The sequence below is a fragment of the Amia ocellicauda genome, chromosome 19 (assembly GCF_036373705.1).
Source record: "Amia ocellicauda isolate fAmiCal2 chromosome 19, fAmiCal2.hap1, whole genome shotgun sequence".
In the NCBI taxonomy this organism is placed as follows: Eukaryota; Metazoa; Chordata; class Actinopteri; order Amiiformes; family Amiidae; genus Amia; species Amia ocellicauda.
The window spans coordinates 20,290,722-20,434,900 of NC_089868.1; the positions used below are offsets into that span (position 1 = coordinate 20,290,722).

Genomic DNA, 144,179 nt, shown 5'->3' on the forward strand with positions numbered 1-144,179 from the left:
TCATTCTGTTTACGCCAAATTCTGACTCTACCATCTGAATGTCTCAACAGAAATCGAGACTCATCAGACCAGGCAACATTTTTCCAGTCTTCAACTGTCCAATTTTGGTGAGCTTGTGCAAATTGTAGCCTCTTTTTCCTATTTGTAGTGGAGATGAGTGGTACCCGGTGGGGTCTTCTGTTGTTGTAGCCCATCCGCCTCAAGGTTGTACATGTTGTGGCTTCACAAATGCTTTGCTGCATACCTCGGTTGTAACGAGTGGTTATTTCAGTCAAAGTTGCTCTTCTATCAGCTTGAATCAGTCGGCCCATTCTCCTCTGACCTCTAGCATCAACAAGGCATTTTCGCCCACAGGACTGCCGCATACTGGATGTTTTTCCCTTTTCACACCATTCTTTGTAAACCCTAGAAATGGTTGTGCGTGAAAATCCCAGTTACTGAGCAGATTGTGAAATACTCAGACCGGCCCGTCTGGCACCAACAACCATGCCACGCTCAAAATTGCTTAAATCACCTTTCTTTCCCATTCAGACATTCAGTTTGGAGTTCAGGAGATTGTCTTGACCAGGACCACACCCCTAAATGCATTGAAGCAACTGCCATGTGATTGGTTGGTTAGATAATTGCATTAATGAGAAATTGAACAGGTGTTCCTAATAATCCTTTAGGTGAGTGTATATATATATATATATATATATATATATATATATATATATATATATATATATGTATTATCAATCCTAATATAATTTCATATAATGCAAAACCCCAGACAAAGCCTCTCTCTGAAAATCACACATCTCTCGCCAATATTTAGCTCCAAGTTCTGTGATGGAATTAAGCGAACAGGGATGTCTGCCTCTCTCAGCGAGGGAAAAGTCCCCTCCCTCTTTTCTTTCATTGTAACCTAATTGCAGTAATTAATTTGCATAACCTGCAGCCGATCCAAGTCCCTGTTATGCCCTGGTCAGTTATTAGTGAAGTGTGAAATCAATTTATGTCTCTCAATGGAAAGAAGGAACAACTGTTTCTAGAGCACTGTGTGGGTCTCTCTCTTAGTTCGACCTTTTCTTTTGATTGTGTCTGTTTGGTGTGTGTGTGTGATTTGTTTTGTTTCTATCTTGTCTACAAGTTCCCAGTGTACGATTTGGATGTAAGGTTAATATTACGTTCAGGAGCATGGAAGATGCTGTACTTGCTTCACTAAAACCACTATTCCACCTAGAGCCAGTTATTAAACGTGCAGTAAAAACTGAAAAGAAATGCAACAGAAAGAAAATGAAAGACATTTTTCCTTCTGACATTTTTTGTGCTGTATGAAAGTAGTCTTTCATATATTTTAGACTCATCAGTTGGCCACGATTGGAAAGGCGAGAAGTTCAAACTGTCATGTTGTCTTTTTTAAGTTAATGAGTGTGTGTATCTCAGTGTGAGTATATAAAGTTACGTATTTGAGATAACCAACTAGATGACTTATTGATGCGATAATCAAAGAGTCAGTTCTCTTACTCAAGGAGGCTGCCCTAAGAAATGTATAAAAATGAATTAGAAAAGACAGCAAACAAAACTTGAAAGCATGTTCAAGCTACATTTCCAAGCGAAAATACTGTCTGAATGTGTTTGAAGATAAAATGAGCACAACAGCACCCTGACTCTATATATAAAGAATGGAAGATTTGATTAAACATAAACCAGTAATTTAATGAAGACATGGGCCAAACAACATTTTACTTGACTATTATGAACCATATTTCAAAGATATGTAAGATTGACCATGTTCTGTCCATCAAATATATTTCAAAGGGATTGATCTCAAAATGCATTAATGTACTAAAATTAAAGGTCTCTTTTTTTCAGCTTTTCAAACACCTGAATCTCAACGGACTTAATCTAATCATGCAATCAATGTCCAGAGGACTTCTTCTCTGGGCATGGTGAGGCCCATGCATATAGACCAGGTGACAATGCCTCACAAGCACAGTGATGACCTTTTGTTTGCTCATCAACAGAACACCTCAGCAGTCCTGTCATATTACCTCCCAGCCCAACTTGTTCAAATGAATGCCTGGAAAGTGACTACGACATTGACAATAACTCTGTTCTTCCCAAAACTGTTGGAAAGGTCACCGATGAAATTTGCCATTTCTGTCCCAACTGGAAATGTTGATCTAAAATGAAATTCTAAGGGTCTAACGGCAATGAAGCATAATCACAGCAGCATTAACTATATTCTTATTTCAAGAAAGGCAAAGACGCTACTAGATCCACTACAGAAGTCACATTATTGCGTTACCACAAATAAAGATTATGGAACAAGAATCAGATATAACAATGGTATAATTGTTCTTGCTCCAATGTTACACTACAACAAAGGAAACAGTGGCACCTGCTGTTAGAAATGTACCATTTTACCTAAAGAAAATGAACTAATGACATTATAATGGCAGAAGGATAGACTTTACTTGATTGTTTTTTATCTCTCAGTTAGTTTTCTCAATGTTTCTGAGCAATATGAAAATGATATCACGTTGTTTGTAATTGCTACGTGATTGCTACATTGTTGCTACATGGTAAAACATTACATCACAATAGTTTGCATGCTCTAATATATATATACACTCACCTAAAGGATTATTAGGAACACCTGTTCAATTTCTCATTAATGCAATTATCTAACCAACCAATCACATGGCAGTTGCTTCAATGCATTTAGGGGTGTGGTCCTGGTCAAGACAATCTCCTGAACTCCAAACTGAATGTCTGAATGGGAAAGAAAGGTGATTTAAGCAATTTTGAGCGTGGCATGGTTGTTGGTGCCAGACGGGCCGGTCTGAGTATTTCACAATCTGCTCAGTTACTGGGATTTTCACGCACAACCATTTCTAGGGTTTACAAAGAATGGTGTGAAAAGGGAAAAACATCCAGTATGCGGCAGTCCTGTGGGCGGAAATGCCTTGTTGATGCTAGAGGTCAGAGGAGAATGGGCCGACTGATTCAAGCTGATAGAAGAGCAACTTTGACTGAAATAACCACTCGTTACAACCGAGGTATGCAGCAAAGCATTTGTGAAGCCACAACACGTACAACCTTGAGGCGGATGGGCTACAACAGCAGAAGACCCCACCGGGTACCACTCATCTCCACTACAAATAGGAAAAAGAGGCTACAATTTGCACAAGCTCACCAAAATTGGACAGTTGAAGACTGGAAAAATGTTGCCTGGTCTGATGAGTCTCGATTTCTGTTGAGACATTCAGATGGTAGAGTCAGAATTTGGCGTAAACAGAATGAGAACATGGATCCATCATGCCTTGTTACCACTGTGCAGGCTGGTGGTGGTGGTGTAATGGTGTGGGGGATGTTTTCTTGGCACACTTTAGGCCCCTTAGTGCCAATTGGGCATCGTTTAAATGCCACAGCCTACCTGAGCATTGTTTCTGACCATGTCCATCCCTTTATGACCACCATGTACCCATCCTCTGATGGCTACTTCCAGCAGGATAATGCACCATGTCACAAAGGTCGAATCATTTCAAATTGGTTTCTTGAACATGACAATGAGTTCACTGTACTAAACTGGCCCCCACAGTCACCAGATCTCAACCCAATAGAGCATCTTTGGGATGTGGTGGAACGGGAGCTTCGTGCCCTGGATGTGCATCCCACAAATCTCCATCAACTGCAAGATGCTATCCTATCAATATGGGCCAACATTTCTAAAAAATGCTTTCAGCACCTTGTTGAATCAATGCCACATAGAATTAAGGCAGTTCTGAAGGTGAAAGGGGGTCAAACACAGTATTAGTATGGTGTTCCTTAATAATCCTTTAGGTGAGTGTATATATATATATATATATATATATATATATATATATATATATATATATATAAGCTATATCATGTTAGTAAGCATATATTGAATTCACTCATGAAAATGAAGGGTCAATATGTTCAATTATAACAGTTTGATGCTTGCAGCAGGTGGAGCCAATCAGGTAAGCCTGGAATGAGGCAAAGGTCTCTGGGATTTCTGCAGGGGTTGTTTTCTCCACCTGCATTGATAACAGCATGGCCACCATGACCCACAAATCCAATAGGTCTCTTATAAGCAGGTTTAGGAATGTAGGCCCACCTTTCCAGCAGTGTGCCGAGTAGCTATTTGTCTGTGGTGGTGTTTCATGTTGGTTCAATTTGTAGTGGAGATGATTGATCGATGTCAGATAAGGCAATCTAGAGAGCCAATCAACAACATTGATGTTGCTGCTATTGACATACTTGGCATGGGGTGGATATAACAGTGATGGGAGAATGAGCTTTGTGATCTAAAAAAAGTATTTCTATAATATCCTCACAGATGACACTCTCATAAAAAGGTGGATAACGGTAAGATACACTCAAAAATATTTTCCAAATGCATTGTTTTATATTGTTGAATGTTTCACCCCTGATCTCCATGATATCTCAACATGTGGTTCATTAAAAAAAAATATATATATATCACTGCCATTGTCCCATAAACAATTAATGTAAATAAATAATAATTCACCTATCAATCTGAATGGTTGCAAGTCGGAATATGACTGTATCTAAAGTCTCAGACCTATCCTTATGCACGTCACCTCTTGATACAGCTACTCTGACAGTTACAGTTAGGTCCATAAATATTTGGACAGTGACACGATTGTCATCATTTTGGCTCTGTACGCCACCACAATGGATGTGAAAGGAAACAATCAAGATGTGCTTTAAGTGTGAACTTTCATCTTTAATTAGAGGGTAGTTACATCCAAATTAGGTGAATGGTGTAGGAATTACACCCATTTTTATATGTGGTCCCCCAATTTTAGGGGCTCAAAAGTATTTGGACAAACTAACATAATCATGAGTTTCAATACTTGGTTGCACATCCTTTGCAGTCAATGACTGCCTGAAGTCTGGAACCCATAGACATCACCAGATGCTGGGTTTCTTCCCTGGTGATGCTCTGCCAGGCCTGCACTGCAGCTGTCTTTAGTTCCTGCTTGTTCTTGGGGTGTTTTGCCTTCAGTTTTGCCTTCAGCAAGTGAAATGCTGCTCAATTGGATTCAGGTCAGGTGATTGACTTGGCCATTGCACAACATCTCACTTCTTCTTAAAAAAGTCTTGGGTTGGTTTCACAGTATGCTTCGGGTCATTGTCCATCTGCACTGTGAAGCACCGTCCAATGAGTTTTGAAGCATTTGGCTGAATCTGAGCAGATAATATAGCTCTAAATACTTCAGAATTCAATCCTGCTGCTTTTGTCATCAGTCACATTATCAATAAATACAAGAGAACCAGTTCCCTTGGCAGCCAAGCCATACTCTTCTCTTCCCATCATTCTGGTACAAGTTGATCTTTGTCTCATCTGTCCATAGGATGTTGATCCAGAACTGTACAGGGTTCTGTAGATGTTTTTTGGCAAACTCTAATCTGGTCTTCCTGTTTCCTGTTTCCATCTTGTGGTAAACCTCTGTATTTACTCTGGTGAAGTCTTCTCTTGATTGTTGACTTTGACACAGATACGCCTACCTCCTGGAGGATGTTCTTGATCTGGCCAACTGTTGTGAAGTGGTTTCATCCACCACAGTTGTTTTCCGTGGTCTTCCGGGCCTTTTGGTGTTCCTGAGCTCATCAGTGTGTTCTTTCTTTTAAAGAATGTACCAAATAGTTGATTTGGCCACACCTAATGTTTTAGCTATCTCTCTGATTGGTTTGTTTTGATTTCTAAAGCAAAACTGAAGGCAAAACACCCCAAGAACAAGCAGGAACTAAAGACAGCTGCAGTGCAGGCCTGGCAGAGCATCACCAGGGAAGAAACCCAGCATCTGGTGATGTCTATGGGTTCCAGACTTCAGGCAGTCATTGACTGCAAATGATTTGCAACCAAGTATTGAAACTCACAATTTAATTAATGATTATGTTAGTTTGTCCAAATACTTTTGAGCCCACAAATAAAAATGGGTGTAATTCCTACACCGTTCCCCCAATTTGGATGTAACTACCCTCAAATTAAAGATGAAAGTCTACACTTAAAGCACATCTTGTTTCCTTTCAAATCCATTGTGGTGGTGTACAGAACCAAAATGATGACAACTGTGTCACTGTCCAAATATTTATGGACCTAACTGTACATGTTATTCCATAAATGCTATTATCTTTTCTCCTAAAAGACCATATGATTCAGGCTTACATTTAAAATAAGACAAATCAAGAAATTTACCACATGGAACTACATTTTAGTTACATTGATTTGTGTGTTCTTAGGAGTAAAATATTATAATTGAATATAAATAAATAGATAAACACTGTATTTACAAACATTTAGCATTTTTAAAGTGCTGTGTTAATAATATCTCTTACCTGAATTACCTGTAAGTTTACCAATACTACAGAATTTACATTTGAATTCAGACTAAATGTAAATAAAGTGACACAAAATTTCCACTTTTTCCAATTTAATCTTTCATTTGAATCATTGTGGAATCACTATTCCTCAGCATAAGCTAAAAATAATACAAATCTTGGGGTTTTCTTAAACTAAATATATATTGTATGGGGTATGCAATACAATATCGTAATCTTCACTTACACAGCAGCTTGTCACAAGAAACAGAAAAAAACGCATGTGAGTTTAATTCTTCTAAATGGGTTGAAATCTTTGAAAAGAACGGGGGAACATGATTTTGTATGTGACAATATTGCACAGCCTCAATGCCCATTAAAGAGACTTCCCTATTCCGTGGCTTTTGTTATGTATATGAGAACCATTATGTGGTTGTGAAAATGGCAGATGAAGAGAAGGGGGAGAGCATATACCTCCGAGGCATTAATATTCCACAGGCATCAAAGATATTTCCCTGGAGGGACCCCTTTAGGCCACACTGTTATTACAGTGTCTCTCCATTATCTCTTGCTGTACTTGATATTAAGACAATAATGGAGAGAATGGGATTATGTGCAGATGATAGGAAATGTGAAAGTAATTCAGAAAGATAGAAAATGAATGGAGATGGTTTTTTGGTAGGATCTGTGCGAGGTTAGCACAGTGAAAGATAAATGATGTGAAATGAAATCTTTGCACTTGAGCAGGGGCCTCAAAATGAATGTTTCTATATAATCCTACCAGCTTAACCCTGTTGGTACAGAATTCATTATAGGACTCAAATAGATTGAGGAGAAAGGTGACAAACATGTTCAATATAGAAAAATACAATGCATTGTTAGAAAACTAGCAAACCTATGTCTGTCATAAAATCTGTAGCTTATTTCCCATCAAAAATATATTATATTTGTTTGTTTGTGTATTGTTTTAACCAAGGTAGACATCTGTCACAAACACTTGTATAAGTACACATGATTGAATTATGCCTTAGAATTATACAGTTGTTATTTAAGCACCTTTTATATGTCAAGTAGCCTGTTCCTAAATGCTCCTCCTTGTGTTCACTCCTACAATAAATGTGCAAATTGTTTCCATTCATACAGTACTAACCGTAGATTAATATTAGCACAGTCAATTTCCCAGTAAATATTTCATTGTATCATTGCTATGTCACTGCACATGCCAGTGTGGAAAATTGTACAATGTATCTGTTGTTTTTATCCATGTACTATATTGTATTGTGCATGCTCTCCTATGGGCTTAACTAGAACCAGTCAATTCATATTGATTCCATAACATTGCGTTTCTGCAAGCATGAAATCCTAAGAACACAAGTCAAATATCAGGATAGTCATCTTGACAAAAGAACGACTCATAAATGAAACATTAGTATTTCGCTTTACAACTTAATGACTGCAAAACGTTTTGCCTGGCTTCTTAGCTAATGTCCTTTAGCTACTTTTATGTACAACAGAGACAATTAATGTAATCATGCAATACATATCAAGCATCCAAATGACATTTTGTAATGGTCAGTGAAACACAGACCTTTTCAGTGACTCCGATGGGAATGCCTAAATGATCTTGATAGCAAATTAAGAAAGAGATGATCATTTAACACAACGTATAGGCAGCCGGGTTTGAAGCACTCTGCAACACAGTGAAATGTATCTATTCCAAATTAAAAAATGTGATTCAGTGCTTTGAATAACTGCTTTTGACATCACACATTGTGCCTGAGTTCATGGATCCATATCATTTCACAGCAAATTGATTTTTACATACATTTTTCATTAAGTATCACCTATTTGAATGCACAAGGAAGATAAAAGTATTGCACCTGTGTTTATTAGAGCTGAGCCTGATATTCAATCTGTAGAGCGCTCTGTGGCTAACCGGTGAAGGGCGCTATTCTAAATAAAAATTGATTGATTGATTGATTGATGTTTGGTGCAGGTCCCCAGGCATTCATGAGCTATAGATCTCTTGACATTTACAAAATCTCTAGTACCACTGCATGCTGCTGTGGATGAATTGTAAATAACTGTGTGACTCGCTATCATATCTGAAAGGCCATTAGTGCAAAAGTGTATATTAAAGGCAACCTAAGAATTAAACTGCTGCACGGTCTCCTTTGGATCCCACAATCGTCCACATCATACATTTCTCTCATTAAACAAAATTAATTAAACCACAATACAGCTATTTTAATGGTCCACTTTCAAAACAGCCTCAGCATATTTAGACATTAATTGTGTTTTCATTTAAACAACCCCATTCATGCAGGCAAAGAAAAAGAACATGATTTTACACTCCTTAGGTCATTGTATTTACATTTTGTCATCCCGCTGACCAATTTGTAATTAACATTTCCTTTCAGTAGTCAACATTCGGAATGTAGTTCATGTAGCCCCACATCGATCCAGGCAGAATTTGTCTTATCTTCTCAGGAAGTGGCATTTTCTCCATTCCTATTGTTTCCCACAGTAATAAGATAAAATTAGGATATGATCTTTTGTAAGTACTGTTTCCCAGGTGACTTCATGTGAATTGAGCTAAGTATCCCCAATCTGAGCTGCTGTAGTACTAGTAATAGTAGTAGAAGTAGTACCACTACTACTACTACGACTACTACTACTACTACTACTACTACTACTACTACTACTACTAATAATAATAATAATAATAATAATAATAATAATAATAATAATAATAATAATAAAATCATTCTCTCATCCGGGATATTTTGGTGGATATCACTTTTGAGGTACTTTTGTCCTGAAATTCAAATGTATTTGTGATGATTGCTGGGGAACTATTGTTTTCTCAGAGTCTGCTTGGCAGAGCTAATGAGAGCTGTCAATCAGCTATTGGCATCAGACAGAGATTAAATCAAAAGCCCCATCTTTTAATCAACTGAAACACCTGGTATATTCCATTATTATTCAAACAGCATTATCAAACTAAATGAGTTCAATGCAATATCATAATCTGTCCTGGTTTCCAAATCTGTGGTTTCATCTTTAAAATGGAGTGCTGGTAAAGTTTAGAAAAAGCTCCACAGGGGGTCAATTTACACATACATACATGAATACATACAGTAAATCATTTATAGATAGATATATATATATATATAGATAGATAGATAGATAGATAGATAGATAGATAGATAGATAGATAGATAGATAGATAGATGTCACTAGTCAGCACTTCTTCAGAGAAAAGAAAAAGCAATAAATACTAGTTAGTTAAGTTTTCTGTTTGTTTTAAAAAGGTAAATCTATGGTAGATTATGCAACACGTATGTAATGACATCACAGGTAAGGAAGCTAGCTTTTCATATTAGTGCTAAGTAGTGCTGTGCTGCTGGGAGAAGACTGCAGGGTGGTGGCGTACATATTTACCGCCCACAGAATTCAGAGGCCAGCATTGTTTCCTAGCTGGGACAGAGACTTGAAAGAGCTGTTGCATTTGCCTTCTGTTTAAATAGATACATTACATTCACTTAGCATATTTAATGTGAGCAATCACTTTGGCTCTTAGAATATATATGCATAAATATAGTAGTTCACTGGTCCAACAGCTATCCGTTGTTCTTGTAATGTGTGTGTCCAGTTTTCACTCATGCAACATTGTAGTTTTTGCTCTGATCCCTTCATGTCTCATATTTGGGAGTACGTCTTTGGATCATCTGTATGTTTTATATCTCTTGGGCATTCAGGGTTCAACTTTCACATGCAAACGTTAATGCAGGCAAAATACATTGGAGAAAGACATTACTTTCATGGCACAAAGACAGATGGAATCCAGGTTTGTACCTTGTTACAAAGTGCCTTTATGAGATAGATGCATTTGAATAAGGTATTGATTCTCAAGTGAAATATATCATTTTATAAATAAGTTTTGTGTGGAAAGATAATCTGCACTTCCAATGCCATGAAAAAGGATTGCATGACTTTTACCAACATATGTAACATTGATCTAATACCATATGAAAAGTGAAATCTTGAATCTTGATAAATTGTGTTAACAAATAACAATTATACATATAAATATATTACAATTATATAAATATATACATACACATACACAATTAGTCTGCAGATGGCTTGTTTTAATTATAATTTCCATATTAGTGAACACACAAAACAAAAAAAAAGATTAAGGACAGATGTCTGTAGCCATGGAAATCTTAAAGGAACCCTCTTATATTTAAACTTAAAATCATTTGTTCCTGAAATATTATGAAGCATTACTTATAATAACCTAACCTGAGAAATTATTTGATAAAGTGTTTACATTTTTATCTGTATAGATATTTGTATGTATGTATGTATGTCTGTATGTATGTATGTATGTATGTATGTATGTATGTATGTATGTATGTATGTATGTATAGATAGTTAGATAAAGTTAATATATTAAGACTTCTAATAAGAATCCTTGTTGAAAAACATGTTTTAGGTGTAAAATTATTACACAGCTTTGGGGTCTGCAAAATATATAAACCCAAGATTATAGGTTATTAAAAACAGAATAACTTAAGTAACATATAAGGTTTTCATCCTAACTGCTCCAATTAAATGTTAATAAATCCACAAAGGTTAATTCAGGTAAATTGGTTCATTCATTTCATTCTTTGATGTGAACATCAGGGTAAAATAAAAAAATAAAAATATTTTAAGTCTTCAAGGGACAATCAAAAGCTAAGGGCCTTTCTTTCTTCCATTTAGAGAATTAGGCACCTGTCACCCACAAAATGCACCTAAAAGCAACAAGAGCACTCAACGGCAATTAAATTGCTGTGGAAATGGATTCCCCTCTCCAGCGATTGCAGGACGGTTCAGAAGGATCTATGTGAAGGATTATGATGAGATATTGCACCATTTCTATAGAAATTGGGGGGCTCCACTGCAATAGGACTTTAATACAGATAATTTATTTAAACTTCTGCCCCCAACCTCCCCTTCCCCCCCCCCCCCCGCCATACACACACAAATAAATAGAGAAAACAAATCAAATCAATTCTCAGAAAAATCAGAATAGGGTGTTTCTTATCGGATTTATTGCTGAAAAAATTGTAAAGTAATTTCAGCACTATAACTTCACTGTGTTCAACATAGATGTTTTAGCTTTTCTGAGCCCCAGATCTAATCTGACAGAGGAATGCTTTTCATGTCCCAAATAGTCATCTTGTAAGCATGTTATTAATTGTTATAGGCAAGGGATAAAGTTGTTGACTTTTTGGGGTTGTCAGAATTCATCTCTATCTGTCATTCTTCCCAATGTAAGCCTGAAATTCTTCTTTGAAACATCTCCTCACCAGCAGGACCAATGAGGAGGCTGCCATTGGTTTGGGTCTTATCTGTTTCTAACAGACAGTTTGACTCCTCAGAAATTTAACCTGAAATAGAAACGCATCCATGAGTATCTGTCGTCAATTGTGCAGAAAATAAGAGATGACAGCAGAGTTGGTCCTGCATACTGAAATAGATCACTCTGCAATGTCTTTTAATGTCATTATAACCTCTCACAAATACTGTGTCAATGCATCTCTTTGCTCAGAAATGCCAAATAATATTACAATTCAATGTAGCATGATGGCTTTGTCAAGCTATCGAAGCATACTTCTTCAAAGGGATTGTTTCTCAATATGCTGGACCTTATTTTTTTCTCTCTCAAGCTTGTAAGAAGTGTGTAGAAAAAAGGCATGGAAGCAATATACACTCATATAAAAATGGAGAATGACCCACTTAAAGTAAATATATCAGAAATACCTCACTACTGTGAATCTGAGTTTCATATCATTTATTTTATCTGTTATATTAATACATACAAAGATACAGATAGATAGATTTATAGATAGATCTGACATACATCAGTGAAATATTCAGGTTTTCTCCATGCTCATTGCTTCACAAAATAATGGTACAGAACATAATCCATAAATAATAATACAACTATATATGGTTTGTGTTTAAGCCCTGAAGGCTCCATTCTTGACCATTTGACCATTCTTGCAACACGAATTGGCCACATTATTTAATGCATCAAGACTATGTCCCAAGACAATGGAGGTAATTAAGGTTATTTTTTACAATTAATTTAAAATAAGTGATGAAGGATTTCTGACGCTATCTTCATTTCCCAGTTTGTTTGCTTTTTATATTGATTTGTAATATAATTTTGTATTATTTTATTTACAGTCTCCCAGTTATAGTGTAATTGCATAGTAGTTACACATAAGAACAGTGCAATTATGTATTATTACAATGTACTTAATGTGTAACAATGATTAATGGTATATGTATGTACACAATTGCTTGGAGGTTACCTTTGGAGCTATACATGGCCCACTTTCTACACATTAAGAACATTGTAATAATGCATTATTAACCTGAACTTATGGGTAACTACAGATGTAGTTACTGAGTTCCTACTATGTAAATATATTTTAACGTGTTACCATTTTATTTAATCAGGCTTTCCTATTGATATAAAGATCTCCCTGATGCCAAGGAAACCTTAGATTATGGCAGGGAGATAACAAACATATGTTTGAGCCTAATTAAAGAAGGGAAAGAAATTCTGTTGGATTTGGCTAAACACTGCTCATTCAAAATTGTCATGCAGCCTTTAATGTCATAGTTATGGAGAATATCGTGGCTCCTTCTGAAATATGACTCCTACAGCAACCTGATTTTCCCAAGATGTTTCGATCCTAGTACCAACAACTGTGACACTATGTGGGGATGTACATGGTGTCCGGGACTTGTATGGCAGGGTTTAGGAAATATTAAGAGGGTTACAGTGAAAAATAATAATTTTATTATTTATTTATTATTAAATAAATAGACAGACAAAAAAAAACAAAAAAAAAACATGAACTCTTATTTGAGCCTAACCTAAATAAGTAAACAGTTCCCTCACTATACTAATGTAACTAATAAACAACAAACACAATCAATCAAAGTCCAAGTCGGTCTCACTCTCGTTTCACTCTTATTTCACTCTCGTTTTGCTCTTGCTCTCTCTAAATCACTGGCTATCCTCCAGCCTCACCTCATCACAAAGCAAGCCTCTTCCTGCTTTATTGAGGCAGGGATCCATTAATGGAGAGGCAGCGCGTCAGGTGTTCCCCCTCTTTAATTACCCTCCCCCGATGTCCTGGGAGGTGCAGGGCGATTCAGGGCGGTCTCTTACCATGCAGCTCAGTATGGAATCAGACCAGGTATATCTTCACTTAGCATCTGAAATCTGATGAGAGCAAACTTCAGTTTAGTACAGCCGTCAGCTAAACACTTTTTAAAGTGCTTCCAAAATTATTTTAATCTCTAGTGATCTCAGAATGCTAAAGCATGTTTTAACTGAAGCTAGAGTTTGAGTCACAATTTATCATTTATAATAAGGATTTGAAACAAAATAGTCTTTTGGCAGGTCCCAAGACTCTTTTTTTTAATATTTATTATTTTCATCAATGAGAAATGATATCTTATAATGGTTTATTGATCATATTATATAAATAATTATTAATGGTTACTAACTGTTTTATAAACTATTTACAAATAATGTATTAATGACACTGTAATATAAATAGTTACCCAAAACTTGAATAATTCAAAGTAGAAAAATATCACATTGAAACAAAATGATGATGATGATGTTATAAAAAAAAATAACCTACATGAAACCATAGAACCTACTGAGCATATTGGGCTAAGCTATTGCTTAAAATATTGAGGCACAGTAAGTATGAATCTAGCTCTAGCCCTATGAGTAGATATTTCTCTATTACTGAAGCTATTTTCAATCAATGCCCATTGTAAGGACTGGAGATAATTAGGTGATAATTAAATGGCTTTTTTATCTACATTCTAATACTAATAAAATTATTGCTGCTGAGCATGCAACGTCTGCATATGCACAATATTTGCAGTGCTACCAGTTTTAAAATGCCAACTCCCACGCAGAGGTGTCATGAATTTCCTTCTGGAATACCAAAGGGTATTTAATTCAAGATGTACAACTATATAGTAAAACAGGTTTATGTATTTATGTATTTGGAGCCCTTTTTTCACAGCCTGTTTATCTTAATGTTTTAAAATATAGGGAGCAAACTGCCCAATCACGCTCTCTCATTGTTATGCAATTAATTTTTCTTCAACAAATTTTCCTTAGTACACGAAATAGTCCACTTTCTGTAGGACAATATTTACGCCAACACAACTTTAGTCTAATACTGTTACACAAAGTCTACAGTGCTACTATAAATACATATCATATATTAACTATGAATACCACTTTAACTATAAACATTAATAATAATAATAATAATAATAATAATAATAATAATAATAATAATAATAATAATAATAATACATTAATCTTAATCACACTCTTCTTATTTGTAAGCCTATTTTTTCTAGATTAAAGTTATAACAAAATCAGTACATGCAGAGATCAGCAATATTCTGCCCTTCGAGTACAGGGTATGGAAATACCCCACTGTGTGACATTAGACCAACGAGTGGAAGGCTGTGAGGAGGATTTTTTTTAAACTAATTAATTGTGAGCGATTTATTTCTGGCTCACAGCGGCTGGTGGGTGTAGACCTTTTAAGAATGACTGATCTGTCACAGCGCGGTATTAATACTGGCATGGCAAATATCACAGGGCCCTGAATCAACAAGAGGAGTTGGGAAGAGAAACATCTCTGGTTTAACCTTCTTGACGCCTACATCTTCGGGTGGATTTCAGTCGATGGTCAGAGAAACATGTTTACTAATCAGCCATGTGGGGTATTTTAGTGACTTTTGCAATATATAAAAAGGCATAATTTAAAATTCAGCTGTGCATCATCAAAATAAAATCATGCCATATGTAATTAAGGTATTCTTACTATGCAATTGCACCACCTGTCTTTGTGTCACATGACCTGAATGTTAAATATAGTCATGACAAACATATATACTTGTTTATAAACTGTCAAACCCTTTTTTTGTGATGCTGCATTTTGTTGGATTCCTTGATAATCATTGATGAATATTGCTACAGAGGATTAACAAGTTTTGAAAGTAATGTTCTGATGAGTCCAACTTCATCATTCGCCCTCATTATATAATAACCATTAGACAATGCATTGTATCTGTTAAACAAATCGTTTTGATTTTATCTGTTCAGATACCAACCATGAATTGTACACCTATCGTTAGAGAAAACTGTTAATATAAAGTCTACAGTGTTCTTGTAGCAGAGATTATGAGTGATCCATATTTTTATTGTTACACTGAAGTCACAAAATTGGCTTTCCTGGGGACTTCCATTATACCTAATAATTACAGAGGGGTTGGAGGTACATTTGAATTAAGTTGTAGAAATGTAAAATAAGGAGAATGCTGTGAGTGTTCATCTCTTCTCACTGACTCTGGAAACTTTCAGGAGGACAACAAGTTAATATAGCTTCCTCATCATATTATTATTTTTTTGTTCTGCTGTTTTTCTGTGAAGGCTGAGCACTCAAATGTTATACAGGACTGTTACTATAGTGTCAGAGAAAACAGTGTGTAAAAATGGACTTTTTGCTCTGTGAGAAAATGGGGATTTGTAAAAGGTCACAGTGGATCAAAGTCATGTTGTGTAAGGCTATCTGCCAGGGTAGGGAGTGCTTACATTTGGCAGACAATGAATGTGCCATCTGCACCAAGATCAATGACTATTAGCAGACAGTCCTATAAATGGGCCAGTTCTGAGGAAAGCAAGGTGCCACAAATCACTGTCACATTAGAAGCCACTAGCCTTGTGGCAGTGGACCACAGTTTGATAATTTGTTCAGAAACCATGGAAATAAAGATGTATAGAGCAGAGACTTACAGGAGAAGCTGAACCGAGGGGTGTTCTAGTTTGACAAAAATGGTAGAAAGTGTAAAGCTGACAGGAAATGTTCTCGAGACAAAGAGTAGTGTGGTGTAATGTCTACACAATTTCTATATGTATCTATATGCAAACAAATATGTTGTATTTTATAGTACATACACCAATCAGCCATAACATTATGACCACCTGCCTAATATTGTGTAGGTCCCCCTTTTGCTGCCAAAACAGCCCTGACCCGTCGAGACATGGACTCCACTAGACCTCTGAAGGTGTGCTGTGGTATCTGGCACCAAGACGTTAGCAGCAGATTCTTTAAGTCCTGTAAGTTGTGAGGTGGGGCCTCCATGGATCGGTTTGTCCAACACATCCCACAGATGCTCGATTGGATTGAGATCTAGGGAATTTGGAGGCCAAGTCAACACCTTGAACTCGTGATTCATCAGACCAGCCCACCGCTTGTCCTTCCTTGGACCACTTTTGATAGGTACTGACCACTGCAGACCAGGAACACCCCACAAAAGCTGCAGTTTTGGAGATGCTCTGACCCATTCGTCTAGCCATCACAATTTGGCCCTTGTCAAAGTCGCTCAGATCCTTACACTTGCCCATTTTTCCTGCTTATAACACACCAACTTTGAGGACAAAATGTTCACTTGCTGTCTAATATATCCCACCCACTGACAGGTGCTATGATAATGAGATTATCAGTGTTATTCACTTCACCTGTCAGTGGTCATAATATATGACTGATCGGTGTAGATCTACTGCATATGGATTGATAATATTTGATTACATTTGAGTTAACAAATTGCAGTTAGAAATGAGCATATCTAATTTTCACTTTTTCTATGTTTACACTTTGTTCCTGTAAAAGTGGAGCCATGTATTTACTGGTACTAGCTGTAGTGGGAGCTTTACCTACCTGTAGACAAACCTTTACATTTTAATTTCAGTGTATACAGAGCCTTACTACCAACAGCAATACTTAAGGGGATCACACGGAATTATATTTAACATTCCCAATCCTGAAAGGGCCTACTCAGCCTGTGGTATTTGTCAAGGGTATTATTAAGATGGAAAAGTATTTTAAGCTGGTAGGAATAGAGTACATGAGCATCAATGTCTCCTGTGTGGCGGACTGTCAGACTCCTGTTATTGCTGTATACCATCCTCAAGCAGACAGGAAGAGGTCCTGGCATTAGGTTGGCCTTAGATAAACATCTGAGATATCCCCCTAGAATGTAAAGCTCCGAATAAATTAAGGATCTAACGGTACACAGCCACCTCTCGTACATATCTCCGCATGTTGCTTTCTAAAGCACTTGTGACAAGTTCCTGTATCACTTCAGCATTTACCCTTGCACGACACGGGAATCTCCTTGACACCTGGAATATTTAATGAAGTGACAATGAATAGAACAAAGAGACAAAACAAGAAAGAAAACCAAACATTACTGCACATATCTTGAATGAGGAATAGACTTCACTTCTTGGCTGCCCTGGATTCGGGGAACGGGGGTCTCAAATTGCCTCCTACCAGAGCGTCTTGAAATCTTATTTAAAGTGAAAGAATGCTGCTTTAGCTTTCATTCATGAGTACACATTGTAGCTGTTTTTTCAGTGCAATAACAAATCAAATGAACTTACCTGAAGTGAAAAAACACTTTTCTTCATTCTTGCCTGCAGTGCGTTAATTTCCCCTCAGTGGTGTTCAAATACAATAGTTTTATCCCAATCTCCAGGTCCCGAAAAACATCAAGGTAGTCCTCTGGGCAACAATTCAGATAATGGCAGAACTATAGATTTGAATCAATAGATTTCATAGCCTAACAGCTGGAGGGCAATAGATAAATATAATAGCATCATTAGCCTACAGTGTAAGTGTATTCTTGTATTGCCCCCAAGGTAATAACCCTTTTGTTAAGGTTCACACAATTGTATTAAGACAGAGATTCCGAAAAATATATATTTTTAACAACATAAAAAAATATGTCTGTCTGGGATAATGAGTTACCAGGTGGCACAATTGTGGAAGCTACATGACACTCACTGAAAATATCCATGTGAAAAACTGACCGTCAAAATAAAAGCAGACTTTCTCAATAATATTTTCTGCTGCATAAGTTGACCATAATGCCATTGCACAGTGCTAAAACAAATGATACTCAAAATAACATTTAACAGCACCCTGTAAACATAGGATTGAATTATTATAATTATTATGGTCTTCATTGTTGTTATCCGTGCCATGAAACACGTACAGTACAATAGATGAATAACTTATTTTAAGTTGTGTGGGGCAAATATGTTTCCAGCAGTGTCAATTGTCTATGCAGTAATATAATATACAGATGGCTGACACATTAAAGGAAAAAACAGAATAAATGAGTGGAGGAACATAACGAATGCAGATGCCTCCAAACAGGTGTACTGCATCATACCATTTAGCAATTAACATCCTATCATGCTCTGTGGCATGTATAAAAATGCTGAGCAGGCCTAGCTGACCTCGATTTTGGATCAAGATGGCAAGAGGAAAGGATCTAATTGACTTTGAAAGAGGGGGCATTATTGGGGCTTGAATGGCAGGAGCTTCAGTCACAAAGACGCTCAACTGGCTAGTGTTGCAATAGGAACAGTGAATAAAGTTATATCTACATTTAGATCTATGGGAAAGACATCAGTAAATAGGGTTTGGAAATTCTGGTCGAAAGCACGCATTTGATGACCGTGATGCTCGTCCATTACTGCGATATGTAAGGACATGAGAATGTCAATGCAGGACGTGATCAGACTGTGTCAGCAAGAACAGTCTGTCGAGAACGACACAGAGAGGGATATTATAGTAGGGCTGCAGTGCATAAACCCCTCATTACAAAGACAAATGCACATCTGAGAGTTCAGTGGTGCAAAAACCATAGGCACTGGTCTACAGAGATGTACTGATATGGTCAGATGAGTCATCCTTCACCATATTCTTGACAAGTTGGTGAGTGCATGTGTGGCGTAAACCAAGAGAACGGTACAGGCCTGACTGTTTGACCCTTTTGATTACAAAGTTATTCTGAGTGATCACCTTTATCCTATAGTGACACAATTCTCTCCTGATGGGAGTGGTCTCTTCCAGGATGACAATGCCCCATCCACAGGGCACGAGGGTCACTGAATGGTGTGATGAGTATGAAAATGATGTGAATCATATGCTATGGTCTTCGCAGTCACCAGATCTCAACACAATTGAACACCTATGGGAGATTCTGGACCAACGCGTTAGACAGCGCTCTCCACCACCATCATCAAAACCCCAAATGAGGGAATATCTTTTGGAGGAATGGTGTTCATCCCTCCAGTAGAGTCCAGAGACTCGTAGAATCTGTGCCAAGAGCATTGAAGCTGTTCTGGGGCTCGTGGTGCCCAACACCTTGCTGAGACACATGTTAATTTTTCCTTTAATTTGTCACCCATCTGTATAACAACCTATCATACACAAATCTGTATATAAACAGAAAGATAACTGATCAAAGACATTCTGGAAATATTTCACAGTAACCCATTTGTATTCCTTTTAAAACCTGCCACAACTATATACAACAATATGCTGTTAATGCTGTTGTTTGATTATTTTATTTATTTCTTGCCATGCAATGTAACTCCACTGTGAAGTTATTTGATTTTGTACAAATGTCATTTTACCTTGGAAAAAAAAGAAAGTATTTGCTAGTAAATGTTCTGTTGGATGGCAGGTATTAAAATAATTTATAAATCATACTAAATTCACCTTTGGCTCCCCCTTCTCAATTTCTCAATGTTTGCTAAAGTACTTGGAGGATTACTTCTGACACTGCCAGCTCCTGTTAGAGATCCCAATACAAAAGGGCAGGTTGACCTAATCACTCGGTTGCCTGAATAGCATTTTTTTCCATCGCATAGGCCATGGCTAATCCCTGGCTGACATTCCAGCCAAGTGAATATATTTCTTTATGATTAATGGACTTGACACTCATTTTCCCAGAGCTTTTGCGAAGTTCTGCTGTTCTGCTGCTCAACTAACTGCTAAATACCACAGTGGCCTGACAAAAGTAAACCCATGTGACAATTGAAGACTTTGCTTGGAGCTACAGTGGCATGCTAGGTTACTGCTGGATACTGGAGTATTAAATCCAAGCAGATGGTAGAGCTCAAGTAGTATAAAATATTACATTTGGTCTGTGTAGATTAGAGGTTGAAAAGGTACAGCTGTGGGGAAGAGATACAGAGAGAATATTTTAATGGAGCTGTGGTCGGCTTGGTCATGTGAAACCTAATTCTTTAGTAGGAAGCAAGGCTTTCATGGCCACTTATTCACATTGGGGTTGGAGAAACTGGGGGTCTGGGGTGGTTTATGTCACAGAGTTTAATGCTTTATATGTTCACAAGTTTTTGGAAGTATATACAATTTGAGAGTTTTAGCTCCACATTTAGCAAGATATTGGCCATCTTTGTCATCGACAGAGTTTTTACTGCATTCAGTGTTATATGTATTATTTAGAAATATCATGAAAACATAGATTTCCTGGTCTCTTTAATGCAAGTGGACAACTCTTTCATGTGTTAATGAATGTATCTTCCATTGCATTCTTAATCCACACATTCCTTTAGTTTAAAATCCACAGACGTGAATTTTCATAAAGTATAAATAATTCCTGCAACTTCAGGGGGTGTTTAGTCAGTTGCACTTTACAAACTGAAGATTGCTTTTGTTGTTAATATAATTAGCAAAAGTGTTCTAATCTAATTGCACTACATATCTAGGTCCTAGAGGAAATCCACAATAATTTAGAGAGAAAATATTACACGTCAAACTACTGGAACATTTATCTCTTTTAAGGGCTTGGAAATACATCGAGAAAAAAATCAGGCAATCTTCCTTGATTCAGATCAGACACAGAGTCTTCAAATTTATAGCAGCACTGTCTAGATATCAGAACTGTAGTGGCACTTCAAGTAATAGAACGTGGAGATCAGAGACATTTTGATATATATTGCTGAAAATGTAGAATATAAATACTTCCTGGCAAATACGATGTAGAGCCGTACAAGATCAAAGTCAGGTAGAGGAAAAAAAAAAAAAATACAACAACACTTGTTACGAAGGGAGGAATATCAAATAACTTTGCCGGTGAAGGCACACAAAAACACTTTTAAGTATTGTGACAGTGAATATGCTGGTGTGTTAGGGATCCTATTGCCGTGATTCACGAATCACGATGCAATGTAATCTTATGACTGTTTGATTTCCAGAGCCAGTACGCAGATAGCTGGGCATCAAGGCCAATTTTAGTAGGCCTGATACTGATGCTACAAGCAACCCCTGTCAAAACTGTGCCTCAGCCATAAAACTACTGTATGTGCTTAGAGAAAAAGGATGCAGTTGTTAGAACAAGTCAACAATGCAGGCGATATGAATCATAAAATGTGTGATATTGTATGTAAAATTGATAGGTTTGCACCGCGTGGTGTTTATATAATGCATTAGGCATAAAAAAATGCCTTTCCTCCCGACAACAGGTAGGAAGCATTTGTCCATCTCTAACTATTCAACACATGCCCTATCTGATGATCTTATCCCCCTATCACTCGCAATCAATACTTTTACCCCGGCTTGACACCAGGGAGCTCGGTGGGCCGGTGTATAAATCCAAATAACACAATTCCCTTATCTCGTGTATCAGCTATTGGGCGCTGTATTGCAGGGCCCAGACATCGGGCCATTGTTTCAGCTCACTGTAAAGTCTGATGGCTGTGATGACCGATTACACTGACAGGCACTTTTCAATAGCATCAAAAAAAGAGAGCGAAAAAAATCTGTGGCTTCTCCCTTCCTCCTAGCTGTGGCAAGTCTTTGGTGTTATCATCTGTGTGCAAGTATCTGGTTCAGGCTGGCTGAGCCGCAGTCCATCTCCACACAGCCCCTTGTCAGTGACAGCCTTCAGCTTCCTGAGAAGGCAAGTTTCGATATGAGCCGAGACCCAGAGAGAGCCGAGATTATCCCTTCAGATTGGACGGGGACAGTGATTGACTGCTTGCCTTGCAGGGGTGCTCCTGAATAAAACCGGCAAATAACACTGTCGCATGGCCAATATCATCAAGGGCCCAAATAAACTGGTTTGTTGTGTTTATGAGTCTCTTTCCGTGGAAGTTTTGATTATGCCTTATATCCTATTTACTATGTTTTGTCCGCCTGGAAAGTAATGGAGTGTCACTGCGCATTTCGAAAGCTATACAGTATATTGATTTGAAATAAAAACACCTGGCAGCAAAGTTGAAGACACACCAATAAAAATACAATAAAATTAAGTTTAAAATTGAATGTGTACAAGGAATCATGGAGCACTGGCAATATAACACTAAAAAATTAGAATATATTACATTTGATATGAGTACGTTCTTAGAAGAGGCCCGTCTAAAAGCAAATGGTTCCAAGTTTATGTGGTTTTCTTTTTTTAGATTTGTCCTAATAATAATTCCAAACCAGGCCACAGTGAATCATTCTATCGCAATTCATAGGGCTTTCATGTCTAGATGGTACCATATATATCTGAAGTGATAACAAATCTTATTTTAAGTTCAAGTACACTGTAATGGTTTACTTTTGCAAGTTTTTTCTGGATGTATACATTAAAATAGGTTGTGAATGATCCACACAACTGTTTGTTTATTGATCTGAAGGGAAGGCTATAAATTGAAGGCCTACACCCTAATCCTCTCTAATCTTAAAATGAAATTTATTACAGCATTAAAACAGTCTAAGGTTCAAATATGCTATAACGGTTTTGTGTAAAATAACAATTGATCAAGACTTCGCCGGGGGTTTTACTAGTGATCAAGAAGGCAGTATAAGGCCAAGAGGAGTAAATTCTCTGCTTAGTTTTTGGCGACCCACTTAAGTGATATTATCTGTCGGAATTGTTATGGCATCGCATGAATCTCGCACTTTTCTTTTAACAGAGTAGTACACAGTGGAAGCGTACAAAGTTAGAAGGATCAATTTGCCAACATGACAAGAACATAATCATAAAATCCAGCAATCTGAATTCATCACTTTACTGAGCAGCGATAACAGAATGAGGCCAAGTAGAGACACAGTTGCTCATAATTGGATGAAGCTGTAGTTTAGAGCCAGACAATACCCAGTTACAGTTCAATAGGCAACTTGTCATAATTGCTTGTATGCATCAGACCTGGATGTCAATGCAAATAGTTAGCACAGAGGCAGTAAAATAAATTGGTCTCCAGTGTAAATAAATTGTACTAGCTGTGTGAAAATGGCTCATCTGTGAGGCAGAAGATAATGATTTAGGGGGGTGTCTAATGATATTCAGTAGGTACAGAAGTTGTTCCTTTTTTTGTTGTTGTTGTGGTTGCTGATTTTTCTCAAATTATACATTAACAAAATAAGTGAAGGAGGGGACGGCATGTTGAGCAGATTCTTTTTGAATTCCTTGCTGTTCAAAAAACTAATGTAATTATACTTCAGAAGAAAAATAATAATAAAGGATCATAGTTAACAACTTGCTTTCACATTGTGGATATTAAATTGCTCTATTTATACATCGGGATGTCATCTCATGCTTAAAGTATCATACTTTGTTAAATTGCAGTTGAAAGTTTGTCATGAACTGGCAAGTCTTCTGATTTCAAACATTCCTAAGAAACCCCCCTTCAGAATCTATAATTGTGTAATATTAACTTAGTAGTAGTAGTAGTAGTAGTAGTAGTAGTAGTAGTAGTAGTAGTAGTAGAGTAATAATAATAGTAGTAGTAGCAATATAAATAAAATGTATTTAGGATCAGAGTGTGGGACAGTTTCAGCTGTTTATCAGTGTAGAAATCCCCAACTAACATTACTCAATCCTACAAAGAAATACAGCCTACATGTGTTGTATATTCCACAGAAACATTACAGTTAATATACATGTACTTAAATATACTTTAGACTTTCTTTTTAACTGTCTATCCCTCAAACTGTAACCTATTTTAAGATGTGTTTCCATGTACGCATAGGATAAAAGGTCATTCATGATTGTGAGCTATAGGTTACCTGTAATTTGACTGAATTAATGGGATAATGGGAAATTGGCTCTTCGTAGCTATAATACGAACATAACAAATAGAAAATTATAATTATAAGCTCCCCAAAATAGACTTTTTGCATAAACACTGGTGTGCAGCACTTCTGGTACATTAAGGTGGAATTTATTCTAGGGGCCTATATATTGTCCAAAGCGTCCTCTAACAGATAGACCTTGTTTGATCACAGTGTGCCATGTGTGCAATACTGAATCCAAAGACAATTCTAGCTCCTCATTGCTCTTCTGGCTATCCGACACTGATGGTGACACAGAGACGTCCTGGGTCAATCTCCTCCTGTACTCCAGTCCCTTTGGCAAATATCTGAGTGTTTGTGCTGTGACCAGAAGGAGCCCGGTGAGATAGATTCTGATGTCACAAAAGTGATTTATGAGCAAACTATTATGAGGAGTCTGGTTAACAGGAGACGCTCGCCTGAATATTTTAACATTAAAATGGATGCAGGAAGTCGGTGGTACTAAAAGAGAATTGCCTTCCCCATACATTTTATCAGTTCTTACACCTGTTTCTTTTTTGTTATTGATTTGTTTTTGTCAGTCTACTTTTGACCATTACTCCAAGGTATAGGATTTGCAAACAGCTTGATTTGTATAGATTAGTTAGAGCCAGATTAGAGTATTGCTACATTGCAATGAATTGGATTTTATTTGTATTATTTTAGAAACATGATTTTAAGAAAGGACAGCAGTGATATAGGAGTCTGAATAAAAAAGATAAATAAAAGAAGTCAGATTGAAGAAATAACGATACACCATTACTGATACTGAAATATTGAAACTGCTGGTTTTAGCAGCTCCAACTGTAGTAGAGGCTTAGAGAATATCACACTTAAATAGAAATCCGGTCTGAACATATACTGTTGTACATCGAGATGTACTGTATTCATGACTCAATGGGCTATTTTCTTCCCCCATATATTCGGTTTGTGTATTTTCCCCTTTTTGTTGTCAGATTCTGAAGGTTTAGCAGTTCATTAAATATTTTATTCCCAGAAATATTAAGGAAGATCTTTATTTTCTAGTCAACACATTGTCTCTTGTAGCAGATGTTCTCTGAAGGTCTCCCTCAGCAGGGTGACAAGAATATGAGTTAGTCATCAGACAAAAAAGTCCGATAGATTTTTTTCTCCTCTTCATGACAAAACCAGAGTGTAAGGCATTGAGGAAGAATAGGCTCCATGTTATCAGAATTACAATCTTGAACCCTGGGCTGCTCTGGGACTGTTCGCAAACCCCAGCAGTGTACTTTACTGATAAGGGAGATGAAGAAAACTGCGCTCGGATGTCCATCAACTAGTGGTCTAGTACCTTCTTTCTTAACAACTGCCTACATCTTGTATACCTCAGCAAACAATAATTTGATCCATCTGATGAGATTCATTGACATTTACCAGAGTTCAGAAGATCAGAGTTTTATAAAATGGCTTGCCTCTCCTGGCAATATATTACTGTTCATTGGACCAAATTAAAAATAAAGATTTTATATATATAGAGAGAGAGTATATGTTATATTTCTTAGCAGACACCCTAATCCAGGGAAATTTACAATTGTTACAATATATCACATTATTTTTACATACAATTACCCATTTATACAGCTGGAGCAATCTAATTAAGTACCACAGTCCACAGTCCTGACCTCTAGTATTATTAGTGATCATTACACCAAGTTAAGAGATTTTCATGATATTAACAAATACATTTTTAATTGTTTGTTACTCACATAATCCAGGAAGAATGATTACATTTTGCTCACAATGTGATGAGCTGAAAAATGTAGAAAAATGAAATCCAACAAAACGATGAATTAAGATGTAACGTTTCCCAACTTATCTACTGCTAATGATCATTCGCATAAGAATCTCCCACTCGCTAGCTAATTGATGTTTTATCAGTATTTAAAAATATATACTTTAGAAAAAAATAGATAATATTGTTAAATTACAGTAAGATATGCCTACACATATTTTTAAAGTAGATGCTTTAAAGATTTTTGGCACAGGAGTTACTGTGAGTGAATACATATATATGAATATATATATATATATATATACATATATATGAATATATATATATATATATATATATATATATATATATATATATATATATATATATATATGAATATATATATATGTTATTATTGTAAAGGCCCAATTTTTTTATTTGTATTTTTTTAAGATTTGCTTCAGCTCGCATACAGTATTCACTCACAGTAACTCCTGTGCCAAAAATCTTTAAAGCATCTACTTTAAAAATATGTGTAGGCATATCTTACTGTAATTTAACAATATATATATATATATATATATATAGTTCAAACAAGCTGTATCAGAGGGTGACGTTGATTAGAACACAAGACACATCTGACAAAAGTCATTATCCATGTGCTCTTGCTTGATAGTTCCCAGAAAGCCCTTTCAAAGCTCCTGAGTAACTGTGGTAGGTAGCATTTAATGAACAATGTTACAAATGGGGATATATGAAGGCAGCCATGGTGAAGAAAGGCTCTCCAGGAAACTGGATGATTGTAATTACCGTACTGAGTTTGTCTCACTGGGCTAGGAATAAAGATGGCCGCCACAGGCAAGATATATTTTACAGTGAGGCTGGTGAAGGGTGCACATTTCTTTATTTTCTTGGCATATAAATTATCAAAGTCACGCAGTCATATATTTTTCCTGTTGGCTTTCACCTCTACTGAACCCCAAAGGGTTAGGAAATTAAATGTTTCTACTATGTTCAAATAGATAGATTTTTATTTTGAAGTATTAAAAAGGTACAGGTTGTTAATCAAGATTAAAGCAAAACTGCAAAGCCCAGTTCATATAATAACATAATTCCAGAAAGAAATCTGGGAAATGTTCAAGGTCACAGCCAAACTTATAACTAATGAAATGTGTATATATATATATATATATATATATATATATATATATATATATATAGTTCATGGTCCCTTAATGAGCAAAGCTGTATTAAAATACACCTTATTTCAAGAAGTAAACGAAAACAGGTCAAATCTCATTAGAATGACCTACAAGGGGATAATCAGATTATTTAATTGTACTGAAATTGCATTGTATCAGAAAAAGCAGTATTACTATTGAATATCAGCTAGGACATGGAAATAGCTTAATTAGTGAGAGTTGTAATGAGATTTGTACTGATTTTTTTTTTAACAACGTTAAAAGTTAATATTTATCTTCTCAATGTTATATGTAGGTTAATATTTATAGATGATTGTTATATAATTGGACTGTTTCAATGCATGATAAAATACTTCATATCAGGGCACACTGACTACCTATACGATACTACACCATGTGGATATTAAATTAAATTATTTTTATTTTTGTATTGATGTGTAAAACAAACATTAGTGAATACTTTGGCAAATTCATTTTATTTGCATTACATTTTTGTCTACGCTACAAAATGAAGCATTTTGGACTTTCATATGTTGCACATGATCTAAGAATATCTTTTCATTCATATCTTTGGAGCATTACCATTATAGTTTAGTTGCTAGGCCTCTATATTTGTTGCCTAATGGAGACAGAGACCAGCAGTTTCTGATCACTGTAACAGGAGTCAAAAAATATAATCATGTAACAAACAAAATATATTATTATTATTATTATTATTATTATTATTATTATTATTATTATTATTAATTAAATAAATATCCATTATGTGACTTTTATCAGTCTTATAATATCTGTCAGTATGCTGCTTTAACTTGTTTGCAATTGACCCAAGGTGTCCAGGTTTGATCTATTTCTGTTGTAGTTTTTACATGGATTATAAAAAAGCAGGACGTCCATATCCTGGGCTCTGTACGCTGGAGTCATAACACCTTTAAAATAAATGTCTGCATCTCCAAAGGAACAATAAAGTTAATAAAATATCGCGCTGAAACAATCTGGACCACCACATACAATTACTTCAATTCTGGGAGCATTTGTGATTCAATGATATATATAATGGACAAGTTACAACAAAACTGAGTTGGCAGGAAGCTAATATATAATCCCAATGCTGCGCACAACCACCACATCTTAAACAGCTGACTGCTTTAACATCGGGTTCTGCTGTTCAGATCATTTTGTTGTTATTATTATTGTTAGTATTATTATTATTATTCCTAATTGATAGTGCTCACTGGTTTCAGCAACCTTTTATTTGCAGTTGGTTTCACTTACCTAGTAATAGTAATATGCTAACTGGCTGTTAATCTTTGAGAATATAGTATTATTATATATTGAGACTAAACCATTGGCATTTCCCTTCAGCAGCCAGGTTTGAAATATTTTGCCCTCACTTAACCTTTCACCACAATAAATATTTACTCTTGTACAAGTCCTCCAAGCCCTTTGAGATGAATGATGCAGCTGTTGAATATCAAATTCATCAGGGAGCTCGAAAAATAAAGGTGAAAGTGAATTTTAGAGTTGTTTTTCATCTCAATCCCTCGGTAGTTTTTCTTTTTTATTCCTTAGATACTTCCTATCACACACTATTTATGCATTGTATCAGGATCAGTGCCTTTACATCTATTCACCCACCAGGGGCTTCTTGTGATTATAGCACTCTGTTCTGTTTCCATTCCCTTTTCTTCACTGAAGTTTCTACCTCTTTTATCTGCATCTCAAAAGCCAAAATCTTTCCTCCACCTGTAAAAACCCCTGAGAACCTAAGTAGTGCGTGCCTTAGAAACAGGTGACTATGTTTATTGCTCTTACTAAATTCATATTTTGAAGTTTTTTAAAAGTGTCAGATCCACATTGCTTGTGTATTATAGAAGATGTTTGCGATTTGCCGCAACCAAAGTGACATCACAAAGGATAATCATCTTCTCTAAAGATGTTTTATTAAACTACCGTGTTTGTTTATCTCCCCAGCACTCCAGACTTTAATCCAGAAGATTTAATAAATGAAATATAAGCTAGTGATTTTTTTCCCCCAGAATAGAAAGTCTCAATTGCAAAAAGTCTGATTAACTCATTAAGAACTCCTGAATGTATAATTGATGTGCAATTATGTAAATGTTATTACATTTTCATATCATTTTCGGCGAAGACTAGAATACTTCTTATTGAAACTTTAATTATTTACAAGTAAGAGTACGGAGTTCCAGTAAAGGAGAGATGTAGAGGAAGATGTATGCTTTGACCCAGATTAAATCTGATGACATTGTTTCACAGCTAGCTTGTGTTGAATATTGCAATGAGTTAAACATACAAGCCCACAAGTCATAGCTCAAGCAGCATATCAGCTCAAATGGTTATGATTTAATTAAATGTAAAAATAATTCCTCTACAGTTTCAATATAGTGTTTTTATATATACTGGTATAAATACATACATACATACATAATTAATCATGAATAAAAAGTCCCCAACAATTAAAATATGACCAGAAGGTCTGTTACTGTCACATGATATTATATTGTGGCCGAGATAGTGTCACACTAATTCTGGTAAAGTCCAACACAGCAAACAAACCCATTTTTTGGATTTTGATAATATACTATGATCTAAAAATAAAACTGTTCTTCACAAACTACATATTAATATACCAAGCCTTCAGTCTATCTGTCTGAATTTGTCATTGTTTCTGTTTTAATTATTAATTATTGGCCCTTCTATGTACATATAAATATATATATATACATATGTTGATAGTGAAAATTGCCGTCTTGGCTCTGGCAGGATATTGTTACTATTAAACATATTCTTAGCTTTCCAGTCCATTGCTCAATTGATGGACTTCAAAACAGCAAATTGACTAAAACCAGCTATGACCCCTGCAGGTCTATTGAAATTTTAGTGGGCCTAATGGAAAATGTCGGGTCAACAATGTTCTCGAAAGGAAGTGGTCTTGTTCCAGTTTCAAAAGAATCATAAAATGTATTGTTTCATTAGCAACAGCAATCCAATTAAAAACTACATTTAAATATCGCCTGATCTTTAAAGACATCTCCATATGGGTTTTGTATACATACTTTGTAATAAACTGCAACCATGGCAGGAAAATCAATATTTAAATGTTTTTTCATAGTGAATAGATTTTGCCTACAAGAAACAAAATTGATTAAAGGTTTGGCATTAATGTGGCAGTAAGCCTTATAAATCCAAGATGAACTTCATAAAAAGCATACCTCATAATAGTGAATTAAAAATATAAACTATGTATTCTCTTTACCCTCCAAGTCTCAAACCAAAATCTAAAATATGTATTCATGCAGTTACAAATCATTATTGTGGAACAGTTAAAACATCAAATTGGTTTCAAATGTGGTCAATTATCTGGAAAAAGAATGACATAATTTACATTCACAGAAAAAGTGACTATAACTAAATGAATAGAGTGATTATTAAAAAAAAGTGAGAACAGATGGAACTGCAGTAAAGTGTTTTCAAACTGTTCAGGTGTAGGAAATGATGACAAATATTTCTGTCTAGGTAACCCAGCGAACTTAGGAGCTACGTTTCTATCTTACAAGCTATTGCTTCTCATAATCATACATATTTTCACAGGCTGTAATATCCCAAAGGGAGGCATTTCATTTAATTAAGATAAATCCACATGTTACCTGACATAACCTAGGTTAATACCCGCTGACACCTCGTCTGCATTGATCAGTTCACATTTGGTGACATTATCTTTGTTCGCCGAACACAATGCATCTCATTCCGAGAAAAGCCACCTAATACAAAAAACATTAATTATGCCATGCAAACCAGCTCGGTGGCTCATAAGCCCCTATCATTTATTGTTATCCTTTTTGATGATGTGCAGCATGAAAATAACTTTGACTGTCAAGTTTAATAGAGCTCAAACATACACAGAGAAAGCAACTGTATTATTTGCAGCAATCTTCAGTGTGTTTACAGAGCTCAACAGCTGGTGTTACAGTAACAAGCCGGTCTATGGCTATAGTCAGCGCTCAGGGTTTTTCTAATAAGACTGCGTTCCCTATATGCTCTTAATGTACTAAGTCTTTTGAAAATTGCTATTCATTTTTCAGAAGCTCTTTTCCAATCTCTCTTCCCAGGGCAGTAGCAGTTGTGCCCTTTAAGGATTAATGAGGGAGCATTAAAAGGAGGTTGCCACACATTTTCTTCACAGGGTTTGTAGTCTCCTGTGTTGCATGGGCTGCAACGCACAACAAAGATATTAAAAAATAATTACAATCATCTCACATTTCCATTTTTTGTTTTCAAGTATCATATTACATCCCGGTTCGTACAGCTTGGGGCAGCTATACACAAGGAACCACTAAATCACATCTGTGAAGTGAGGACCTGTTACATAGTCTCTAAAACCGTTTTCTATTAGCACCCCATCAAAGCAGAGATATAGTAGAAATTATATATTTAAATATATACTGTTGCCACATACATTATTCTTAACATTGTGTAACTATAAGAAAAAAGCAAGTGTCCATTCAATGTATTTCAACAAATTGGGCAGTGCATCGAGAAGCAATCCATTTTTTTTCCACTCGTCATTATGTGCAAGATCAAAGAATTGTCTCAGGGCCAAATATATCGACATTGCTACCAGGAAGAAGACGCAAGAAAGGCCGAACCCAAACACGCAGTTGGAGTAGTGTTTTGGGGGACCATCACAAACTCAAGGCCAACAAGGGGGATCTTCAGTGATGCAATCTAGGGGAGATGGAAGGGATTTACATGGAGTAGTGGCCAACAAGCACTCCTCCTGAACCTATTAAAAGTTTACTGGAAGTGTTCATTTTCCAGGCAAAGGCAGCACAAAAAGGCTTTGTGTATATAGACATATATATAACTGTTGTTGACAAATATGCTATTTATATATACAAAATGGAGACTACATTATTATATTTTGATTTATGAATTTGGGAAAAAGTGTGGAAGGGAAAAAGGATTTGCTTAAAATCAGTCATCTAATTGCAGTTTTCACATTTTTAATTTATTTTTATCTCCCATTGCCTATAATTCAATTAACAGATCAATACAACTTTGGCAGTTAATAAAAGCCCAGGTCCAGAAATTAATGTTGAATTAGACACTCAGGGGAAAGATACAGGCAGCTGTTAGGAGGTTATTCATGCTATATCTTCACTGAGTTTGTTTGGTTATGTACATTAATGGAAACATAATCAATATGATGATTTAGGCTAATCTAATTAATATTAAGCTACCGAAAAAAAATGAAAATCTATATAAACTTACAAATGCAAATAACTGCATCCTTAAAAATGAGCAAGTACATTACATGTAGCATCTTATATGTGTACCATGATCCCAATTTCCCCATATTTTGTTTATCTGTACCACTGCATCTAAGACATTGGGCCGGATTAAATCAAAATTTTGACCAACCCGCTAATAGAAAACTACAAACCTGTACTCAGTTGCGGCTTCATTTTTAGTAAGATGCCACTTTCTTCTAATCATAAATGTATTCACTAATATGTACAGGTTTGTAGTTTTCTATTACCGGGTGGGTCAAAGTTTTGATTTACTCCAACCCATTAACTTTTTAGACCTAAGACAGGACTTTTATAATGCTAATTTCTTCATAAAAGTGCAACAGCACATGGACATTCAGTAAATCTAATGTTAGTTTTGTCTTTCAGCTAACAGTAGCAAAGAGTCAGAGAAGAAGAAAAAATGAAAATTCTCTCCATATCCCCAATATACAGTTTGATTAATATATGGGTTTTTACTGAATTATAGTATTACACCAGTTCTTTGTCCGGCTGCTGTCCAAGTGCAGTTTGTAACACTAATGAGATAAAGCAGATGCTATATAAACATGAGGAAAGTTCATTGAAACAAGTAATCATCATTGAAATGAGTTGAGTTGGCTGCACTCCACAATGAATTCCCAAACATATGATTTGACAACAATTGGACTATCTTAACACGTACAAACAATATAAATACCTCTTTATGAAACAGGATTACATGTGGACTTGGTGTCAGTTTACAGGGATACAAATCATTATCTTTAGATCTTCTACTCAGTTGCTCAATTCTTCAGCAACTACAATTTAATTTAAAAGTTAATATTACTCACTCCAAAAGCCAAATATCTGGAATGTAGGCAATCCATTTTATTTATTTGATTTATTTAAGACGTATCCATTCATTCATTCATAGTAACTGCTAGGAGACAACACAATAAATATATATATATATATATATATATATATATATATATATATATATATATATATATATATATATCTTGGAGTTCAGTGTGATTCTTATTCTCTATTCATTTTGTGTTTACCATCTCTTCTAACGATCATTTGCCTGTGGGTACAGCAGGGGCAACAAATGAAATTAAGTTGCTTTTCGTCCTTCAAGGAAATTTCAGAACAAGAACAAATTTGTTGGGAGTACTCATTGAAAGTAATTAAAATTGTGATCCGCATCAATAATCTTGTCAAACTAGGAGATCAGTTTTTGTGGGGTCACTTGGTGCTGTGTGTACTGTCTGTTTCCTCGCCTCAGTAAACACCGTGCCGTGCCTCCTCATTCAGCCAGAGCTCACCTGGTAGTGTAAACATGAGGAAATTGCATCGCACCCATTCAAGTAAGTAAGCAATAATAAGGCACTTTCCTCAGCTGTGAAAATCCTGAAGCATCAAGGGGAGAAATATCCAAAAATAGCTCTCAAATGAATGTCAGTGAACAACAGTGAATATTTGTTCAGAGGCACCATCACACTTGTTTTATCTGCTTTGTCATACCATTGTTCAATATATATCTGCTCAGAAACACTACATGATGAGCAAATTAAAGTTTAAGTTTTGGTTTAATATCCACGTGTATTGTCTATGTGTTTTAGAAATTGCTCACATGCTTTCAGATATACACTCACCTAAAGGATTATTAGGAACACCATACTAATACTGTGTTTGACCCCCTTTCGCCTTCAGAACTGCCTTAATTCTACGTGGCATTGATTCAACAAGGTGCTGAAAGCATTCTTTAGAAATGTTGGCCCATATTGATAGGATAGCATCTTGCAGTTGATGGAGATTCGTGGGATGCACATCCAGGGCACGAAGCTCCCGTTCCACCACATCCCAAAGATGCTCTATTGGGTTGAGATCTGGTGACTGTGGGGGCCAGTTTAGTACAGTGAACTCATTGTCATGTTCAAGAAACCAATTTGAAATGATTCGACCTTTGTGACATGGTGCATTATCCTGCTGGAAGTAGCCATCAGAGGATGGGTACATGGTGGTCATAAAGGGATGGACATGGTCAGAAACAATGCTCAGGTAGGCTGTGGCATTTAAACGATGCCCAATTGGCACTAAGGGGCCTAAAGTGTGCCAAGAAATCATCCCCCACACCATTACACCACCACCACCAGCCTGCACAGTGGTAACAAGGCATGATGGATCCATGTTCTCATTCTGTTTACGCCAAATTCTGACTCTACCATCTGAATGTCTCAACAGAAATCGAGACTCATCAGACCAGGCAACATTTTTCCAGTCTTCAACTGTCCAATTTTGGTGAGCTTGTGCAAATTGTAGCCTCTTTTTCCTATTTGTAGTGGAGATGAGTGGTACCCGGTGGGGTCTTCTGCTGTTGTAGCCCATCCGCCTCAAGGTTGTACGTGTTGTGGCTTCACAAATGCTTTGCTGCATACCTCGGTTGTAACGAGTGGTTATTTCAGTCAAAGTTGCTCTTCTATCAGCTTGAATCAGTCGGCCCATTCTCCTCTGACCTCTAGCATCAACAAGGCATTTTCGCCCACAGGACTGCCGCATACTGGATGTTTTTCCCTTTTCACACCATTCTTTGTAAACCCTAGAAATGGTTGTGCGTGAAAATCCCAGTAACTGAGCAGATTGTGAAATACTCAGACCGGCCCGTCTGGCACCAACAACCATGCCACGCTCAAAATTGCTTAAATCACCTTTCTTTCCCATTCAGACATTCAGTTTGGAGTTCAGGAGATTGTCTTGACCAGGACCACACCCCTAAATGCATTGAAGCAACTGCCATGTGATTGGTTGGTTAGATAATTGCATTAATGAGAAATTGAACAGGTGTTCCTAATAATCCTTTAGGTGAGTGTATATTGTATACATGTATTGATTCATATTAAGACATGCCAGGTTGATTGTGTGCTTCAGTAGCATATATGTTGAATATTATTGTACATTAATCTAGGTAATGTAAAAAACTTAACTGCCTTTCAAGCTTTCAATTCAGCATTATCCAAAATATTACCATAGTTACCAAGCAGTAAATTCAGGCACACATTTCGGTGCAGGGATTCTCAAAAGTACAATGATCCATAGTCAAGAAAGTAGACACTCCATATGGAATTCTACCTCCAAGCAATTTTTAAAGCCAAACTGTAAAAGTAGTTAATTAATTAATTGAATTTGGAATGTACACAATACTTGCAAAAAAAATACATATAAACCTTGTCAGGGTGATGTCAAGCCTTTTCCTCATTAAAAAGCAAAGTACTGCATGCAGCAGAGACCTGTAAAGCAAATATGTGTATTAGTGGTTAGTGTGCAGCGTGGAAGCTGGCACCCAGCCAGCTCCTCCAAGCCGCCAACAAATTGATGCCTGCAAGTGTCTCGCAGCCATATGGGTTCTGTTGTAGTGCTGAATTGGATCCAGTACAGGTTAAGATGTGTCAGATTTAACTGGGGATTAATTGATACTGGGAATGGGCCATGCAATCTGTGCAATCAGTCTGTTCCCTGAAAACCTTCCTCCTTCCCAGAGAGATTACTGGAAGAAAATGTTTCATTCAGAGGGAGAGGCTCAATCAATCCATCCAGGGGAAACTGAACAGGGCTGTGAATGTGTCATTAATACGGTATTGTTACCTCCAAATTGATTATCTGAAATCCTCATTTCAATATTGGCCTTTTTTCAGAAAGTCTTCTTTATTGAAGCATCAGAAATAGAGCATTGTTCTTTGCATCCTTGCTCCCATCACTGTAACTCACACATTTAGAAAACTAAAATAAAGGGTAATTATTGTCAAAGGTAAAGATGAGCTTAACAAGTAACAATAGCCCTGTTAATATTTCCAACCTTCAAAAACCATGGGAAATACATTTAAAAGGCCCATGACAGGAAATGTTCATGATTTGACTGCTGCAGACTGGTTTCAACCACTTAATGAACTGAAATGATGCAGTGAAACATGTGGTTTACAGAAAAAAATCATACAGTCCAACTTATTTCACCAAGTGAAAAACAGCAAACCCATTGCAAATAATGATTGTACTGCTTTTAATTATTTTATGTAAGCATTACACCTGCTATATTTGGCATAGTTTCACCACAGATTTAGTATAATTAAAACCCTGACACCAGAGTGAAAATCATTGTTTTCATTTCTGAAACAATTACAAATGCAACCAGATCCTAATATACACTCACCTAAAGGATTATTAGGAACACCTGTTCAATTTCTCATTAATGCAATTATCTAACCAACCAATCACATGGCAGTTGCTTCAATGCATTTAGGGGTGTGGTCCTGGTCAAGACAATCTCCTGAACTCCAAACTGAATGTCTGAATGGGAAAGAAAGGTGATTTAAGCAATTTTGAGCGTGGCATGGTTGTTGGTGCCAGACGGGCCGGTCTGAGTATTTCACAATCTGCTCAGTTACTGGGATTTTCACGCACAACCATTTCTAGGGTTTACAAAGAATGGTGTGAAAAGGGAAAAACATCCAGTATGCGGCAGTCCTGTGGGCGGAAATGCCTTGTTGATGCTAGAGGTCAGAGGAGAATGGGCCGACTGATTCAAGCTGATAGAAGAGCAACTTTGACTGAAATAACCACTCGTTACAACCGAGGTATGCAGCAAAGCATTTGTGAAGCCACAACACGTACAACCTTGAGGCGGATGGGCTACAACAGCAGAAGACCCCACCGGGTACCACTCATCTCCACTACAAATAGGAAATAGAGGCTACAATTTGCACAAGCTCACCAAAATTGGACAGTTGAAGACTGGAAAAATGTTGCCTGGTCTGATGAGTCTCGATTTCTGTTGAGACATTCAGATGGTAGAGTCAGAATTTGGCGTAAACAGAATGAGAACATGGATCCATCATGCCTTGTTACCACTGTGCAGGCTGGTGGTGGTGGTGTAATGGTGTGGGGGATGTTTTCTTGGCACACTTTAGGCCCCTTAGTGCCAATTGGGCATTGTTTAAATGCCACGGCCTACCTGAGCATTGTTTCTGACCATGTCCATCCCTTTATGACCACCATGTACCCATCCTCTGATGGCTACTTCCAGCAGGATAATGCACCATGTCACAAAGGTCGAATCATTTCAAATTGGTTTCTTGAACTTGACAATGAGTTCACTGTACTAAACTGGCCCCCACAGTCACCAGATCTCAACCCAATAGAGCATCTTTGGGATGTGGTGGAACGGGAGCTTTGTGCCCTGGATGTGCATCCCACAAATCTCCATCAACTGCAAGATGCTATCCTATCAATATGGGCCAACATTTCTAAAGAATGCTTTCAGCACCTTGTTGAATCAATGCCACGTAAAATTAAGGCAGTTCTGAAGGCGAAAGGGGGTCAAACACAGTATTAGTATGGTGTTCCTAATAATCCTTTAGGTGAGTGTAGGAGTGAAAACAAGAAAATAAATATCAGAAAGAAAGAGTCACGTCTAAAATGAATAGGCTGCATGGCTCTGTATACTTTAAAAGTGTGTATTCTTCCAACTTAAAATAAATAAATAACTTTTTTTCACATAATTAAGATCATTATCAAAACCTTCAGTGTACTGGTCAAACACATAACGGCTTCAATCGCAGTATCCCGTCGTTTGTAAGCAATCCATCAATGGCTTGAAACACAATTAAAGGAAAATGTTCACAAATGGGTACATTTTATGAAAAAGAAAAATCTTTTATTCTTCATGAATATTAATTTCTCATCTATTGGTATTTGTAGCAAGAAAGAAAAAACTAAACTTTGGTAGTTTTTTCCTTCAGTCAGTTTTGAAAGTTGCTTTCAGCATCTGTCTGTAAGTATCTCCCCATATCATCAGGGTACATCACTGCATTTCTCTGCAGCGCGTGGCTATGCAGTCAGCACATTTCTACTGCAGTATGCAGATGGAGCATGGAGCTGAATTGTCAATTTTACTCCTTAAGCAGTAGAATGGTTATTAAAGCTCGAAAAGTTTCCCAAAACTCACTGAAGTCCTCCAATCTTGCCTTTGTTTATTCTCCATTTATAAATGCTAAAAGTGGGTGAAGCTTTGATCCAACTGAGGTATTGCAAGATATTCAATTTACTCACATATTGTATTCTATAGCATGCAAATCTGATTATATCTGAAGGTTATGAAGTGTTGATCGATAGTAAAAGGAGTGTGACAGCATTCAGGTTTATCTTGGGGCATTTTTGGAGAAACAATTAGGCACCTCTATTAACTCCTTATTTTTGACACCCAATCAAAAACACAAGCAAAGTTTGTTATTAAAAATTCCTTCAAGAGAAATAAACGTTACATAGTTTTGTTGGGTAAATAGATACTTTTACTTGAACAGGTGTCTCTTTAACATAGTATAAACATGTTGTAAGGAAGACAACCTTAAATACACATTTTTGATTAAAACGATAATCATTTGGCAACCTGAATGCATGATACCTAGACTTACAGCCAGCATGTTGTGGGGAAAAACACCAACTTTATCCTCATTGGCCTCAAGGCTATGCAATTAAAAACAAATCAAGACATCTGCAACAAAGTAAAGTGTCTCGTCAATACGGTATGCGAAGTGTACGTTTTTTTTGTAAACAATATGGATTTTTAAATCCTTCAAATAAGAGATCTAATGAAGAGCCCCATTATCTAATAATGTAGGTTCTGCAGAACACAAACCCTGCAAATATCCTAACGTGAAATGTTAATAGCCCCTAATCGATAGCAGCATTTAGCGACCATGTTTGAAAAGAAATGAACACACCAGCAAATGAACAAGTGCTGAGCCTTCGAGCTGAGCTTTGAGCATGATAATGGAAATGTGTTAGCAGTGCAAATAAGTGTCCATAATTAATTACTAAGGTACACCAATTTGAAAACATAAAATATTACAATTCAAATTGGTATCGCATTTAAAAAATAATTTACTTCTCAATGATACGAAAAAGTTAACAATTTGCCAAAGACAATAACTCTTGTTGAGGATTATGGTCAAATTAGATTTGTTTAGGCTCCTTGCTCGGCCCATCCTTAAGAAAATCTCCCATAACCTTGATACCGAGTGGAGAACGTGTGTTTTTAAAAGCTGCCTACATCACTAAATTTAAAATGTCAATTGGTGCTTTTTTCAAGCCAGGAGGTTGCTGGAGGTCTTTTAGTGGACAGGAAAATCAGTAAGTTTGTCTTGTCTTTTCTGTTTTCATCTTTCTCTTGTCTTTCCAGGTCAGGGGTCACTTCCTCATGATAGGTATAGTAAAATTCCTGCTGACAAGGGCAGGGATGACATGCAGGCTCCAATAACCTCACATGCAAACAAAAAAAAATGGAATTGTCTGAACAATTAACTCTTAATATCAGCAAGATGCTCAATAAGCACAAAGACTGGGCATGTAGGTAAGCAATCTAAGTGAAACCAAATAAGGCATCCTTACAATCGATTCCAACTGCTCCTGTTTTTGAACTTGTGGCAAACATATGGTTTATTGGTGTTTACAGCACTGTATAACATCAAAGATCAATCAGAAGTAATCTTTGCAGAGCTGTCAGAAGATGCAAGGACGTGTGTAACGCTAGGCTGTCAAAATCCATTTTACAGAATGTGTTGCTTGCTATCTACAAGTCATTGATAAGGACAAGGAGGTGAGCAGTAGGTTAGTGCAGTACCTAACATGACATCTCTTCCCACATCCATCAGATACATTCATATTATTAGTTATTAAAATATTCACTGACTCCTTAATTAATGCTGATGGATCTCAGTGTTGAAAGTATACTCATTTCAGCAGATGGACTGATTGATAAAACAATTGATAAATTGTCCTAGAAAAGAGAAAGAGTAAACATATATTTTCCAGGGGTGCTTTTCATAGATTCATAGATTTTCATAGATGTTAAAAATAGTTACATAAACAACTGCATACTTTGCTAAAAAGAAACTGTGCTGCATTCAGCCGCAAATATAATGGTATCGTTTGAGAAACTTGAATGGCATCCAGGTGGTAAAACCAAGTTCCATTTTCTCTGTCTTTTGAGATCACAGAGTCACAGTTTGGAGTGGTAGTGATTCAGACATTACAGCATGTTTTTTATTATTATTATTATTATTATTATTATTATTATTATTATTATTGGACAAAGGTTGTTTAATAAAGCTCTTCAGTGACCATTAGGTGTATGATAGAAGCAAATTGTTGGTTTGGCCTCCTGTGAATAAAACCTCAGAACTCACATAATACATATGGGCTGTTTATGGTTTGTATACGGATTTCCAAAGTGAACCTAAAACCTGGTTATTTGTCCTCACCCTGTGTATTCAAATGTCTTGGCAACAGCCTAGCAATCCATAACAAAGAGTCAAATAACATACAAAACCCAGATGTCACCCTCTTCTATCAATCAGTCACTAAGGGGAACCCCTTGCAGAGGCTTTAGTTTTTAATGTAACACAAAAGCAGGAGGTAGCTCTGATTGTTATTCATCTTGGCAGAAAAGGCCCCCATAGCCTGCTTTTAAAATGGGCATATGCTTTCAGAAATATCCTATGATGCTTCAAGTAGGAAATTGAAAAAGTGCTGTAATCCCCCAATGAAGAAAGGATTTTACTTATGACTAATCCCCAATGTTGACTCAGGAAGTCTCAAACTGTTTTTAGATCTATAATCCAGATGACCAGTTAGGTGCAAAATAAAAAATGCATGGTGCCCAGGGCCGAAAATTAAAAGGAGAGCAAAGCTTTGTGTGTCTTTGTAATAAGGAGTGTGAATTAACCGTTCCACAGGAAGTCTACTGCATCCATCTACTGTACTTTCCAGGCACTATGCTGCGGTTTAATGTTAATCCATGTGGATGTACCTATTTAGTCTGATTCAGTGATGAGGCTGAATGAACACGCCAGCTATCACTTTCTCCACCTGCCATATTAAATACTGACAAATTGCATTTGTTAAGAATTCAAACAGCTCATTTTTCCAAACCATCACACTTTATTCATGCAGCACATACTTCATTCTAATGATGCCGTTCTGCATGTTGTAGCGTTGCTTTTATTTCTTAAGCACGACTGTCACAGGTGATCCGAAGCTTCGTTCCAGAAAGTCGGAGGAACAAAATTTTAATCAGAATCTAATTTGGGCAATTGAGTGACTCCAGGCGTCTTGACCGAGAAGAAATGTATGAATGAATGTTTCTATTAATATTTTTTATGGCAGATAGTATGGATTCTATTTTGCAGTGTCCTGTCAACATATTAATATTTTTGTACTGACTAATAATGTCAATACTGGCACCCATTTTAGAAATGAAGATATTATATGTAAAAAAAAAAGAATTAGTCATATAGAAAAAGCAACAGGAGACCAACTCATCTCTTTTGTGTATGTCAAATCAGATTTGTTTTTGTACAGATGTATAAGAACACACATCCAGCATTAAGTGTATGTCATGTTTTTCTCACAATCAAAACATATGCAAATATTTCCAGCTGCATATGCAATGTATGCAAATTAATTTTCCACTCAACCCATTAATTATGTTCTTGAAAAGTCTTCCAAATCCTAATGCATATTAAGTCTAACTTGACAGGGCAAGGTTTATTTGTTATGCGTGCATGCATCACATTTGAACTACAGTATAGATTGGAGCCCAATAAATTCACAGAGGCTCAAAGGAGGCGAAAAGGAAGTGCTATTAAAATGTATCAGTAGGGTAGGTGCATGTAACAGGTGATCAAAGCAGAGTCCATTGATTCCATGCATACGTTTCTATCTGGTTTTCTTTTATAGTTGTTTCTTAAGTTTTAATCAATTTAATAGATTGATTGATTATTTATTTATTTGTGTTTTTCAGGGAAGGACTGTTTTGCAAATCCACTCAATATCTGCATTTCAAGAGCTCTCTGACAGTTAAGTCATTCCCATGTTTTTATTGTTTGTTTGTTTGTTGGTTGGTTGTTGTTTTTAAGTCTAGCATAGTGGAATTTGTTTCTTCCTGTAATTCTTTGTATTTGGAACAAGATCTTTGAAAACATAACCATCTGGTTTACTTGTTTTCTTGGTTAATTGGTACCCAACGCCTTCCAAAACTTTCTGCAGAGGCGTCACTGTAGCATACATTTTCTCCAAACTTTTAGCCTGGCCCTCATCTACCTATAGGTCTGCAGGCACTTTGCAAATTTCAAGTATTGAGGGCTTACATCAAGCTTCTGCAGGGGCTCCATCACAGAATAATTACTATATTCTTGTGGGTGGTATGACGTCCTTAAGATTAGAACTGTTCTCTTTAAGTGACCTCTGAGGCATCCGACCTCTTCCCCACAAGGGCTTGGCTCTTATAATAGTCCAAAGGCAAGAGGCAGTTGGTGCAAGCAGACTAATGAATAATTCACAGGTGGGGTAAAAATTCTATTAATCCTTGTTTTTCTTCAAGTCTTTTTCTCTGTATATGAAAAATTGGTTTGCCTTTCTAGTAGCTAGTAATTATTCAGGACTTTTGGACAACACAAAAAAAGGACTGTCATAAGTTAAAAGATTTGTGTTTCTTTTCTACTCCCCAAATAAAAATGATTATTCATTTTGAGCAGTGCTTTGTTCTGCATTACAGAAAGCAGGCTGTAGTCACTAACCTCACTTAACTCGAACTACAGATACTGCTGTTGAATAGATACAGATATAGATAGAGATAAAGAAAAAAAGACTGGAGAGAGAGGTAACAGATTGAATGCTAAACTACCACTGCTTGAAAGATGAAATGGTTTTCTGAGAAGGTTGTGACAGTGGAAACTAAAATGGGCTAGGATATTGTTTAAGGTTTTTAAACTCTCTTCACTATTCTCTGGTCTCTGCTTTATTTGTATGAGCAATAACGAGGTCCATAGAGTGAATACAATTGTAACAAAAATACAAATAAATGTATAGTACAAATAAAATCTGCCCTTTACATGACTCTTTCCTGCGAGGATAAATCCTTGGCCAGGTACGTATTTGAATGGCTATTGAAATCCCAACACCTACACAAGGCCTAGACTGCATTAATAACTGTATGCTTGTTGCAGGACGTCTGTTAATAAAGCAGCTGCCATTGCTTCCAGACATGTGTTGCTTGAATGCACACAAGACAGTCTTAGTGAGATTTCACATTCGGCAGAAACTCAGTTCAGTAACTACAGGGTGATACAGGAACACTGTCAGTGGAACATGTTTTTTTTTTGGTGACAGTTTTAGAGCAGTGGGTGGGGAAGCAGGTTCAAATTTAAGAGGTCCCATTATGTTGTCTGCTTACTTCATTGTCTGCTCCCAGGTACCTGCTCAAAAGTTATATTTGTACACTCCGACATCAACAACAGAAAAGAGGGGGAGTGGGGACTCTAATAAACCCCACCCAGCAGAAACTGTAACTTGTTTTTATAAAAAGAAACATACAATGCCTTCCAAGCTCTATGTGAAAGTAATTTATATGTGTGTGTCATGGGTGGACAGCAACACACTGTCAGTAACACGACTATGCCACCCCCAATGAATGAAATTGTGAGGGTGGGGAACCTCATAACCACGCTTCTCTGTGCAGGTTCGGTCTGGATCCCAGGACATGCTCATTTCAAGGAAGTGAAGTAATGTTTTTTACACACTTTACAGACTAACTTCACAATGATCATGGAGGGCCTAAAGTCAAGTGAATCAACAAAACCAATCAGTGAAAACAATAAACATGAAGTAATAAACGTCTGGCACTTCATGTGAGATGTGTGTTGAACAAAGAGAATTAAACATTTAGTTTGAATCCTGTAATCTTGTTCGACTCTGTGAAGATTGTTATGATACTTGTTCAGCCCCTTTATGAGATATTCTGGCATCTTTAATTAGCTTAATATCCTTTTCCTAACAAAGGCAGGTACACAGATAAGAGTTGTAATGTAATCGTAATAGTCATGTGTAAATGCAAGACGTTTGTCCAAAGAACAATCAAAAGAAAAAGATGTTTTATTTTCTATTTTCTTTCTCATCACTAAAGATTATTATACATAGTGTTGAGGCACTAGACATCCACACTATGTTAACTATGGGTTGATTATTATTAACACTATAAATATACCAGTATGAATATAAATACATTTTTCAGCAGAAGGAACTGCTAGAATGGCACTTCAACTTTTGTTGTTTTTTTTTATTGGTAAAAGGGACTTGGTAGACCAAGATTGTATAGTTTTTGAGCATCTAAGCAACCTCGATGATGATATAGTATTAAAGTACATTGTTGTTGATTATACCGTCCTACCTATTAGTTAGATCTCTTCCTCAAGTGCTCAGAAACAACCATGCATTCATCTCGCTGATTCAGTGAGTCCGAACACTGAGGTACTACTTTCCCCACTCACAATCTCCTATTGTGCAACAATTACGGTCAGAGATATATAGCTCAGATGTCAGCATACATAGTGTAGCTCATAATGCACAAAACACTGGAAGATAGAAAGAAACTGGGTTATACCAAGCAGGAGTCAAGATTTAAGCCATAATAAAACCCTTGAGCTAACTTAGATATATATTGGTGGAATTAAGAGTTCGGTACATTGTGAAAAGTCTCCTGAATACAATCTCTGTTAAATTAAGCAGTAGATTTAGCACACACTGTTGAGAGTTACAGTGGGTTTAGTATGTACTCTTGAGTTATCATCTAAGGGCTGCGATGCACAAAGGTAGAACACTTATCACCCTTAAGAATCCTTGACTGACAATCCAGTTACAGAATCTGCCAACTATTTTAGAAATGAATGCTTCCTGTTCATGTATAATCTCCTCTCGTTATTAAAGGGATCTCTCCTTAGATATTCCCCTCGCAAATCAGTTTTGAAATCTCATTTACAGGTCACAGTTAACAAAATGAAACATATACTTTTAATTAATCGATATGCAATGCGTTCCATGTGTTGTTTTGTCATTTTGTCAAAATGTTGGATTATTTTACAACCCAGTGTACTGAAATATCTTACGCATACACTGTAATGTTAAACCAAAACTGGAACAGATATTCAAAGCAGAGAGGTGCTATTCATTCAAGAATTAATGACCTGTTATTCAGAATAAGCTTGTTAGCTGAAAAATGTAGAGGCCAGAAAATAAAATAGCAAGGTTTCCATCTTTCAGCAGGAGTGATGGAAAATAATACCTCTCAGAAATGGGTTGCTGATTAATCAAGACCTGCAGCCTTAGCCTCAAGACAGACACCATGCTTTGAGTTTGCATTGTTTAATGAGCTAAAGGCGAGTTCAACGATAAAACAGACTGTTCTGTTATAAAATCTCATGTGATATTGGTCAAGATTTATTAAGCTTTAACTGCAATTCAAACTATGCAAGAGTGAGCAATGAATTTCAAACACAGAATAAATAACTTCCGTATTTGTGCCACGGAAACAAAAACTGCGTACTTGACACAGTAATAATTCTTTGGGCAGTGTTCATCTATTTTAAGGAAAATATATCTCTATGGTGATGTAAATTCAAAATGTTGAAACCTCAGTGTGATAATAGTGAATTATATAAGCTTAGACTCTGAAGGAGGTGTTTTGCTGTTCTCTTTTATTACACAGGGAACAAACCAGCAAAGAGATAGTAAAATGAAGAAAGCTGATTCAGTTAGCATTGATTGTTTCGACGGTCTGCTTCTCTGATACATTGTGGTTCTGACTCTGACCCCTCAGACAATGAACAAACAATGGGGTAAAGACATATATTTTCTGTAAATGTTCATGTTTCAGGATTCCATCTAACCTACATCCTGTTCTGTGTTCATCTTAGCTTCATGGCTCTTTGTCTCCAGTCATAATATCAGAACAGATTCAGTTGCCATGCAGTCAACTAGAATAAAGGCTTTTGTCAACAACGACAAAACAAAAGTATTTTTTAAATGATGTAAGGTTTAGATTGACCTTCCCCACTTGAAACCAATTCTAGAATTAGACCATATTGCCCAGAAAAGCATAAACAGAGAAGGATCGTACTCAAAGGCATGTTATGTCAGACTTTTTGGAACACAGAGACAATTTAATGTAATTCGGCCCAATTCAGTAGTATAGTCTCAAAGAGCCCTAGGACTGAAAAGCACACAGCGTTCAGCTCTGTTTTTAGGAATTCTCTGAAAAGCTAGGACAGAAAAACTCTTACACTGCTGGTAACATCACAACCTGCTGAGAGTGCCATTGTTTATTGTTCAATTCAAGTTCAACAAAAAATGAATAGATATCTAAACTAAAGATGAAAACTAAGGCTATGCACATCCAACAAATCAGTCAAAAGGTTATCATTTGTTTCACATGTAATTGCAATTCATGTAGCCCCAAGTGCATTTTTACAATCAATTACATTTCCTAATCTGTAGTATAGGTATTTGGAAAACAATGGCCGCCATACATTGAATGAACATAGAATTAAAACAATAAATTAACACTTTTTACAATTGGATTTGCTGTGACATGAATGTTTCCGCTAGAATTAGCATTTCTACTCATCATTTGTTCCTTGCCAGGCATTTCAGGTCTGTTTATTGAGGGACATGCTAGACCAAATGCCTAATACATCAATTTCATATAACTTAAGTTAAAAGAGAGAGAGAGAGAGAGAGAGAGAGAGAGAGAGAGAGAGAGAGAGAGAGAGAGAGAGAGAGAGAGAGAGAAATTCCACCATCCCGGAGGTACCTTGTCAAAAATGTGTACAGCCTCTCCCAGGAGCCCACTTGTACCTGCAGGCTGCAGATTTGTGAGTGTTACGATTCTATTCAGGTCACCAGATTGAAAGTCAGCACACATTGCATGGGCTGCTTTCCAAAAAACTAGGAAGTATCATCCTTCAGAGAAAGAAAAAAACAACAACAGAGATTTCTATGCCCTACAGGTGTTTGGGTTGAGGAGAAAGGTTGGTCTGCACAGCTACTCCACGCATCAGTGTTTGATGAAAGAACGCCAGTGGCCTCAGGCCGTGAAGACCAGCATTAACCCAGAAAAGCCTGGCCCTCACTAGAGCTTATGTAAAGCCAACACCGCCCAATATCCATGCATATGTAGGAAACAAATAGTTGTTTTTATAAAGCTCCAGGTGATCAAAGATTAATTCTCAAGGAACTACAGATAATTCTGCTTTTCTTGGCAATCGCTGCTGATTTTACTATCCAAGCCTGTAGGATATTGCACACAATTCCCCCCCTCCTCTTTTCACCACATATAATTGGCCATGTGAATTTTAGACAATATTTTACACACTTAGCATTTATATGATAATGGTTCCTGTCGTAAGTTTGATTTAGACATATGTTATGCGAGTAAACATAATTGGAGACCAACTATAAACAGATGCACAGACGTAATGTATCTTTTCAAAAAGTGTGCATTAAGCGAAGATGTATCAAGCCCTTCCCTGAATGGGTAAACAATCTAAAAGCCATATGGGGTCATGTTTCATATGTACAAACTTTAATAGTGGTCATTTTTCACTTCACAAATGCACACTTAAGTATTATTTAAGGGCGTCTAATTTAAGCATCGTTTTAAGCTTTATCTGTCTTTGCAGTTTCATTAACTTGTATTTATGTATAAAAAGAACTGGTATCAGTTAAGGTAAAAGCTTCTCTTCCCGGCTAAATTGTGGTCGTATTTCTTGATTTGTTCTCTTCTATTACAGTGCAACAGCGCCCTCTAGCTCCTGGAAGGCAGTATTAACACACAGAGCAAGGTTTTGCAAACACTAGAACCCTTCAACTCTTCTTAGAAAAAAGGATGAATCAGTGTAATTTTCACTGATACATTATCAATTTCTAAATCATTGGCATTATTAAGAGGTTGTGAATTTGAGGAACAGTTGTTTTATTGAAAGTGTTGCCTTTGAAATGTGTCTTTCTGCTCTTGATCTGGCCTCTGATTCACCAGGGACGCACTACTGGCACAATTCTGCTGGGCTGGAAACCTCTTGGAAAGGTTTAACATTTACACGTCTGCTTTGGCACCCATATTTGTTGGGGGTTCTCGTTTTTAAATATTAATCAACAAAGCGCTTTTATGTACACTGTGTACTTTTATTGTAGGTCTCTTTTATGTGTATTTCAAAGAATTCATAAAAAATGTTTCACAAGAGGCCATTGATAATTGCATCAAAATCATGCAGATGCATATTTATATATCATAGGTAATTAAACACGCTAACAGTTTTCTATCTGGGTGCAAGAACATGTCTTATTTGTTGTGGTTTATTTTCCTAATTGTTTGAGATCATCTGGGAAAACTTGTAGAATACGAAGAATATTTGTAATGTATTAATGTATCATGTATATCTGCCTTTCCTTGCAATGCCAGTATTTCAGTGTTCAATATTATAAAAACACAAAATATGAAATAAAATTATAAAATAGACAAGCTACCCCAGAACTAAAAGGGCACTTTATCATTTAGCTATAGAAGGAGCTTAATGAAGACTTTCAGGAATTTCCAGTCCTATTTACAGATCCCTGCAGGAATATGGCCAGTTTCAATCAGCACAAACGAATCCCATCTAAGTAGCTAAAATGCTAACATGACAATCTTCCAGTCCACCCCATAATCCATATCAGCTACCAATCAGTCTCAACTGAGAGCAAATGAAAATGCAGCCACAGATGATACTCCAGCATCATATCAATAAACCATTTATGAAGACCAACACAAACAGAGGGCTTACAGAGGGGGTTGCCTCTGCTTTCTAGCAAACCACATCCCCTAACTGTTTCCATTAAATACAATCCGTACAATCCCATGGCCTGCTGTTTTACATTCTTAGGCTTTTCTTTTATTTTCGAAAACCTCGATATTTAAAAAAAAAAACATGCAAATACCTCACTTCTCTGTCACCTACAACCAGCTACTCCAGTTTAATTAAAACAAGCTGTGTACTTTCAACATATTATTCAGGAGTGTGTGCATGCATGCTAATCAGCAAATGTATTCTTGCTGTTATGATAATTAAGAACACAAGCTTAATAATGGAAAATCATGTGCTAATGCTAAGGTAATTGAAGCAGGTGGCTTTGACTGTCACTGCAAAGAACAGCAGGTCATTAGAACTATTAAAATATTACAGCAAATGCAAGGTTAAATGTCATATCAAATAAACCAGCAGCACAAAGATGTTTAAGCAGTAAAGACAAGATTGCATTTGTACAAACAGGAGGAAAGATTTGAGTTCATAATTGTTTTAGGACCATCAAAACCAATGTTCTTCATGTTTTCAAGACATTGGCAATACTGTATCACAAGCCTTCATTGTGACTAATCAAATTATGTCCCCTAAAATGGTTTCAAATTATGAATATGAAAAACAATAGATGGTGCTAATTAATTAACAGGGTACTGTTTTATGCAAGAACATATTTTAATAGGTGGTAGGTTTCAGTAGCTTTACTTAATAATGCCTAAACTTTATTGTTATACCTCATTAATAATGTTCAGTGCAGTTCAAATGGATTAACTGCATGCTTTTGAATGTTTAACTTAAAGCGAATGCACAAGCCAGAAATATTTTTTCAGTGGTTTACATCTACATTTGTGTCTGCCCTCTTAGGAAGATTAAATACACACAAAGGCAAACATATTTACCTACAATATGTGTGGCAGAATTCTACACTTTCATGTATTATTTGTTTGTCTTGCAGCGTTACATAACTATAACATTTACAAAAGTGTAGGCTGAACACACAATTTCTATCCCACACAAACATACGCATTATTGGATGGTATGTTGAAACGGCATTATCTACCAGTTAGCATAACAAGAACACATGCACTGTTCGAAATCTGTATTATTCTATAGTCTATAATAGATGAATAAACAATATGTATCCATCAGAAGCTAAGTGACGACATATTTAAATCCATACCTGTGTGTTTTAGTTCGTTTGCTTCTTCTGTGCAAAGAACTGCCACAGAGCAATGACGGGTTCAGTGGAAATGCATTCTTTGATGCTTTGTTTAACAGCTTGTTTAGAGGTGACTCACTCAGAGAAAGAGAAATGTAATTACTTCTATTGCTTTATACAAATGCATGTTGGTTAGCTCTTTTATCTATTGAAAGTCATATCGGGCTGACCCTAAACTGAGCAGTCTACTTGGAGATTAGCATCCCAGCAAGTCCACTATATGAACTCCTAGCCTTATTGGGTGAGTCATGATCTATACGTCAGGGAGAGTGAATTGTTAATCAGACGTCAGTGTAGTTTACTTGCACCTCTATAACACCAACAGGTTTTTCTCTCCATCAACAATCTACCCCTTAATATGCCCACCGGTTTGCAGATAAGCTAATACTTAAGCTAACAGTTACAACAAACTGTGGCCATCAGCAACAAGTAACACGAAATTCAGGCAAGGAGAGCGGCACAAAAGATATTCTCTGACTGCTTTATTAATTTAAGCATTTTAAAGAGGAGCACAGACTTGGTCCCAGCACAGCAGCAAAGCCTCGCAGTAGATCCAACAAGCTTATCCAGCTGTAAACACAGGCGTGGCGCTCGGAGTGTGGGCAAATAGAGATAGCGCCCCTATTTTCTCCCCGCCACACTGTGTCAGGCTTGTAAACACGTTTCCCCCTGCAGAGTTAAATCCCCCGTCAATGCCTTTTTTTCCATTCTTCCAATCCAACGCATATTCATTTGTTATTTCATAGTGTTTGAGAAACCGATGCACGTCTGCCAAGGAACATCTATTTATCTCCCTTCGATTACCATCATTTATACACACTATTATTAGTAACCTGTGGTGATGATAACAGGCATGCTAAGAAATCATTTTGTTTGCAGTGAAACCTGTGCCGTCGATGCAAAACTAGGCCCAACTTGATCACAGAAAGGGTCCTCAGCTGAGCACCTGCTGACACTCAAGTACCCCGAGTGTAAGTTTTCCAAACCTCTTATCTTTTTCTACATCTGTGTATGCATTCTGGGATTCTTTACTGATGACAGAACGCAGACAAGTTCCCTGTATTCGACATGATTAATTTTAAGAAGGTCAGGAGTTTTATTAAAATAATGAATCCAATTTTTAGCCACTAATACAGGTAGGCCTTCTGGGTCATCCAGTGGTAATTGATTTGGAGATAGTTAATCACCAGAAGCTATTAGAATTATGTTAAAATTATGGTCAGCTGTAATCATGTGATCTCTGCAATTAAACACTGCACCCCGTGACATTTCAAATTCAGCTCAAAGACATTTCGAACCACAAATATATTTCCACAATTACATTTCAGCTAATGAAAATAGCTGCATGGCCCTCCCTGTTTTATAAACTATTGGAGATGCAATGTTTGCAAGACTTAAAAAGCAATAAAAGAATCAATAATAATACAATTACATAATCGATAAATACACTGAAAACTGGTGGAAATTAATTATCTTGTGTTAATTAAATGTCTCATATGTAAAATATGCCAAACCACTTGTTAGCTAGAAGAAGGGTTGCTACCAGGCCCCAGGTTTTTTAAGTTGACCTGAAAGGTAAATAAATTAATGTGTAAATGAGCATTAAACATCTGCTACGTTGACACCGGTGCTTAATTACAGTGTGTGGCAATTTGTTCATATAAAACAATCACAATTATTTGTTATTGCTTTCTACTTGAATCTAGCCACTGTTAAAAACTACCATATTTCAATTTTCCATTCACCTTGTCTTAATAATATCACCCTAATTTGCACTGACTGCTGATCAAAAAAGTAATCGTCTGTGCACTGTTCCTTTTACAGATGAACACATTAGATTGGCAGTCTGAGCAAATTAGTACTACGCATTAATCAAAAAGAGATAAATCGCAATTAGACAATTATGGACAACTTCAAAAGATTGGCTAAAATGAAAAAGTAATAAAATATCACAGATGCCTTTTCTTCTTCCCCAAATTCATGTCTTTGTCTTTTGCTCAGTTTATACATTAATTTATTTCATTTTTAGGCAACTCTGCTTTAAATGTGTCTTGGGATTATGGGGTCAGATGACCAGTCCATCAATAAATATTTTTTACACTCTCAGTTGTGTTCTTTTGATTCAAATTTGAATTTAATGTTTTCTAAAATAGAATTGCCATAAATATGTCCAAACATGGTGCCATATTCTGTACATTAGAGGGCATTGTTTGTAAAATGTTCATAGCAAATTGAAAGGATAATATTCTATAATATGTAGCTTCAAAATACTTTGAATTCCATAGGGATATATTTTTAATGTATTTAGATTAAAAAAAAAAAAAAAAAAAAACACATGTAAGGATGATAAAGACAACATTTTTTTAAGACTTAAATTGGTCTTGATTATGCTTTAATTGCAGTATGTTAACTGTACTGTTACCACAGTTATGCTCCTAATTAAAGCGTAATTAGAAAAACATTACCAAATACAAAATATTCAAATTCTAAATAAGAAACATCATTAAAAAGAAGTTACACAGTAACAACTTACATAACTGCAATGTAATTAATGGCACTTTAAATAGAAAGACAATATTTAACTATTGTTTGATTGATTAAATAATGGTTATAGTATGCATTTTTCTTACAATATCCATGATAATTATACAAGTTATAAGAGTCAGAGACTGGACACACAATTATCAGATCTCTAGGGTCTGACCAGTGTATTATCTCTGCTGAATTATACATTGAAGAAACATAATTTGCACCAATTAATGCAACAAACTATAATAATTGTTATCAAATGTATTTATAAAGTTCAGGTTATAAAGGTTGAATTCTTGGTCTCTGTGAGTTTTAATTCTATGACAATTATCTATGGTAATTATCTAATTAATTTAGAGATATCTGCAAATATTTCAAGACATCTTCAAATAATTCCAGATATCTTCAAATACTTGCCTTCAATCTTTTAGAGATATCTGCAAATCAGAGATATCTGCAAATAATTTAAAGATATCTCATGTAAAAGTACATTTAGAGATATCTCTAAATGATTTCCAGATATCTTTAAATATTTAAAGATATCTGCAAATCATTTAGAGATATCTGCAAATGACTTCCTGTTTATTTAGAGATATCTCTAAATCATTTTGAGATATCTTCAAACCACTTCCTGTATGTAGCCCAAGATTATCACTTCCTGTTAATTTGTTAATTCATTTCTATGTAACTGAATGTAGAAACTGGAAGTCATAATCTCAGCCAAAATAGGAAGTCATTTGAAGATATCTTGAAATGATTTGCAGATATCTCTAAATCATTTCAAGATATCTGCAAATCATTTAGAGATCTTCAGATTACTTCCTGTTCATTTAGAGATATCTTTAAATGATTTAGAGCAGCGGTTCCCAAACTGTGGTGCACAGGCTGACCCCAAGGGGTGCGTGAGAAATAAAATGTAATGGCGGATCTAAGCGATCAGTAATTTTGACACGCTCTCTTAAGTTTGTCCAGTCTGTATTTTTCCCCTTCTGCGCTCATGCTATATTTTCCGGTGGCGGTACTCAGCCAAATTCTGGGCAGCACAGGGGTACTTGGGTTGAAAAGTTTGGGAACCCCTGATTTAGAGATATCTCAAAATATTTGAAAATATCTTGTAATGCATTTAGAGATATCTCTAAATTATTATTTGGGTTGCCATATAATTCTCTATTGATAAAACGTGTTCAGTTATACGTTAGGTTGATATCTTTAGATTTCTGAAAACTGCCACTCAATAGAGTTATTCTGGAATAATGGCATGTATATAATATGAACCACTGTTAAGGTAGATCGAGAGCCACTTTAATATATAAAAAAGTGTTTTGCTCTTCATTTAAGAACTCAAATCTCTCTTATGTAAAATACAAGGGCTTGGCGGCCAGAACCATTTTGAGGCTATAAACCTATAGTCCTCAATTTCCTTTGAAAAGACCATTAAAAACTAATCATAACATAAGCACATAATTGTGGGAATGAAGGACCAAATACAGTTTAATAATTGTATCATCATGAGCAGATTTATAATTTCCTTCAATTGTTCTGACACTACTTTTAAAGATTCAAATCCCAAAATTTGAAATTAAAATGTAGAAGTAGTGCCATTTTGACCGCAAGTGTTTCAAGGTGAAAGCAAAAGATGTTACTGAAGTCTGTTTCTGCAGAGGAAGGGAAAAAATGTCCCTGCATCACAAGAGGCTTGTAAATAAATATACTAGCAGAATGATGCAGCAATCGGGGAGAGTATTTACTTGACTCTACTGATTCAATGAAAGCAGAGGTTTGTCAATCAGCTGGGTTAACAGACAGTGGCTCTTGTCTGAATGCATGCACTGATTATTATCACAGCCAGATTAAGGCAGAAGCACAAGGAGTCTAGAAAACCACTTCAGTAAATCAGATGTTTATGATGCAAACACATTTCTGACTACTGTTCCACAGTGTTATTAGCTCGTGCATGGTTACATGAACAAAAGCAGAAGGCCAAGAGAGATTTATTACACATCTTGAATTCCATCTCTTCAATTACTGCCACTGATAATTAAAAACAGAAAAAAAAAGATTTTGTTTATAGCAGCTGGTCTGCAGTTCAATGGTTATAATGGGCATATTTAAATCAGAACAGAAATGATAAATAGGTAGGTAGGTAGATAGATAGATAGATAGATAGATAGATAGATAGATAGATAGATAGATAGTCCTCACTATTATACAGCCATTGAGAATTAATAAGGTCACATAGCAAACAGAAATCTGTGAAACATAACAAAAATCTTCATGAGGGGAAAAGGCTGAGAAAAGGTCACAGCTGATAACAGACAACATTTCTAATAGGATATGACCAAACAAATGTTGTGCTTACAGACTGGGTTTCCTTCTCTGTAATTTGACCACTATGAGAGTATGGACTCATTGCTAAACCATTACTAATTTAAATATACATCTATTCTAATCCACTAACTTTGATTCTGTCGTTATTGTTTCTCTTTTTTTTTAATTAGCAAAAACCTTCTAAAATTGCGTTCACTCATTTGGCACAATTGACTAATCCCATCATAGTTTCCGAAAAGCTTCTTTCAAGGGAAGGAAGAAGAAGAAAAAAGATGACTGAGAACAGCACACATCATTTTAGATCTTCTAATTAGACTAGGGGAGGGTTGGAGAAGCAATCTTTTTCATTTATCCCTCTTTTTCAGTCAGTCGATAACAAGCTTTTCAGTAATGTCTCTGGAATTCATCCATATCTTCTGAGCAGCATGTTGCGCTTTGAAGGAGCCCTTCCTCAAACAACACTGAAATGTACACAGTGCAGACATGAAAAAATGTTTATTTTGCAGAGCTGGAAGAAGTGTACACACAGAAATATTTTCCCTTTTTAAACAGTTCATGATAGCAGATATTAGGTCTCTCGTGCGGCACGCTATTTGCCAGTCGACTAAGCTGTAATATTTCGACCTCATCGCTCCCAGCTGTGTGATAAACTGAACGCACAAATTGGAAGTGGTTTGATTGCAGCCGACAGCTCATCTCAGGCTTGAAGGCCTCACCTCTATGGTTCTGCAGCTTGCGGGTTCTCTCTGCTTTATATCTCATCCTCATTTGTTTCTGACACTAACTCTACACACGTAATTTTGTTTTCAATGCATGAAGAGCTTCCCAACGAGAATAAATGACAGCAACAAGTCATCAGAAGTAACTTTTGTATATCTTTAATGTATCAATAATGTATTAATTTCAATGATTATGAAATACAAAAATAACTTTAACTACTAAGATTGTTTAGATGTTGTGGACAGTTTACATCCTAATACAAATACACCAATAAATATCATTGAGCTACAAAACACGTTACCAAATAATTTTTCCAGTCCAGCAAATACATGACCTTGTTGCTTTAACTACTCCATTTGTACCTCAGATTATCAAGTAACACACACAGTATGTCTTCAGTTTCCTGGTCAGTTCCTGGGTGGGGCAGCTCATTAATGTCTCTTGATTCTACTTGTGCAAAAGGGTGAATAAACCCTGCTGTTCATCGTCAGACACAGTGGAGCTCTGTCTTGGAGAATAAAGACAATCAGTCTGTGTGTCATGCGATGAATGGCGCTTTGAAGGCCATGGCGCTGTGTGCATGCCTGCTGAGGCCTTGACAGATGGAGGATGTCCAGATTATACACCTTGACAGGATTCTAGTTCAGTTAAGGCCGGAATACCTGTAATAGACCTTTCAGAAAATCGACCCCAGTGGGACAGATATTGTTCAGATAGATATTCTGTTGTCTGCTCCTCAATTTACATGAAATCACATGAAATGTACTTCCAATATATGAATAAATGGTGTTTTATTCTAAAACAAACTCTAAAAGATTTGAGAATAAAGCATCATAAAAAATAAAAGCTATGACGGAACTCAGAACAAACCTCCTACCCCTAGTCAATAGCATCATATTCCTGCACTTTCCTGCAAGATATTTCCGCTTTAAACAATCAAATGTCAGTCAGCGTCTGACATTTAAACTAGGTCCACACTTAGAGTGTGTGTCATGGTAAAGGGCAGACAAGGTGGTTTTATTTCTCGGAAACGGGAACACTTCTGACAGGGTTTGGCACAAGTGTTATTTTCATTAAGCACAGGAAATATGTTAAAACCACAAAATGTGCGTTCCAGAATGTAATCCTGAACGAACATCCCCAACAGAAAACATCAGTTTAGGAGTTATGAGAATCCTTTACAACATAGAAATGGTTTATACTTCTAGTACACACTCTCACAAAGTCTGTTTTGTCACGCATGCAATAAAAAGTGTGAAATCTAAAAAAAGAGCTGGTAGTCTTCATTGAAGAGACAATCTCAGTTCTAAAAACTTCTGTGATCTTGCCTGTGACTCTTCCTGATTGATCTGTAACACTCACTTCTATTTTAAGAGAGTAATTCTATTTGCTGAATCTTCAAAGACAAAGCTTTACATTAACAGAGGTCTTAAAAGTTATAGCACTGAAGAAATTACAAGTACAAAAAGTGAGCAGACAGATAAAAGGGGTTATGCTCTCTCTCATCTCTTACAAAAGCTCAAAATAACGAATCTGTCATGTTTCAAATAAGGGCAATTTTCTAAAGAATTTTCCTATCTTTTTTTTACGATTATTTTTACAACAGGTGTGCATTTAAATTAATCACAATAATAAATGAACAAGGGATTTGCTAATAAAAGTATCCAGTTTTGTTAAAACTGCATACAATCTGGACATGTTTAATGCAAAGGCTCCAATCTTTGAATAGATTAAGAACTCTTTTTTTTTAGCTAAGCCATCAGGCTTCCCACTGAGAAAAAATTACAGTTTTATAATAGCATATTATTGAGGCTAATGCAGTATGCATCTCTGAGATTCTGTCACCATTATGTGTGTTTTTCTTCTAACATTTACATGTACCTAATGTACTTAATGTTCCATTAATCATTTCTATGTTTCCGTGTATTAGCAAATGCATTCCCAAGAACAGCATTTAATGAAGATGGAACAGAGAAAATCTGACCAGGGTATAATTGAACGAAAGCACAAAAAGCATAAAACACACTGAGGTCTTTGAATGTATGCAGGTTATGTTTTAAGGGGATGGAATCCCAACGGAGAATCTAAAGTATTTACATATCGCACAATAATCCTTTATTTTTGTTAATTAATTAAAAATGCAGAATATTTAACAGGGAATAACACAATTAAGTTATATTTTTCAATTAAAGTGCTTGTGGATATTAGAGAAGAAAGACATTTTAATATAGTCATCTCTAAATGTATTCAGATCCTTGATGAAGTGTAACTAAAAGTTGATTCCACTAGAAAATGCAATTATTTTTTCTCAATATTGTATGCAACAATAGCATATCTTTCAAAAATAGTTACATATTTTTTTTTAACATACAATGCTGAAATGTATTAAGACTGTAAATCTGTATTTTGCTAATCCACTTTGGCTTCGGTAATAAGAAGCACATAGTGTATTATGATGCATAACTCCTCTCTCTCCACCACCAACTCACTACTACATCTCTAACAAATGTATACACCTACTTTTGGCAATATCTACCATTCTTATTTATAGAACTGTTCCAACCTCTGTCAAGTTACTTGGGGAGCATGGATGGACAGTAATCTATAACTCATGACACATATTTTGGGGCTCTGGCCTGGCAACTCTAGGGCATTTACCTTGTTGTTCCTTAGACACTCCAGTGTAGTTTTGGCTGTGTGCTTCAGGTCATTGTCAGGCTGAAAGGTGAACTTCAGTCGCAGTTTCAGCTTTCTTGCAGTCCTTCCTCAATAACTTTTTATCTGCTTAGCTCCATACATTTTCCCGTTTCTTCTGACAGTCCCTGTCGATGATAAACATTCCCATAACATGATGCTGCCACCACCATGCTTCACAGTAGGGATGGTGTTCTTTGAGAGATGCGCTGTGTTGGGTTTGTGGCAAACATAACGCTTTGCATTTAGGCCAAAAAGTTCCAGTTTAGTTTAGTCAGACCACAAAATGGCCACAGAATTTCCTGAGTGCTTTGTTGGAGACTTCAAACATGATTCAAGGTGGGCTTTCCTGAGTACCACAGGCCAGATTTGTGGAGTGCTTGGGATATAATTGTCACATGCAACCCAGTCTTGACCATAAAAACCTATAGCTCTTGCAAAGTTGCCATCCTGAAATAATGTGAATCACTACAATTTAACACAGGTGGAGGCCACTTAACTTGGTGTGTGATTTTGAAGGTGATTACTTACACCTGAGCTAACTTAGGACTGTAATTACGAGGGGGGTGGACACTTATCCAGCCCAGCTGTTTCAGTTCTAATTTTTTTATTAATTTTCTACACAGTTTTACTTGGAAGTTGTGGGGTAGGATGTGTAGATGATTGAAAAACAAAACTACTTTAATGCATTTTAATTCCAGGCAACAAAAGGGGGTGTAGACTTTCAAGGCACTGTATATATACCACATTCACAATCACATGCACACACACCCAAAACTTCACTCTCTCATTCTCATTCATTTGAAAATTATAGCATTCAAACCATTATTTATACAAATAAATAAATAAATAAAACCACCTTTTGTAAACCAATACAAAAGTGAAAAATGTTTGGCTCAACATGACAGGAATAAACTTCACCACCTTTATACAATATGCACAAACACAAAGAGGAGCCACAAATAGACCTGGATCACAGACCACAGAGAAAAATGTATCCCATCTGGCACAGCTCTAGATGTAAATTGTCTAATGGTATTAACCGAGAAGAGAAATACATCAAGCAGTCCTCGTCTATTATATATGTATATATATATATATATATATATATATATATATATATATATATACTGTACTTCATCTGATGCCTTTCCAAGGGTTTCTGTTCTGAAAAGAAATCGTGTTACCAAAGAGCATATCAAAAGCCAAATGAATTATTAAAATTATATGAGAATTTATCAGAATCACACTGAATTTTGAAAGCAGTAATCCTATAGCAAATGTGAGTTATCGAGTTTCAAGTCAGAAAATACAGCCTTAAATTAAGGCACCATTACAGGTTAATTTGGCCCTACACAAATGCACATTAGACAAAATCGCTTAAAAATGCCCCCCGATCAACATGGTAGAGCTTACATTTCCATTTTCAATTAGAGAAAATTAAGCTTCATAGTCATGTTGCTGGGTCTGAAAGAGAACGACCAGAACTGTTGTTTTACTATTTCTAATTAAAAACATTTTGCTATTGTATTGTGGGGTGGGGATGTTGAATAATTTGATATTCCAGTATTCTATGCCTTAACATTGTTTTTTTAAATGCTCAATAGAAAAAGAGACAAAGCCTCAAAATGTATTATTCTTCTAGTGACTATGCAATAAGCAAGATATACTTTGGAAATCAAAATTCCTTAAAAAGCACATTTTGTGACCATACATTTTGGGAAAATGTTCCCGCATCCTCTTTCTGTCAAGGTAGTAACTGCTCCAGTAATCTCGAACTTTGTTATGATGGTCAAAACCAGGATATTCCTCCTGTGTATGTATGTAATATTATATTACCATCAGTCTTGTGATAGTTGTTAACATTTTGATTTTCTCTCTGATCACAATAGTATGGACCAGATTGTACATCTTTCTTCAATACCAAGAAGAAGTGACTTCCAAAAGCTTCGACTCACTTCCAGAGTTTTCCAGAAGTTATGAACATTTACAGCTCTTATTTGTGACATAGTCTTGTATTTACAAATATCAAATATTGTGTTTTTTTAGATATATCCTATTGTGATATTAAAAGATATGCAGATTGTGATTTATTTGTCAAGGTACTGCATCAACACCTGCTTTTTCTTTGCTAAATTAGAGTAAGAGGTAACCGTATATTTCTGCTATTTTAGTGCATAATTATAAAAATATAATGTGCAGCGAACGACACAATGATGACAAGTCACTAAGGCCTTTGTGGGAGCTGTAATGATCCTAACCTACAGATCAAGCTGCCTTTGTGCTCTTACAGTACCACATAAAAAAGCTTAATATAAAAGAGCACAAGGACTGGCTCTGGAGTATTTATTTAAATATATTAAGAAAAGAAAATTATTTCTTTTCTTTGCTCTTTTACCACTTTCTAAATCTATTTTATTATTTGATAAGAAAGGAGTTGAGATAATGAACATCATTACTGCAAGTGGCAGGATTGTGTCGCTGGAAAAAAAACATCTTTCAATATCTCAGAGGAACATTTACACTTGACCGGGGTCAGCTGGATGATAAAGACACAATTACTAAAGCAGCGTGTGCACAAACTCGTGGTACAGCTCGAATAGTCCAACTAATTCAAATTCGCTTCTCAGTTCCTCCAGAGATGAATAATCTTTGACTTCAAATGCTGGAAGCCTGAAACAGTAAGAGAATGAGAGAAAAGAGAGATTACCAAAAGTGTCAAAGCCTTTAATGTTTGTAATCAGGTGCTAATTAATGACATTAAGGATGGTACTGTGTATGCTTTTATGTTATATGCATTGTATGTTAGTTGTGTTGTACAGGTATAGTTGTATTAATAAAGCCAAGTGTTCTGCCTAATTTGTACTTGCAGATGATGTCTACCTCATATAATGAAATGAGGAGCGTATTCGTAAAAATACACTTATTTTTCTTGTTACATTAATAATAAGAACATACATGCGAGTATAAAGATGTGCATATATTTAGTGGTAGTAGTTTTAAAGCACAAAGGTTCTTAACTGTTTGCATCCCAGGGGCAGGGGGGTTTCACAAAGGACACGCATCATTCTCTCTTTACATTTCTTTCCAGTTGAATCAACATCCACTTTTACAGTCTTCTGCAGAAGAAGGTACTCCTGAAAACAAAGACTACAAAATTAAAATTAAAAACTCAAAAACTATACAAACATGAGCAAATCTCCACTGCTGCTCCTGATGAGTTTAAAATGCTTACTAATAGTTTATTCCACTGTAAAAACAATTATGAAATTCATGAAGATACTAGTAGATGGTGGAAACTGGTGTTTGGAAAGGCTTCATGTAATATTTCTTACTATACAGGCATTACAGACTTTTAAGTAATACCTTCTCTAACTCCTAGCCTTTGCCTCGGTTTGTGATGATCTAACGCAGAGAAAGTGATCAGTCTTAAACCTACATTCTTTATTGTTAGGCAAACACAGTGCGCCACAGGCTCAAGAGAGAAAAAAAAAAGAAGAAAGAGAAAAATTATCAGACAGCCTTAAAAAAAAAAAAAAAAAAAAGAAAGAATCTGCTAATATATTTGTTCAAAGAGCCTTAGGTAACACATTAATACGCTGAAAAGCAAACTGCACAACGGGAGAGTGTAATAACATATTTTCTTCCAAAATGATTTGCTCAGTAAATCAGAATAAGAAAGCGGCTGCCTTTTCTCAGTACTCATAAACACAGATAATGAAGCACTTTCATTTCAGAGATACAGGGGGATCACAGACAGCGATGCATTAAAAATGGAAGCCGAGCCCAGACGAAATCAAAACTTTGACCCATTCACCAATACCGAATTACGATTTCAGTTGATGGTGATAGCGTTTGGTTTGAGTGAGGAATATGCATCCTACCTAATTCAAACCCATCACCCGTATGTTTAATTTGAGACGGGCAGCTGGGTCCAAGATGTGATTTAGTGCAATCTTTACTTGGAAACAAAATAATGTTTAGACGTTTATATCCATATCCTTATTCTCTGAGTTTGTAGTTTTCATTTTAACCCCAGATGTAGGGAACCTCTCATTTAGGTTTGTTTTGTTTCATTTACCTGTGTTTCTGAAATAGGAAAATAAAAAATAGACATGAAAAGGATTACAATAAATACCCGGTCTATCTTGCTCCAGACATTATAAGAAACATGTTACTCAGATATTATCACTATCAGCTAAGTGATAAAAATGACTTGCTTTATAAATCATATAATTTGTTTCAATCACCTGCTGAGCATATTTTAATAAAGACATCTTTTAATTCAAAAGTGAAGAAATCTGATAATCAGCCCTCGACTGATCAAGCGCCCAGTCAGGCTGTTACTTTAATTTCAAGCAACTTCCACTGATCACAGACACCGGGTGAAAAGAGGTCCTGACCAGACAGCAAGACCTGTGGACTCTATCCATATTCAATGTCAATTGCTCAGCGCTGGCTATAATGTTGACCCGAAACTATATATTCATGAGGAAACTAGTGGAGAAAACAAACAAACACAATGCACAGAACAGTCTGGATTCCAGCTTCCTGTCATGTCAACACAATGCTGTTTCTAACAACAAAATCTCCCCCACACAGCCCCCGGGAGTGTCAAGGGATAAGCAAGCTATAAGCCCACTGAATTGTTTTTCCTTGTGTAGAATGTTATTTTGTGGCTTTCTAAAACAATTACTTTTTATACTAAATGAAGAATATCTTTCTTTATTGTTACTAGTATAAAGAATACTAGAATGGGTAAAACTGAAGACGATGAAATAAAGAGGAAAAAAAACATTTGAGGGAAGGGTAACAAATGAGGAGTGGCTATTCCACCAATCCTGCAAAAACAATTATTTAAATAAATCAATAAATTAAACCGGAGTCCTTTGAGATTTGATTTTGGGTTATTGCAGATGACTAATAACTGTCAGAAAGCATAAATTAATACAATCCTTCCCTGCACCTCAGGGATGCACCGAGATAAGCTATACTAGTCAATATGTCAGAGCTTCCAACCTTATCTGAGCCTCTGCAGAGATAAATAATGAACTGATGTATTTATATTTGGGATTAAATTCTTCAGTTGCCACTTGTATGCTATGGGTAAGAATATACCACTAAATTAAGCATTACATATCCAATTTCCTGCATAACATTTTGTAAAAGGTGTTTGCCAACAGTGTGCAGAAAAAAAGGAAAACGTGTTTAACTATAAGAAATAGTGTGTGTATATATACAGATAAATACATATACAAGTAGTATCTTACGATTTATCTTCAATGTAAAGACCATAATAGAGCTTAAAAAGACAAAAAATGCTTCAAAAATTAATAATAATTTGATATATTTAAACAAATGGACAAACAACATATTACCAGTTACAAGTTCTCAAGTTTAGAAATTGTTTTCATGCAGCAATTGTGATCTATGATATACAAATGATGTTCCTTCATTGTTTAGGAATTAGGTCATGACCTTTTGATTCCCAAAATGCTGCATCCTAGCTAAAAGGTTTAAGGAATTGCAAAGTTTGTGTGGCGATACTATCCTACTTCCACAGAGACTGTGCCAGGAAATGTCAGATTACCCGATGATGCCAGGATTACCTGAAAGCAATTAGTAACAGGATAATTTGTTAAACTACAGAATAATGTCAACAAGTATCATACATGAGAAATAAATAATAATTTTAAAAAATACTAATAGAAAAAAGTACCTTAATGGTTTCCTTTGCTCCCTGCAGAAGAATCAATATCAACTTCCCCATGAAGAGTCTGCCAGTGAGACCTAATTCCAAAGTCCATTTTTCAATTGTTTTTTGATATTTATTTCTCGCTCTCATGTGATCAATCAGTAACAGAGCTGTCCAGGTCTCCTCTTTGCATCTCTGCTCACAGGTCCCTCCAGGGCTGCAGTATCTCACCGATTGCTCACTAGTGGCGATTGTACAATTCTGCTGCAGCCAGAGTAACAGTTCGTGAACCATGGGCTGCGATATAAGAATTGAGGCTCTATTAAGTAAACTCAGCCTTATATCTGAGCACTGTTTTCTGGTGAGCTGCTCAGAGCTAACGGAGATATCAGGAGAGCAGGATGGATATTCGGGGGGTAACTGGAAGACCAGCTTCAGCAAGTGTGTCTCCACTACAAGCTGGATCTGGAATACAAGTCCCTTTGCATCTATATTGAAGACATGTTGAACACATTATTAGAAATATCATGGGGGAGAAATGCATAGAGTTACTTTAAGAATTGGTTTTGCTTCATAAAAAAACATCAAACATTACATTTGTTTTAGAGAACTTCAGTATTTAAAAAGCTACATTTTCTATTGACCTTATAAACATCCGAAAACCACTACTTAATGTGTTCTTTGTCAGATTTCTATACACCTGAATTAAGGTAAAATCTCCAAACAGATCAGAGAACTGCAGTGTCATTTATGCTTTATCATCTGTAGGAAATATGAATAGCTCAAATATTAGTCTACATGTTATGGATTTTAATCTTAGACTTCAATAAAGCAAAGTAAAGCAAAGGTCACCAAGTCAGTGCAAAACCTGCCACAACAAAAAGACCACAATATAATATCCTAAATACCAAGCAGGCCTATAAATTACTAAATTATTGAATAACTAATTAACCTATTACGACTGAATGGCTCAGAACATATTGTATATAAAGGAGTTAAATGACAACAGAAACTCCATAATTATTGAGACTACACTGCTTGGAGTAAGAGGGCCATCTACTGCTCGAACAACATTAATGTCATGAATTGTAATATTGCCCAAACGCCATTTTCTAATAAACTGTAAATACATATAGGCAGGAACTATAACCTACTCGATGTATATTAAATTAACTTTTATTTGTATAGAGTAGCCTAATGGGTGATACAATAACAACTTCAATGTTTGGTACGTTTATTACATTGCTCTTTCAATATTATATACAGTTGTCACATTATTATTTAGTAACCTGCAGTAATTTAAATACTGTACAGCTATTGCAGTGCTGCAGCTGTGCTATTTTGATTACCATAACATGTAATTATTCCCTAAAATGTGAAGCCTGCATTCTGTAAACTCAAGCTTATGCTTTGTAAACGTTTAATGGTTTGTTATTAGTTCAGTTTTTCAAGGTTGCATGCCAGCTTGTTTTAACGACGTTTTAATGCAGTAATAGTAATAGTAGGCTACTTAATATCTGCACAAAAGTTCAAAGTAGAAACAAATTACCCGACTGCTCCAGCAACTCAAATTCATCTTTTTCGCAGTATATTGCGGATAACACTGCCATTTCTTCCAATGCAGTTTCGGACATGGTTGCATGTGTTGATGCATGTGAAAAAGTGCAAATAAAATAATGCAATAAATAAATAAATTGAATTAGCAAGCAAACGACATCCCCTGTCCTTGATGTAAAAGCGTCCGAATGGCTACAAGGTTCCTTTGCACATAGTTCCGCTGTTGTGTTAATATATACGAGACCCTCTGCGTAAATAGACGGGATCTTTAGTTATAAAATCACAAATACTAACGATCACAGTTTGTAATTGACATGTATTTTCAAACACCTACTGTAGTCAAATAAATTTAAGATGAAGAGAACTAAAAAGTACCCTACTTCTGATTCATTGTTGAGGGAGGGGCATATACATAAATTGTAATTTAATATAAATTAAATTAATCCATGTGATTTTCTTACTTAAGGTCACTAAACAAAATTGGCTATTATGTGGATAATAGTACATGATAAGTATGTGTAATAGGCTAAACTTCACAGAATTGGGAAAACTGAGTGCGTGTATGTTTTTCACAAGCAAATTTGAGGACATCTTAATACACAGCTGTCAGTTTACAGCAATATTGATGCATTTACTAGTTTTATAAAGGAATAAGCAGAGTTGAATTAGTTAATCTTCCCCTTAAATAAAATAAAGGCATCTGTCTGATGGGAAGTTTACTACTGACGAAACCCTATCTATCCTAGGAATAAACTTAGCTTTAGCTTGCCAAGTTGTTTCAATGATTCAAAGTACATTAAACAGAGCTGGCTGCCAACAAAATGTGAAAGAAATGTTACTAACAATATTGACGTTACCCATTTCAATTTTAAATGACTCATTCATTGTGCTGCTTTCAGACAGACAATGCATGATGCATGACTAGATTTTTGTAATACATGACGTAAAGTAATGTGATAAAGGGACATTTTCAGATGCAGTGACAGAGGGAAAGAAGTTGCTATGGACATCCAATAAATCTTGGGATGCAAAAAAGGAAAAACATGGAAAATGCCTTCACGCTGACCAATCAGATTTATTGCTAAAACGTAAAAAGAACAGACTGAAAGAGCAGTTCTCAGCACCAAAATAAGATTAGACTTGACTGAGTTCCTCCAAAATAAAGTGGTTATATACACTTCCACCTCATCCAGCAGAATACAGGGATAATGTAGGTCTTTAATCAAATTTAGATTCGGAACCCACACAATGAAGCCTTGAATTGTTTGTTCCTTTCTTTGGTGTGGATGCCCCAATCTGCAACTAAAAAAAATATTAGCTACCAACTAGAAAAATGAAAAAGGTATGAAACAATAATTTACTTTTATTAAATACATTAATATACAAGTATGCAAAAAAAAAAAAAAGAGAACAATCTTTTCTTTGCTGATTACAGTAACAGATTGGTAGATTACAGTCTGAACAATGAATACTCTTATTGTAACCAGTTATTGAAATCACTTTGCCTTGATTAAAAAAAATGAAACCTTTCACAGCCTCTTTACACATTTGGAAGGCAAACACAGCTCATTTCCCAGACCGCACCAAGTTTTAAAAATACTCTGTTAAATACTTTTGGAAACCGACAATATCCAATTTTAAACAAATTCAGTAGCAGTTGAACTGAAGATTACATTTCAAGTTGATTTAGTTTTTAAACCATTTTCCATCAATTAAAACATCCTTGAAGATGGAAAAATGTAACGGCTGATGCGTAATATAGCCCATAGTTTTATTTATGGTTAATTTAAAAAATAAATACAATGGATAATTGACAGTTATTGCCATCAATGCATATTTTGACCCTAATAATAACCATCTAATTTGTCTTTTCTGCCTATCACTGCATACCAGCAGAACAGACTGAAGCCCCGTCTGAAAATACCAATTATTCTGCCCCCTAAAAACAACCAGGATTCTTCTATAGTGGTCATCATGTCTTTTCCCCCCAAATATTTGCCTATAACCACAGCACACAGTGCCATCATAACGCAAAACGGACCAATGGAGAAGCCCAATGTAAAGCATTTTAAAAGCAGAGACCAGGCGAGAGTGCTACAGAAATTAATGTCTCTCTAGTCTGCCATAGGATGTTATAACTAGATCTAAAACGATAGTAGGCCAGTTCAAATAATTCTATCAACAAGCTGTTCATGAATGGATCAAGTTTGGTTTTTCTTCGATAAGGCTGACGATTTACGAGATCTAGGATGACCAGCGCCACCAAGTCACTTTCATCCGATCCCACACGGCGCCCAGGGAGTCGAAGGCTGGGCGAACGTCGAGGATTGTGAATTGGTAATTTTCCTTGTTAACTTCTCCTCCGTCGTAGTAATCAATTACATATCTCACTTCCTTTCCACAGCGGTTAATAATCCAATCGTGTCTGTCGAAAGGCAGCTCGTATCTGTTGGGAAGATACAAAATGCATATTTGAGTGTATCCAAAATCAAGTGTATTCCATAGCTTGTGGTTATTTTACTAAAACAGATATTTAATATATAATAGATATATAATGCATGCATGATCTATTAATGAAAAAAATATTTAAATAAAATACTAACTTAGATACCCATTATTAAACAAACATTCAGCTTACCCCATCATGGAGCGTATCCTGGCTCTTGGCGAGAATTCCTTGGCTTTCCCCCCAAACCGGACAAGAGCAGGGCCACAGGGACATTCCCTAAAATAACAAACTGGATATTAACGCAACGACAGCCGTATAAAGATGCGTCACAATCCAAAGGTCAATCACATCCACTCCAACACATCTATTGCTAACTTACTTTGCATGAAGAGCTTCCCATTTTAAGATTTCGTACCACGCCTGCTCGTTATTTTGGTTGTGAATTCTGATGATGTTTGTCATATCGTCAGGAGCGAGGTCGTCATCCTTCCAGCGCCACCTAACAAACAATTCAAGTTACTTTCAGCTCTAGGATTTCTCTATAACCATTACTACCATGCACTGGTAACGGAAGGAAAAGAAAGATAGAGACCAATATGGATCGTCCTACCCCTTTTTCAGCATTGCATTCCAAAACATCTGCTCAGAAGGATAAACCCAGTTCTTATCTGTGCCGGCTCTGGGGATCTTGGACTCCTCTCTGGTCACAGACAGAGGGAAGGGCTGGTCAGGAGCAGGAATCTGATTTGGAGGAGGCATCTAAAAAACAGCAACACCACAGCTGTCAACCACGACTTCAAGACTTCAGACTTCAACTCACAGAATTTTCACTTTGAACACTAAAACAGACAATCAAAAATGTACACTTGGGTTTCACAGCAGATCAGGAAACGTCTTACACTTATCCAGTTCTATTAATCCAAAGAACATATTGATGATCTAATACTACAACACCAGATGCAGCTATTTTATTGTTTCCCCCAATGTGCTATTTTGAGGATATCTTAATGAGAGAAAAAGTACAACACAATGCATGGAGTGGAATTTGTGCAGGTGTGATCAGAAACCAACAGTAAAAATAAATGTCTACACACAGAAAAAAAATACTACAATTACTAATGTATACTGGAAGACATAAAAATTCAAATTCAACATTTAAAATAAGAAAATACAGAAAAAGCTTCATGAGTTACAATATTTAAGTAGCTGGTTTCTTTTTTTTTTCCCATGTAAATGTAACGGAAGTCTCAGCTATACCATGTTTGTGGGGTCAATGTCATCTGGTGTTTTGTTTCCTCCAGCTGAGGCCCTCATTGGGCACTCCACAAAGTCATAAGCCCGTTCCTGGTGGGCCGGGCCAGGAGAGCTGCCGGTTGGCTCTGCGGGGGAAGCGGCCTGGTGCATGGGACATCCAGGTGGAGGGGAGGCTGAGGAAAACAAGCTTGTGCGTTAGATTATACTACTGCGCTTTCGTAATGCTAAAATTGAATTCTGTACCGTCTGTTACTAACAAGGAACTGCAATCCCACAATGCACCTGTAACTGAGTTAAATCAAGGTCTACAGTTATTTACTCAAAATGTGTTGCTCGTTACTGAAAGTACTCTTGCAATTGCTGGAGCGTATTTCTGGATCTAATTGAAAATAACGTCCCTGTAACTGTAATTTCAGCCCTCCTAAGTAACACAAAACCTCTAAACAATTATTTTATCAAAGCAAACATTTTGTCGGACGTTAACCTACTGGTGAAATTGCCAGAACTTTTAATCTCACACCAAGTTGTGATTTAAGTACTTCCTGCCTAATAGGACTTGAACCATCTCTTTTTAAGGGAGCTCATCCTTTAATAAGCTTCGGTTAAACCCGCAGGCTCCCGTGTGTTGAGCGGATTTACAGGCACCTTGCACAAAGAGAATGAGCCTCATCTAAGCTGCATTGTACACATGCACTTGGGGAAACGAGCATTTTTATATCAAGTGGCCCTGGATTAGATTATCAGCAGCCAAGATCAGACGTAGGCACCTTCTTTGTCCATTACAGTATGCACACCATGCTTGTTTTCCTGGTGCATTGGGCACCCCGGTGGAGGGGGACCGGCAGGCTGAGGCGTCTGTGCAGCTGCTGCCTGGACTGTAGAGGTGGGACTGGAGGTAGTGGCACCCATCCTTGCTGGCAATTATTTCCTGGGCTCAAAGCTTCACAATGTGTAAGAGAGAGAGAGAGAGAGAGAGAGAGAGAGACAGAGATTTCATATTTCTGCCTAACCTGCACATCATACTTGGGAACATAAAGAAATACCAGATGATATGTACTCCCTATGACCTGATATTCAAGGATCATCATATGTATACATGCATTACAGACATCAGCCTTCTTTGCAGTATTGCTGTTTAACTGCATTTCACTAGTTATCTGAAACAGGCTACCCATACAGTAAATTATAAAAAGACAAAGAGTGGGATAACATACATTCATTAATGGTACTATGAGGTGTGTTTAACAAAATTAGATATACTGGTAATTGTAGCAGCAGAGCAATACTTTTGTATAATAATCAGCTTGTGCATTTATATTGTAATTAGATAAGGTCATAATAAAGACAAAAAAAAATGTATTTCATTTCATAACGCACACATCCTATAGTAGCAAGTGTTTAAAGGATTATAATGGTAAAAAGCTAGATTAGTGTCGGCTTAATGAGAGACGTAAACTGCATTCACATATATATTGTTCCAATAGAACACTTATTTTATATATTATATATTACATTAAGAAAATACAATATATTCCCATATATATCCTGAAGTCATTCAGTCAACTTGATGGGTTTTTAACTCTCAAACAGCAATGGCAAATCCACGTGTTTTTTCTTCTTACCAATTAAATCATCAAGGTACGGCTAACGACATATTTTCAGAAATGTCTATACTAACAACAATATAAATATATATTTCATTTCCTACGTTTAAAATCCGAATAAATCAATTATTTAGCAAAAGCGCTCACCTCTCCAGCATGAAAACCAGCACACGCCAATGTCAAAGCTTAAGATCCGGAGTCCCACAATGCTTTGTTTCGAGTTCCTCCTCTCAAGAGCGGAGCATAGAGGACTTGCAGCATACGTCATTTCCTATTTCCGTTGTAAAGTCTATAGCCTGTATAGGTAACAATGTTAAGTCAGTGCCGAATTCAGTTATATTGTGCCGTTTGTAATAATATACTTTTATGTAACGCAAAGCTTTTGTATTTGTTCATATGCGTTTGTGAGGTGCTTTAATATAGTTTAGTATAGTATACCTAAACTATATAGTATTGCCCTGTTGATGGCAGCATACCCCAAGTGCAAAACGTGTATTTAGTTGCTAAGCAGTGTTTAATTACAAATCATCATCATCATAACTAGAATTGTAAGTATGTGAAGACACTTATTAGGCCGCTGTGTTTTGTGCATAATGTAGTACTGAATGTCATATAGTATGCAGGATGCAGGTTAGTATTTTTGGCAATTTGTGGTTAGTCAAAATCAATAGGTTAGGAATAGTATAAATATGTGATAGTGTAGAGGTCATAAATATAAAATATCAAGTAGGTTAATGTCTTTGATACTGTGTAAGTTAGTATAGGTATTTCAGAATCAGTGATAGTACAGAATGGTTGGGTAGTAGTCACAATTGTAGTAGGCAGGTTACAAACTGATGATATGAAGCAGAAGCATTAATACTTTACACAAAATCATACTTTTAATATTTTCTTCCTTTCTGATAATCTACTAATTTAGAGAGGGCTTTTTGTAAAGATTATGTCAACAATCCAGCTTGCCATCAGCAAACAAATCCTGATATAGCGATGCCTGACAGCTGGTCATTACACTCTTTGAATGGATTAGAAGTAGCTCTCCTCAAATCCTTACTGACATAATTACCCCAGTTAGGAAAGCAGCAGACTCCTGTAAATGTTACAATCAATCTTTTGTTTTTATTAGAAATCAATAATGTCTAAAATCAAAACCTACAAGTTAGTAGCCAACTGAAGTGCATATAATTTCATTTAAATTTAGTTTAATGATACAGTATATAAATATATTAAGAACTTTTTTAACTTTCAAGTATGCTAAAATGAAGCATCACAATAATCAAAACAATAAAAATAAAAAGGACAACGTACTGTAGTTTAATTGTTTATTGGAATTGTTGTATTCTAATGAATGTATTGCTTTTATGCAGGCAAGGAAAAGGCTTACATTTGTACGTGTGCAATTAAGACAGAATGAGGAGTGAATTGTGTTAAACCCTTTCATGCATAAATTAGCAGAACAAAAATAATCTTTTGAAGAAGTTATAAACACAAAAGTGTACTTTTCTGTGTAAATATTTTCCATTGCTTTACAAGGGCACAAAATAGCATCCTCACGTGAGATCATGCAACAGAGGTTATGTGTAGAACATATCATTTTAATAACACTAAAATATGCAGAAACCACAAAATTCACAGATCTGTGGTAGTCCTGTACATTATACAGAGTGAATTTGTGACATGTGTACAAGGGTATTGGAATATGTGTAAAAATCTGTTTTTAAATTAGATTGCAATACACGAAAGGGCTGAGAAAATTGGATTTGGACTTTTATACATTTGTAAACAAAACAAGGAAACTCTGTTATTGTAAAAACCCTCTCAAGATTATACTGTGATCAGTAATTTCTTCTGTAAATGTACACAGTGACTTTCAATAGTACAATTAAATCTGAAATTACAATAAAGCAGGTCCATTCCATTTAAAACAATCATAATCACACAAATAAGCACCCCATTAGCCTTAACCCATAGGATCATCTAAATTCTGTAGAATACAAGTTAGTAACTGGGTGATGCTGTCAGTGGTGCCAGATATCAAAAGTAAGCATCATAGTATTTCACATATATCCTAATGAAGTTTTCTTTCACCTGGAATCTCAGTGCACTCGTTTAACACTGACTTCACTTTTCAACTAGTCAACATTTTAAAGGACACCAAATTATCTTCTATATCTGCCCTTCATAAAATCCAAATGCAAGAAAGAATTAAACGGATCCACACGGATCTACTTCTGTCTTTGAACATATCAGACTTTTCCACCACATCCATTAAATGAATTGGAAAAACCAACCAAACCCACAAAAATAATATATATATACTTTAACAATTGAGTAACAATGAAAATGCCTTCCATTTCAAGTAAGACAGTAACACGAAATAAAATAGGATCAAACATATTAAAAACAAAGACTACATTTTAAAATGCAGGAAAATAAAGTGGGAATCATGAAGGTCATTAACTGTACACACATTCATGAAGAACAATGGAAAACATACACCGTAAAATCTCTGATAATCCCCCAGTTTGTAATAACGTCCTCAACATTTTTAAATATCACGGTTTAGCCAGTCTAAAAATCCTTTAAAGTTGTCTTAAATTAACCCTGCAAGATTAGAATAATGGACAATACACATTTTGGAAACTACAGGAACTACAGATTTGAGTCGGACAACACCCTTAGTAGTTAGTACAAAACTACCAATTAAATTGAAGAGGCTGTGTTCTTGTTCAAATTAATGAGCACAGATTTTAAACAAAATTCATAGTAATTCAAGTTCATAAGATAATGGGTTTGCACTATACAGATGGGAATGGTACCTACACATAGGTACAATCACAGCAAAGTCATAAAAACACTTGGACATGAAGCTGGTATGTACATTGCCAGCCAAAATAAATGTATATTCATATATACAATTTGCAGATAATCTTTTAAAATTGATACTACAGGAATGGCGCATTTTCACCAAACCTCAAAGTTAATATCTCAGAGTAAGTATCTCCACTAAATCATTAGTCAAACGGCATCTCCCAATTATCTCCTCAGGGTCAAGGCACTTAAAAATATTCCCCAGGCGGATTAGTAAAGATTTTATGGTACAAAGACATATTTCTGTATACATTTCCAAAGTAAAATAAGAACCCCAGTTCCCAATACAAAACACTGTATTGCAAAATAACTCCACATCCTAGCCAAAGAATGACATATTGCCAGATTTTGTGTGACAAAATTCCACTGAGTGCAGATACTTGAAACATAGAAAATGTGTACGTCCCTTCAAAATATCTCCCCCAAGGTATATCACAACTAATTTCTGTAGGATTACCACCGTGGGAAAAGGTGTTCTCTGTATGTGAAGGCTTTAACAGCGAAGTGCAAGTTCCTTATGGTAGCAGCAGCGTACATGTCTCTGTGTAGATTAGATACACAAGGTAATGTATGGTTTATGAAAGTCTATGACAGATAGGGGAACTACAATGTGTATATTTTCAAACCACTGTGTGGGCCTAATACACCTATTGCACGATTGATCTTTCAGTTTCCTCACAATGGAAACTGTAGTCACCAGAATGGGGCATATTTGGTTCTTTGACTAGAATGGTTAATCGACAGACACAATTAAAATCAGTTGCACACAAGCATTGCGATCACTAAATAGCCTCATTTCTGATTGACCCTAAATTAAAAAATCCCTTTTTCTGTTACCACACAATAACAGGTCCCTCCAAAAATATATAAAATTAAAAAATAAACTAGAATCCCAAATCATTTATGATTGTGGAAAAAGATTGTGAACATTGATTTGACTGACAGAGCCACACACGTTGTAAAACACCACATTTAAGAATAGGATGAAAGTTAGAAATGCCTTTCTGAAGAGCAACTGTGCAAGCAAAGCACCTTGTGCCAAGAAAAGGTCACTGCAATTAACACTATTTCCTATATAAAATACACATTGAAGCACTGCTTTTTCTCAGCATGGCTGCACTGGTAATGGTACAATGCTATACATTAGCACTAGGTGGTAACAGCAGGTATGCTATAACATTATTTTAAACCTTTCACTAGACTATATCGGTTTGCAGCTGTTAGGCAAAATGGCATTTACAAAGCCTGCTTCCATTAAATTTGTTTTGAATAAATTATAATAAAGGGGGACAAAAAAAACACTGATGTTGAATGCTTTAAGAAACGTATCAGAAAATAAATGAAATTAAAATTAAAAAACAAAGGCAAGTGACAGAATGATCCCTATATTTTAAGGCTGTTTACAGAGCTTGTGCACATAGATCTCACTTTGTTACAAATCCCATTAAAAAGCTGACTTTTTTGTGCCCTATGAATCTAAAAAGGAGTCAAACGTTTCAAGTACAAACAGTTTAGCGAATTGTGAAAAAACAAGCCTTACACAGAAATGCTAAAATGAACAGCAGGTAGATGCTTAAAAGTGGACACCACTTCTCTCCAATTATTTATGAGCACCATTCTCCTTAAAATAGCTGCCTAAATGGTAAACCCAGATGAAAACAACCAAACTGCATACCAAAGCCAGTTTTCATTTTGCAGTATTTTAACGTTTATAGGTATTCCTTCCTAAAGAAAAAAAGTGCCAATAGCATATTGGAGGGAAATAGTTCCTGAATTGATAGCGGTTTGAAACCATGAGCTCCTCCCTTGCACTTAAATATATATATACATCATAAAGTTCATTTTTGAGAAATACCATACATATTCATAATCCGATTAAATATACTTGTACATAAGTGGAGACATGCTCGTCCAGCATCATTTGCAATTCACTAATTTATTATAAATGAGGTATCTGGTAGGAAGGACCCCAACGTCTTTGTGCAAAGTCCTGTGCATGCATTTATTTTTTCATGGCAGCCAAAACATCAACCACTGCTGCCCTGAAAAATTGTGTTTAAATCATAAATCTTTTTTTTTTCCCCCACAAATTCTTTTGTGTTGATTTAAGTATTCCACACCTAAAATACTTTTGGGGCTTCAGACCCCAATTCAAACGTTCCACGTTTTATATGCAAACATTCAGAGAGCAACATGGCAACATGCATCGACTGACTGTACATGTAGGAAATTCATATTGTAAAACAAGGACTGCACATGACTTGTGTCTTGAGGTATTCATCCTATTAGTGTTGCTTTACGTACACAGCCTTTAAAGAAGGGATGGAGGATCTCTCTATTCTTTTTTAAAAACGTTTGATTAATAGTTCTTAATAGATTCAACTTATTTCTGTTCAAGCTTCATTAGATAATTTTACTTCAAAGAGACCTAGGCGTACCAAGGTCAAGATAACCATAAAGTAAGATCTAGCAGATGCCTTTCAACGTTCTTGTCATCTAATGGACAATGGTGTGACATCTAAAGCAGCTGTATGTCAGACATAAGTGCACTTTTATCCCCTTTTTATGTGAAAAAGAAACAAAAGGGGGGAAAAAAGTTATAAATATATACTTTACATTTCAGACCTAGAAAGAGAATTGCATTGGTGTCAATGACATACTAGCTAATAAATATTTTGACATCTTATCTGGGCATTTTATAGTCTTTTTTTGTTTTGTTTTTTAATCTCTTGATCTGTTACACACCACCATTCAAATTACTTTCACTACAGCAAATGTGCAAGTCAAAGCAGAACACCTTCCTCCATTACAGATTGTAGGCTCTTCATCACAGTGGCTCTCAATTCAATTATTGTTGAAGACACGACCAGTGTATCCTCTTTTTTTTATTGCACTAGACAAATTAATTTTGTTGTCCGGCACTCCGGGAAACGACAGCTCACCTCCGAGAAGATATTGTCCACGGAATCGGCGGTTTTCTGTACGCAATGGACATGCTCTGGGCTTTTTGGCGTCAAATGCTGAGGGAGCAACTCTGTCCCTGGTTTTAGAGATTTCACATACAAATATGAAGTTTTCCATTTTCAGTGCTCATCTGACAGAAGATAAATGCAGAATCAAACAAGCCTTAAATAGTAAAGGTCACCAGGTTCGCCCGGTTCCAATGGCAACAGGTTTCACACCAATTGTCTCTCCTGATGGTGCAAATTATCACCAATCCCTCTCAGTTAAGGAAGGTGTTTTTGAAGATTAAATGTTTACATTTTTAGTATACAATATGTGACCAAAAACACATTACTGACATGTGATGACTTGTTTACAACCAAAAATAAAACTGACCATGCGGAGAAAGTATTGCTATTCACCACAGTTGAGATTTAAAAGGTTTACCCAGTACCAAAGTGAAGTATGCAACTTGCAGGAAAGAGTGAAGCAGAGTTGATATTCAGAGATGTAGTAGTCAGTAGACTGACATTTAAAATTGAGACATAAAAACAGTATATTGTCCAGCAGGGAGAGCTGCAATTCTTCCATAAACCTACAGGTGTTGGCTTAGTCAAGTTTGCCGTTTTCCTGCGTTTCCATTTTGCGTCGTCTGCTGGAACGCAGAACCTTATAGCATCCACGGGCAATCTTGTGCATCCACATGACATTCATAACATCCAAACTGATACTAGAGCAGATCCAGGCGCCGCATCCTCCGAACGACAGCTTGTAGAAAGCATCTGTTCCAATGATGGAGTACATTCGTCCGTAGTACACTGGCATGACTGCAATCCTCACCAGGAAGAATACTAATGCCATCATGACTCCATTGGCTATGTTGGGTTTGGATGACTTGGGGTAACCTAACACTTCAAAGAACCAGCTGGAAAACAGTGGTGATAATGATAAAAAGAAAGGCATATATACAGTTAATTTCAGTATATATGCATTAAACATGTACATCTGTAGTACAAATACTGAATAAATAATTTTGGTATTAAAAAGGTTTGCCTTGAAGATATATTCGCATGGGCAAGTAAAACAGCCTACTCTGCTGACTGGCTGCAAATTGAGCAGATGGCGTTTGGCCAAATCTATGAAACAAGAGTTATTTTTGTTTTGGCAGAAAAGAGATGATAATATTTTAAATGTTTGGGATTTTGTTTCTAAAACAATAAACATAAGACAAGTCCAGATTGTCTTCTAACCATTTCAACCCTTAACATAACTGCATGCCCTTTAGAAAAATACCACATGTTTTACTGGGTTTAATTATGAACTAATAAAAACAAAACAAAACTAGTGGTATTAGCACTTAACACATAAACACATGTTCTGGTTGTGTAAGCGACCGCTGATAAAGTAGAATACATACCGCTTGTAAACAAAAGATTATTTTGAAACGAGACAGATGCTCTGGAAGCAAAATAATTGTCTATGTCCTCATGCAAAAGACGCAGAAGAATCGGCGTTTGTGCGAAAGCTAGATGGATGTGCTTTGTGTACGCCAGAATGGTCCGTGATCACATTCTACCTGAAGCAATACCTACCGCTGATTTACACAGGGAGTGGAAAACTCCGCAAGCAGACGGAAGTTAGCAAAATAAGGCAATAATCCTTGGCCCTAAAAGAACAAGGTAAAGAGAGACAATGGACAATGAACTGTGCAAACGGCATTACAATCTGCGAGAAACCTCACTCTCATGCTTGCAATGTGCATATAAAGTCCAGATCTCCGCAATCAATCACACCCGCCGAAGGTCAAGACTCAACCAACTCAGGAAATGTGATGAATTTGAAAAAAGTGTGGGGGGGAAATGTACTCTTGTAAGAATAATAAAGATTGTGACTACCATGTTTCATATAAATTGTTTTTCCAAAGTGGGCTGGAATCAGATGATAACGAGAGGACCTACCAAATAAGCTTTGAGAAGTTTCGAAGTATTGAAAGTACTCTGTCCCTGCGAGTCCTAATTAAGCAAAATAAAACTCTGACAAACTGTCCTTCCAACGCAAATGTTTCAACAATAACTCTCTCCTATGGGATTTATAAAAAAAAAAAAAATCTAAAGCTGATTTCTAAAGACATTAACATTGCAGCCGTTCCTTGCCATATGAACTGCAGAGTAATAAGCAATGCATGACACAGTCCTGCAAGCATGAGAAAGTGGCTTCTGTTCCAAAAGTCATTTGTTGACATTAGTCAAATGATGATAACAAAAAAAAAACCACAGGACCATATCATAAATTTCATTATGGAAGAACAAACAGTTCTCTCAGATCCTAACGGACATTGGCTTTGAATTTACAGCTTCTGGAGCCTCTCTCAAACATATTAAACAATGACACAGTGCGAGTGATTCAGGGCATGGATACATCCCTGTAACCTGCAGGAACAAATGCCACAGACAAGTCACAATAAAACTCCATGTATTTCACGTGTGCTTGAATATAACACACAAAGCTATTATTGCACAACTGTTTACAATGGAATAATATTCACTAATAAGCATTCAAATTAAAACACACACTTACCTGAGGATCTTTGCAATGGAATATAAACATTAACAGATACTTACGGAGGTTGGGAAGCAAAAAGTTACATTTGCTCAAGTTAAAAAGAGAAGAGATGAACTTTCCAGCATTGCATGCTAATACCTCTAAATACTGGCAAGTCCATACTGTTACTGGGCAATGTATCTGCTCAGTGTACAGCAATAGCACTAAATGCAGACAAGACAGGGATGGATTCTACCTAGGTCAATCAAGTCTGTCAGTTGATGTGTATTTGGTACTTTTTGCATGTAGGATTTGCAGGTAAGAGAAGTGGGACTGAGTTAATTTGTCAGACATATTAGGTGAGGACAGAAAGAGCTAAATCGAGAAAAGGAGGTGCAACTACAATTGGCAGCAAAAAAGCAGCAACACTGACATTAAAGAGGTTTAACATGCATCTAAGATTACACGGCATATCAAATTAACAATATCCATCAGGAGAACTCCTTTGGGCCTTATGTATAAAAGTAATCAAATATCTTGTTTTATTACAAAAACAAAAAATAAAAAGGTGCTCCTACATCAATACTGTTTTGCCCATGTTTAAGAAAACATTTTCAAATATTGTTCAAATACATATAAAAATAGCAGGGCAATTGGCTACTATACCAAGAGCATGACATATCACAAAGTGAAACTATTTTAAAAGTTAGAAGACAGAAACTAAACAATAAAAAAAGACTATAAACTAGGGTAGATTATGTTTAATAGTATCTTATAAAACAATAACAATTACAATCAAATTATCTTCTGAATCATAATGATACTGGCTATCTGAAAAGAACAAAATTAAATAAATCAGCAACCTGATGGCTTGTTAAACATTCATGCGATGTTGCAATATTGTTAGGGTAATTACACACACGAATTAAGTGAATCACACAAGTTACAGAAATCAGGATCTAATCTTGTTATTCAGCAGTACTTAGTATTATACCTATTCAGAAATTATAATAAAGTCTTATCGCTTTAAGTGCAGTAAGTATAACATTAATTCATTAACAACTTTAAAATTACCAATATTCTTTGTTCTGTGTCACCTGGAGTCTGGGACAGATTTGATTAGAAACAGTGGATTCCTGCTCTCTTTGCACAGAATTAGAAGGAAAACAACTGGAATATGTGACTTTAATTACAAATGGAAATAGAGAAATGATGAAGGGCTGAAAATATTCAATGAGGCCTTCTTCTGAGAGCTGTGCTGACTTCAAACGGCAAGCTTGAAAATGTAATCTTAAATCTTGGATTGTCAAAGATTACAACAGTGTTCTGTACGCTTTCCATTTTATACATTATTTTTGGGTCTCTTTGAAAAGCCTTCAGTAAGATAATTTTTCACTTCTTACGACCAGAGACAGAGCTGGGGGGGGGGGATTTTGGGGCCACAGGGGTACTGGCCCCTGCTGAAATCTGACTTGCCCCTGAGTGCCCCACCCAGCCAATAAAAAAAAATGGTTTCATAGTCAGTTTCCAGTGTCCATATTCTGGACAATATGGTGCGTTTTGCCAAAGTTTATTTTATTTATGTTATTTATTTTGTCATTTTTGTGTGTATACAGCCCAGCAAGAATCCAGGCACAAGAGACCAGTTAAATTGAATTAAACACACCTGCTGTTGCGCTCTGCTCTCCACTCCGCATGCGCACAGACACACTACAGACCAGTTTCAAGACAACAAGACAGTTCGTGGTATGTTGATCGTTTAAATACTCTTGCTGTGCTGAATTTTATTTCTGCTACAACATTGACAATTTGATGAATGTTGATAGCTAAACTACACTAGTTTAGGTTTACCATACATCCAGTTTTTACCAGACTTTTTCGGTCCTTTAATCTCCGTCTTTTAATGATCTAAAAATGTCTGGAATTTGCCTGCTTGTCCTTTTTCCAGCACTGAACTACAGTCCCGGGTGCGAGTTTAACCCTTCCCTTTTAAGGTATCAGTATCACCATTTTATTGTAAAATATTTGTTTCACTAGCAAATGGTAGCAAATGTGGTGGTACATTTCTGCTGGATTGTTATGAATAGCCCAGCTTATCCTTGCTTAATTTGCTTAAATCTTAGCTTACAAACAGAGTTTTTAAAACCCATTTTACAAAACAATCTTCCCGGGGGAGCATGCCCCCGGACCACCCTAGCAGATGTTGGCCCCTCCGTAATAATCATGGCCCCCTTGTGGCCCCCCATTTAAAAAATCCTACAATCGCCCCTGCTTACGACACACATTAGGTCACTTTAAATTATCAAAACTTGTACTTTATAAGGAAAACCAATGCAATTTCCCATAGATACTGTACATTTAACACCGCCCAACTGAAGTTGAATGTTAATAAGAGAATTTTCTCTGAGTTTCTGCCACCTCATACCATATTAAAAGTTCATTTTTATTTCCACAGGTTTCAATGGCTTGATTTGGCAGCAATGAAAGAGTCCAGTGACAGTATGGTCTAGGCCCTAGGTCTTAACTTTCAGGATTTCTGTCCCGCACAACAGACCCACTCGATATTTCAGAAACCAGATGAATGACGACAACATGTAACACAAGGTGAAATACAGTACAATGAAAGAAGAGAATAAATATGCACGTTTTACTGCAGGTTAAAATGTTAAGCAGTAAATAATGGCTTGTTTTTTTGCATTTTGCAGCATTCATCATGCATTGCTGCGCATACAAAAAGACAATTTTAAAGCAAGTTGTTTAAAAGCATTCATATTGTGCCAAAGAGCTGAACATGCTTTACGATTGGTTTACTTTTTTATGTATACATATACAAAAGAGTTTGGAGGGACATTTTGTTCTCTCTTTGATTCTGCTACTAAAACCGTTTAAAGAACACTTTTAATGTACTTTTTAGATTTTAATATCCACATTATACACTGGCAAACTCTGTGTCAGATGTTTTCCAGGTTTAAAAAAGAAGTCTGCAAGCCAAGGGTTATTCTGGCCTTGTTTTTTTGGTAGTGCTCCAACACTGAGCAGTAAGGATAGCTTTGCTGAGGTAAGATGAATAGACTGAACTGAAACAACAATATCCTATAGAAAATTGCAGCAATATTCAGCTCTGGCAAGAAAGACAAGTAAAGCATGCAAACAGACTTTCACATTCACAACAACACAGAAAACCAACTTAGAGACATGCACAGGCTTTTGTTGTAGGTTCAGTGAAAGAGGAGCAAGAAGGGCTATGTCATCCCACTGAGTAACCTTTGGTTTTACTGTTGTTAAGCATTCCATGCAAAAAATACCATCATTGTTACAGAACTTGGCGACCTAGAGGGTTACAGACTGGAAGAACCAAGAGTGAACAGCACCTTCATTCACACCAAGTCTACTGGCTTCTGAAGAAACACTTGAAATATAACGTCTACAGTGTTATCGCATTTACAAAAGGGTGTTATGTTTCTGTGAAAGTGTCCAAGGGTTCAAATAATTCAGATACAAATGTGTACTATGAGAGCAGCTTCGTATTTGATCTGATGGGTATCTAGACTTCCACAGCCTTTTAGGAAAATATAAATCCAATTGAATCATGAACCAAAAAAGGAAACTAAACTAAAACACCCTACAGTTCTATCTTTATTCTTTCATATAAAGTACATTTGAATCCCTGTGACTGTTACTTACCAATGTTTCTGCATCCATATTTTGGATAATTATTGGAACCCCTTGTTTTGATTCCTTAAAAAAAAAATCCTGGACAAATTAAGAAAGTCCAGGCCAACTGGGACTTTTCCCGTACAATCAGTGTTGTGACATTGATGTTAATCGGTTTCAAAACAGTCTCCAACTCGAGGCATCAGTCAAATGAGAATATATTTTAGGAGGAGGAAGTGTCTAACCCATATTTTAAGTATAAACATGGTGTACACAAACACCACCACCACCACCACCAATTATTTCTGCATCTACCTGTTCATATAAATAATAAGCTTTCCTAACTGTTCTAATGTGGAAGGAGTGAATTAAAATTACTCTAAAACAGAGATGTGTCAAGTAGCCCAAATACCAGATCACCGTTGCATGCACACAACGTATTCATCACTCTGCACTACTGAAGTGGTACCTTTACAAGGGAATAGCATTATGGCCTCCCAGATTATTACTGTCTGCTACTGATTTTCAATGAATACGTCACACTTGTAGGCTGTTCACCCTTGGTCGTCTTTCTCCCATCTTGCCTGCGCATTCTGCTATTGCACAATAGGGAACTCACCAGTACATAGTAGTAAGCATACAACGCTGCCATGTGATGGATTACAAAAAACTTGTCCCCTATAGCCTTCCAATAGTAAAATATGAGCAGCAGATCTGAAAAACAAAAAGACAAACTGTGAGGAAACCATTATTTGTTGGCTCTTGCTGACAGTTAATTATTATCATTGTATGATTATGCAGAAATACAAAACAAATATGTGTAAATGACATTCAGCTGGTAAAGTTAAGAATATAAAGTTATTTTCAGTTCAGCTTCACAAAAAAAGGTCTGTTAAGGGTCTTGGAAAGATAAATATTAGACTATTAATTCATTCTCTCCAGTAATATGGTTACAATATTCCTGTTTGCTGCATGCTCTGTTACTAACTGAATTTTCTATAGAAAATCTAATGAGTACCACAGCACAGAACACCATAAGGTCAATTAAGATGGAAATCTGTTAAGCAGGGAATGGGAAAATGGCTTTATTTTATTAATCATCCTTTTCCTTCCTCGAAGTGTGTTGCTGGACTGCAGGCAATTACACATATTTTACATCCTGCAAGTAATATTTGGTGTCTGCTTAATTTAAACAGAGGTTTTAAACAATGTAACCAGCAGGTTTCCAGACAAGATTGTGAATGGGATCAAAACCAGTGTGACGAGCTGACCTGAAATGAGGTAGCCAGTGGTTATTCCGACATTTAGTTTCACCAGTGTAGGATCCCCCCTGTAACCGGAAAAATACAATAAAAGATCATTATATAGTAAGAGAAATACAAGAACAAGATCATATTGCTTTACATTCCTAATAATCTGTGAATTTAAATCAGTATGTATGTAGTTTGTATGTAATCACAAAAGTGTGTTGCAGAGACCAAAAGATTACACCATTATCTAGGTCATTTCCATTTCATAAGCTTCCCAGGACTTTTGAGGGTATTCATATTTTTCATGTTAAAGCTTCTGTTCACACAGCAGGATACATGCTTTTCCCCAAAATCACCAGAGTGAGTGCAGGCTATACTAATTCAAGCCTGTGGCCATGATTCCCCAGCAACAGTGCTGAAACTACCCAAGCGCTGCCAGGCATTGTTGGGGTTGCATCAAGTGGGGCATCTCTGGCTTGCTACTCAACAACCACCCCTAGTGGCACCCACAAGACTGGACACTGGGGATAGAAGCTGCGTCCTAAACATGGAGAGCATCTGCTAGCATACAAAAAAAGGAGGGAACTGGCAATTCCAAGAAGATTTGTCTCAACTACCCGTGAATGTTGACTTCTCAAGGTCACCCTTACAGTAAACAAAGAGAGGGAAAAAAAATTAAAAATCCTACCAGACAGGGTCTTCATTGACGGCGTCATCAAAGAATAATATATAGAGACAGAAGATCCCAACCACCAGTGCGTGCAGAGTAGACACGGTCCTAACAGCAACAGAGAAGGGAAAGCCAAAGAAAAAGACAAAGCTTGTGTGAGGAGCACAACCCCACAAATTCATGTATATCTAGACATATATATTTATCATGCACACAAAAATGAAGCACAGAGATTGTTTATAAATTGTTTTATTTCTAGAAGGTGATGAATAAACACTATTTAAAATCATAGAACTCCTGTACATATTTCATTACCTCCCTAATCGTCCACACTACTGTTTGACTGACTCCCTACATATGACTGAAAGGCCAATTAGAGCTGGTGGAAGAGTTTAATTACTCATGTATAAGCTTGTTAAACAGGCCACGGGAACCAAAGATATGCAGTGTTCAAATCAGGAGAACCTGCCAATCTTGATTCCATGTGCACCGCTTTGCTTATCACTCATCAAGCCCAGCTCCAATGACATAGGAGGCAGCCATGACAATTAAATCCTGTCTGTGTGAGCACCATCGTTTAAAAACTGGCACTTCCACTTTTGAAATGAAAATAAACTGATCCTAAGAACCTTGATGGAGGCTACCCTGTTGAATTGGTCTTTAAGAAACAACAGGAACAGACGTGAGGCACAAGCCCATAAAACGTGACTCAGCTGCACGAGTCAGAGATGTTTTTATTTCTGTCATATCTAATCATAAACAAATACAGTGCTCACCTGACTTACATCACAAAATTAAGATGTCACAACCTCTAATTAAACAATGATGGGTTTGTGTAATTAACAAAACCCATCCACACGTGCAGTTGTTCAAATCCTCACTAAGATTGCCTGACTTTTTTCCATGACGTCAGTCAGTCTAGTGCAACTGGCACCCATTCTGTCTTTTATTTGCCTTTGTTGATATCATAAACACCACATTGGACAGTGAAGCAGAGACCTAAAGCTCTCTATTTTTAAACAAACCTAAGAGAGTTAACTGGGAAGTCTTGAAGACTACGATGATATAACATAGCTGTTACTTAAATTAACAAACTTGTTTCCCCTTTACCTGCAACCTTGTTTTATTTATATTAAACCACACAGCATCACACAAGCAAATATTAGTATTACACACTTTGTAATATTTAAAAACTCATATAGAGATAGGTGTAGAAGTGTCAATAAAAGGGGTAATAAGGATAATTTGTCAGGTCTGTGCTAAGCTTTTGTTGTGTTCATCTTTGACAGTAGTCACCATTGCTTTAATCAGTTATAGAGCAAATACTTTCAGCTACATTCGTTATATTCAGATTTTTACACACTGAACAAAATAAACAAACAATGGTTACCAACATTTTAGTGTGGTTATTAATCAGTACAGTGATGGGTATTATTTTAATAAATTATTGATTTTACATTTTAAATAAAAAAGCAAATTGAATTGATGTTTTTACAGAACAAGATAAAAGCTTAACATAATAGTATCGCATCTATATATGTTCTGAAAAGATTCTTCATTTTAACTTATTTTTTAAGATACTCTTCAGTTATTTTAATTAGTTGAATTATTTCCTTCTTTCAAAATCTTCATTTACACATAAGTTGAGAGAACAAAGTAAAGATTAATAAAGAGTAAGGAATTACTTACTACTCTATTGCAGGTTTACTTACAACACTAGCAAACCGAGTCTTGTACTTACCATGGTGACAGCATAAACACGCTGTTTGTTTAAATTTACAGCATGCCGTTTGCTTTCTGAAGGCATGGGTAAGGCTAAAAAAATGGTAAAAGCATTTATCAAGACTGTATATGACTAACAGTTACAGTTTAAGGGTTCATATCAACCTATCAATATATTATTAAATAGAGTTGCTTACTTGACAGGATCCAGAAATCATTCAATATCATTTTATTGGTTTGGCAAAAGTACATGTACTTAATATTACATTGATAAGTTTAGAGGCCTTTCAAATATGCATAATGAGTAAAATTACATTCACAAAAAGCCTTAATAACATTAGGATTGTGAAGACAAAATGTGGTAACTAAAATCAAAGGAATTTAAAGTCTATATTGAATTAATGCTGGGGTCACACTCACATCGAAATCTTTCAACAAATAAAATCAGCCCTTATAAGACAAACGAGAGCTCAAAGACCCATTGAACTGATGAAGATCCAAATATTTAAGAATCCCAAAGAGAACAGAGTGGTACATTATCAGTGCTTTGAACAATTTCACTTCCAATGCTCAGTACTATTCTGCTTTTTTATTAATTGATTTCAACGTCTTACTTGGAACACGACAGATGTCATATCAAAGAATACACAATCCAAAGAGCAGCCGATGAAAGAGGAGAGATTTTTTCACAGCGTACCTGGAGTTCCACTCAATCTTCTGTTTGTCAGATAGCTTTTGAAAACCAGGGCTGATGCGACTGGACACCCAGGCGCTCACATAATGAAACAGCAACTGAAAAGTGATGAAACTGGTCACTGAAATAGCAAGAATCAGCTGACTGAAGGGATCCATAGCAGCACACACCTACCAAAAGAAAGGGGAAAAATAAACCATTAGTAATATGTTCAAACAGTGGTTGTAAATATAAAATGTATAAAAGGCTATATTCTTATATGGCAGTAATTTCTGGGTAGTGCACCTCATATAGTGGCCCTGCTGTCATGTGCACAAAAAGTATAAAAAGAATAGCATGCATCTTTAATTTAACACAATTTGTATTTATTTATTTAAAGTAGGGACTTCCTCTGGAATAACTGCTGTATGGCCAGGTTTGAAACACATTACTAAAAGAAGAATACAGCTTTAATTGTTGACCAGAATCCCCTAACTTAAAAGTCTGCCAGAGAAAAATATTGGAAGACAGCTAAAGAAAGGGCCAGCAATACTAGGAGGTTATGATCATTTTCCGAAAAGGGACAGATAAGAAAGAAGTTAGTCGCAAAACTTGTTTTTAAAGGCTCCTTTGAGTAACTACATCATTACGCAGTTTAAAGGTGCAGGAGGTTAATACATGACACAATGCACACATATATATATATATATATATATATATATATAGGACTCTCTGAAAGACGTTTATCAAAAGAGCCCATAAGAGATTATAGAAACTACTATGCCACCTCCTTGTCCCCACCCCCGCCCCCCCCCACTGCAAATCAGGCAGTTTCTCCCTGAAAAAGCAAATATAAGTACAATGGAATGATACAGTTGGTTTTAGCAAATGTAAATGGTAAATGTTTAACAGAAAACTCAACCTTTGTATTAAAGATATACGTTTCCTAGCAGGTCATAACATAATGGAAATGACTTTAGATCAATCTGTAAGTGTTTTCTGTAAACTGTGCCAGGTGCGGTGAAGGCCATGAAAGACATAGTGGTCATAGCACAGCATTAGTACAGTACAGGCAACTTTCAGACAGCTTGTATCCTTTGAGAATAATGATTTGTATTGCATATCATCTGAAATTAAATCCCTGCAGGAAAAAAGGGTGGTGGAAAACGCACAAAAGCTTACACCTTAAATAAATGTCTCCTACTGTCCTTTACAACTGAAAGGTTAAAGGTAGTCTTGTTCAAACTTATTCTTTAGATACTGAAGGCACTACACACCCCGAGACAAGCAAGTGCAGAAGATACCCGCTACTAATGTGTTTACTTAAATCCAGGCTATATAGTAATGAATTCACATAGTATGTTGCCAAATCTAGAACTACCTACCACCTACCAGTGGAGGACCTTCAACTGAATTCATGTTTTAAAATGACCTCCTTCTCATGTAATTACTTGCTGCAGTATCCCACCACCAGCCACAGACCGGTGACCTCTCTTGTGCGCAGGGGCAGTTGCATACTGGATTATTTGGCTGCACTGCCCCTTGGAGGATAGCCGGATAACCGACCTCCCCATACGTCTCCCAGCCTGTTTTACATTTTAAAGTTATATAATATCAGAGCGTCAGTGCTTGTGCCCTTTGGAATTCCTTCATGACTCTCACAGTCTATGGTCTTCGTCACAGAGCATGACAAATGATTATACCGCTTAAATGATGTTCAGGAGAGTCTCTGCGAATGTGAGTATCCAGTTCTCCTTCCTCCCTAGTTTTCTTATATATATATAAAACTAGGGAGGAAGGAGAACTGGATACTCACATTCGGGGAATATAATATATGTTTTTATTATAACCACAAGTGTTTGATCCATTAACAGTAATGATTACAGGGGGATGGATTGACGTTCAAGCACTTTTTTGGCAACACCGATTATTTTGAAGGTATGGGCAGATGGACTTAATTTCCCAAAAGAACCTGCAGGTTTTATAACATCCCGTTTAAAACACCAAGTCAAAGCCTCCGAAATGTTCATAACAACGGACTAGGCAGCATCCCACCGACCTGACGCTCGCTGCCCGACTGCTCCGCCATCTGCCAATACCGAGGTACACAGCCGACAAATCGTAACTGCTGTTGAGAGCATGACTTCATTCTTGACATGAGTGAAGGTCACGTGACATATCAGAAACAAAACAACGTATTGGTGATTGTTTTCACTCACTCGATAAAAGTAGCAAGTGTCAAGTGACCCGAGAGGCCTTGCTTTTTTAAATTTGTTTACAGGTTGTGTACGGTGGCTGCAAGGTGCTGAAGTTTTTTTCATGCATTCTCAAAGCCTCGTTACACAAACACTGTGCTATTTCAATGTATTTTATGAATATATACACGTACAAATTGTGTGTATTTAAACCGACTTTATTGTAATGTGTTTGAGGGCCTATTTCAGATTTTTCCCCTGAATCCCACGATTCTCCATGTTTTCCACGGATTTCATAGGGCCCCAGTACAGCAAGGCAATGTTAGTGCAAACACTTGATTGACAAGTCAGTCTTTTATGAGCTGAACCCCTGTACAACTCCACCTTCCAGGCTTACCATGCCAATTCGCATACAGGTGACAATGGAGCCCTCAGCCCGTCTCCCACATTCCCAGGCAGCACCTCTCCGAGGGGATTAAATCACGCCTCCCACGTCTCCTCACTGGTCTTTATCAATTACTATTGTTATGCTACTGCTATTGACACAAGACATTCAGAAACCCCCCTCAGCCAACTGTGACTGCTTTCTGCGAATCAGCACACCACCCAAGACCACGTAGGTTGACAGGATTTCTCCCAAACTATGGCATTTTACCAGGGTGGAATTCCTTACAACAGGAAGGGGCATACACAGAAAAAAATTACTCTACTGAGAAAACCATGGAAATCACACTACACACTACCTAGTAATATCGTGAGTGTAAAGAGTTCCAGCTGACTAGTCTGCACTAAACTAATGGCAGCGATATTCTCTCGGGAGTAACTACAAATACAAACAAACAAGCAGACAGCTTAATTTAATAAAGTCACTGTTCAAGTAAATTTGTCTGTAAATACATCTTTAGTCCGTGAGTATTTAATTTGGCTCCAGAAAGGCATCTCTAAGGTAATTACACATTTACAGACATCTATTATTATTATATATTCCTTAGTAGACGCTCTTAGTCAAGGCGACTTGCAATCCATCATATTATTTCTACATACGATATAGCCGTTTTGTTGTTGTTGTTGTTGTTTTATTAACTGGAGCAATCTCGGTACGGTTCCTCGCAGGGCACAACAGCAGTGTCCCCCACTTGGGATTGAGCCCACAACCTCAGAGCCCTGACTGTGACTCTACGCTGCTGCCAAACTGTGAATAGTAAAATAGTGCACCGTAACCTTGGGGTGAATCATTATGAAGTTTCTGTAACAGTTCCAAGTTGCATTTAATAGCATTCATCTATTTTCTTTCTGTAATACCATATGCAAATGTAATGGCAATAAAAGTAAATACTTTCATATATTCACACTGTATATTCTAGTGTATCTATATATTACAAAAAATGTACCCATATGGTCACAAATATGTTGCCCTGAAAGAGCTAGGAAGTGTAGGGAGCAATAGCCTTTAAAACAATGGTCTTTGACTCTAATTAGGATCATGTCATAAACAGAGCCTTAATCTTTTCCCTTGATGTGCATTATTCCACATCAAAGAAATCCATGCTATCTGCACAAAATCTGCATTTCTGATTGGCACAAGCCCACGAATATATTGAAGGGGGTTGCAAGGTCAGGAAATAGGTGTCCTTGCAGATTTACAGCAGAAAGCTGTCCTGATGAGCTTGAGACACAACCCTGGCACCTCAACTTCCACGAAGAAAACGAAGAACAGCAAAACCTGAAGTTAATACAGAACAAAAAGAACTGCCTCAGCTACAATATTGAGGATTTACCTAGCAGGCCAATGTGTAATTATGGCTCAAATAATAGTTTCACACATCTTAAGTGTATCATTTCCTATTCAAATCTGACATTAATTGAGAATCTTGGCAAGATGAGGAGCTGTATGAGGAGAATAAGTAAACCAATTGCAAGTTCCTACAGAAATGGTAATCCTACATGTCCCAAATCAAATCAAATCTAAATCAAGCTTTGTACTTTGAAACAAAATAATTATTCTTGCAAAACACCCTCTGATACACTCAGTGCAAGTCACATAACAAGTAACACACCTAATGTTTCTGTGCTGCATTAATTGCAGGCCAGTAAATACCCAATAGGGGCAAAAGGTGATGCATGTAATTCCTCTGCAGACTGTTTAATTACCCCAAACAGATGCATGCAGTGATGCTGGCTTAGCTACAGATGCACGCATTTGTTTCTAAATGGTAATATAATGAGTGCATTGATTATTAATCTTGTTTATTTGAAAAGGAGTTACACAAAAACGTCCCTAGTGTACAGACACACTGCATGCATAGAGAGATGTGACAGAGCACAGTATTCGGGTTTTATAAATGTGTCATAAGCATACATACATGACAGGAGGAAATAAAGTCATGGCTGGCTCAATGCGCACACACACACACACACACACACACACCAGCACTGCTCGTGTCGTACAGGCCATCTCCCACCGCATCCCCCCGCACTTGTATCCTCAAACCCAACCGGCTTTAAAATCTAAAACCCCCATCAATAAAACAGCAAATCCAATCGTACCTGTCTGCTCTCAGGAAGAAAAAAAGCACAGCTCGGTGGGCAAGGCTTTTCCGTCGCCGCCACTCAGCCCCATGACGTCGAACAGCATGGACATCAATCTCTGCCTGGCCATCGTCACCCACGGACATCCGTCATGGTAGCGCTGGCATGTTGTGTGTAGGACTATCGGGATTAGGTTGTGTGGCCCCTGTGCTCTCGGGCGGCTACATTATGCGGGAACAGGGGAGCCCATGCTGGAGATGCGCCGGGGCTGATGCTCGGCGGTGGCCGGGATGGGAGCGGTAACTGCAGGGCAAGGCGCCGCTGCTGCGCGTCTCACATTACAGCCGGCGTCTTAAAGGGACACGCACATTGTTACTCACTGGAGAATTGACATCGGCTCAATCACAGCCCCCTAAACAACTAACGCTGCCGTTTTACATTTGAGGACGATGGCATTGCATTTGAGATGGGAATAAATGCATCTGACTATGAGATCCTAATGGGAGTGTGTTTTTTTTTTTTTTTTTTTTTTTTTGGGGGGGGGTGTTTTTATCTTACTTTACGATTTGTTTTACATAGGGTGCAAATAGGCCATTTGTAAGCAAATGCGTGCACTTTTGAAGGTCAAAAACGTTTTAAATATCCCGAAACAATCCCGCAGATCAGTCAAATGACCCGTCAGCATTTAAACATGTATTTATAGGCCGGGTCCCATATGTCACCTAGTATTATGTTTCAATGCCCCACACCATAACTAAAGCTATCCAAATGGCATATTTATATATATATATATATATATATATATATATATATATATATATATATATATATATATATATATATATATATTGTACAATACCATCTTAAATTCCATGAATAATACATTACAGTACTGTTTTTTTTACTTACTTTCACCACATTGATTTAGAAAGTATTTCTCAATTACTTAATTAGCCCTATGTTATTAGTCACTCATACCACTTAGTAGTGCAAAAATATGACAAGAACAGTCTGTTTCACAACAAGAAAGTACAAACTTATTGCATCTTCATTGCGGGTTAGTTTAATCATCTGATATTTTGTTATTTATATTATTATGAGGATGATGAAATTGTATTACAAATCACAATTCATTTAAATTGATTTGTTATTTCTGAATAATACAGTTTGCTGTTATGCAATGAGTACAATGAGAAACAACTGATTTTATGTAAACCAAAGTTTCTGTAGTTTTTACGTAGTGATTAGAATGGTTACAATAGTAAGCAGCTGGCTGAGTACGTCTGAACACCTCGATTCATTTTGTTCCCCTAGACGTGCCGTAGCAGTAGAGCGGTGACGTCACGCCCTGGTTTTTCGGTGTTGATGGATATTTTCGGGGGATTTTTATTCGGCGGTGGTTTAATAGTTTTATTTCTCATTATCCGCTTGCTGGTTGTTATTAGGCAGGGTGCAGAATGTAGGCCAGGAGCAAAGGGGGCCGTTAGCGTGCTTGTGGTGGCAGGGTCAGGTAAGATTATTACTTCCGCATTGACTGGCAACAGGAAGCGCTGCTTAAGTCAGAGATGGGACATGTGTTGTACCGCAGGTGAAACGAAATAGCCTGTTACGAATAATAATTGAAGGCATTCATTTATAGAACAGTGCACCAGTTTAAACCATTACAAAAACACAGTGGTGTAAAATATAGTTGCAAAGGCTATGATGTTGCTGCTTGAAGTTGAAGATGGATAATTGCATCATTTCGGTTGTTTCAGGGGGGCACACGACTGAGATCCTCAGGCTGATGGAGAGTCTCTCTCAGTCTTACATCCCAAGGCATTATGTTATGGCCGATACAGACCAAATGAGTGAAGATAAAATCCGCTCCCTGGAAGCTTCTATACAAGACAGCACTGCAGGGCAAAAGGTACAGTAAGAGCATGCAAACGTGATGGTTTTATTCATAGAGGCAGAAATCTACCTGCAATAACAAATCACTTCATCGTTATGAGTTAATTAAACCAGTAAGATGTCACAGGACGGAAGAGAAAATAAGATATGTATATTAAAACATGAACTTGCACTACTGATTTGTACAGTGATTGAAAAAAAAACCGTGCAAAAATGGATTACAGCACACTAGAGTTCTGGAGTTAGTGACTTCTATTGTGTTTCAAATAAAGGGATAGAAAAGAGACATAAGGATGCACTCAAACAATTAGAATAAGCTGATTATTTTACATTTTTTGTTTTTAGTAAGTGACATGAATGCCTAGTCTTTCATGATTTTAATCAATCCTCTATGGAAGTATGATTGCGTTGGCTGCACAGTTATATTTACTCCAGTAGATGGCGTACCGTCCCTTTTTTATGTCGTTTTAGTGCCTTTTTTTTAAAATCAAGAATTCCATTAAAAGGGCAGTCCCTATAACTGTAACTATACACCAATGATGTCCTGATATATATATGTTATTTATTGATCATGCATATTTAAATATAAAATATTTAAAAATACATTGGAAAAGGGAACACACAAGACACTTAACACATAATACATGTTATAAGCAACAGAAAGGGCTTACCCATTTTTTGGCATGCCTTTCCAGCACATATTGTGATCACGTACTCGCCACTGAGCAGGTCAGCGGGTTTCTGAGAATTCACTGCTCTTCAAAGTGCTGGGAAAGAATCTGATTCTGGGGAAGTTATACACAAATAATGGGTCAGAGACTTTACTCAATGAAAAATATAATGAATGAATGACTGACTAATGTTCCTTCCTTCATTCCAGTTTACCATCCACCGAATCCCCAGGAGCCGAGAAGTGCGACAGTCCTGGAGTTCCTCTTTGCTAACAACTTTATATTCCCTGATCTACTCTGTGCCTCTAGTATTTAAACTGAGGCCAGATTTGGTATGTAAAGAAATTGCATGTATTCTTTAAAATTGCGTATACATGTTTGATTAAGAGACTTTAATAATCTATTGCGCAGTCACAACCCAGGCCTTGGTTAAACATTAATAGAAATGTAGACTTATTTTCAAGGTTAATGTTATTCCTTAAAAAATATCTTGTATCCATATTGAAAATAAAAATAGGCTAGGATTGAGAAGAGGCAGAAACATAAGACATTTCCACCTGGCCTGCTTTTTCTGCAGGTTCCTTGTTACTCGCTGCTTGCTTTAAAGGAATGTGCAGCTTTAATGTTGCTATTCCCAACATAGTTTGGAAACCCCACATAACACGTTAAAAAGCAATGCAGAAGGTTCGTTGCCTTCTAATTTAGTATTGCAGAGTGTTTCTGCACAACAGGCCTTTCAGGAATGGACTGTTCTAGGGGCAGCCATGCTAGATTCTAATGAGTTTTTAATTGTATAAAGAAGTAATAGGTTGAAACGTATTGGAATGTTATGAATGCTGAGCTTTGTGCGTATTTAGAGGTGTCTAATCTGACGGAGGCACTCTGAGACAAAACGGTCAATAGAAGCATTGTTATCATCATGATTAGATATTTAAATGTCAGAATGATTTGGACAAAACTAAAAAGGTTTGCCACAGTCAGGTTCAAATTAAATGAAAACTGTGACCCACCCACCAAATGCAAATTGCAAATTTGGTTTTCATTCAGAAGCAAGCATCGTCTGACAAGTAAAAAGTGCAGGGTTTATCATTTGCAGCTGCTGGATTGATCAAAATTTGAATTTATTCCAAGCCTCAGCAAAATTACTTAAATGTTAATAAAATTGATTGAATACTGTGTCAGTATTTTCTCCAAATGTTTGGTTACAGGGTTTTCTAGCAGACAGTCTGTAATTTCCATGCATACATTCTATATCCATTATAGCAATCTGTAAATCCCTCACTTAATTAAGCTCAGTAATTGAATGTATTCATTTCTCCCCGTGTTTGTTTTATAGTATCGCACACAGTGTGTCGCAAAGCCCTTTTCACTTTTCCATAGCAACCACGTTTGCAATGGCAGGTCCATAGTCTTAATGGATAGAAATATATTTTTGGGATACATTGGCTTGGAATAATCCTCATTCTGAGAATTCATGCTGCCCTGCATTCTGCTAAAACAGAGAGGGTGTAAAGTCTTTTAAAATACTTCCTAAAGGAATTAACAGGGGTGTCTTTCTCTGGATTAATAGTATGGTCAGCAGAGAAAGGCCTTGTTCACAGGATATCACAGGACTTGACTACGTAGCTGACCAGCTGTGAGGCTCCAGTTGAAAGCTGGGGGGATGGAATCGGGTTTCTGTGTCTCTGGGGATAACAACAACCTATGGACAGGAGCCAGGAGGTGGAGCGGCAGGGAAATTGGAAAACTTAAAAGGAAGGAATAATATTAGGAGAGTTCATCCACAGATGTAAAATATCATATTAATTGCCAGGCTTTTGTCAAATAAATTCTGTATTGCTTGAATTTCTTTAACATATGTGGTTCCTTATGAAGGTAAAAAATAAAATGTAAAAAAACATTTAGAGAGACTAAAATAGGCCCTTGCATGGTTTCAGATATTCCGGAAGACTTCATTCTAGAACATTACAGCACTAGAAGAAAACTGTTTAATGCAAATTATCAGGAGTCTGTGTGTCGCATTAACCTTTCTGTGGAGAAAAATACCCAAAACCTTTGTTCTTATGTTATTTTGGGTGTGTATATATAAATAATACTATTATCACTAAATTACAATAACTGATATAAAACCTGTTTATTGACATTCTTTGTGAGTTTATCTTATGTTGGTAAATAGGATTATACACCCCTGTCTGACTAAACATTATGAGCTCTCTCTTTTGCAAGGAGATTAACAGCTTTTAAAATTTCAATAAATCCAATGCCTGTAATGACTACAAAATGCTACAGCACTCCCAGATTAAATGAGTGAACGTTTAGGTTTTTTAATTGTTTGCTACTATATTTCTTGGCATTTTGAACTGTGAAGGGGTTCAGTGTCTTAAAAGTGACATAACTCTTAGAACTAATGTGTTAAATTTAACACTTTCTGTATTTGTTAAAGGACCAAAATTGTAAATGTACCAAATGACAACACAATGTGTATTTTAATCACAATAATGTGTATTTGTAACTTAATTTGATTTTAATCGCACCATTTTGCTCTGCATTTCATTCTATGGGCCAGGGTGTATTATCTATGAATCATAAGAGCTTAACTATTTAAGTAATAAGGATTTATAGATAAATGTATGTAGGCACATTGTGGTCTGAATGCGAATTGTGCATTGTGAAAGCCGCACACAAGCACACAGCTGTGATGCATTCCTCAGTGGAATGAGTGGGGAGAAATTGCACAGCAGTGAGAAGGGAGCTCAACATTCCCAGACATGTGTTTCCCATAAATGGGCATTTCAGTGAGATCACACAGTAAAGTCTGCCTCAAAGGGCACGGGCCGTGTCAGCAAAATCAAGCCAGTCATAAGTAGTGGCTTTCACTCCGTTTATGTGATCAGCCGTTACTTAAGCAGAGAGGTACAGAAACCGGTTGTAGGGAAAAAGTAAATATTACATTTGGGAGGCCACACTGGAAGTTATTCTGCATGTACAAAAAATGTGAGTTGTTGTTTTACACTGGTATCCATTTCCCTACATACTTGGCCCTTTAACACTGCTCTTCAGAAAACACGTCAGAAACCTCGTCACAAAAGGAAACAAAAGAAAGATCGCAGAATGTTCTAGACTAGTGCTATCAAAGGAAGTAAACAGTAATTTGTCTTTACAAACCACAGGGAGAATTGGTTGTTCAATCTACACTAGTATTGAACAATAGACTATGAGAATTAAACTGGACCAGATCTTACTGTTTGATAATTGTATTTTTGAAATGGACACATACACACTCAGTAGCCAGGCATTTTAATAAAACGTCTGCTTCTGTCCTTTTGGCAGATAGATACTTATTGAATTCCAAGACTTGGGGTGCAGACACTTCCAAAGGCGGGCGTTTTGTTCTGTTAATGGAAGTGCCAGAAAGGGTAGAATTTTCCTTGTCTGGAAAAAAATGTGAATTCAGTCATATGATGTAGAGAAACAAATTACAATGGCTATAGAATGACATAATGGATTTACCAGCTTTTGGCATCACCATGTGGCTGCTAGTAAATTCTCTTCTGTTTCTCCCCTTTTCATTAGCGTTTTATTATTTTATTTTACTTTGTACTTCTGATATTAGACCATATTTTTTCTTTGACTGCTGAGGTATTTAGTAGAGATCATGCTTGGATGGATATGCTCATGTAATTGTGGAATCATTGCAATAATACACTTCTGTACTTAAGTTTTCTTTTTGCATTTTCCCTAAGCTGCAAATATATTAATTTAAGCTCAATTTGTCAAAAACATGTAAGAAGTAAGCTTATATATTATACAGCATATTACTTTAAATAACTAGGCAATATGATGATTATTACAAACACCAAAATAAATACATAACAGTGAAAGTGTCTTACCTAGGTTTTTGGCCACTTAGCAAGAGTCTCAAGCTTAGTTCTAAAGTCATAAATAATACAATAATACAATCATGAATAATAATGATCTACCTTAATAGGAAAATTGTGTCCGACATCTGTATAAACAACATAGCCACGCGATACCTGCAAAATAATACTGGATATGTCTCCAGTTGTCAATAAAAAAAAAGCAGTCACATTCACAGACTTCTACGTAAAACAGCTGTACAAACTAGCTATACATCCAAATTTCATCAAGATATTATTTTTAGATAAAAGCAGACATTGTTATACACCAATAGGGTTTAATTCACCACATAATCATTCTATTTTTTTTTTTTTTATTATTATTATTATTATTATTATTATTATTATTATTATTATTTCTTGTGACTCATTACTTATTTTCCTATGACCTAGTAAAGTCAAATCTCTAACCCTAACACTCAATCTTAATATAATAGGAATGCTATCCCAACACTAATTCTACAATTGAACTAATCACTCTGAACTTTCAAATTAATTGAAGTTCATGATTTTAAATCTCTGGGGTTCTCTTTCATTCTAGAGTTTATTTATGGTTATTATTGTAAAGATAGCAGTTAAAATTGGATTGCTTAGTTTGCTCCACCCATTAGAGGATAAATCCGCTACGACCGATCTCCCGATACGGGAAATGTATACCCTCTAATGACTTCACAGAGGGGTAACGCCACCCTAATGAGCTCACGATTCACCATCAGAAAAAAAAGTTTGGTAAATGTTTAGTGTAATCATGGGGTTGGTGTAGGTATTGTGAGTAATCTGCATATGCAGGAAATGTTCTGTCACGAGCTAATAAAGGAAAGAAAAATGTACAGCATTTGCAATAGTTGGGAAAGGAGTGGGACACAAATGTATTGTACATGCAAATCCTTTTTAATTAAACAAACAAAACAAATTAAATATTTTTCCAAAGTCATTTATCTGGGGGTTGTGGACAGCCTGTGTTGCAACACTGCCTAGTTTCCTCTGCAGGATATGAAGCAGAATGGATTGTGTTTCAGTTGTTTATGAAATCCTTTTTGTTGAAAGAACCAGACAAATTCCCAGGATTATATTAATGCTGCAGTAACTGTTTCAGTGAGACTAATTGTTGTTTCACCATGACATTGAGTTAGAATGTGCATGTCAAAACAAATTGCCCGATGAACGTCAATTACAAATCTGTACTCGTGTACTATCATGTTTTGATTTATAAGTAGTAGAAAGTGGCTTCTGACAATAAATCAATACGTGAGAGGATGCAGCTTCGTACTTTGCGATCTGTCAAAGTTTTGATTTGGTCTGGCCCTAAGCCAGTAATTCCACAATGAAACCTTGCCAAGAACTATAATCTATATTAGAAATCTGAATTGCCAGATTTAATTATTGTTTGTCATCACTTCACAGTGCCATTGATCGTCTTTATATTTATACATTTTTGTATCAGTTCTATCCGACAGAATACATACTTTTAGGGAAATATAAATATTTGGTTGTGCGCTTACTAGTTTTCTAACACAAAATTAAGAATCTGCAGTCAGAATTGTATTCATGTCTGTTGAAATGAGTACCAGATAAATCGATTTGTTTAGCTGCTGCTGTTCTTGTCGGCATGTTGAAACGGGAGTGACAGGGAGGCGATGGAGAGCGGGATGTGTATTCAGTCTTTCCTGTTGGTCGCAGGCATGGCACCGTGCTTTCCTGTCCCAGATGACGGGGAGAGCGGATCGAGCAGGCAGACAGCATGCACAGGACAAAACCGCTTTGGACACTGAGAGAGAACTATGCCAGGAATGTTACCTCCAGGCCTATGAGTAGGGTGCCAGTACACCAGAAATACTATTCTCGCAGGAGGTCAGAACATTCTGGTCTTAAAACAGAAGCTCGGGGTCCGATTTTAGAAACATGTAATTTGCAACATATGTTTCTGGAAAAAAGCACGGGTTACGTAGAAATTGTAAAATTATATTGGTATCACTACACTTGTGTGCATCGGGTTGTTGAGTTGTCAGTTATTGAAACCTGCAAGGCAAAAATCTTAGCGTAGCAGGAGACTTTGGAGCTAGGTCCTGTGATAATTAGGATACCTGTGGTCTGATGGAAAAAGCCTGATCAAGAGAAAGCAAAGAACTCAGATTGTACCAGTATTGTTTTGTTGTGGGGGAGATTTATTTATATATATAATTTTCATTCTGCTGGAGTCACCTGCTCCATATAAAATTGCCAGTGAAGCATGTACTGATGAAAATCGCTGACAGATTAGATGATAGTAACCATGCTGTGACACCCAGCTCCAAAGTGAATTAATTTCAGTTGACTGGTGATTTCATCTAATTGTTAGTTCACATTTACACAATCTTAATAACATATAGTGACAGCTTTTAATATTGTGTGCTGTATAGCAGAGGCATTGTATATTTCCTTTCAAACTTAACAGCCTAGATATAGAGTACAAGAAGAGACCTCTTCATTTTCTGTTTCGAATAACTTGATTATCCGTAGTGAACTCTCACAAACGAGTGTGAAATTTTTTTTTAGCGCTGCTTTGGTTCAGTATTTTATTACCATAGGCCATGTCTTATAGGAACAGCATACTTAGCACTAAACAATAATATTTTGCTTATTGTTGAAACTAATGTATGGTTGAATATGAACTCTATTTCACAGATCTGGTTTTAAAAGCTCATGCTTTTTTTTTCAAGACTGAGCGTGCAAGTATCTTGTAGCAGTTTTACATTTAAGGACCGTACTTGAAAGACGAGAAGTGAGTCAATACATGCTGAGAGTAAGGCATTAGCAGAAAGAGGTCTTTGTTTGTGACGACGGGTACAAGTGCTACATGAACGTGCTAAGGTTACTGCATTTGCAGACTTGCTGGTGAGGTGGAAAAAGTAATCACATGGTTAAATTTCTTGAACTTCACTGTCAGAGGTCGAGGTCTTGTTACTAATGTCACCATAATTTGCTTCTTAGCTACTTATTATTAAATTAAGGCCCGGATTAAATCAAAACTTTGACCCACCCACTAATAGCAAACTACAAACCTGTACATCACAGCGGTTACATTTATGCTTAGAGGAAAGTGGCATCTTACTGAAAATGAAGCCACAACTGAGTACAGTTCTGTAGTTTTCTATTAATGAGTGGGTTAAAGTTTTGATTTAATCTGGACCTAAGTATTTGTTGCAGTATTTATTGTCTTTGGTTGAGAGAAAATGCTTTGGCACCCAAATAATTTCTATTTCCCTACAGACTTTAGATTAGAATTTACAGCATTCATATAAACCTCAGATTTAATAAGAACTACGACTGAAGAACGGCTGTACAGATTACAATGTGTCTAGACACTACTGTACAGTGATATTATTATGATTATTATGGTTATTTAACAGATGTCTTTATGCAGGGTGACTAACATACTCATTTCCTGTTACAACACCACACAAAAAAAATCTCATTACAATGAATAAAGTTAGGGTATAAGATAAGTCAGACAAAGACAAAGTCTAAACTTTGAATGCTTTGACAAAAAAACATTGGAGATGGAACAGTAAATCCAGTTAAATACTGCTGTATTCATATTTATTGTTATAAGGGTGGAATATAATCTGCTATTCTGTGTTCCAAATTAAATTAAGCAGGATGTCCAGTGTGTTTTGTGGGATTTTCTAGAGAAGGAGAACTTCTGCACCAAAAAAGATAAAGCAAACAATGAACAGTTCAAAGTGCAGAAGAAAATCAATATGTGTGGAATACTGGATGAGAACAGAAAAATATACAATAAAGTATTAAACACTGGAAACACTAACACTGTTCATGGAATGAAAATGGGTTGATTTTCTTATCGCATTAATCTCATTGCAGATGATTCATACGTTTTGCAGATCATTTTAGGTTTTTTTGGAATTGTTGGCAAACTTTTTAAAGCTGTCATTAAAACTCACTTATTATTGCTAAAAATAGACTGTCTACTTCCTTTCCGTCACTTTTCTACACAGTCCAGGAGCAAAAGCTCAATCTTGGCAAATGTCTTATGTCAAACAATTGGAAATACAAATGTCTTCAAGGCTTTACATTATGCTTATTAAATTCCAGCCACTTTATGTAACGGAGAGACTTTTCTTTGCTCTAGCATGCATCTTTATCTGTTCTGCTTGTATGTTTGTTTTATTGTATTTTTTAAACAAAAGTAATAAGTGTCTGTAAAGTAGCTATTAAAGGTTGGTATTAATAATAAAGCTTTGAAAATGAACTTGGTATTTAATTTCAGGTGCTGTGCAATGGACCGGGGACATGTGTTCCTCTCTGTGTGTCGGCCCTGCTGCTAGGAATTCTGGGATTGAAGAAAGTGCTGATCGTCTACGTAGAAAGTATCTGCCGGGTGGAAACGCTGTCGCTGTCTGGGAGGATACTATACAACTTGGCAGACTACTTTTTTGTTCAGTGGTCAATTCTGAAAGAGAAATATCCTAAATCGATTTATATTGGCAGAATAGTGTAAATAAACAAATTGCTTATCAGCCCTGACCTCACCATTTTATTATTTCAGTGGCAAAGTCCATTATTTCATCATACTTTTCCTAAGACTTTCAGCAAAACAAAACCACTTTATTAGTAGTCTAGTCATTCTGTGCTTGAGTTACTCATTGTTTTGTTTTTTCAGTTTTATTAAGGCATAGTGATATATAATATAAACAAACCTATAAACGCACAAGCATAAATGCAAATTATATATATCACAACATAACCAAACCAAAAGTAGTTTGCCATCCTAAATGTGCGACAGTCCTGAAACTAGGCCTTTGAAATCCAGGGCTGATTTAAGTGTAATGCAACTGTGGTGAAAACAGAAATAGTGGTATCTCTGACTTAAATTAAAACAAAACAAAAATCGGGAATTATTCATACTGTTTCTAACCTTTTGTTGTTGAGCAGAACTGTTCATTTTCCAGCTCCTATCTTTAACCACAGTCTTGACTGGTACTTAATGCTTTTAGTACATGTTCTGCTTAACGTAAAGTGACATCTTTAAAACTAAATGTCAGATTTATTTTGGGAGAAGAAGGTTTTTAAGTTATGTGGTGTCCAATAAGTTACTTAGACCATAACCTTGTTGGCTCTTAAAGTTTTCAGGATGTGGATTTACTGGAGAAGCATTTCCATTGTTGATGCGTTTCCTGTCTGTGTACAGTAAGATCTCCTGGTAAAACGTGTCAGTGAAGAGGAAACGCATGACACAAGGGGGGGGATGTGTTTTGATTTACAGCGCCAGCAAGGGGAAAAAAAAAACCAATGAACTGTGCTAAAAGCATTTACTATTTTTATCTCTTACCTTTTAACCCACACTATTTCTGGAATGGTTGATGAGATGTAACCTGAGACTTATGTTAATGTGATGCAGATCCTCTCTTGGTTTTGTGTGTGGTTGTTTTCTTTCATTAACTGATGTTTTCTCTACATTGTCTTAGGTCTGATTCACATTCATCCACAACCGAGGCAGTTGTTGGCATATTTCCATTGTTTACAGAGCTTTCTCTGCTTTATAGAGAAAATTAGAAAACAAAACACATTCTCAGCTTTCTGTTCAAATGTTTGAGAAGTCATGTTTTATATTAATTATTTTTCTTCATTATTATGTGAAACATTACTTGCTAAGACTGTTGCACTTTTTCTCCTGTGTTTTTCAATTTCTGAATTTGCTTGCAGTGCTGTCAGTAATGCAGGACAGAGAAATTATACATCAAATTGCTTTCCCCATAATTGTGTGTGAAACTACATTGAAATACACTTAATTGAAAGGAAATGGGTGTTCCTGTTCCAAATGTAAGCCAAGTAGTTGTGTACAATGATACTGTGTGTTGATTTAAAAGTGGAAATATCCAAGTTCAGTTGTTGACGAAACTAGATTTGTGCATCGGACTTCCTTTAGGTTGTTGAAAGCTTTTTTGGACGATACCTTTTTTCTTTTATAATACAAGAATTGCCCTGCACTCAGAAAATGCCAAGGTCACACACAATTCAACTTGAGAAAGTATAATACTGTCATGCAGAAATTAGACGGAAACTGTTGGTGTTTCAAATCAGAGATCTGCAGCCTCCGAGCCGTGTGTGAGTGTTAGTGTTGGCAGCTTGTCGAAGTCATTAAGTCAACTTGAGTGGGCTGGAAAGTTGCAGACCTTGGTATGGCAGTGCTCCAAGGTGAAGGTAAAGTGATACTGCTCAGGCTTCTGTCCACAGTATGTATCGATCTGAAATATAGCTTTGGTAAATTAAAAGCCTTTGTTTTTAAATATGCTTGTCTTATTCTTGATCCTCAGTGAAAAAAATGCTTCATATGTATTACCTTACCCTTTTCATTATAATAATCTAAAGATTGTGAATATATTTACAATGTATGGATTTTCATTTCTGTTTTCAAATTAGGCATAAACTGAATATTATATTTTTAAAGCCTTTAGTTTTAATTTATCTATTTGTGTGGTAAACAAAGCCCTTTGTTGTCTGTCATCATTCCCTAGAGATAAGGGATTTGAAGAGCCCGATCACACAGTATGAGACCATGAAAACACCCATTCAGTTAACTGTGTCTTCATTATTATGAATTCAGTAATGGAGGACAACCTTGCCCCTGGTTATACATTGACTATATTCTGTGGTAACTGAAGATGTGACACATTTATAAGCGGAAAACAAAACAGTACAAATATTTTGCCTTAATTTTCAAAGGTCTAAATCAATTTTCCCCCCAGGAATATAGTTCAGACGAATGCCTCAATGTGAGCCTCATGTCGCAGTTTACAGGATGTTATTTCATACGTGTTCATCACAGTGGAAGAAGCAGAACGACTGCATATTTCTACTGTTTCTGCAGTGTTTCCCTATTCAGCTATTCGGTGAACGGCATGCTGGCAGATAGATATCTCAACATTGTGGACTTCCTTGTGTGCTCTTTAAACAAACTACATTTTTTTTATGTTTCAACATTTCAATCTTGATGGATGGGGTAGATTAGAGAAAGAACCTTGATGTTTCAATCAATATTTAAAAAATCTGGACAATAAAGAGGAAGCAAATGAAAATCCAATAAAATATTTGCATGTACTGAATTTAATACAGGTCAAGAGCTAAAGCTTAGTATGTTTTAAAACTCCCTTTTAAAGGCTTTATGTAAAATATATTATGTAAAAACTTTATACAAGGGTCACATAAATCAGTATTTAAACATTGTTATAGAAACAAGTTTTATAAAATAAAAAAAAGCACTGCTTCTTTTGTGCTCTTTAGATGAGTCTGAGTCATTGGGATGATGTCTTTTGACAAGGTTTTAGTCTCCTTGTTTTGTTAGTCATGTTGTTGACTAAATATATTTCCGTCGTACAGGTGTGCACTTTACAAAGAAATCAAATCAATGAAAAAGAATGGGTACATTGTTAAATATTAATAATTATCTTTACAGTAGTATCTTAAACAAAGTATGCCATTTTGTACCAGACTAGCTTCTAATATTGGGGACATCATGCATACTTGTGTAAAATGACCACACATGAAATGGAAAACAATAATTTAAGCCTCCAAGGTTGATAACAAAGGTCATGGTGACATGGACTCACTGACCCAGCTATGGCCTGATACTAGTAAGAGTGCATGTTGTTAAAGAGAATGGGTTTGTATTATCTGAACATTTTTAAACAATTACTTTAACCTCTTTGGTAATAAGGTAAGCAGTGTTTTATAACAAAATGAAAAACATTAACTTAATTAGAAGCAGGGATTGTGAGCTTGCAAAATGTATTCTGCTTTTGAATCATCTCAAATCAATGATAGGTTTAGTTGTTTGAACCTAAATATAGTGCTATGTGTATGATCATCAAACATATATGATATACATTTCTATTAAAATAATAATTCAATTCAAAAGAGCTTAATTGGCATGACAAGGATAAACAAGTATTGCCAAGGCACTTGCAGCAAAAAGACTATTGTACAAACAATAATACAGCACACAGATTGTACATTTACAATAATAATCATGAAAACGAAGATCTTTCAAAATAAACAAATGAATAATAATGTTAAAAGTACATAAAACCCATTTAATGGAAGGATAGGGCTAAATAATAATAAACAATACTGCTGCTACTCGACTGAAGTTTTCACAACGAGGTAGCGAACAGAATAAAATACATAATCATCAGTGACAAAGACTGGAAAGAAGAAATGCAAATAAGCCTGTAACAAAGACGCCAGAAAATCGCAGTTCCCATCTTTCCTAACCAAGGACTCCTCTAGCGATCCTTTCTTCCAACAAAAGAGAGCGTATGCAAAACCGCCGCCTCTGATTGGTCCACACGCGTCCGTCACTCGCCCGGCCGCAGCTCTGGCGCTCGGCTCCTGAACCCAGAACTTTCTGCGGAGCCAGTGTTTCCACAACCCGGCAGGAGCGCATATAAGGGCTGGGCTGAGCGCTTGTTGGACTGCTTTCGGACACGGACCGGCGCCGCCGCTTGCACACCAGTAACCTGAGGGACGTGTAGCCTTTTATCTTGAGATACATTTACCCGCAACAAAGGGAAATGACCCAGTTCAACAAGGGGCCAGCTTACGGGTTGTCCGCAGAAGTCAAGAGCAAGGTAAGATCAAAGGCCGGGGCCGCGGAGGGGCTACAATGTGCGTTTTCGTGTGGTTTTGCTCTCGGGGACTATATTTTGAGGCTTCAGGGAGATAAACTGATTTTAAGCAGGTTGCGGTCCGCCATGGGACCCCCCTGCTTTCACTATGGCAGTGGAGATCAATGGACCTTCACTCAGAGCAGGGGGTGGGAGCAGCTTGTGGAGGCGGCTTTCCTCAGGTTTTGTAATTGTGTTGCCTATTTAGCAAGGTGTGAGTAAAGGCAGCTTTGAACAAAATGATGCTACTCTTGGATGCATGTTTCTACAATGCATTAAAAAAAACTACTGTATGCTAATTTGCGCTAAATCTACTCTTCGTATGCATGTATAGTGTCTTTAAAATACGCATCAAAAAGCTCTACTGAAGTTTAGTTCAATTGCTGAGGACTTGTGACCAGGATAAGTATCAAACTTTATTACATCGTTGATGCGCACACGGCCTATACAGCGCAGCTCTCGTTTCTGGAGTAATTGTTCGCCGACCAAAGACCTTCATGATGGAGGAGCGATCCATTGTTGTAGAGCTGCGGCCGCGTTCGAGCTGCGCAGACTCCCGCGGCTCCACCAATGGGAGCGGTGGAATTCTACAGCTCTGCGCAGAGCTGCGGGGACCTGCGCAACTAGAACGTTCCCTTCCAGTTGGGTCGCCGGAGCGGTAGGGAAAGAGATGAATGAAAGCCGTTGCCAGTTCATTGTTCAGCTCCCAGATCTTTGAGATCAATGACAAACTACCCGGGGGCAGTACAGTAAGCAAAGTCCTCAATTATGCACACAATGTGATCAGTCAATTATTTGGTGTAAAGAAATAAAACCCCACTTCAATTGAAAATGGCAGGGATTTCGGATGCAGATGAGGGGGAGAGATCCGTGTTTGATTCCTGAGCCATGACATCATCCTTATCCATAGGAAGCTGCCATTACACAAACGTGGAGGCGGATTTCCATGGCACTTGGGTTGAGGCTGGTCAGGGTTGGCTCAGTTCAGTTGAATATATTTTGATTGTGCTAGAAAGCTATGTGCAATTTGTATTGCCAACACGTGGTTTTAATTTTCACTATTCTCCAGTTTTTTACTGTCGGAATAACTCCTTACGTAATTTTGTTTTTCTTGCTTAAATATTGTTGACATCTCAGTCTTGTATTTCGTAGAACAGTTCACTTTTTTTATTTTATAACAAGGTTGAGTTTATGCGCACTACTTAACTCAATTATGCTCAATTAGTTTTCATACTAATCAGATTTATAGAAGTAGATGGCCAATACCACACTTTGAAATGTAGTGTTTTAGACTTTCTTTTGCAAATGTGGCATGCGGTAAAATGTAAGTATCCGTAGTGTTGTGGATTTGGTTACGTTGCTGGACACCAATTAGATTTTCCACTGATTGCATATACTTGTGTAACACACCTTTGGAAATTAAATGTATCCTGTGTGTAGACGCATGTGATTGTAAGTTACTGCCCACCATGTTAAGAAAAATATAATCGCATAAGGAGCTTTTTCACTTTACAAAAAGCCAGACCTGCCACGTCTCATTTCTGGAAGCAGAAGTCTGCTACCACTCCACTTCCCTCCCTCTCTGTCCAGCCTCCTCAAAAAGTGTCTTTTCAGTTTTCCTTATACTGCTTTAAAGTAACACAATTGCAAGTTTTGATCCAGCTGGTGGGCAAAATTAGCATACAAGTCTGATGCTCAAAGCCTGAGAAACCAGTGTGGTTGGGTAAGCAGTTTTAGTTGGTAACATTGTTTTGATAATTTGAGTTATGAAACCATGCATGCTCCTTCATTACCGAAAAGTACATAAGGTGCATAAGTGTAAGCATCTATGCACAGATTCGTGAAACTTTCTGCACAGTGAAGGAGAAGGGTTCACTTTAATGGAGCACTTTATAGAGTGGTAGTAGTCTATGCCGTGAATGTTTCCATTATGTCTGTTGCCTGATGTCATTTGAGACAAAAACAAAATGACTTGCTCAGAAGCCTTTTAGCTTAGGAGTAACAATGCAATACAGAGAACAGTTAATATCATTTTAACTTGTAGTCTATGAGAGGTTTGTGTTTTGGCCAGGGTCAGAAATGCAAAGCTTCCCTGCAAATCCTTAATTAAGTAACAAGAGTAAAGCTTAACTGTAACCTTTGGTGTCAACAGAATTGCATTGTTTACTTTCTCTCATTACATAAAATGTTACAATATGGATCCTGCAGACAGGTCCAACAATTTAAATGGAAGCCACAGGCAATTAGACTTTATTTTTTGGGCTTTTTCCCCAATGAAAAGATGCAGTTCAGTTTGCAAAGGAGATACCATACTTTTATGTGGAAATGGGATACAATATTTGCTGTAGTTTTTAGATTTTCAACTGAAACGTTTCAGTCCTTAAACTGAAGAAAAATCTACATTTGAAGAAACTTATTCTGATCTAATGTTTTGGAGATTTCTTTGACCGGGACAAAAAGAGGTTAAGAAATGGGTCATTAAAGCAAAATAATTGCGGTTTCTTTTCTAACTGTGATTTGAGGTATTTTCCATTGCAGTTGCCAGCACACGGACAATACAGATACCCTTTATGAAATGGAAATATTTTCAGGGTTTGATGACAGACCAGGCCCCAGTGATTTATGACAACCAACGGAAAATATAATGTCATCTCTGTCCTAGAGGAACTGGGAATGCATCTACAAAGATAACCTATAACTGTCACTCAAGGCTCCACTGTAATTAATGCCCTTTCTCCCTTCATGCTGTACTTGCACGACATTCTTTGGATTTTATTTGGAATAAGTGTGGCCAGCTTCAAGTCCTAAGATGTTAAAACAACTTTCACACTTGCAAAAAAAATAAATAAAAAATAAAATAAAATGTGTAGACCAGACACTGAACATATTGCTTTGGTTATACTATTATTGTTAATCTAATTATAGTAAGACTGTGTATTGTATGCACGATAGTTTAGGAACCTCTTCCACTGCCTATATACTGTGTAAAGTGAAGTAATAGGATTTCCACTTTAGTTGGTGGTAGATTTTGATCTTTCGCTTTCTTAATTTAACAGACTATACAGATGTATCGTGGGCTATTCCCAGGATATATTTTTATTAAGGGAAGCGGAATTTTGCTGACTTTGATATAGTTTGGTCTCTGTGGATGTTCACCCCTCTCCCCATCACAATGATAAGTTCATGACCGGTCTTATGCCTTTCAAATGCAATTTTAGTGTAGTTTGTTTTGCAGTTATTATACACTCTAATTTAGTGCAGGGCAAAAAAAAAAACCTAAAGTTTTTGTGCAATTTTTTGTGCAGTTTTGAAGGGAAAAAAACAATGCTGTAATTCTTTCACCCTTCCAGAGTAATTAACATTCATATAAATAAAGGTTGTGTTAATAAGTTGATTCTAAAGTGATTTCTAAAATATTGTCTGGAAAAAGTGTAGAGTGGGTTTTGAATGTTGCCTTTGTAAACTTAAACTAGCTTGGGGTGTATGGTGGATAAGGATGACATTGCTACTTATATCGTAGGCCTATTCAATGGGAGTGAATTGGTCTAGCTTAAGGTATCCAATACCTCTGAGATCTAGCCTTAACCCAGAGGAAAAGATTACAAGTTCAAATCTGAAATGTACCACCTTTTGAAATCTGCAGTGGCAGTATAAAATTGGCGTAGTGCTGCAGGAACTGGGTCGAGCAGCTTCAGTTTGGGGTTCCTGTAGGCTACATGCCTTGTTACGCTACTCCTCCCTCTGTCCTGTTACCTGTTCTCCTAGCACTGGGAAGTGTAGTTTGAGTGTCTTATTTGCTGTATCTCAATTTGTGTTGTGATCCTTTTTTCACAATTTCTATTAAAGGTCATGTGGAACCAGTCAACCTAGCTAATTAGGTTTGGCATGGGCCTTTTTTCCCCAGGGGTTCATAATGTTTGCTGATGGGTAGCATGTTCAGTGATTGAGATTTGGGGGCATGCTTTCACTTTTGTAAACCTTGGTTTTCTAATGAGGACAGTCAACACTTTGAAGTGAGAGTCCACGATCAATGTGCACAGTACATTTTAGTATGTGATCTGTGGATAATTAGTCCTGTACCTCTTATTTGACCTACAATTCACTTCTGCTCTAAAATGGGGAAATGCTTCATATTAGATGTGCTAAGAACCACAAAGGCATTAATATTGGCTTGATGCCACTTGTCTTTTAGGTTTTGATAAGAACATGGCAAAATTTAAAACTTAAATATGTAGTAACTTCTCCAGAATGATTGCAGGTGATCTGTTCCCTATGCCACAAAAAAACAAATGAAACCATAATCTATTTTTCTTGAAGGATTCCCATGCATCTTAACTTGTGGAAACTATATGCTTTCAGAAAAGCCACGTATTCTGTGCAAAATGTGAGTAAGTGTACATGATTGTTGTCCCTTTTAAGAAACAAAATGCTGTAATAAAGACATGGCAAAGACATTTTCTGAGTTTTAATTGAATCCTAGCATGTTCTTTACTGCACATTCACAGACTGTTTAGCTCTAGAATAGATTACTCAATGTTTCGGGTAGGGCGATCCAAGAACCATGCTAATGGAGATCTGCGAAACCAGCTGTTAATCTCACAGCTTGGCCACATTATAGACTTCCAAGAGTATGTACAAACAAGCATTTTGCTTATGAATGTCCAAATCCATTCTTTCATGGTGATTTTGATCTAAAAACTGTTCTTAAAGTTTCCTGGCCCTGGGAAGCAGCCCCTCGTTAACGCATCGTATTTGAAGTACAGCAAGCTCTAATCTGTTCATGTTTCTCATGTGCCTGCCAAGCCTTTAGTTGGAAGTAAGCCAAAGGAGGATGAATGGCGCTCCATTCAGGCATCTTCTTTTGAAAGATGGTTGTGAGAAGAGACACTCCACTGGTACTAGGTAACATTAGAAAGCAGTGAAATCGAAGGGCAAAAAAGCCTCCGGTGTATTCCTACATTCCTCTTAGCCTGTCTAAGTAAACTGCCACAACACCATTAGCACTGATGGGCTCGTTTAATACAATCTGCTGATATTCACTTTCCTGGATCAGGTCCGCAAACACTGTTCTGTGTAATTTCATTTGTGCACATCAGGGGTTTAAAAAGCATTGGGGCTTTAAACTGATCAGCTTGGTTTCTGGTGCGACAGGACAGCACTTCCGGACTGTTGTAGATCGGTTGGCTATATATGTCTAAATCAATACCAGAGGATTACTTTTTGGTATAATGGATGAAATTAAAGTCCTTTTTAAGGCCATCGGGTGAATGTCTTCTGTCCACAAAATGGTAATAAGGGTTAATCTGTGCAACAATGAGGGATAAAGAGTTTGTTTAAAACCCAAATGGTTCAGCAGAATTTAAGCATTTGTTAAACAAAACCTGAAGTTTTGTGTAGTTGTCAGGAATCAAAATCTGAACCATTGAATTTGAATTTCATTTTGAGATGTTCATGCCTAATTTAAACTTGGAAGGATTCTCCATCCCTTTAAGTTTAACCCCAACCACCACCTTTTCTGAAATTTCCCCACTCCCCTCAGTGTGGAAGTTGGAATTCATAAACCCTTCCTCACAGGCTGCTGGGATGGCCCAGTTCAGCTAGTTTTTATTGAAACCGGTCTAGCAGAAAAGTCGTAGATGTGAATTACTATATATAATGTTTCTTATGTTAAGGTAGGACAATTAATAGTATTTATCTGATCAATTGTGCTCCTTTTATTTGAAATAAATGTAGGATTCAAAATTAAAGATTCTGTAAATGTATAATGTATTCCATGTTATCTGAGTGTTTTTACAAGAGCTCAGTTAATTATTCATGAATATCAGCTGTGCTAATTGTGCGAGGCTTGTTTAGTACTTCAGATCATTTTTTATTTAACAAGTATATAAGTGGCATCGGATCAGCCATTTGTCTTTTGTGCATGGCTTAAGTTAAAGATCCAGTATTTGGTAGATTCCAGTTTTTGTTAATTTAGAATATTTTAAAAGGTTCAAGACTTTGGACCATGAAAAGCTGGGTGTAAACATGGCACAATCACTGATGAAACGTGTACAGCAGTCATTTAGTTGGGTCCATAAATATTTGGACAGTGATGCAATTGTCATTTTAGCTCTATATGCCACCACAATGGATTTGAAAGGAAACCATCAAGATTTGCTTTAAGTGTAGACTTTAATTTGAGGGTAGTTACATCTCAGGGATGCATATTTATATTCAAGGACATTTTTTAATTTTGTCAGTAGGTAGTCTAAGCTTATGTTGGCATAAGCATGGTCATTGAAAGTTTTCCTTAAGGAAACAAGGAGTCCGTTGACATTTAAAATCGAGATGTATAAATATATAATACTTGGACAGTTGACTAAATTAGTGTTGCAAAATAAATGCAATAGTGCTACTATACATGCATAATGGGAGAAATGGTGTTAATGTATATTGTTCTACTGGTCTAATAGTATATATTTTTCTTCAGGCATTATTAAACATGGTAATTAAAATGGTTCTGCACCAGTGGACTTCAGGCATTTTAATTGTTGATTTTATACCTTTTAAAATCGGCTTATTCTGAAATTAATTGGCAGGTTAATTTTAATTGATCACTTTACTTATATAGACAAACCTCTGCATTCCCTCAGCTCTTTCTCCAGATGTTTGTTCAATTCTGCACAGTCAGCAGGAAATACTTGGAAGGAGGGGGTGCGTCTGGGGTTTAATTCCTGTGGGATGAAGCCATAGTTTTCCAGATTTTTTTCCTCAAACTGAGTTTCTGTTCTATTGAATAGGAAAACTATTTTTTTTCTATCCCTGGCTGTCTTCCTAGAATCTGCCTTTTTGAATCAAACAATTGCTTTCCACCATAATCGGGGTTCTCTTCCACCAAAAAGGCATCGCGTTTTCTAATGTCAGTGTTTGAATGATTAACTCCATATTTTGAAGGACTTTGTGGTCACAGAGAATTAAGGTTTGGTTGGATTCTGTCCTTCTGTTAACCTTTTAAATGGTAAGCTTGTGCTGAGACTTTATTGTAGGATTTGTGTTCATTCTTGGAAAATAACATCAGTTTTGCCCTTTTAAAATGTCCTAGTCATTGTGAAAGAACTGCTTCTCTAGTGCACTGGGACATGGCTATGAAGAATAAATGGTTCATTGTGATTGATAGGATTTTCCTAAATGTCGGGGAGTACATAACTTTGGACTTATTTTATTTGTACAAAATCTAAAACTTTTTGTGGGGCTGGTTGGATGGAGGGTTCCTTAATTAATGGAACATGACTGACACAAACTGGAGAAATTATGTATTGGGGGGGGGGGGGGTACGACAAACGGCCAGATCAAATTAATACCCTACTTTCATACACCTTACGGAGTAAATGTTTGTTGCATGTAATGTACCCACTAGGATGTGTTTGGATTTAAATTCTAAGAACTTGTTTGGAGGAATTAATGACAGATGTGAGGACTCCTCTTGTTCTTTCTGCCCAATACCCACCCCTTCTCGGTTAGGTGGTGAATCTAGTCTGCAGCACTCTACACTTAAATCGAAAACAAATGTTTGAGAGGGAGAGCTTGTTAGGGCTGCAGATTTACACAGGAGCGTTTGTTGTTGGAGCACTGTGCGAATGCTTTGAGGTGTAATGGAGACTACAGCTGGAGATGCGTCTTTCATATGAAATGGCAACAAACCTCGTCTGCACTGCTGCAAGTCCAGACACTTCACTGGGGATTGAGCTGTCGAGTGCAAACCATACCACCCACTGTACACCCTGATTTATTCAATTTCTGGGAAATGGTGAGATGTTGAACAAACATTTGAAGGCCCTGTCTATTGTCTGCCATTATTATAATGGGTCTCCGGTTACTGATTTGTTGCTGCAGAAGATGTATCGCTCAACTCTAGTGTTAAACCTGGTCTTAATGGAAGATAATTACTGCTGGCAGGCTGTACCGAAACCAGGGTCATAATTGTGTGTGTGTGTGTGTGTGTGTTTGCAACTTCAGGGAAGAAACCTCTGAGAAATATAATGTGGAGGCTGTGGCCAATTTTGCACAAAGGCCATGTTGTAGGAGGAATGGTACATTTTTAGATGTTCAAGTCCATTTCAGAAGACCTAAGTATATATGTTTTTTATTACACTGCAGTAAGTTTTTAAAAGTGAATAACTACAAACTGGAGGAAATGCCTCGTTGGCAGTACAGCTCTGCCTACAGTGCTGTCATTATAGTGATTACACACTCATGGCTTGTTTTTCCTCCTCACAGATGTCAAGCTGTCTGCAGGGCTTTAGTGGAAGATTGTGGAATGGTTATTTGCTATTACAAGTGTACAGTATTGTAGCACAGTCGTAAAAAGTAATTAGGATAATACTTAAATTGCTTTTTTTCCTTGAACAATTCCATCAAAGATTCTGATTCTTGCCAGCAAAACATTTTATTACCATATTTGCTATGTGTATTTGATTTATCCTTCCAGAGTCATCCTAATAACCAATGTTCATAATTTTGTACTTATTCTGCAGGCGGGTCAGTTCAGTACACTAAACTTTCCTTGAGGGGGAAAGTTTTTCATGCCATTTCCTGTACTACTTGACAGCTTTTGGCTCTGTTTCAGGGACAATGTCGGATGTAAAGACAGTTTAAGAAATTGTCTAATAATATGTCAGCACTTTCATGGTTTTCACTAAATTCTTTTGAATCTGTTTAATTGACCATAAACCTGACTGTTTTAAAGAACTTGCAATTAAAAGCAGATGTTTGAAGTAAAGTGTTGCTGTATGTTTATGGGTCTTGACAGTCCAATTGGTAATTGTCACATCATGCCTATAACTTATTTTAGTTCTCATGCATTTGCACTGAATTGATTGTATGCAAGTTAGATTTTACTTCTCAATCCATGCAATAGATTGTTTATAAACGGCATTCGTGTCCTGCAGGAATCTTGCCTTATTAAAGGGCCAATATGTGTATGTGAAACTGGAGTGGTGTGTTTTTTTTTGTTTTTTTTTTTTTTTTTTGGTGGAATAATGGTCTATTTTGTCAATATTGCTTTGTGTCTTGACATCGCTGAAAATCAATGAAATAACAAGCAACTACGAGTAGCCTGGAAAATGCATTTAGAACTTGGAATGACCCTTGTTAAACCTGTATCGGTAGCCTAATTCATGATCAATGAAGAATATACAAAATATTTTATTTTTTAGTGGATATTTTTTCTTGAATCCTGAACTGAATCTCTCAAATGGGTAGTGACTGGTATTTGTTTTGAAGGTATTTTACATTTTTAAGTATGAACAAAGCAAGTGGTAGTTAACTTGAGGATTGGATGTAGCCATGATCATTTTGATTTTGAGATTTAGACCAAAATGCTATAGTCTGAATTGTATCAGTCTTAAATATAAACATCTAGGTGTTACTCTTAAAATACATCATTTTATGTAATGGCCTTAACAATTGCTACGTATTAGAGGGATGTTTAATACTTCGGTTTACTGTGGTGGTTTGATTTGGCATTGATTTTTAAGGGCAGTTGTCGGAATGAAACGAGGACATTCTCGAACTTTTTCTTGCCAGATTGCACTAAAGTATGACACCCAGAAAGAAGAGGAGCTGCGATATTGGATTGAGGACATCACTGGCATGCCCATTGGAGACAACTTCCAGAAGGGGCTCAAGGATGGTGTGATCCTGTGCGAGTAAGTTGACACTTTCTGATTTGTGCTTCACTGTAGAGTCTGGTTCATATCCTCGGAAAATGTATTGGTAAGGGAACTTGATGTAGTAGGAAAAGATGTTCAGTACAATTTCTATATCCCCTTGGTCATCTCCAGTTAAACTACAGTAGTAAAGGCATTGAAAGTGGTTCAACTTTAAATCACAGAACATTTGACTTTTCTCCTTGTTCATTTCTCAGCTTTCTTTCTCCTAAACGCAGCTTTGTTGGCTTTTGTTCAGCATAACTTGGTTTTAACTGCTTATGATTTCTACTGTTTTTTGACCTGCAGGTTTAAATCGCCTTCAAATCCTTTCTATACTTCCTCTACACTTTTCTGGTGAGGGCTTCTAGAAAGCAAATGCAGAATGAATCTTTCCTTTCAGACTTCTTTAGTTGTCATACCATGTGCATAAGGAACGATTTCTAATATTGCATGCTTTCTGTTTCTGTTGCGTGTCAGTCTGGTGTGGTTTTTGGAGAAGACCTTGCATTATGATCTGTGTGTTCTCAAAAGATTGAGTGATGTCTAAGTCTGACCTGTAACTGCTTAACTTCATATTAATCAGTAGTATAATAGAATTTGAGTGGATACAGAAGTCAAATATTTTAATTGTGCATTTCTGGATTTTTTTAAAAAAAAATTTAGATTGATTAACAAACTGCAGCCTGGATCTATAAAAAAAATCAACAATTCAAAACTTAACTGGCACAAGGTAAGACATGCCTTCACTTCCATGTGGTCTGCAATAAATATTGTGTAGTATTAGTATTACTGTGCCTTGTTTTTCCTTATTGAACAGCATGTGAAACAAATCCTGAACTCGAGGGAGCTCCTCAAATTTTTATATGGAGTCTTAAAAACATTGTATAAACTAGTACATTAAATTATTGTTAGTATCCACAAATTTGAGGTCTTGGTGGTTTTCCAAAAATGTGTAATTTGGGACCGCAATTTAAAATAGTGTTCCCGTCACTTTGGAAAGTATTCAGGAGTATCCTAAATGCATCTAGTACACAACCATTTTAATTCTAGCGATTTTTGGAAAATGTGTGTTCCAAATTGTTATTGAAGTTTAATGTCATTGTAATTACTCTTATCAAACTAATGCATCTGAAATAATACTCTGAAATGACAGGAGCTTTAAAAATCTTAATCTTTAAAAATTGCACTGCAGAATACAACATTTTAGAAAACTTCTGAACCTTATTAAATCTGTGGCTCTGGACCAGTAATCAAGATTTTCCATTTTATATTGATGGGTTTATAGGAACCCTAAAGAGTTCGTCAAAGCCTGTGGTAAAACATAAGCCTGTTTTGATGTCATAACTGACAATCAATTCCATCATCTCTTGTTAATGAAAAAGCTCTTATTTTTCCCCCCAGCTGGAGAACCTTGGCAACTTCATCAAAGCAATTCTAGCTTATGGGTTAAAACACAATGACATCTTTGAAGCAAATGACCTCTTTGAAAATGGGAACATGACCCAGGTCCAGACCACACTGCTAGCCCTGGCCAGCATGGTAAGAGCTCCACTTGCACACTTCCTCTTTGATAACCCATGGCATAGCACCACGGAGAACTGCTGAAATGCATGTTTTAGAGCTTTTGGTGACCTCAACTTTTTTTTTATCATTCCTATTAAACATGAAGTTTGTTTGCTCCAACTTAACAGGCCAAGACCAAAGGCATGGACTCAAAGATTGACATTGGCGTAAAGTATGCAGACAAACAGTCAAGGCGGTTTGATGATGAAAAGATGAAGGCAGGCCAGTGTGTTATTGGACTACAGGTGAGCATCCTTGACGGCCCTGAACATGTACATATGGTGTAGAGTGGTTTAACAATATGGGAAATGTTACAAGAAACCACACGAGGTGAAGAATTAAAATGGTAAGCAGCTGACCTGTTTAAAAGACTGCATTCAGTGTCAGATCTCAATTTAATGTATATTATTGACTTGCAGATGGGGACCAATAAGTGTGCCAGTCAGGCTGGTATGACGGCGTATGGGACCAGGAGACATCTTTACGACCCAAAGACACAGACCGACAAGCCCTACGATCAGACGACCATCAGCTTGCAGATGGGAACCAACAAAGGAGCCAGCCAGGTATACAGACACTTTATTTGAATAGATACTTTGCCCTGAAAATCTATTCGTTTTCAGATCTTAATGCACAAAGGCTTCAGTTTACCTGTAGAATGATACATCTTCAAAGGAATGTTTTGACGCATGTTAGTTTTGAAGTCCTTGAGTTATTGGTGGATGCCCTTATCCATGGTGATTTACACTTCTTTAAATGCTCACTTGAATGGTCCTGTTGCTTTCCTAGGCTGGCATGTCAGCTCCAGGGACCAGGAGAGACATATTTGACCAGAAGGTGGCTGTCCAGCCGGTAGACTGCTCCACCATCTCCCTACAGATGGGCACCAACAAAGTGGCCTCTCAGAAGGGCATGAGTGTGTACGGACTGGGCCGACAGATCTACGACTCCAAATACTGCGCTTCCCCTACCGAGCCCGTGATCCACACCAATGGCAGCCAAGGAACGGGAACGAACGGCTCTGAGATCAGTGACAGTGACTACCAGGCAGAGTACCCAGAAGAGTTTCCAGGCAACTACCAAGATGAATACCACGGGCACTACACTGATCAAGGCATAGATTATTAGCAAGTGTACTCTGTAGTGGAATTGGTATTAAACAAGTATATTTTATCAACTGAGCAAGCCTTTTGCTGCCTTTGCTAGTCTTCCTTTTTTTTTTTTTTCCCAGATGCCTAAAGCATAAAATTTGCCTTATCACATTCCTCATCTCCCCCCCCCCACATGTACATCCAGTATTTTATTTTTTTAATTCATTCTTAGTCCTCTGTAGAGCTGTAAGAATATGGAGTTCTGTTATCTTAAGGTAACAAACCTTTTTATAATTTTTAACCCTTATGAAGTACTGTGAATAACTTTTCTTACTGTTCACTAATGGCAACTATGCAGCATCACTTTTATACACCACTGTTTTTCCTTTATCTCTATGTATGTGCAACCTTAACTTTTGTGTTCCTTTATTTTTTGATTTTCCTCAATGAAGCATGTTAATCACAGTGTACACCTGTCACTTTTGATCTTTTAATTTCCCCCTCCCCAAACAAAACATGTATATTTGTTTTAATTTCTTGAACTGAAAGAACAGTGAGGTCTGAGATATATTGAGGGATAATGAAGAAAATGTGACCTCTTGCTTGGTTTAATTTGAAGTCACTGGAACTTTTTTTAAATCATGAAGTGTGTGTATTTCTAAGTGTTTTTTGATTTAGATATGACCAAAAGTAGTATTATTTTGTGCCATATTGTACCTAGAATGACCCCTCCCTCCAAACCTTATATTTATTGCATCGTCTCAATATAAACTGTTCTTCTGTGTATGTTGTTTTTTTTTTTAATAAATAAATTTTATGTTATAAAGTTTTGAATTGTGTTGCTATGTATTCACAAAAAATACCTGGAAAATCAAGGCTAGTCCTAGCAACCTGTGGGGTGGGAGAGTTTGAAATGGTTGCATTTTGCAACCTGAAAGTTGAATGGGGGTCATTATAATATTCTTAACTGACTTGAGTCCTATAAATGTGTATTAAAATGCATACAAGTAGAAACTAATCTACTTTTTGTGTTTTGACCTAAGCTAGCCTCTATCTAGTGAATGCAGTGGTGGTTTGGAAGGAAGCCCTAGCATGGATGTTCAATTTCTGGTAACTTTTGTGGCCAAAATAGCATCTGAGGTTTAAGGTTTGGAACAGTTTTAGCAAGTACAGTAAAATAAAATCTGAACTTGATAAACATTTCAGAAATTGTTGAAAAGCTGATTCATGGTTGGACAGAAGTTGGGTTACACAACTAGATGCTTTTATTAATTTTTGCCCATTTTGTCGGAGATCGTGGCTTCATTGCTCTGGTTTTGGTTTGGTTTTTGGGAGCACAACCGCTCTAAGTAGTGCCATGGTCATGAAAACCTGAGCAAAACCATATGTGATAAAATTACATGAAAAGATTGATCTAACCTGTATCTTTTTATACTACTGTTGGACTGACAACAAATGAACCACTGAAGTTAATTGCGCCTGCTGTTAAGACCATGCAGGACAGGTTTAGTGAGCTGATAACCGGGAAGAGGTGTTCTGGGGGATGGAAAATAAGTGCACTCCTGTCTTGGTTTGAGGTAGGCCTAACTGATTTGAATTGGAAACTGTTTCCTAGGTTAAATGTTTTAATGCAATATTCAGTTTGTTCAACGTAGTGCCGATTTGCATAAAAGGCACCACTTATTTAATGAGCAGTAAAGTAAGCATGTAATCTGGTCAAAAACCTTTTTCACTGTATGCAAGCTTGCACCGATCAAAATCCTGCACATAAAGGATATCTAGCTGTGAATCCTGTAGAACTGCAATATTTTAATTACTGTACTAGAGCTTCAAACTCACTGTAGCAGTTGCAGAAGACATTAAAATCCTCCACTTTTACAGTATCTGTATCTCTGGTTTTAGTGCACTACGATTTAAGATTAAGCACAGTGTTGTGAGTAAGATTGGACTAAAAGCTAATTTTCACTTTCATTCTATTAGAGAATATTTAAAAGTGAATTGTGCTGGTGCTATTTTACCAAATCCTTCATGTGTAGATGTGCATGAGATGAACACAAACCAAACAGCCCACTTACTGTATGTGCGTTTGCGTAGTTGAGGGCTCTTGGCAGTCCAAGGACACTGACTGAGCCATCAATCGGGTTCATGAGAAAGGCACTGTGGCATGCATTCAAAACTTTTATTTTTTTTCCACAGTTCGCTGGCTGGGAATAATCAGTGCTTTGTGTAGCACTGGAATTCAAGTCTAAAATGCGAGATTCAATTATGGAGCCCAAAGAAACTTGGTTACCCTGGCAACCGCTGAACCTCTTTTAGCGGGAGCCAAAAACTCGCTGCATAACACATGAGATGTAGGCCTCTGGCTTCCACCCGAACCTTCAGCCATAAACTTCTCTAGAAACCACAGAATGGTGTGGTAAAGATACGGTTTCAAATGAACTAAGAACAGTATATGTGCAATATATCATCTGGCATATAAACTGTCTGTAAAAGTAAACCAAAGCTTGTTCTATTGCTTCTCGTATTATTAACATAAAATACTTCAGATTTGTGATTACATTTTATAGCTTATTTTATTAATGTAATACCCTTTTTTATTTTCTTTTCAGGGACAAAAGACACAAAAAAGCAACAAAGAATGTCCATACTTGTATTATAAATTTGATACCTGATGCTAGCTTTTTGTGTGCTAACTAATGGAAACCCAAACTGAGTACCTTAGCAGGTTTGTGAGACTGGCAAGAGGGTTTAAAAGTTTTGATTTCATCCAGGCTGTAATCGTCAAGGCTTTTTAATTAAAAATTCTACAACTTTAAAATACAAATATTGAAAGATTAAATGTTACATTTTCTACAAGCCTCAACTTTATCTTCTTCACTGGCTCACGCTACTTCAATATTTTATTTACAAGAGCTTGTAATTGGGTCACACTTTACAATAAGGTTCTGTGATTCCTCATGTATTAATAGATTAATACCACAAGATAAACACATGAATATGTCGTGCACTTCATCCGAGTTCTTATGTTAATCACATGTATAACAGGGTTAGGATTAGGTTTTAGAGTAAGTGCATCAGAACTCAAGATGATGTTCATGATGTATTGATGTTTAAATCCTATGGTAGTAATATATTAATTAATGAGGAATCAGAGTACCTTATTGTAAAGTGTTACCTGTAATTGTATTCAACTCAGACATTTCAAATGAAATATACTTGTTTTTATGTCATGCTTAACAGCTGAAAGCAGCTTCTTGTGCAGGCTTAAATGAGTTTTTAAAAGTATAATTTAACAAAACTTAAATGGAAATTTTGAGAAATGCATGCGCAGGTGTTCAAATACTCCTTGGCTTTAGTACATTCTGTGAATAGCATTAAATTAAGGGTAATTAGGAACATATGCAGAAGACTGTTTAACAAATAAAGCTGGAAAGCTGGATCAACCATGAAACCAAACATGCTGGGAATCCTCGGCACAGTAATTAAGAGATCTGGAAGACAGTATGCTTGCCATATATATTCCATAAGAGGTAACAAATGTTGGGATATTCTGTAAAGCCATGCTTAATTAATTTATATAATATAAGAAAGGCATTCGCTTTTCCAAACACCAGAAGTAGTATCTAACACATATTTAGCACAGGCACCCCTATGTTAAAATACATTTTAGGAAGCAGAACATTCATGCAACTGACTTGGGCTAACACAGTCCTTCATATCTCTACTCCCTGGATTATTCACATATTTTCTGACCCCTAACAGCTATCTGAATCAACACACTGTCACAGATAGATAAGCTAAGTTAATGAAAAACAAGGTTCTGACTAAAAGCAGAACAGAGAAAAGTCTGGTATTTTAACATTTTTTAAGTAGTAAGAGCAGAAGTAATCAAAAATAATTCACTTGACAATAACATTGACATTGGGCTTAATGTGTAATCTATTTAAAAAAAAAAGCAAACTATAATCTAAGGATATATTTGTTTTGATGGCAGCTTTCATATGGAGCTTGTACTGTAAACACTAGTATTAGAAAATGTATGTCTAAATGGCTTGATCACGTATCCATTCTATTTTAGGAACCCGCATTACTGGAGAAATGTTTTGATGCAGTTTTTAGTAACATTTAGTCCTTACTGGAAGTATGATGTATACACAAAGACCACAAATCCATTGTATGCCAAAGACTGTGCAGATGTGCATATATGGAGTTAATTAAAATTCTATATTAAACCACTTTTAGCCTTATAACTTTTCTTGTTTTTATTTGCTCCTGATAACTGTTGGGTGGTCTTCCCAAACTTCACAGTCTAATTGACCTAAACATCTACGTCTGACCTTGAGACTTAAGACTTAAGCAACAACCCTTGGACCAGAGGGATCTTCTCACAGCTGGATCATAACAGAGTTTCTTTGCACTATGATATATTTGCACTAAAATTCTGTTTTCTCGGTAAAAGTGCATTTTTAATATCATCAAACTTCAGTTTAAATCTAGAATTCCTTACCAATCAGATTTAAGAAACTTTAAAACTTATATGAAGATATAGAAACGACTTTTGTAAATGTTTCTAAAATAAAGTTTCAATCATATACCTATTTTCTGGGAGGGGGAAGGGAGTACAAGTACAGCAAGGTTTCATTTAATAAAGGCCGAGGGAGGATTTTGTTTCAATAATATGAAGCCACAGGCATGCCATGAATTACAGCAGCATCCAAAGATAACAGAAACGAGACTACAAGATATTTATTAAAACATTTCAGCTACAGAATCTGGACATTATTAGGTGGATCATTACTTAAGAAAATCTCTGGGCAGCCAGTTAAAGCACCTCTACTTGAAACAGCGTAGGCCAATATTAGAGTCAGGCCTACACACATAAGGAGTGATTTGCTGACATTCAGTGTAAGATTGAATAAGATTGATTTGAGTCCATGGATTTTCTTATCATGACGTGGTTATGATGTAAAAACAGCTTTAGGTATCAGGTTGAATCGCAGTGCAAAGTCTGACGTGTTGCACAAGGAATAAAGGCAGAGTTACTGTTTAGCAGAATGGAAGAAGAAGATCTGACTCCGCATGTTCTAACATGCAGACTAATAAGGGGCTGAAGTAACGCTTGTTTGTTGAAGCAGAATAAAATAATGGAGCATTACGTAACGATAATTACACTTGCAGGTATGTTAGTGCTGGCAAAACAGGTCATGGATGAAGCTTTTCAAAAATCTTGTTTCCTGTCTGTGAAAACAGTGGACAGTATTAGGTTTCCTTTTAATTATAACCAATTGATCACAATTAAACTAGTGTTGCACCACTCGAAGCCTGCTTATACAACGGATACAAAATTAAACAGAGCAATTCAAATGCAAACTATGATTGTTACACTCCATCCATAACATAAAACACTACACAAGAAACTAGAAAAAGTGTTTTAATTTCTTCGTTTTGGTCTTTTTGTAAATTGAATATATTTGGAGAACACCTGTAGTGCTACACAGACAATTTGAGTATATTTAATTGACTACTAAGTTGATCATTAATGAAATTCTCATGTGAAACTGACCTGCATATCTTTCAAACTGGTGCTAGCTTCCTTAAATACGGTTTAGTCTTATCATGTTGTTATGGTTCCCAATTCAATTACACTAATAAAATCATCTGTTATGCATTCCTCTACAAATGTCCCTCAGTCACTCTGAGGGCATGCTTTTAAAGTGCAACATTTTGAATTAACAGCTTTTTAAAAATCTGTCCTTATTTCTATGAGTACATGTATCAAGAACAGCTTTATAATGTAATGGCTGCTGGATTATTTAATGGTTTTGATGCAAAACATTATATCATATTACTATGTATAATTTTTCTGTGAATTTTACAGTACAGAGTGAACTAGGCACCAAGGATTGAAACTATATTGCGACACACTTCTAAATCTTAATGCACCACCACCGATGTCCTGTAGAGGTCACTCTTGCCACATTTCCCTACTGTGTGATTGAATACTAACATAAGCCATTCTGTACAGATTCTTACAATTTTATTTGATTAACATCTTGAAAAAGGACTGCATGTCAGAAGCATATTAAACTCTATGTCCTATAAAAAATACTGATATGCCTGACAGCCTGAGTGAACCTGGGATAAGGTTCAAACCTACATAGTGGTGTAAGGAATTTCTGATGCAGTCTGCAGTTCAAATCAGGGGAAAACAAGTCTGTAGGAGTATGAGGGCCAATAAGTCATGCTTTCAGTGGAGTAGACCGGAGCAGCTGATTAGACAATGGAAAACTGGTGATTCAGGTTCAGCAGCAAGCCCAAACAACATATGATCAAGTCTAAAAAATAAATACGCCAAGAAAAGTACAAATACTGTAGAATCCCACTGAGATGAAAAAACTGTAGCGAGTTGATGGACAACAGTTCACTGTATGGCTGACAAACAAGACAGGCCAGATATAGTTAGCACACAGTTAACACATTCATTTAGTGGAAATAATGAGACTCAGGAAACCATCGTCCAGGATTGAGGGTTTGAAGGCAAAATGGTTTAAATGAAAACATAACATCCCCAGGATTTTTCTGAGCAAACTGTATAAACATCTTGAGTAAATCACTTTCATATGGAGGCATCTGGCATTTTTGCGTCTGCATTCGCAGTTTTATTTATAAAGGACTGTACACAATTTAGAAAAGAAAAAACAACATAAAAAAGGTCTTACCGTGGGGACATCTGCAATGTGGGGCAAAGTTTAGCAGCCAAGTGATTTGCTGTAGAGCTCTTTAAATAGCGCACAACGATGGGAACCTGTAAACACATTACAGAATAAAAAAACGGGTTTAGAGGCAATAAATTAGAAAGGCTAGTGACTAAAGAAGTGACAGGGCAGCAAATTGGGTTATCTGTTCACAGGCTGCAGCAAACCAATTTACTTTCATGGAAGGGAGAGACTGAGGGACCTGAACCTTTTCACCCTGGAACAGAGGAGACTACGTGGGGACTTGATCCAAGTCTTCAAAATCATGAAAGGCATCGACCACATCAAACCAGAGGAGCTTTTCCAGATCAGCAGGGACACACGCACCCGGGGACACAAATCGAAATTGGGCTTCAAGGCATTCAATACAGAAAACAGGAGACACTTCTTCACACAGAGAGGCGTCACAATCTGAACAAACTCCCCAGCGATGTGGCTGAAGAGGCCATTTGGGAACATTCAAAAACAGACTGGATAGGATCCTTGGATCACTTAGATATTAATGGACACCAAACGAGCACGATGGAGTGAATGGCCTCCTCTCGTTTGTAAACTTTCTTATGATCTTATATATATACAAAAAATACAACCATTGAGGATGTAATTGCTTTGCTTGTTTCTTATTCCAGTTTTCCTAAAATATAGGTTATTTCCCTTGATATCCTCTTGGGATGTATAATATAGATTATAACTTAATGTAGATTTTAAGGTAGATATCAAGGGAATTATCACAATTTTCCTACAATCCAAAACATTCAGAAAAAGATTGTCAAGCAATGGCTGATTACAATTTTGAATGACCTTATACAGACCTCTAGTGGTGGTTGGAAGTAAGCTACTATTTCCATGAGCAGAGAGCAAAAGTAATAAGAGGTAAAAGACCCCTGTTTCATAGCTTTCTGAAGAAGTACTGGTGGTCACTATTTTGCAGCACAATACATATTGAGTCAAAATTGCCTGCAGCTGATTATTTTTATTACCCGTATTTGTATTACCTTTTAATTAACAGCAAATTATTGAAGATGAATTAGGCCAATGTCAAATGCAGTACCCCCAGGATTGCAAAATGTGCGATTTGTGATAAATTACCATTTAAAAGCACTAATAGGCCTAGTTGTTTATGATTCAGAAAAGGTGATGGAAATAAAATGTCCAGGCATATCTGACAGAGATATCTGATTGGCTAGATATTGTTAGAGTCACGGTCTGTGATTGGGCAAAAAGTATAAGATCTCTCGGGCTGAGTATAGACCATAGTAATTTCCTTTCTATTGGACAATACCAGCCCCATGGTCTGCAGTTGTGCAGTTGATTATATTGATGTTGATTCTAAGAGCCAGGAAAGACGCAAAGTAGAGGAACCGCATGTTTCTTTTCAGCGGATTCCCAAATCGTTTCCCCATAAATACTTAGTAATACATGCCTCAATTTTTGGAGAACTGGTATTATCCATGCCCGCTAAAACCCTGCTAAATGTTGGACAGTAGCGATTGATGAAGTATTTTTGTTAGCTAATGACTTACTAGCACCTAAGATACCTCTGCAATTGGAAATCTGTCTCTTGCGGCCTTCCTTCCTTCCTTCCTTCCCTCCCTCCCTCCCTCCATGATGCTGCTTCACTGTCCTGGTGGAGAACACCACAAGTAAGACATCGTTTTCCAAATGTGCCCACTTTCTGAAGAAACGGTAAGATAGTGTTGTGGTAGACTAGCTAATTTACCACAGCGCTGCTCAATCACACAGCTAACGTTACAGTAGCTTTCGTCATCCTCCTTAACCAGGTTAAAGTGTTAAATCGATCGATATGACATAAAAAACTTAAAATAGTCACAATAATAATAATAATAATAATGTTCATTACATATAATGGAATGTTGTTTTGTTTATTACATTCACTTTGTAGTTTTTGCATGTTTCTTTAATAATTACTTTAAGGTGAATTCCCCTCCCCAGTCTGCCCTGCCTAATTAACTTAATACAAATAAACACAAATTTAGGGAATATCTAAATAAATAAAAAACGGTATGTTGTATTTATGCATCTGCATTTTTGTTTGATCTGAAAATAAAGACTTCAATTCTTATATTTCTTTGTGCCCATTGAACTGATTTCAAAAACTTGTGAAATGTTATAGAAAAAAGCAGGGTGGTGTAGTCCCACAGTGCCTGGCCATGTATTACTTACACCCCCACCATAAATAAAGAAATGACTTACTATTAATATGGGATTATTACTATTATACATGATATAAACTTTGCTGTTTGTAAAATGTCAAACTCTATTGTGTTTTAGTTTTCATAGGGAAGTTAGGTCTTTAGAAAAACAAACATACATGAGCAAGTCTGTGTTGTTTAGTCATGGATAATTAGGAACAACGACTAGACAATTTAGGATTGTGAAGAACTTTGAGACTAAACTACTGTTGTTTATTTGTGGTAGCATTAATGGAATGTTTTTGCTGGAATGACTGTCTCTTCAGGACACCGCTCAGCGTTACTCTTGATGAATTTGCTTCCCCAGACAAACCATTATAAACAACTTGCCAGGGTCCAGACAAAATCAAAACTTTGACTTACACGCACACGCCACATTAGAACATTACAAATTCATGAACTCACAGATCAAACGGCAGTTTATTTTATTGGTCAGAAACCACCTTTTTATGAATCAAAAATATGGTATGGTATAAGTTCAATTCAAGGATAACTTAACATTTTGATTCAGTATCTTTTCATAAGAATCATGCATTTACGAAAATATGGAGCATTGCATCACTAAATCAATAAGATTCAATAATATAAAATAATATAAATGTTCGACTATATTTAGTGCTTACTTTTCATGGTAATTTGCTTTTAGAGCATGTAACACACAAAGCATTAAACGAAAGCAAACAAACACACAATCAAAAAATCAGCCTGGTTCAATTTGTAGCATGGTACATTGGGAACTAAGGATATTTAGCGTAATGAAGTCCATTCTGAGCTTTTTAAGGATATAAACATAAGGATTGGTTTATGTTTTAAGAAAATCTTCAAGACAGGGAAAATGTTGACTTTTACAATTTGATTAATAAAAAAAAGCTGCTTGAATTATTACCACTATTATCATTGGAACTGTAGGCCCCTTCTATAAATTATATAACCCTAAGGAACTGTAAGTTATATTAAGATAATTAAGAGCAGTAGATTAGTTAATGATTTAGTGATGCGACTCTCCATATTTTCTTAAAAGCCCGTTTCCCAAGAGAACTATTTTATATTAATAGAGGATTGTCTTTTCTTTTCATAGCTGTACAATTACTCTCAATACATTGATTTGATAATAATAATAGTGTATCACTAATAAATAGATTGTGTGTATATATGCAATCATATAAACACTTATAATCACTTATAAACGTCATATGGGGCAGAGAGAGGAGCCAGTTTGTCTCAGGACTTGGAGAATGTCAGAAAGTAGTTGGTAGAAATGATGGAAGACCACATATACGGGAACACAGCTCAGCACAGCTGGTTCACATAGTGTGTCGAGCTCTCTGTGCACTTGTTCCTTATCAGCCAGTCTGGAATGTGTGGGTTTGCTGTGCAGCACTTTAATGGGGCCAAACTATCTGACAGCTCAAAATACTGTGCGCTGCTACGGGCTTCACAAGTCAGCCACTAGAGGGCAGGTGCAAGAGTGAAAGTATGTCATCAAGAAGAAAAAAGGTGTTAGGATAAACTCGGAAAATGAAGGCTATTCCTATAACAATTATCACTGAATGTGTAATATATGGTTTCATGGCCTCCTTGAAGGAAGCTGATTGTCTTGTTTTATTCAAATAAAGCAACACCCTCAGTGTTATGTCTGGGTATTTCATCTGAAAACAAATGCAGTAAAAATTTCAACAACTTTTCAAATGACTACAGAGGTTTGCTTAAACTTCTGATCATAACATTAGACTTATTAATATTACAAAATATTGACTTATGAAGTAGCTACGCCAGTGTGAACAGGATATGCAGAACTAATGTAAATACCAATGTTCCTACAATGTTTCTCAACACTGGTAAGTGTAGCTTTTGCATCACATTACAAGTTAATTGTGTTTCCTTTAGTGCCTGTAATAGCAGACTTCCAGGGTATCCTTTTATTTACAAGAATGGGTTTGCTTTTATTAGGTGTGTTTTTTTAATCTTTATCCTTAGTCCTTAAAGATACTGCTGGAAGGTTTATTAGCTTGGCAATAGGATGAGATAATTATATGTTTTTGATACCTGGAAATGTATCTGTTGAAGACAAAAGGCATGTTTTTCAAATGCAAAATTAAATACCTTTTCTTTTGATGTATTTTCCAAGGAAATGTGTTGATAAATGATATAGGCCTGTAACAAGTCATAAACAAAAGTACTCCTCCTACTATTATGTTTTTAAATAGCTAACCAGAGAAACTGTTTATGGACACTACCTTTTATGCTTTTTCTTAGGGATGTTTTGAAAGGTTATACAACCATGTGCGGTCCGAGTGTCTACACAGGGCGACTGGCCCACTGAATTAAAAAATTGACTGGCCCTTCTGGCATTTGACATAATTGCCCAATGGCCAGTCCACCTTTGTATACAACACATACTAAATCTTCCATTTTTAAAAAACAAAATAGAGATTTTGCAAGTTCTAAATTAACAGTATATTAATAGATTTTTTTTATTTTGATTTCATTATTTATGTTTGAATACCAATGAAAAAAAAAGTTACTGAATGAGATTTTAGTAGAGACACAAAATGGATGTCTAATTGTTAGTGGGAGAGACTTTCACAGATAGGCAGCTTAATAATTAAAGCAGGTGCCTCCAAACAATTACCACCTTATTCCTGAAACAGTTCATAGTTCGATTCAGCAGAAACTTGCACTGATAAGTTGAAATACAGAGGTGCGAAACCATTACAATCATGAATACAGCAATAAAACATGAAGGCAATGTGAAAGAAAAGTGTGGGTCAGTGGAGGGTTTTCAAAATTGGGTTAATCTGCTCTCTAAAACAAGTCTGAGATAAAACATGTGACACAAAATGTAATTCCAGTAGCAACGCAGAGATTTAAATCTTTGGCGTATCGGCAAGTGACTAATAGAAGCCATGAAAGAAGCATTAAGCAGAGGAGAAAAAGAAGCAGAATTTTAATTGTATATGTTTCCGGCCAGCAGGACAATCTTGAGAAACTTTTAGATACAAGATGGGAGTAAAAGATTATTGCACATTATAAGCTGCTGAAAACTATGGAAAGTGTGGTGAATAAATACAAGCTTAATTAAGTGATGAAAATGAAAAACATTTCTTATCAATAAATTGTATCTTCTTAGTAGTTTTATTATTCTTATTGATCTAAATATTATTAATGCTTTTTAAACATGAATTAGTGCATACTTTTCCTAGCAATGTGCTTTAAAGTATGTAAAACACAAACCATTAAACAAAAGCAAATACACAATCAAATTATTGTTTTGTACATCGGGAACTAAGAGGATATTAAAGTCCATCATGAGCTTTTTGGGGTTATAAACATGAGGATTGGTTTATTTTTTCAGAAATTCTTCAGGACATGGAAAATGTTGACATTTGCAGTTGGATTAATACAAATAAATAAATAAATGCTTGAATCATTACCACTGTAGGCTCCTTCTTTAATGTATCAATTCTACAAATATTCATAGACGAGAGTGAAGTGATAAACCCAAGGAACTGTGTAGATTAGTTAATGACTTTTTTCGAAAAAACACGTTTCCCAAGAGAAGTATTCTATAATGATTAAATGTCTGATGCAACCCAGATCCTGCTTATCTGCTTGTCAAGTTAAAACTGCCTCTCATCACCTGCACTATTGATGGGAAGAACTGCAGATATGGGTTGTCTGTCTCTCCCAGCCCCTTAGCTTAGTGCGAGGGGAGTGTTTAAGAATGTGCTTCACTGCTAACCCTGCCATTATTTCACACATGCTGGAATGTGTGGGGGTCTTTACACGTCATGTTCTGCAGGAACCACCAGGTACAGAGTAAACTGTTGCTTCTCTACAGCACACCCATGCTTTTAAAATCATTTCCGATGTGGCCGTCAAGTCCATTTGGAAAATAAATAAAATCAAAATACACAGTGGGTTCTGTAACATATTTCAGACATGATTAAATGTGTATATCTAACCATATGGGTTGTTTTTTAACCTTATCTCAAGTAACTGAGAGAAGCTTTAGCTGCTGTCTGATACCTTAGCTTTTTAAGGTATAATGGTCATGCAGATCGATACATTTAGATTGTTTTACACAACGCAACTGCTAAGCACAAATAGAGATGTGCATTTTTTGTATTCTGTTTCAGTCTAGTTTGGTGACCAATCTCTGCAAATGCATGTTTTCCTTGTAAAAAAAAAATTCTCTTGGGAAAGATTGGGAGAAAAAGCTACTCCAACAAAATTTCTCTTTCAGCTGTTTAGAGTTCGAAGGTCAAATTAGTTAACAGTAGTTAAGCCCAAACTAAAACATTTAAGTTGAAGTAGCTTTTTTAATGTGAAAACTATTACAAGTTCTTGTTTTGTTCATGTGAAAGCATGTGAGTGTGTGTTCTACTATCTTTATATCTGTGAACAAATAAGAGTACATTCCTCTTTTCCCTTTAGCCTTTCAACAAATAAAAGGGTACCCTATTAAACTGTCAAAACAATCTATGCTCTTAAAATCAGGTCTGGTGTTTTCCATCTAGGGCAAGAAATGTAGAGAGAATACTTGGAAATGTAAGTTAATTTTCAAGATTTGGCACATGATCGCAGCCAACGTCATCTTTGCCCTGTGGAACTGATAGTTGAAATACTTGCAAAACTGGATATCATTTGAGACAGAGAGAAAAAAGTGCAATGCCTTTTATATAGATTCTGTGCCAACTAATAAGGTGCATATAGAGGCCTTTTTATTTCCCCTGAAACTAAACAATGCAACCTTTTTATAGAGGAAATACTGGGGCAATGCAGCAGCATACCTTCGTTGAAGTGGTGTGTAGAGTTAATAATGTAACCATTTTGTTGACTAGGGGTCAGTGCTGGGAGGAATGTTATTTGTGTCTGCTGTGTTTGAGTCCTCTAATTTCTTCACCCTGCTGACAACATCCAGATGGCTGGACTGTTTTTCGAGGCTTGGCTTGTTTTGAGTTCATAACATTGCAGAACCAACACCAGCGATTTCTTCGTTGACTCTTTGATCTAGTCTTTCTCTGTATAGTTTAGACACCAGCAATACTGTACATACACATATAGTAAATAGGAAATATGGATCCTTTAAACAAAGCATGACACACGGTGCTGTGGCGATTAGCATTGCTGCCTCACAGCTCCAGGGACCTGGGTTTGAGTCCAGGCGTGGGCGTCTGCCCGTGGGGAGTTTGCTTTTGACCTGCCTTGTGCCCTATAGCATTTGGGTTGGACTCTGGCTCCTGTGACCCTGGATGAACTGCATATTGATAATGGATGGATGAAATTTAGTTGAAATATAGTTGCTATTTCTGTAGTTCAAATCCTTGCACTTTTTTTTTTCCACTGGAATTTGCCCACCATCTGAAACAGTGTATTTCTCAGTAATGATTAGACAGCTGTAATGATTGAGAATATGGAAGTTCCCCCCATTGTTTAAATATACCAACGAGTCATTCAGTTAATATAAACTGCAATCTGTTACGTTTAGGCAACAGATGTTCTCCTGTTTGTATTTAACTTAGACTGATAGATACATCTGTATTCCACTTTGCTGGAGAATCTTTAATAAAAGCAATAGGATACAATATTACATTGTACTACATAACAGCTGGGTAGCTATATAACTCATCTTCATTTTATAAAATATCAGAAGATATGTATTGCTTTGTATATCACTGTTCTGTAGTTGTATACAAATCTAAACAGTTTTGCTAAACGTATTTTCTACAATGAAAAGAGAAAAATATAATTATTATTATTGATAATAATAATATAATACAATATTTTGCTATACATTGATATGAAAATCATCACCAATTGTCAGCTGCCTTTTCTCATGTACTCCCCAGCTATAAGCATTGAGCAATGTTTCCATATTGAATCATCATTAACCCTGCAGATTATGTCACATTTGTGGAGAATGAAACTGTTCTTAAAAATCCAGAGCAGATGACAATGCAGCTGACGAAGGGAAGGGGATTGTCCACGGTTTTGAAAGCAGCCAAAGAGGCTTTAAAACTTCTGTAATTAGACACATGCCATTGCATTATTCGAGAAGAGATTCTGCAAGAGTTTTCCGTTAGGCCTCTCCACACTGGGCATCCTGTTCAGAGAATGGTGCAATAGAATTTCCCCACAAATATCCCAGTATTTGGGATATCAGCATGTTATTATTTGACACGATTTTTTTTCTTATTATACTATCTCAACTATTAGATATTCATTAATAAACAAGAAAAAATAAATAAAAAAGTACTGGTTCTGGACAGTCAGAGCGCTGTAGGTAACAAAACATATAAATGACTAAGCATTTGGAAACAGTGGCCTTTAAGTGGTCATTTGTTTATTTAATTAATAAGGTAAAATGATATGTTTAACCCTTTAAAACTATGGCATTTAATTTTCTTTCTCACTATCTAAGGGCACATGGCCAAGGTATATCTGAGCTGTGATGCATGCTGTGCCCATGTGAAGCATGATTACAAAATAACCACATCAGGCTTTTTTTTACTTATGTCTGCGAGACTGTATGGGTTATGATTAGTAATATCCTGGTATTTATTTAGATAATGAAATACATATTGACAATTTAAACAGCGTAGCCTGCGTCCATGTTGTTAGAATTTGTGTCTTGGTTCATGTGAATTCTATATTCCAACAACAATTTGATTATGTAAATACATGTTTGATAGTTACATGGAGTCGTTTATTAACCATCTCAAAATATGCAACATTTTAATTCAGTTACTATAAAAGTGGAATTTAATATTGACGTTATATTGCTCTTAGTATAAGAGTTTGTCCAGGTGATGTAGTGTTGTGTTGACTAAAAATCCAAACATACATTTAACTAGAATATATATATTCCTTTTGTAGAGACAGTTCTTTGTCTTGTTAGTCTGAGAAATAAGTTAACTGTGGATTTGAGTGACGAATCAATCAGCAAATCCCAGACAGAATTGCACCTGCCCTCGGATAAAAAAATATTTATTCACAAGCAGGTTCCACACCCTGAAATAAAACAATATATTACATGCACTGGCCGCATCTGTCAACCTGTAATCAACAACCAACTCATACTGAATTCCTGTGTTGGAAGTACAGTAAGTTCATTTGCACTTGTCAGCCAAGCAGTGAGTAAAAAGCATGACTCTTCGTATTGGCATGTTCATTGTACCCAGGTTAATAAAGGAAATCCCTAGTTCAAATATTTGTTCTAAAACAAATGATACAATTTGTATAGCATACCTTTTATAGTGCAGCAGCCTATTAAAAGTAGTGAAATTTTGCTGTGCAACAATGAATGCTAGTGTTCCAGCTTAACTTTTATTCAGCATAATAAAAATAACAAATCCATTACCTCAGCAAGTGCTCTTAGTCTAAGATATAAAATAGTTCATCCAACCTCAAATCTTTATGATATGATTATATTGCCTGTAATAGGGGGTAAGATTAGGTCCAAATTCATTTCAACGGAAGGGCACAGCTTTTTTCGGGTTTGAGTCACAGAAACTACTCAACTCTTTCCAAACCTCAGCTCTTTTAAATTGACCAGTCAGCAGTGGGGTCAGATAGCTAGACTTTGACTTGGCTAGGCTGTGTAAAGGAGAATGTTCTGTTCTGGTTTTGTATGTCATCCTCATCAGAACAACAGCAACAACAACCGCAACTATTCAAACACACTGTAGTTCCTTGTACAATGCATGGATTATCCAAACGGATAGTGGTACATCATTTATTTGCTTAATTGTAGACCTGCATATAATGATTAGGAAACATGCCATCTTTAATCTATAATATTTGTAGTGGGAAACAAAAATATCTGGTCATCTTTAGTTCTTCACAAGGTTACAACCTCCTTATAGTTCACTTTAAACAAGCAATTACAACATTTTCCACAGATTACGTTACTTTGTGTATTGTAGTTAATGCACCATATATGGGGAACATATGTAAAAACTTCTATAATAGTGGCTTGTGGGCATCTTTATTTCTAGAAATGGGAAGAGGAAACATCGAAATACTGAGATAGTGGTGTCTGCAGTGTTTTAGTTTTTGTCACCCTGCTTGAAACATGTTACTTCTCTTGAGAAATGCTCTGGATTACTCAATCTCTTACTATATGTGATATGTCTGTATGGATTGAGGCCCCAGTTTCATTTCCATTTCTTTACTAAACTATTTGTTAAGTATTGTTTTTCATACTTTCTGCAGAATTCCACTCATTCTAAAGTACTGAGAACAGTAGTGATTATTGTACCCATTTCCCTTATCAGTGTTTAAAAATGGTTCAATACTGTTCTTAAAAGAAAAGGGTTCAGAGGCTCAACATGGTAACTGATCAAAATACTGCCTTACAAATTTGTGTCCTGAAATCTGGGAAAGAAGCAAGGTTAGACAATCATCCTGGAGATACAGACATGTTTGTATACTCAAACTGAATACCTGAATAATGTAGTACATTACCCAAACTGTATCTCGTCAATTTGTCATGCATTATGGGTGATTAATTGTCAGCGATGAATAGTGGATGGTGAATTGTCATAGAGAGGGAGACCGAGTCAGAGATAGATTGACATGAGATATTTCTTGTTTAAATGGATTATTTAATTGAATAATTTATGCTGCTTTCACCATTCTTATGTTTTACACTAATATGACTAATATAATATAAGTGTTTTCCCTCCTATAATTCTGTGCCTCACACTTTCCTAACTAACTTAACCTTTACAATGTTGTCTCAAGTGAAACAAATTGAAAAAAGACACAACTCAAGTTACCGTATAATGGGCTGGAAATAAAGGCTGATATTAAATTTGCTCCATTGTGGATACTGATGTTTTCTGAATTGGCGATTTTATACTTTTTTTTTTATTTCAACTCTACAATTAACACAAAATACTCTTTATATAAAAGACATTCAAAGATTTTAACTATAAAATCAGTAGTTCTTTTCCACTAACAGCACGAGAGTCTTCAGAAACGTGGTGACTAATGTGTTTGTAGTGTTCCCTTGTTCACCCCGGGACAGTCAGACACTAAAGGCAGACCATCTAAAAGGATTTTAAAATGGATATTGCTGAAAATTAGAAATTGTTGGTCAATTGACAAGTGAACAATTCCCTCTTTTCTTCCCTGCAATGCATTCAGAGGGTGAGATCGCTTTTTTGGCACGAGTATACTGAAATCCCAAATACATTTCCCACCAATATTTACCGTTATATGGGATCACTTTGAAATCCCCCTGTACTGGCGGAGGGCAGTTTCACTTTATCTCGGAGTCTACATGCTTGAACACTAGGCTTTGGTGGTTCTGCTTTTTTCTTCTCCTTAGTGATTACATCCAGAGGCCAAAATCCAGATGTGCTGAAGTGTTATACAGCTGACATCCATTAAGTGTAGTCACAGTACAGGAAAAACCTTAGTAATGCGGACAGTAGTCAACAGAAATCGGATTTCATTAAAGTGTTCGATGCCTTACTCATATTACTAAAAATAGTATCAGGGATCTATTAATATCTATAGTAGGAGCAAAAAATAGGAAAAAGTTACATACATACTTTGTTAGATACGAAGGGCACAACAAAAGGTTTAGTCTCCATATTTTCTGCTCTTGAAAGCTTTTTACACAGCCTTACCAACTCACAATACATGGATTACCGATTTATCTCCTGCTACTGATGAAATGTCCTGGGATACTGTGTGGATTAACTGAAAATGTGCCTCAAAAAAGTATAACCATTAACATATTCATTTTAAACTTATTCATAGGACATTATCACCTCGTAAAAGATATTTGATGATGCTCTCCCCTAGCCCTGTCTATGGGCTTTGTTCCTGGAACACTGTTGGCACCATTTTACGTTGGATATAGGAGTGCCCTGATGTGCTGTTGGTTTGGAATTGGCTGTCTTCAACCTTATCTTCTATTCCTGAGACAGAAACACCTAGTTCTCCTAAAGTTAGATGATGACTCTGCTCTTGAACTCTCTTTGCATCAAAAACAGATTTTGTTGTCCCATCTTACAGCGGCTAAACAACTTGCATTCCTCTGGCAACCGCCTCACTCTCTTCCCCGGCCCCAGTGGATCCATGTTTTTCTCGATATTATTCATTACTCATTCTCTACTGCACAGACCCCTGGAGCCAAGGGATAGACTATACAGGCCTGGGGGGGGGGGATGTAGATTCCGTGAAGGCGTTGCGTTGTTTTCCATGTTATTTGAACTGGGCAGCAGTTTTTTTATTTATTTTTTCTCAGAGGGGGTGGGGAGTCTTTCAAGGGAAGGTAAATATTTGATGGGGGGAGATACAAAATAAAAATGCATTCCTACGATGTAGTCTATTCCTCCAATAAAAAACTGATACAGATTTACTCACTGTTAAAATATAATTATGCGGTTTAATTATGGCTTTAAACATATGACATTGCACAGCTGTACTACTGTGGTGAGGCTTTAGTGATACAGATATTTATTCTTAACCGTATTTATGCAGTAATTACATTGTAACTATTCACACATATTTACAAAGTAAGGGACACTTAATCTGACACTTAATGTAATATGTTACTCAATACTTGTCTTTGACTGGTCTTCACAAATATTTCATGCATTTAAAATATATGATTTGGTGAAAAAATGAATATGGAGAAAGTTGATTTACATTACATTACAAATGACAGAGATGTGTACTGTGTAAAGGAAACAAATTATAGTTATCCACATAGTAATTCAAACAGCTAATTAAGGCTTATGTAAAACAATGGAACAATATCACAATAATGTTATTAATTATATATTTCTCATTAATCTTATTTAAAATAAGTGAAATATGATATTACACAAAGATTTGCACGTAATTACTAATTACTGACGACTACAATTCTTCAAAAAGATATGATCACAGAATGTCCTTCTGAACAAGTTACAGCTGAGTGCTCTTCATGAGTTACTGAGGACCTCATGGAATTGTAACTTCAAAAATTCAATTGAGCAACTACTTCTTTTAACAAGCATTAAGTGAGCTGTAACTGATGCTGAAACCGACGTTAAAAACACGCACGTACGCATGCAGACACACACACACACAGTTGTTTTCCATTTGGTGTTACAATCCTACTGTCCATACATAAACACAGCTTTTATGTTTTTAAATTCTACCAAAAACTCTTATGTACAGTTTGACTTATTTTTATATTAATTTGTTCCCTAGGGTTCTAAGGACAGCTAATTTTGTAGATAGTTGCACATTCATTGTTTGCTTAGTTTTCCTCAAATAACTTTCATATTACTTACACGACTTTTGAGGAAATTGTACTCTAGGATTTGTTAAGAGACAGTTCCCCAATGCCATTGAATTGTTTGATTGTAAGTGTAGCAAAACCTTGTTGTGACAGAAAATCAGGATATTAGTTTTTTTTTTTTTTATGGCCATGATGAAATGACCCCCCACTTCCTTAAAGTTTAAACTTAAGAACCAAGGAGAATAAGAAAAAGGAAGAGGGCAGATCATGTATCCTCTTTCATTTTGAAAAATGTCTGGAAAATATGGTAACTGCTGGAAATACTTTTACCCATTTTCTGCCCCTCAGCTCACAGCTTTCCTAGTCAAATAAATTGCAAATGCATAATGTTCTGATCATTTCAGCTGCTATAGTTTAATATACAATGCTAAACATACATACAGTTCTGCGTACATTACACCTGTAGATCATTGTAGTGCGATTTGAGAGACTGATTTTCAAGGGGGAGGGCTTGGTAGGTCCAGGATGATAATTTGTGGATGTTATATTGTATACATACAACATTGTACACCTGCTTAAGACTTAATCATTAATAATATGAATAATATGAATAATAATAATAGACACAAGACATACATTTCCTTTCCTGAGTAATGAGACAATCAAATAATCCAAGCTGAAGGAACATTTTTGCTGTCAGTGTTGTGACGTGCTTGGACTTTTCCATGTCTATAACTGAGGATTATCACACTTCACACGAGTCTGTGTTCAGTCTCTTTCCCTGCTTCCTTCCTGCTGAAGACCTCGGGCATGTACCGGAAGCTATTGCACTGAGATGTTACAATGAAGCGTGTCTACATGTAAACCACAGCGCTGTGTGCTTTGTATTGCAAAATAAATATGAGACATTTAAAACTCATACAACTAAATCGGGAATGGTTATTTAGGGAGAACTATTTATGAATCAAAACATTGGCCAAATGATTGTCATGTCAAGTTCAACTATTATATTGAACTACTATATTTTGAGTAACAGGTCAGTTTGTGGGAATACATTTTACTTTCAAATTAAATAGTTTCTTTCAATTCAGGAGGGGAAATTAAATTTGTCAACTAATGTAAAGAGGTACAAAGAGTTTTGTAATTTAACATATTCAGTGTAGTATTGTCAACTAATAATTATGAAGCTGTGGTATTCATTCATCTATTCATCCATCAATTTATCCATCCATCCACCCATTCATTAATTCATTCATTCCAGTGTACATTCCTAAATTGAATTAATACATGTGCTTTTCAAACAGTAACATTTTTTATGAGAGTTTTTATTAGTTTTCTCTACAGTTTTGTTCTGAAAAGAAAAGTAATTGTGAAAATATAAGAAGTAACTCACATTCAGTGAAGCATTTCTCATTTGGTACTTTTACGTTGAAAGCCATATCATTATAACAGAAAGTATTATGTTTTCAAGCCTTTCTTCCCCCATAGTGATGCATGCTTTTCTTAAAGAAGTCCATTAACCCTGATAAAACATTATTTTCTGCATAAACACAACTAAATCAGTGTTCATTAAAATGAATAGTTGAATGTTAATTGGCACTGGCCTAGCAGCTGGGGGCTTTGGTCAAGCAAACGCTATTCAGTTGCTGACAGCGTGTCATCTTTGTTTGTCATCTTCATGCTCCCATGAGCACAGGGCCAGGCTGCCAAAGCAGGGTGACATGGCTTGATCACCCTACCTCAGCTCCAACTAGTATTTAACTGCACACAGTCTGTTTTGTTTTTTTGTAATAAGCACAACTAAATGTGAAAGTCCATTTTCCTTTCTGATTATTCTCACTACAGTTGGAGAATATAATTTACCAGCAGCAGAACCGAATTTATACACTTACATGGGACATAAATACCAGTTGTCTCACTTAGTCTTCAAGGACAATAGACTTCAAGGACTGTATACAAGTGCCCTGCCCACAAAACCATAAATCTTTGGAATGGACTAAGCTTTGAACATTTTATCCTAAGGTCACACTGTATATGTCATTACAGGCCGGTTTTGCCAAAGTTGGTAAAAGATTTACTCAATGTAAGACTGGGGGAGATAATATAATGTTTAAAGTTTTCAGTTTACGACCACTTAAGGTGCTTTTTAAATCACTTGCATTAATAGATAACTTGTAGGCATGTTACAGTAAATATAATAAAAACAAGTTATACCCTTCACAATTATTAATTTTCTTACCACGCTTGGAAAACAAGGTATGTATAAGATATAAAAAAAATGTTTTAACTGCAGAAGTATGTTCTGCTTTCTTATCTCTTCTAAAGACAATTTTCTTTTTCTCTTCGTGCAATGGCTAATGACAAGAGTATTGAACTGCTCTGTGTCTGTCCACGAGGGACGTGTGAAATGTGCTCTGTTTATATCAGGATGCTAATTCCGAGAACTAAATTATAGCCGATTATTTATCATGAGAAAATATAGCAGTACTGGGTGTCATTTCTGGGAAAGCTCTAGGAGGAGTGGTTCTGAGAAGAAAACAACAGTAGGATGTGAAGAATATTTCTGAGACATATTACTTTACTGATATGTTGGAACATCAGAAAGCACTCTTTCTTACTACAGAAGGAAACGCTTTATTTGTTAAAATGCATTCTGATATTTTCCCTATTTTAAGCTGCTTAAGTGTTCCTTCCTGAGTTTGGGAGAAAGACTGATTATTGTATTATACATCTACATATAAATTAAAAATCGTGGGAAATCAGTTGTCACATTTCTGTAACTGTGTAATGTAGATGGCCTAGCATTTTGGGAACGTGTAGCATAAGACAGTATTGGGAGAGGTACTGTATACGTCTTGTGCAATGCGATATGTATGAACATGTCAGTGTCAGTGATACATTAGGAGGGCACCAACCTTTTTCTTTTTCTCATGAAAGGAGGTGAATCAAACAGACATTCCACGGCAAGCTGGGACAGGGATGTTTACAGCCACAGAGCAAGAATGCTATGAAAAACAAAACTCAGGATGAACACCAAATTCTTATTTAGTTTAAACTTATTGCAGAAAAATCCTGCATTTAATCTGTTCACTAACATAAAACATCTTACATTCTATTAAGTGGCTGGGCTGATATATGGTGTTTTGATTTGACATTGTAATATACTATATTTTAACTACATCAAAACCTTTTTACATGAAATATTCTGCAACGCATGTCCAATGTATAATGCAACATGTTCCCACTAAATGTAATGTTAGGGAATACATGATTATTTGTACCATTCAATATAATTCCAATACTTTGTAATATATATGATGATGTAAATGGTTTTATTTCATATAGCACACTGCAGTGCAATACATCTCAAAGAGTTTTGCAATATTACAAAACAACAGTATAGATATCAGGATAGTTAACTAAACAATGAATCACGAATTACACACAATGCATTTAAACAGCAGAAAGTTCTAATACTTTGTTTTTTCTTTAGTTTCTTTAGTAATCCCCAAAGCAACTACTAGTGCTTCACTTGGGTTTGGATGGAGGTTAGCCCTCTCTGACTGACTCAGGGAAGCTATATATGAGACTGTTGGAAAGGGAATATTGCAGTTCCTTCACATACATAACACTTTTCACTAACAGTCCGTTTCTTGATAATAGCAGATTCCGTGTGCTCCTCGTATAAAATTTTACGTTGGAAAGGTCAGTCCCTTTTTGGTTTGAATTCCAAATCTGTTTTTATGGTCATCGTGAGAATACAGCTGTGTGGGGACAATGTGGAGCTCGTTGAGAATAATGCAGATCAGATGGAAACTAACTAGGCTGAAGCTCAGTTCCACCACTCGTATCCCACTGACAACTGGTCCTCCAGTGGGATGCTGGGAAGATCTAAAATTGATATTCTATCAATATTCTATCAATGATGAAAAGTCCCAAAAAACTAAACTTCTTTCATCCTAAATAATGACAGGCTGGTGCAAGAGGCCCTGCAGGAACTTAAAAACACAATACACAGCATGCACACAGTAT

The 144,179-nt window shown here is 36.4% G+C and overlaps 5 protein-coding genes across 6 annotated transcripts; 2 read left to right on the top strand and 3 right to left on the bottom strand.

The window, feature by feature from the left end:
* Nucleotides 1–56,312: 56,312 nt before the first annotated feature.
* rwdd3 (RWD domain containing 3) lies at nt 56,313–66,275 on the bottom strand. Its single transcript, XM_066692285.1, has 4 exons — nt 66,085–66,275; nt 64,560–65,023; nt 61,862–61,977; nt 56,313–61,513 (listed from the first exon to the last, which is right to left on the bottom strand). The coding sequence occupies exons 1-4, from the start codon at nt 66,167–66,169 to the stop codon at nt 61,402–61,404; spliced, it is 777 nt and encodes a 258-aa protein (XP_066548382.1). The 5' UTR covers nt 66,170–66,275; the 3' UTR covers nt 56,313–61,401.
* A 1,162-nt stretch (nt 66,276–67,437) lies between these two features.
* Nucleotides 67,438–71,688, bottom strand: hccsb (holocytochrome c synthase b). The gene is made up of 7 exons (XM_066692335.1): nt 71,547–71,688; nt 70,563–70,735; nt 69,799–69,968; nt 69,152–69,300; nt 68,921–69,040; nt 68,731–68,817; nt 67,438–68,538 (listed from the first exon to the last, which is right to left on the bottom strand). The coding sequence occupies exons 2-7, from the start codon at nt 70,702–70,704 to the stop codon at nt 68,337–68,339; spliced, it is 870 nt and encodes a 289-aa protein (XP_066548432.1). The 5' UTR covers nt 70,705–70,735; nt 71,547–71,688; the 3' UTR covers nt 67,438–68,336.
* Nucleotides 71,689–72,704: 1,016 nt separating this feature from the next.
* tlcd4a (TLC domain containing 4a) lies at nt 72,705–92,761 on the bottom strand. Its single transcript, XM_066692336.1, has 7 exons — nt 92,463–92,761; nt 87,745–87,911; nt 85,344–85,433; nt 84,677–84,735; nt 84,025–84,119; nt 78,803–78,876; nt 72,705–78,135 (listed from the first exon to the last, which is right to left on the bottom strand). The coding sequence occupies exons 2-7, from the start codon at nt 87,897–87,899 to the stop codon at nt 77,820–77,822; spliced, it is 789 nt and encodes a 262-aa protein (XP_066548433.1). The 5' UTR covers nt 87,900–87,911; nt 92,463–92,761; the 3' UTR covers nt 72,705–77,819.
* Nucleotides 92,762–93,768: 1,007 nt separating this feature from the next.
* Nucleotides 93,769–105,212, top strand: alg14 (ALG14 UDP-N-acetylglucosaminyltransferase subunit). Of its 2 annotated transcripts, none has more exons than XM_066691930.1 (4): nt 93,769–93,954; nt 94,202–94,353; nt 95,218–95,340; nt 103,193–105,212. In XM_066691930.1, exons 1-4 carry the CDS (start codon nt 93,810–93,812, stop codon nt 103,421–103,423), a joined length of 651 nt encoding a protein of 216 aa, XP_066548027.1. In that variant the 5' UTR covers nt 93,769–93,809; the 3' UTR covers nt 103,424–105,212. The 2 variants fall into 2 exon arrangements, with proteins under 2 accessions (XP_066548027.1, XP_066548028.1); XM_066691931.1 differs by lacking the exon at nt 93,769–93,954 and adding an exon at nt 93,962–94,032.
* A 2,070-nt stretch (nt 105,213–107,282) lies between these two features.
* Nucleotides 107,283–120,765, top strand: cnn3a (calponin 3, acidic a). The gene is made up of 7 exons (XM_066691726.1): nt 107,283–107,552; nt 117,153–117,274; nt 117,941–118,007; nt 118,679–118,816; nt 118,969–119,085; nt 119,260–119,406; nt 119,630–120,765. Exons 1-7 carry the CDS (start codon nt 107,496–107,498, stop codon nt 119,966–119,968), a joined length of 987 nt encoding a protein of 328 aa, XP_066547823.1. The 5' UTR covers nt 107,283–107,495; the 3' UTR covers nt 119,969–120,765.
* The last annotated feature ends 23,414 nt before the right edge of the window (nt 120,766–144,179 follow it).

Coding starts and splice junctions, on each gene's coding strand:
- cnn3a (XM_066691726.1), top strand. CDS start 107,496: ATGACCCAGTTCAACAAGGGGCCAGCTTACGGGTTGTCCGCAGAAGTC. Junction 117,275..117,940: donor GATGGTGTGATCCTGTGCGA/GTAAGTTGACAC, acceptor AAAAAAATTTAG/ATTGATTAACAAACTGCAGC. Junction 118,817..118,968: donor TGCTAGCCCTGGCCAGCATG/GTAAGAGCTCCA, acceptor CCAACTTAACAG/GCCAAGACCAAAGGCATGGA.
- hccsb (XM_066692335.1), bottom strand. CDS start 70,704: ATGGGTGCCACTACCTCCAGTCCCACCTCTACAGTCCAGGCAGCAGCT. Junction 69,301..69,798: donor ACATTGACCCCACAAACATG/GTATAGCTGAGA, acceptor GCTGTTTTTTAG/ATGCCTCCTCCAAATCAGAT. Junction 68,818..68,920: donor TGGGAAGCTCTTCATGCAAA/GTAAGTTAGCAA, acceptor TTGTTATTTTAG/GGAATGTCCCTGTGGCCCTG.
- alg14 (XM_066691930.1), top strand. CDS start 93,810: ATGGATATTTTCGGGGGATTTTTATTCGGCGGTGGTTTAATAGTTTTA. Junction 93,955..94,201: donor GCTTGTGGTGGCAGGGTCAG/GTAAGATTATTA, acceptor CGGTTGTTTCAG/GGGGGCACACGACTGAGATC. Junction 95,341..103,192: donor TTAAACTGAGGCCAGATTTG/GTATGTAAAGAA, acceptor ATTTAATTTCAG/GTGCTGTGCAATGGACCGGG.
- tlcd4a (XM_066692336.1), bottom strand. CDS start 87,899: ATGGATCCCTTCAGTCAGCTGATTCTTGCTATTTCAGTGACCAGTTTC. Junction 84,736..85,343: donor GTCAATGAAGACCCTGTCTG/GTAGGATTTTTA, acceptor TTCCGGTTACAG/GGGGGATCCTACACTGGTGA. Junction 84,120..84,676: donor CACTGGCTACCTCATTTCAG/GTCAGCTCGTCA, acceptor TTTGTTTTTCAG/ATCTGCTGCTCATATTTTAC.
- rwdd3 (XM_066692285.1), bottom strand. CDS start 66,169: ATGTCCGAAACTGCATTGGAAGAAATGGCAGTGTTATCCGCAATATAC. Junction 61,978..64,559: donor GAGCAAAGGAAACCATTAAG/GTACTTTTTTCT, acceptor CTTTGTTTTCAG/GAGTACCTTCTTCTGCAGAA. Junction 61,514..61,861: donor CTGCCCCTGGGATGCAAACA/GTTAAGAACCTT, acceptor TTACTGTTTCAG/GCTTCCAGCATTTGAAGTCA.